Source organism: Vigna unguiculata, chromosome 7, assembly GCF_037176805.1.
Source record: "Vigna unguiculata cultivar grain cowpea cultivar isolate G323 ecotype 2 chromosome 7, ASM3717680v1, whole genome shotgun sequence".
NCBI lineage: Eukaryota > Viridiplantae > Streptophyta > Magnoliopsida > Fabales > Fabaceae > Vigna > Vigna unguiculata.
The window spans coordinates 33,630,920-33,768,307 of record NC_140798.1 but is presented as its reverse complement, the minus strand read 5'-3'; the positions used below and the strand labels follow the sequence as shown (position 1 = coordinate 33,768,307).

Below are 137,388 nucleotides of genomic sequence, written 5' to 3'. Positions count from 1 at the left end.
ACATAGCTAAGTTTAGTTAAAATTATGTTTCACATTCAACTTTACTTAAAATTGTTTTAAAATTTTAAATTTATATGTGTTTTATTGTAACATGAACTAGGTAATTTATGAATTTTTTTCTATTAACATTATTTTCTATTAACAACTTTTAAACCATTTTAAATAAAGTTCAATGTAAAATATTAATTAAATGAACTTAATTTGGTTAAAAATATTTACTTGAAATATCAATTTTGATGGAAATATTTGTGTACATTTATACAGAAATTAAATTTGATTTCAATTTGGAGAGGGACAAAATTGATAATTTTTACAAAAATTGGGACTAAATTGAGACAAATTAAAATAAAGGGACCAAATTGAAACTAAGAAAATGACACGTGGTGTAATACTAACATGTGTCACTATCACTGCCACGTGGCACGATGACAGCTTGACACATGGCAATTTTTTTGATTTTTTTAAAAAAATTCAAAAAAAAATTAAAAATAAAAAAGAATTTAAAAAAATTCAAAAAAAAATTCAAAAAATCGAGGAACTGACACATGGCACTCCCTCTAACGGCGTCAACGTTGACTTAACGGCAAGGGCAAACGTGAGACGTTTCAACAAAAAAGGGGACCATTTTGAGACTTTTAAAAATTTGGGTACCATTTTGAGATTTTGACTCCAAAATGGGGATCAAAGGCATAATTAAACCTACAAAATATTATGTTTTAGAAACTATGACAACATAAGCTAAACCTACGCCGTCCATGCTCTCCTATGTCATCTAGAAGGTTAACAAAAGTCTTCCTTACTCTTTAAGGCTCTCTTTGCATGACCTTGATCTTCTAAAAGGTCAACCAAGACTCATTTCCACTTCAAAATTCGTCCAAGGCGTTGGACCAAACTCCAAGACCTTTATTCATCCATCTAAGTGCACCCCTTAGCAAGCTTTGGGTGTCAAAAGAGTAATTCTCATGTTGAACTAGGCTTCTCACCTTCCTAATTAGGGTGTCCTAAAAAATATGTCAAAAGTCAAACTTACAAAAACATAAAAGAAAATATAAAAGAACATAAGTTTAAATTTATTCTAAGACAAGGAAACTAAATCTAGTAAAAGAAAGAAAGTGAAGAAATATTCCTTCAAAGATGGCAAGGGAGATCACAGAGGAATGGGAGGAAAGACCATGGAACAGAAAGGAATGAGAATCAAAAGAGTTGAGAGAGCATTATCACAAATAGGGATGTCAATGAGGCAGGTAGGGTACGAGTAGTAACTTCCTCGTACTTTACCCGCTGCATAAATATATGCCCTTGTACCTATACCTATATCCATCGGGTATCCATATATACGGATACCCATATAATTTTTTAATATCCACAGATATCTAAGGGTACCCACAAGTATTTACAAAAAAAAAATAGAAAAAATATTTAACAACATATTTTAATTGTAAATTTAAATAAAATACAATACATAACATTCATAAATTTTAAACAAAGTCCAAAAAACTCATTTAAATAGTGTTGAATGATAGCTTACAAATAAATGAAATTTTTTTAAAAACTAATTGGTAAAAAAACAACTCATTCAAAATCAATATATTAATATTTTAATCATATTTTTTTATTTTTTTAATTTAAATTAGAGTATAGTAGGTATGGATATCCACGGGTACAAATACTATGATACCATTACCCGCTCTGTTAACGTGTAGGTATTAGAAATATTCGTACCTGTTATTCGCGGATATCCATTTACAATATCAATTTTCTATCCGTTACGAGTTTTTTTTCACAAATATAAATTTTTTTGACATCTCTAATCACAAACACACATTTGTCAAGTCACACAAACATACATGGCATATACATTATACCGACATTTGTTACATCATCAATTGTTTAAAGTCATTAAACGATAAAAGACTTGAAATCCATTAATTGATAAAGTATATAGATGAAAGTGTTTCAAAGTTTTGGACAAAAGCAAAATGTATTTTGGCCTAAAAGTGAAAAGATTATAAATATATTTAAACTCTTTTTTTGTAAACCAAGATTTTGAAAAAAAAAGATACACTTGATTGCACAATTCAGTAAAATTATTTATTTAAATAAATGATAACTAAATATTTACAAGTGCATGTTATCATATTATAATAAAATAAATAACAAAATGAAATAATTTAAATTTTGATTATTCATTTCAATATATTTTTATTCTGGAGTTTATAGTTTTTTTATTAAAGTTTTATAATAGTTTTCTATTTTAGTTTAACATTTACTTTCACATCAAATTATTTTTAAAAATTCCTTTTGAAAATTATTTTCTAACTATATTAATATATAATTAAAGTTATTTTATCATGTCAATTAAATCTATGTTAAGCTTTTCATTATTTTTTTTTCTCAATTCAAATAATTTTATTTTTTATTTTTATTTATTTATTTTTTTTCATTCTCCCCTTACTTACTTGTATCAAAGCATTAAGCATCAGCTTTTCCCCCCTCGTTTCCCGCGAGAAAGTGCCCTCTCCTTATATCTGTCTGTTATCTTGCTCAGGGTTTTTTTCATTTTGGTTTTCTTTTCCAACATCTCAACGTCACTGAGTTCATCTCTGCTTTTTCTTTTACTCGTCACAGAATCAACGAACTCCAGAACGAAGCCTTGTTTTTCTCCAGTATGTGAAAATCAATCCCTCGATTCCTCAATTTTGATTCATGTCTAGCATTCCAAACCAGGTACTATTTTTATTTGATTCTTATCTGTCCTGTTTTCTGTTTAATAATCGACGCATTTGGTACACGATTCACAGATCTACTATGTTTAGTTTAAGCACTGCATGAAATGTTAGTAGATAATTTCAATTTCATCGTGTTAGGGTTGTTTGTGTCAAACAGGTGAAAATGACGGTGCTTCTTGTGGACTGTGAATAGGTCAAATTGCACAAATTTTACTTTCTAGGTTTTACGGTGTGGTTTATAGAAACTTAGGCGGTTGGATTTTGATTTGAATTCTGCTATGGAGTGCAACAAGGACGAGGCTTTGAGGGCTAGAGAAATTGCTGAAGCTAGAATGCAAAGAGGTGAATTTCAAGCGGCTCTCAAGTTTGCTACCAAGGCCAAAAACCTTTATGCGGATGTGGAAAACATCAGCCATGTTCTTACGATTTGTGAGGTTCACAATGCTGCACAGACACAACTCTCTCCCACTGAAATGGATTGGTATGCGATTCTTCAGATTGAAAGATTGGCGGATGAAACAGCCATAAAGAAACAGTACAAGAGGCTTGCACTCCTACTTCATCCTGATAAGAATAAGTTTGCTGGTGCAGAAACTGCTTTCAAATTGGTTGGGCAAGCCAATGGTGTTTTGAGTGACCAAGCAAAACGTTTTTTGTTTGACAAGAAGTTTGCTGTCTCTGTGAGAGGCCGCCCTGTGCCGAAATCCGCCGAGTCCAAGAAGAAAGCTGTCCCGAAGACATTCTGGACATGTTGCCAACATTGTAATACTAAATACCAGTTCTGCATGCCGTTTGTGAATGCAACCATACGCTGTAAACAGTGTTTAAAGTCATTTAAAGCTCGTGCTATTCCTTTGGAAAATATCCAGAAGGAGTATCCAACGCATGGTTCCCCAAAACCAGCCTCTGAAAGTACTGGTGGAAGAAACCCTGGTGGAGGAGAACATGGTAGTACGTTTGTGAGGCCAAATCCCATGTCTATGAAAAAATGTTCTTCTGGCGTTGGGGCTAATTCTGAAGGTGAAAAGAGTAAAGATGACTGTGTTCCTCCATCCACAGGCGCGGAGTCACAAACCTCTAAAAATGTTGGAAGTAAAAGAGTTAGGCAGTCAGCACCAGATTCAGGACTTGATGCAGGGAGATCTTGTAGACAAAAGCAACAGCATGTTTGATGCGTGGAAACTTCTGAAGGTGAGGATTTTACAGTCCCTTCCAAGGGTAAAAGCTTTTTATAAGTGCCAACAGTTTTATTGTACTGAATTTGATGCATCATGTTGGTATTACAGTGCACTGAGCAAGGAAAGTAATTTAGCATGCTTGTTTGATTTACTAGTACTGTCAAACTTCTGTTATACAATTCTTCAGGAAAAGGTCACATAATTAGTTAAATTTATATACATATATACATATATATATATATATATATATATATATATATATATATATAACGATTCAATGATTAGGAATAAAAGATCAAATTACCCTCTACTTATTCAGAGGTAAAACTCTTTACTTGTGTTTGAATAAGAAATTTTACAATTTTGAAGACATTCAAATACATTGGATTTGAATATATATCATTTCAAATTATTTTATTTTTCAAATGTTTGTTTTAAATAAAACAATTCAAGTATAGTCAATTTTAAATTTTTTGTTTGGATAAAGTATTTTAATTACCACCAAAATTTATTGATGTTATTTTTTTTTGTATTGGTAAAAGTTGTTTTTAATTTATGTCAAGCAAAGTCATTTTTAAGTTATGAAATACTAGATCCTAAGATAGCATTAAATTAAACTCATGTAAGGTTGTGTCAAGTTAGTTCAAATTAGAGTCAAACCAAGTTGAACTAATTCTTTGTAGAGCTGAGTTAGTTTAGGTCCAATTTGAGTCAAGTAGGTTTAGGCTTTTGTTAAGTCGAGTTGGCCATGGTTTAAGTTGGTTTAGGTCCAGGTAAAGTAGAATTGGTTCAAACCTTGTAGGTTTGGGTCTAGGTCTAATAAAGTAGAGTTAGGACATACCACATTTAGTGAAGTCACGCCAGGTGTACATTCATTTAAGTCATACATTCAATCAAGTTAGGTTAGGTCTAGGTTAGTCCTAATCTAATTAAGACCAAGTCAAGTTGAGTCTTTCCAAGCCTAGATCAAGTTGAACTGACTTAGGTTTGGTTATGTAAAGTCAGTGTGAGTGAGCATGGTTGAGCGAAGTCGGTCCATGTCCAAATCGAGCCAAGTTGAGGTGAGACCATGTTCATCCAAGTCTGGTTGAATCACGTTTAATTGAGGTGAAACCATGTTCAACCAAGATCAAATCAAGTTGAGCATAAGTCATGAGTCTACCTCAATCAAGGTTAAGTAGAATTAGCCTGGACTTAAGTTGAGTTGAGTTGGTTCAGGCCTAGGTTGAGTTGAGTCGATCAAGTCCAAGTCAAGTTGAGTCAACATGGGACATGTTTCACCAAGTTGAGCTAGGTCTGTGTCGAGTCAAGTTTAATCAAGTCTAGTTCAAGTTGTATCTAGGTCAACTTAAGTCCATGTGGGATTGAGACAAATTGGGTTAGGTTTGGTAAGTTCAAGTTGGATTAAGTTGAGATTATGTCAAACTAAGTTGGATCGATCTTAAGTAAGTATGAATGTTAAGTCAAGTGAATTAGATCTAGGTTAACTTAAACTTTGAAAACCAAAATATGGATTTAAGAAAATAAAGATTTTCAAATTTTTAATTTTTATGTTAAATTTGATTTTTTTTTTAATTTTAAGTAATTCAATTACTTTAATAAAATTCTAGAATTTCAATTTGTTTCAAAATTCTTTATCTAAATAATATAGTGTCATGAAGCATTTTAAAAATTTTAGAAAAAAAAAGTTGTTTAATATTTTTTGAATATTGGTGATCTTATCTTAATATATAATAAATCATGCTGGGAGAGTAATACTTTGTTTGTGTTGGTTCTAATATTAAACTTTTATAGAGATTAAGTTGTTTTATAAATTTAATTCTATTTTTAGGAATGTTCTTGTCAAATTTGTTTCGTAAGTATTTGTATTCTTTGCAATATTTTAAATAAAAACTATTTGGAAAAGGTGTGATATAGTGCAAATAAAAAAATATATTAGAAAAATATTTTTGTTCCTAAGAATATAACATTGTCACCTTTCATATTATAAGATTTTGTATTTATCAATTTTGGCTGAGGTGGATTATGAGATCCTCAAGGATTGAAGATGTTTCCTAGCGAGATAGTTCTAATTTCAAACAGAAACATAAATATAATTTACTTGCAAAGATAATTTAAAAGGTATGAATAAAGTATAAATAGTAAATGAGAGATATTGTAATAAAGTTGAGTGAGTACTTCTTGTGGTAAGATACCTTTTGTAGGCTTTTTAGACCTATGGATAAACAAATATAAAAATATTACATATATTTTGTTACTTAGGATCTTTGTGAAAATAATCAATTATGAAAATAATCAATTATTTTATCATAAGAAATTATAAGATATTATTTGCATCTTAAGATATTAGATAATCAATTATTATATTATAAGATATTATTTTAAAAATATTATATAATAAATTATTATATTATAAGATATTATCTGTAAATATTTTGTAGATATGATATAATCTAATAATGAGTTATTTCATAATATATTGGATAGTAGTATATCAGTCTTCCAAGCTCAAAATCCATAAATGAGATGCATGTGGTTCAAATTGACAAATAAACGAGTTTTATCATTAATTGAATTTTATCAAGTGATCAAGTAACAAAATTTGTTTGATATATTTATATATGTTTTTCCATAGGTCCAATAAGTTTATAAATACAACATCTCACCCATGGAGTACTCAATCAACTATCATACTCAACTCTCACACTTAATATCTCTCATTTACTATTATTTTATACATTGTACACATATTTTAAATTTTTACTGACTTTATCATTAAAGAATCTTTTGCAAACGAATCTCTCATTTGTTTCTCTTAATAACTTGACTTTTAAAAATCTCATAATCCACCTTAACAAAATTTCGGTAATAACATTTGTTGGCCACTTAGGACAAGTAAAACTTTAACTTGCCTCCACAAAATAATCATAAAAAACCACCAACACGTGGCACAATCAAGAAAATATGGCACTATGTGAACCATACAACCAATAACAATTGTGAACGTTTGAATAGTTATCATTGTTGTGGGGTAAGCCCATTCATCTCTATGACCAAGATGATGGAACTACTCCAACAATTATGTCTTCAAAAGGGAGGTATGTAGGTTCCCTTGGTTGCACCACTTGTTGTTGCTAAAGATGGGGTGAATAAGGATGTGGCCAAGGTTTTTGTTATTGTTTCTAGGGTATAGGGCGAGGACAATGAGACGAGTTTGTCTCGCAACCCAAACAGGAGCATAGGAAGCAACAACAAAATCCTAATGATGCTCGGGAAATCATAAACACCATCTCAAACATAATTGATAATTGATTATCTTCTAGATCTGTATTTTTTTTTCCTTAGTTTGATATTTTTTTCCTAAGTTGGGTTTTTTGCCAAATAAGATTTTAACAAGACACAATCTTTCTAGTTTGACATTTTACTACTAGGATCTATATATCCATAGGTTACTAAAGTAAGATGCAATGACATCCACAAGCTATAATCAAGTTTAAATGGAACCATGTATGAGAACTACTAAAAAAACGTTTAACCACAACAACATGAGCTTGAATTTAAATATTTGTTAGAACTACTTAACGGTGTCTAAAAGTGCTATAACAACTTAAATTGAAATATATTTGAGAACTACTTAAAAGCGTCTAAAAGCACCACAACAACTCATATTGAAATATATATGATAACTGCTTAAAAGCATTTTAAAACGCCATATAAGTTAGGACGAAAAATCATCCAAGAACTACTTCAAAAGAGTTTAATCATAATACATAAGCTCATATAGAAACACATTCAATGATTTCTTGAGAGGCGTTTAAACATAATGTATAAGCCCAAATGGACACATATATGCAAGTCACTCGTTAAAACTTGGTGAATGATAAAATTTTTCATTTATCAATTTGGTTCACCTACATCCAAACTTTGGGGTTTTATGTACCACCCTCCAATATATCATGAAATATCTCCAATATATCATGAAATTTCTCTAATATATGAAAACATAACTAATTATCATATTATATTATATCTTCAAGATATTTACAAATAATGTTTTATGATATAATAATAAATTATCAAATATCTTAAACTTTCAAATGATATCTTGTAATATAATAATCCATTATCCTAATAAAGATTCCAAGTAAAAAGTTGATTTAATATATCTACATTTCTTTATCCATAGGATAAAGGAACCTATAACTATAGATACCACCATAGGGTGTACTTACTCAATTTTCACACTTAATATTTACTCAATATCTCTTGTTCACTATTTTATACTTTATATAAATCTTTTAAACTCTTAATGACTTTAGTTTTGGAAAGTCTTTTGCAAATGGATCTCGCTTTGGTTTTCTTGGAAATTTAAAACTTTCTCATAAAAAAATAACTCAACTCTTGAAAACCTTGTAATCCACCTTAAATATATCTCGACCAAAATCGATAAGAACAAATTTTAAATAGCTATACAATATTCCTCGATTCTACTATAGAGTTTTGAAAAAAGTATTAGATCCTAAGTAATAAGGTTTGTTTAATATATCTATATTTCTTTATCCATGAGGTTTGTTTAATATATCTATATTTCTTTATCCATGGGATCAAGAAGCCTATAAATATATCATACCATCATAGGAAGTACTCACTCAATACCCACACTTAATAATTAATCAATATCTCTCCTTCATTGTTTTATACTTTATACATATCTTTTAAACTCTTAACAACCTTAATTTCAAAAGAGTATTTTGCAAGGAAATTTCACTTTGATTTTTCTTGAAAATTCAAAGCTTTCTTATCAAAAAGCAACTCAACTCTTAAAAATTTAATAATTCACTTCAAAGACATCTGATTGATAAAGATAGATTTAAAATAGACATACACTAATATTTCTCGATTCTATTCTAGAGTTAATAGTACTATTTACTTTTTTAATATATTATGTATACCTCCGATTAATTTCTCATTTATCAAATCCTATCATGGATATACCAAATTACACCATTTCACACAAATTAGTCAATTTTTAAAAATATTTTTAAAATAAAAAATGTACTATATTTTTATGTTCTTATATACTTCAAATTAATTTATCATTTATCAAATCCTGTTGTGAAATTTAGCCAAATCACGCCATTTCAAACTTAAAGTATTAGTTAATTTAAAAAATATTTATACAATAAAAAATGTACTACATTTTTTAAATTATCTTCGATCACATTTATGAGAAATGATATTTGTACTTAAATAAAAACATTTTTGAAAAATTATCATTATATAGAGAAATGACATTTTTTTTTCTGTTATATTTGAGTTAAAGGAAATATCAATGAACGGTATTCTTAAGAAAAAAACAACGAAAGCAATAGTTTTACAATATAACAATTTTTTTTTAAATATTACCATTGTTATTATAGTTTTATTTTTTTAATTAAATGAACTGATACTCTCAGTTCTCAATAAAATCTTATTTTTTTATATCTATTTACTCCCAAATTAATTAATCTTATTTTGATAAAAGTAATATATATATATATATATATATATATATATATATATATATATATATATATATATATATATATATATATATATAGTTTTAGGTAGAGCTCTCAAAACGGGTAACTCGGTCTGACCTGGCTCAACTCATCATGGGTGGATGATTTAGTGAGCCAATCCAATTCGATTCACTCTTTAGTGAGTCAAACAAATTTGAACCCGACCCGACCCACCACTGCTTGGCTCACAGATTCACTTAATTAAAAAAATAAAATTTTTTTTCAATCAAAACTAAATTATAATTCTAATTAAAATCTAAATAAACTTCAATATAATTCAAATACAAACCAAAATAAAAAAAATACTAATTATTTATGTGTTGGCTAAAAAAAATCTAACATGACCCAAGTGTAAAGTCCACCTTAATAAAAAACACTTATATGACCCTTTTATCTGCAGATTGGCGAGGCAACCCGGCTCACCACAACCCGGGTGAACCCAGAATCCATTCTGGTGAACCGGGTTGATTCACGGGATCTAACCCATTTTTACAGTTCTAGTTTGAGGGGTGTTAATTAATAAAAATACTACAATTTTTATTTAAATGTAAAATTAATTAATTTACAAATGTTATTAAGTACTTTCAATCTTATTGATTGAAATGATGTTCATATTTAAACCTATCGGTATCGTGTTTTAGAGAAAAATAAATAGGGCTCAATTGATTATGATTTATTAAAGTACATACATAATAGAATAAAGCCAGTAAAATAAAATAGGGAAGAAAGTTGTCATATTCTATCTTCTATATAATGTTATTAATTGTCATGTTCTCTCTGTATTCTACCGAAAAATCTTAATTTTTCTTAAAATGAAAAAAAAAAAAGTTTCTGTTTATTTTAAGAAAAATTGCATAAAGTCAAAATAAAATTTATAATTTAATAAATTAAAATAAATGAAGTGTTTGATTACAAAATTGCCCTTTTATTTGTTGTGAAAAAAAAAAATTGATGTTGAATTTAAACACACGAAAATCCCATGTTCCCTCCCATTCATTTAGCATTTTCCCCTTCCCTCCTTGGTCTTTGAAATTTGTTTTTCTGTAGCACCTTGGCTCCCGCTTTCAGGCGCCCTGTGGCTTTGTTTTTATCTCTCTCTGCTTTCGCAGTGTTTCTCTTCATTCGATTGGGACCTCTACATTTTAGGGTTTTGGTTTCTCTCCGAACCAACAACTTCCACAACCAAGCTTTCTAATGTTCAGTGCTTTTCCCATTTGATTCCTGTTTCTTTAGTATTCCAAAAACCAGGTCGGTACCTTTTGTCTTAACTTTTAATTGTCGAATGCGTAATTAAATGCTTCGTGAGCGCGTGCGTGATTCGTACATATACTATGTTTTTCTTAAGCACCGAATAATATGCTCGTAGTTAGGTTTAATTTCATCGCGTTAGGGTTATTTTGTGTTGATCGTGTGAGAAAACTGTGCTGCTTGTGTATTGGGAATAGGTATAATTACAGGAATTGCCCTTTCTACGATTTAGAGCGAGGTTAGAGAAATAAGGGTGGTTGGGTTTTGATTTGAATTCCTTCATGGACTGCAACAAAGATGAGGCGGTGAGGGCTAGGCAAATGGCCGAAGTTAAAATGCAAAGTGGTGAATTTGTGGAGGCACTCAGGTTGGCTACCAAGGCTAAAAGACTTTATGCTGATGTTGAAAACATTACTCAGATCCTTACCATCTGTGAGGTTCACAATGCTGCGAATAAAAAGGTCTCTGCCACTGACATGGACTGGTATGCGATACTTCAGATTGAAAGATTGGCTGATGAAGCAATCATAAAGAAACAGTACAGGAGGCTTGCACTGCTACTTCATCCTGACAAGAACAAGTATGCTGGTGCAGAAGCTGCTTTCAAGTTGATTGGGCAAGCCAATGGGGTCTTGAGTGACCAAACAAAACGTTCTTTGTATGACAGCCGGTTTGGAATCTCTGTGAGAGGTGCTGCGCAGAAATCCACTGCAAAACGTGGTGCAGAAAAATGTCAGAAACGTTCTGAATCACAACATAACTCACATGGGAATGTGTTCACTGCAAAGCGTGATGAAACTGCAACAAATTATCAGAAGAATTCTTATCCAAACCCCGCCGATTCCAACAATCAAGCTGGACCGATGACATTCTGGACAACTTGCCCACATTGTAGTTTTAAGTTCGAGTACTGCATACAGTATGCGTACGCAAACTTATTGTGTATGCAGTGCTTGAAATCATTTAAAGCTCAAGTATTTATTTTTGGTGCTCCACCGCCGCAGCCAAAGTTTACTTCAGTAAATCTCCAGAAAGAGGCTCCAAATCCTGGTCCCCCAAAACCAGATTCAGAAAGCACTGATCAGAAACCCTTTGATAAAGAACGTACTGCCAGGTCTGTGCGTTCGGATACTACATCTATGAAAAAATGTGCTGCTGGAGTTGGTGCTCATTGTGAAAAGAGTAAAGATGGCTCTGTTCCTGCATCGAAGGTCATGGAGCCACAATCCTCTAAAAATGTTGGAAGCAAGAGAGTAAGGCAGTCAGCACCAGATTCAGGAAAAAGCTCCAAAGATAGCAACAGTGGTAAGGTGAGAGATGCTAATGTTCGAGAAAATGATCTAGATCATTCAAGTGCTGGTGCAAGGAGATCTTCAAGGAAAAAACAGCGTGTTTTATATACAGAAACCTCTGAAGATGACGATCACGAAATTCTTTCCGAATCGCCACGACAAAATGAACCACTTGAAGCCGATGACGTTGAGAATAAGACTGAGCCGGCAAGTAATGGATCGTCCAACAGCGACAATCCAGCTACTTCAACTGCTGGTGTGGCTGATCAGAACACGGAGAATGAATCCGAGTCAGAAGAGTATAACTGCTCTTCACCGAGTTCAAATATTCCTTCTAGTCCAAAGATCCTTTCTTGTTTTGACGCAGAATTCAATGATTTCGAAATGGATAAGGAGGAGGGTCGCTTTGCTGCTAAACAAATATGGGCAGTGTATGATAACAGTGATGCGATGCCAAGATTTTATGCTATAGTCAAGAAAGTTCTTTCCCCTTTCGAGTTGCAGATTACTTGGTTGGAGGCTGATCCAGATGACGAAGAAGAGCTTGATTGGCAGGATGCAGATTTGCCTATTGCCTGCGGTAAGTTCAGACTCGGTAGTTCTCAGAAAACTACAGATCGTACTATGTTCTCTCATCAGGTGCGGTGCATAAAACAAACCGGCAAACGTTCTTATCTGGCATATCCCCGTAAAGGAGAAACTTGGGCAATTTTCAGAGATTGGAATATCAAATGGAGTTCGAATCCAAATAAACATGTTGTGCCGCATGACCTTGAGTATGTGGAGATCTTATCAGATTTTTCTGAAAACGTGGGCATCGCTGTTGCTTATCTGGACAAAGTGAAAGGATTTGTTAGCCTCTTTCAGGAAACTTTGGCGACTAAAGTGGTCAAGTTTTATGTCCGTCCTAATGAGCTTTATAGGTTCTCGCATCAAGTTCCTTCTTATAAGATGTCTGGTAATGAAAGGGAGGGTGTTCCAAGAGGATCTTTTGAATTTGATCCTGCTGCCCTGCCTTCTAATCTCTTTGAAGATGGTGATTCGGGTAATTTGAAGATGAATAGCTGAAACAACAACAGAGTAACGTTGCTTCAACTGGTTCCCCTAGTACGTTGGTCAAGGAGACAAAGGTTAGTAGTCAAGAACGTAAAATGTACCTGCTGCATGCTACTAACGAGGGGAGTGAAGTGTGTGTCACGAAGAAATTGAAGGAAAGATGATTTCTTCATTTTGTATTTTGATTTAACCCAGAAATATCCTCTGTAACCTTTTGTTAGTCAATCTGTTCTGATTTTGTCTTGGTATGGCAGTTTCTTGATTTGTCTTGTTAACATGGGTGACGACTACCTCATATTTCTTTATCTTTGGAATCAAATCAACATTTAGGTAAATTATTTGACCGAAAAAGACTTTATTTGATAGTGGTTCTTATCATTATAACCAATTATCAATCCAAGCTAAACTATTTGTGTTTGCAGCCATAATGTCCTTGTTTCCAGTCTTTAATTTTTTTTTAAACATTTTTGTTGAATAAATTAGATACCTAAGTAATGAATCAACCATTCACAATCTACTGAAATTGAGACTTATGTTATGCAAATTATCTTGAGACCTATGTTATGCAAATTATCTTGAGACCTATGTTATGCAAATTATCTTGGAAAGAACTGAAAGAGCATGCATGTTAACCTACGAGTTATCGAACAAAAAAAGTGAAGGGACTAATTTAAATTTGAATAATTTAGTTTGGAGACCGAACTAATATGATTGAGAGGACAATGCGTTCAAATGACATGCCATTTCACGAGATGGATTTTCACGTTATAGAAGGCTAGTAGTACCATTGAAGATGTCATTGTTATTAGATTTTTCTTTTTTTGACAATTCTTATTAGTTAATTATATCGGTAAGTAGTAAAAAATACTATAAATTTATAGTTTTAACGAATCGTGATATGGTTCGATGAAACGACATTATAATATTAAAAGTCAGAATAACTATAAAGTATTTAACCAATTTTCATTAATTAAAAATACAGAAACTAAATTTAAGCAATGTAGAATGCAGAGTTTGATAACCAAAATTACAGATTTTTCCAACTGAAATTAAAAAAAGAAGTACCATTAAGTCTTTATCTCACGTATTCTAGAATAACTTGTTAATTAGGTTTTTTAATATTTTCTTATTAAATGTATTTTAGACATTATTCATGTGGATAATTTTTTCCTCAATCATTTCAAATTATCTTCCTTCCTATTTGTTATTATTTTTTATCTCCAATCCCAAGTTAAATTATATTAACTTTTCTACAAACTCTTACCAGTTTAGGGAAAATGTATATAATAATTTAAATTATTTATTATAATAAAGTATGATTTAAATAATAAAAATACCTTCTTACATCTTTTTCTATTATTTTCAAAGAAAACATTAAAGAGATATAAATAGTCTAATATTTTGAGAATAATAAATCATAATAGTTATATTTAGGCTTAAATACCTTTTTGGAGTACTTATTTTCGTAATGTTTGTTGCGGATGGTCCTTATTTTGACAGAATGTTTAAAATGGTCCTCATTTTCGCAATTCGTGTTTTATTTGGTCCTTCTGTAACGCCGTTTAAATCATTAACGGAGCATTGTATAAGTGATACAATTTGTATTAGGGTGTGCTACGTGTACGTACATATGGCTAATTAACGTTAATTTTTTAATTTAGGGGAAATTTCTTCATCTTCGTCTCTCTTGAGCTCGGATTTGCAGAGGAAGCAGCTAATACTTGTCATTTCATCATTGGATTGCAGTTGTGCTCTTCATTTCAATTTTCCAGTTAATCATCATCAACGAGGTAAGTGAGTTTAGGGTTTTCTGGGATGTATTTGCTCGTGGGTTAGGATTTTCGTAATTCTATTTTGGGGTTTGTTTGTCTTTCGATTGTTGTGATGTTCTGCATGGTTTCTAGATTACTTCCATGATTTTGTGTAGTTTGTGTCTGTAGATGGGGTTCAGCGGGGTATTATTTTAGTTGGTTTGTTTGTCGATTGTCGGTGTTGGTGTAATGGTTCCATTATTTTATTTGTAATTGATTGTAGCAGTGGTCCCCCATTGCGTTACTTTAAAGAGCAATATAAAAGAATCTACGACTATGCACATGAATTACTAAAATGTAATCCTGAATCAACTATAAAAATCAAAGTGAGAAATGATAATGATGAAGCAATTTTTCAGAGGTTTTACTCCGGTTTAAAATCATGTAAAGATTTCTTTGTCTTTTGTAGACCCATTATAGGTTTGGATGGTTGTTTTTTAAAAGGAAAATACGGAGGTGAGTTATTGAGTGTTGTGGGTAGAGATGCTAATGATCAGTTACTACCCTTAGCGTATGCTGTTGTGGAAGTTGAAAATAAAGAAACTTGGACATGGTTCTTGGAATTGCTTATTGGTGAGGACTTCATACCAATCTGCTTCAAGAGATCCATCTACGAAGAAATATATCAATCCATCATCTTTCTAGTCAATGGCGAAGTCTTATGGGAAAAAACTCCCTATCTTGACGTCCATCCACCACATAAGAGGATCTTACCAGGAAGACCCAAGAAGAAAGAAGGTTGGAAGAGTGGGAGTTGAGAAAGGATAACACACAAATCAGCAAAGGAGGTCATAGAAAAAAATGTAGCATATGTCATCAGATTGGGCATAACAGGAACAATTGTTCAGATAAGCCTGTGGATGAGCAGACTACAACACCTGCTGAGACTGCACCAGATGCCCAAACTGCTGAAAATGCACCAACTGCTAAAACTGCTGAGAATGCAACAATTGCTGAAACTCAAACAACTCAACAACCAAGGAATGAAGTGGAGAGTCAAGCAACACCACTACCAACACCAGAAGAACCATCTCAGCAGTTTATGATGAAATTACAGATTAGGAGGAGACCATGATAGCATCTACCAACGTCTTAGTTATTTACGAGTTTTAGAATGGTAGATTATAAGTCAATTACGAGTTTTAAACTGTGAGAATAAATATTTAGTTATGTCAAACTTAAGATGATGATCCTTTATATCTATATAGTATCTAAGGGAGGAAAATGTTCTTATTGATGTGCTTTACGAAGGAAGATAACGGTGATGGAGATTTTTTAGTTTTAGTTTTAATATAAATGATTTATATTAGATTTAAGTTTAATAAAGTTTTAAGGAAGAGATAAAGTTTGTAAATTAAGTTTGATTAAATATTGACAAATAATTAATTTAATTTTTTTATAGATGTGTTCCATGATATATAATATGTTTCTATAAAATAAATCAACTATCCATATTTCATTATTTATAATTATATAAATCTTTCATTCATTTGTATAATCTCAATGTTAACTACTTTAACTATAATTATTTATCTATTAATTTTAACTTAATTCGATCACCAATTCGGTGCAACCTCAGGAATACTTTCAACTTATACAAAAATATTTAACTTTATGATCTGTTCAACAAAAACAATTGTACATAAATGTTTACACAAGTACATATGACTAAAAATAATTATACATAGTCTTTAAAAGACAAAGTCCTAAAATTTTATATTGTAGATGCTCTTTACTTAAAATTCAATTGCTGTATATATCATCCCTCTTTCTTTATCCTGAGATAAGAACAGGAACTTTTTTTTTTTTTCGTGAAATTTCAAAACTCTACTGCCAACCTTAAAGTGAATCAAGAAGCTAACAATTACACTATTACAGTGATGATTTTTAAATTTAGACTGATCATTAATCGTGCCCATAGACAATCAGGATAGATCTAGTATTTAATTGTAAAGAAGTAACATGCAATATTGAGAACATTATTAACTGCTCATCAAAAACATGTCCATAACTAACATAATATTCTGAAATCTCACCACAGCATAATACTCTCCCTGTATATCTAATATTCTGAACTACCGTAGTTTGTAATGGATATGTATTGAAATGTTAACTTTGGACAGCCAGTCCAATTCTGTTTTACTGAAGGAGAAATGTCACTTATAATACCATCCCATGGTAACTAAAAGCTCAGAGCAGGGGTTGAAAAGAAAGTAAAGACGCACTTGTATATAAAAGAAATATAGAGAAAGAAGACATATAACATAATCGAAAAGCCAAAATTATGTTACAGACAATATATCCACAACCCACAAACGAGATCAAATAAAGAGCAAGGACTAACTAATTAATTGTGTAAGGCCCATTAATTTTGGTTTACTAATTTTCTGTCCTAGAGTAAAGGGCTGCCCCTTGTGCTTGGGCCTAGAGCTGGCCCAACTGATAAAACCTGTTCCAGTTGCCCTAACGCTCCACTTTTCCTTGCATTCACAAAAATCACAGCCATTTCCCTAACTGATACGCTAGAGCTCTGCTAGGGTTTGTCCTTGTCTCGAACCAGTCCGTCCCAAAAGCTCAACTAGTGATTTCTATTCCACGTAAGTGACTCTAAAACTATTGTACTTACTTTCTAAAGCTTTACATTCGTGTTCCACCGATTAAAGTTCGAAATTAAACAAGATGATGTGAGGTTATTTTCCAGCATTCATTTGGACAATAGTAACACTTAAACAAGAACATATCTTAACAATGGCAGATAAAAAAAAAAAAAAAAAAAAAAAAGAAACACAAAAAACCATTGTACTCTGTTCTTTACTATTCTTTGTACGCATGTGCGATGGGAATAAACAAAAGGAATAGCAGATGTAACTATGCTCATCTCAAACCATTCATACATTCATGAACATCAATATCAAATCACGTTAACATAAGCTCTAATTCATACATCCATGAACATCAACAGCAACATCAAGTCAAGCTAAGGAGGATTTAAGAACACTTACCGTTTTTATTATGTAACTCTCTGCACCTTCCAATTTTGAAATTTGGGACCAGACTGAGAGCAGATGTTGCTTCCTGCTCCTTCAGCCATCATGACCATGCCACAGACCCTTCCCAATACAAAACCATGATAGCATAGCATGCTTGGTTCTGACAAAAGAGAGGCCTTACGTTACCTTTTTCTTTCCCCTTTCCCTTCTCTCTTTTTTTTTTCTTCCTTTTTGTTTTTATTAAACTAGAATGAGAGACGTAAAAAAAAAAGAGTTGTAATAATAGAAAGAAAAATAATGTAATAATCAAAATAATAAGCCCAAATAAACAAATAAATAAATAAAACAAAACTAAAATAAAATATATAAAAAAAACAATAATAATAATAAAATAAATAGATAATTATTTTTCTCAAACCAAAACATATTTTTTCTTTTCTTTTCTTAATTACTTATTTATTTATTCTTCTCAATTGAACTTTAATTAATTAATTATTTATTTTATTTTATCATTGTTACCCGGACGAAATTGGTGTTGACAATCTGTGTATGGAAATATGCCTAATGGTTTGCTATATATGCGTGACATGATTCATAAATGATGAATGATGGGGGTTGGGGGAAACTTGGCATGTGAAATGAATGTGTGGTTTGAAACTAAAGGAACATGGTATTGATATATGAGGCCCTAGACTCATGGGATGGTGATGATCAGAGACATGGATTCGAAATGTGATACGAATGAGGAATTAATCACAGGGGTTGGTATGAAATTGTAAATATGATTTAATATTCTTTTACTTCTGATTTATGAATGTTGGTCCGTGTCAGCGTGTAAATTCCTTTGGGTCTCTCGGTGGGACCTCCGGGGTCGTGCTTCAGTGGTCAGGACGTAATTCCATGGCCCCTGTTAGTGGGTGTCCATGGTGGTGCCCCATCTGTATAACTAGGTAAGGATTCAAGTTAAGGTTGCATCCTGACACTCTAAGGAGTCAGTTAGTCTCACTTAGAGCGGACTGACTCCTGTGGTGAGAGTAGCAGGAGGCCTGAAATTCATTAAGGACTAACCTTGTGGTGAGGGAAATTTGATTCATCGTAACACTTGTAATACTTAGCTCAGGATCGAGCAGCTCGGGGGTGAGCAGAGATATCCACCACAAGTGCAAGCATCCGTTGAATCCGACTAAGTTATACGTATCCGGATGAGTCGAGTCGAGTCGTAGTGTATTGAATGGAGAGTCATAACATGCTTGGCTGATATATGGATATGGGATGATGAAAATATATTTGACTGTATGATGAATATGTTGTTGACTCTAGCTTACCCGTTTTGTTGCATGGTTGTATTGTATGTGGCTGTTCTTTCTTGCGATGATCATCAATTTGATTGATGGGAGCAGATGGGCGAGGTTCTCGTGGTCAACAAGGGAATGGTGATTCCGCTGCTTAGCCATCTGGGCTGGAGTCATTTTATTCATGATTTCTTTAGGGCTACGGCCCCTGTATCGTTTTATGCTTTCATACTCTACACTTTTTGTTAGAATTGTATATGGTTTATGTTGGCATCGTGGTGTACCAGGTTGTAGAGGTTGTGTTAAGGACTCCAAAACTATACTATTGTACTTTTATCGCGTGACGTTTCTTTTAATTTTGTTTAATAATTAAATAGGACGTTATAAATGGTCCAACAATACATTTAGGAAGTGTACTGGATTGACTTTTAAAAGAATATTTTGACATAAAAAATCCTTCTATTATCAAGGAGGGAATGGTTTATGAGTGAGAAAGAAAAATCTAGAACCGGAAAAAGATAGAATCTTTGAATATCTCAGGGTTTGGATGGAAATTTATTATGGGAGTAATATTTAAATATCCTACTAAAAATTTATATGAAATCTATTAAAGTCCATCTCAAGAAACACCTTATTGGAATTTGTATACTTTTAGCACCAATAGACTTTTATAGTCGGTAAAAAATCTCAATTGAATGTATTCTTATCCAGAAAAAAGTGTTTCAAGATTCTTAGAAATTCTACTCCAATACATCCCTTGCACTTATTTACAATATAAACTTCTGACATTGAGGAACTATATTCGGTATGATTATGTCTTGAGACTGAAGCTATCTGCTACATTAACAACTACCTTTGAACTGCTGAAAGACACAGAAAGAAAATGCAGCAATTTCGCAGTCGATGAAATAAGAAAGAAAAACAAACATAAATATCAGTTTGAGTGCTTCTAACCCTCCTCGCAGTGATTTTGGTAATATTATAATGAGAATGCTTCTCACCTTCCTCTAGTAATGTTGTTGACAACTCGCTTAGATAATTTTTAGGTACAATTTTATAATTTTGTGTACAATATTATAATTTGAAATTGTATTTTTGTATGCTTATACTTATTTCTTTAATAGTTAAAGGCAATGGCGGATCATAATTGGAGTAGGGGTGGTCGTGGCCCCCACAATTTTTTTATTTTTCTTATATTATATTATATATATTAATTATTTTTAATTATTTTTAATTTTTAAATTATATGTAACATGTATTAAAAATTGAAAGAAATTAAATTAGGTATCTTTCTACTTATTTTACAGGACATAACATTTAATATTAATAAATAATAAAACATAATCAAATGTAAGAAAGAATAAAAATATTTATTAAAATATTTCTTATTTTATTTTTTATTGTATTTTTAAGTTTTTCACAAATTATATTGATCTCATACTCTGACATGTTAAATACAAACTTAATAATTACAGGAGAAAAAGATTGTACTACTTGTTTTTTTATAGCCATCCTTTTATTGGGACTTGATTGTCATCGTTTTTTTCCTTTAGTAACTCTTAATCTTTATTTTTTAATTAAATTATGATAAATTATTTTTTAATCTTAAACTTAAAAAAGAAATAAGTATATTGATCAAGAATGAAAGAATATATTTATTTCTTAATAGTGATAAAAAGAAAGCTATGGGTGAAGATGAAAACAATACAAATTTAATATCTTATCTTTATGTATCATGATACAAATGATCATGTTGTTCAATTAGAGGAACATGTTTTATATTAATTCTTTGGAATATGTTTATATTTACATTGAAAAAGAAATAGTTGAAAATTTTAGTTTTAATTCAATTATTGATGAGTTCAAAGATGGGAAAGAACTAATGACAATTCTTTGTAAATGTGTGATTTTTGTATAGATATACGATTATATTAAATTATTTGTTCATTTTTATTGTGCTAGTGCAATGATTAAATATATATATTTCAAATTTTGAGTATATTATTTCGGCTCCGCAAACATTATTAGTCAAGATACGTCTCTGGTTGAAGGATGCATTTCCAATCATATGTGTTGGTAGATTATGAGTCAGCTATGAGTTTTAAAGGGTATGATGGATATTTAGTTAGGTCAAATTTAAGGTGTGGTGGAAAAAGCTCTCGTGTATCTAATATCTAGGGGAAGATAGTGTTCTTATTAATATGCTTTATGGAGGGAGTTAAAGGTCATGAAGATGTTTTAATTTTAGTTTTGATATGAATGATTTATATTTGATTTAAGTTTAATAAAGTTTTGAGGAATACTATCTATCTACTCATTTTAAACTATATGAATTATAACTATCTATCTACTAATTTTAACTTAATCCGATGGTACAACCTAAGGAATACTTTCAAGTTATATAAAAATATTTAACTTCATTATCTGTTCAACAACAACAATTGTACATATGACTAAAAGTAATTATACATAGTGTTTAAAAGACAAAGTCCTAAAATTTTATATTGTAGATGCTCTTTACTTAAAAGGTAGTCACTAATTAAAGGATAATGATAGGTAAATCTTCAAAGACGTGATCCAAACAGGTAAATCTTCAAATATCTTCTAAATAACGTCAATGATATCATGTGGATGATCTTCCTTCCTTGACGAATGCAAAATTATACCGTGTGAGATCAATGTCGTTTTGACTTCTCTGAATGTCCTGCATCCACCACAAAAACTTAATTTAACATGCAGACAAAGAGAAAAAAAAAAAAAAAGCACAAACCCAAATAGATATGTAAAAACACCTGAATATTTTGCTCTCTTCGCAGAACGGTGACCCTCTCGTTGTCGTTCTTTATCAGAATCCCTTTCTCGATCCCTATGTCTGGATTTTGTTCTGTACCTGTTCCTGCGTGTCTCTCCGGTGACCTCTGTTTTACGGTCCGACTTGGACTTTTGTTCCTCTTTTGTCCCTCCGTCAGTACCCATGCCTTTCGATTCATCATCAGACATTTTAAAATCTTTGACCTCATCAATGGCTACCTTGACCATAACACCCTTGCCACCAATGGATTCAACGTTATCTTCTCCTTGAGGACCCTTTGGCATAGAGGGATCGGTATGAACGAGTGGACTATGGTGTAGAACATCCTACAAATTGTCAATGAAATAAAATATGTTATGACCACAACAGTATAAACATTTGTCAATAATGCAAGTTTGGACATTGGTTCAACCGTCCACAGATGCAGATACAGTGATATGGCAAATTACAGTTTAGATGTGGATGAAGTGGGTATCACCTTTGGTGGTGTTGATTGAGACTTTGATTCCAGTGATTTATTGGAGAATGTAAAGTCTCCATCCTTGCAGAAGGGTATATATTGTGCCTTTGGAAGGCTATAAAGGTGAGCCAAAACCCTACACACTTCATCAATGCCAGATTTCTCCCCGTCAAAAGCCTTCCACCATGGTGGGTTCTCAGGAAGGGGTACTTGGAACCTACGAGCAGCAGCATATACAACTCCACACGCCACCACCTCACTCTTAAATCGAACACACAATGTAGTTCTCAAACTGCACGAAAAAAGTGTCACCGAACCAGAAAAAATAATGTTATAGTATAACGACTGTGGATGTATGGAAAACCACAGAAACGCACAAGCAGCAAAATAAAAAATAATATATGTAATTATGTACCTATCATTAGCCATATTCCAAGCTTCCTGCCTCAATTCTGGAGGTGTTTTAAGGGTAGCAAGGTAGTTTAATATAAACTTATGAGGATGTTCAGCATGACAAATGAACCCCATTTCATTCAAAATATGTCGTTCTGTTCTGCTCAATTCCATTCTCAAATCAACATATTTCTGTTCACGAAGAAAAAGAAAAAAGAAAACATTCAAAATATGAAATAACTGAATTATTGAAATGAATGTCATAGAATGTGAAGAAAAGTAAAAATTAGAAGCTTCTGACCTTGGAATATAAGTCTAAGTGTTCCCTGGGAAAGTTCTCCCTCCTGCACTCCATCTCGTGAAAAACAATGATTACTTGTCTGGCTTTTCTAGGATTTTCCTCCAGTTTTGAAGCCAACCATACACAGCTTGCAGCAACTTTCTGCAGAGAGACGCTATGAGCATAATAATCCATAGAAAATAGAGAATATAATATATCACAAGATAATAATGACCTTGACATTGAACCGTGCAAACGACTTCTTGCAATAGAAACGATGAAACAGAACCTGTCCAGTCGCCATGACTGACTGTGGTCTGTCTAAGAATTAAGGTAACAATAACATTATGAAACAAGCATGGAAGAAAGATGAGAATGAGAATGAAGAGAATCAAAAGGATACAATCTGAGCAAAATGCCGCTTTCTTGGACAAGATCACAGCCATAGATTCTAAGGGTGGTCTCGGTGGCTTCATCTATGCCATCTTTTCTAGAAGGTGAGTTTGCTAACTGCTCGTCGGTGAGGTAGAACGTGTCAATTCCGGTGTATATCATCCTCTTTCTTTATCCTGAGATAAGAACAGAAACAGTTTTATTCATTAAATTTCTAAACTCTGCTGCCAAAACTTTAAAGTGAATCAAGAAGCTAACAAGATAAGAAAATTACACTATTAATACAGTTTTTAGATTGTTTAGATTAGAGTAGTCTTTAATCGTGCCCAGTTTATCGTAGCCGATAGTGATAATGAGTAATAAACAATGGTGATATATGAATGAGAAAGAAAAATCCCACAAACTCTATTTAATCTTATTATTTCTATCACCAGAAATCTTTCTTAACTTTGCAATATATCTTTATAAAGATTTTGTTTCATCTTATATTTTGATGACTTCACTAGATATACTATCTTAATCTTTTATAATAAAATAAATTTTCTATTAGATTAATTTATTTTAATATAAAAAAATAATAATATCACAATTAAAAATGAATTATAGTATAATATATTATATATTTTTAGTATAATATTAAATAAAAATATATAATTCAAATAAAAAGACATATATTATAATAATAATAATTATTATTATTATTATATAACTACTAGCGTAAACACAGATGCGATACACGTGTGTATGCATTTTTTAAATATACGTAATATTATATTAGTAGGTGAATAAAAATTATATTTATTAAAAATAAAGTGAAATATATCAGAACACATAAAAAAATAACCATTAATAAAAAAAAAAATAGACATTCGATTTTATAAAAAACTTGTAAAATTAACTGTTAATTTTTAAAAATTTAATAAATTATTATATTTAAAGGGTAAAATTGATATTTTAAAATGTGACCACAAAAAGAGGAATCTTTATATATTGTTATAGATAAAAAATAATATTTTAATTTAAATGGGAAAAATCATACATTAAAAAATATATAATTAAATAAAAAAAACACATAAAAGTTACTTCGTAAAACTAATAAAAGTTCAGATATATCTACAATGATGATGTTATAAAATGAAGGTTCAGATTTTCTTTGAATTAATATAAATTCTTTTATATTAAAAGAAAAACTACGAATATTATTTTAAATTATATAAAAAAATTATAAAATTACCTTTTTAGAGTCTCTTCTCTACTTCTCCGGGCTTTCTTTCTCTTTCTTCCTCCTTCTCTCCGTTCTGCTGCGACTGGATCACTTCTCCACTTCTTTCTATCTCCTTCCCTGCGTTAGTTTTCTTCCAACTGTGTTCTTTCTCGACTCAAGAACTCCAATTCCCAAACCAACGTTAAAAAGTAAATTCCTTCCTCTAATTGTTATACATTATTTTATTCTAATTTATAGAATAATTTGTTTTAAATAAGATATTTATTTTATTTTTATTCTGATTTTTATTTTATTTTATTTTAATTGAAAATATTAAAAATTATGTTATTGATTTCTTTCTTTATTTTACTTTTTTTTTAATTTCTCATTATTTTATGAAAAATAAGAATACTACAACAAAAATGAGTTACAAGACAAGAATTTGGTGACAAATGCAACTTTTGTCGCCCTCTATTATTTGTGAATAACTTTTTACTTACGACAAATATTAACTATAACAGTGGTAAACTAAAAGATTTTCATAATAATTGTATTAAAAAGAATCTAAACACATGTCATAAAATTTCATTAAAATACTAACATAAATAAAATTATTTATTTTATTTTAAGAATATAATTAATATATAAATTATAAATATTTATAAATTCATTTTCATTTGTTATTAGTGATAAATTATTTATTATTACAATACTAAAATATTTGTTTTAATAATAACAATAAATGTATAACAAATTTATTTTTATATATTTAACAAATTTATATATATATATATATATATATATATATATATATATATATATATATATATATATGTGTGTGTGTGTGCGTGATAAAAAGTATTAAATTTGTATCTGATTTGAATATACGATATTTCTTTCATAGATATTATTTTCATTTTCGTGACAATGTAACTAATTTTATAATAAATATAAATTTTGTCAATATTTATATATTATTTATAATTATCTTCCAATTTGTCACAAAAGTTCATTTTAAAAATGATAATATATATATATATATATATATATATATATATATATATATATCACAAATAATTGTTTATTAATCTAAAATATCATATAATAAAATTATTAAATATTTATAAATTAATAATGATCACATAATATTAATTATTATTATAATATAACTTAATTGTTTTTGTGACAATATAATTAATAGTGATAGATAGATGTGACTACTTCTTAAAAGTTTTATTAAAGACAACGAAATATACATTTAACAAATCGTATTATGATAAAATTACTTTTCTTATAAGACTAAAATATTAACTTTCATTATATTATTGGTAATTGTTCAAAAATAATAAATTTGTTTTAGGTTAGATTTGAAATCCAGTTCTTTTATTTAAAAAAGTAATTTTATTCCACTATGCGACTTTACAATCATGTTATTTATTTTATTAATATATTTAATTATCTATATTTACATTTTCTTTTACTTTTTTTTTATAATAATAATAAATAATGTATCCATTTTAAATTGAAATTAAACATATAAAATTCCAAATGTTCAAATTTAACATACTTTTTGAATTTTGAATTTTTTAAATTTAAAGTTTACCGATTTAACAAATATGTTTTTTTTATTGAAAGACAGGGTTAGTTGTCAATTATCATGTAAATGATACCAATTTGAAAAAAAAAATGTTATTATTTGAAAGATGGATTCAACCATTTTCACATAAAGGACCTCAATATAAATGAAATAAGAATAAATAAGTGACCATTCATAAAAAGAGAATCAGATTTTTTGAAAGAATTTGAATTTGGTATATTGATATTTTTGAAAGAGGACCATCAACTCAAAGAATCACCAAAACAGATTTATACATTAAGCAAAACAAATTTATACATTTTCTAAAGAAATATTCGATAATCATTTATATGAATTAAAACAAATTTATACATTTTTTAAAGAAATGATTCGATAATCATTTATATGAATTAAAAGAGTTTCGATCCAAAAGGTAAAAATATTTTTTTTTTATTTGACAGATTAGAAAAACATGACGATGTTAATAAGTGTTATGATTTTTTTTTCCTTTTTAAATTTGATGAATAACATGTAGATGATGCATGATTGTGCCAATGCGTGAATGTATGAATAAAAATTTGTTTTTGATTTTTCTTATACCAATACAATGTGTAGTTTGTGTTGGGATTAGATGTCAACCATAAGATGAATACATGATAAGAAACTTATTCTTTTATTTTGCTTACTATTCAAGAAGTAAAAACCTTAGTCTTTAACATTAAAATCATTTTCAAAATCATAAATTTAATTATGTAATAAATATTTACTAATTAACTGAATAAATAACAATAATTTCCATATATTTTTACTAAAAGTGAGTGTTGGTGAAAAAAGTGGACGGATTTATCATTGAATTGTTTATGAAATTGAATGGAGATATAATTGAATATTGAAGTAAATGGAAGATATTATAGAATATGAGAGTATTAAAGTGAATGAATGAAAGAATATAATTAATATTATAGATAAGAGATAAAAGATGTAGTTGGTTATTGATATTTGCAATTTAATTAGTTATAACCAATTTATGTTATATATATGAAATTTGTTGGGATAACATATAAATATTTAACATACTAAATTAAATATTGAATATACTAAATTATTATTTTAATTAAATATACCAACTAATATTTTAATAAATTAATAATAAAGTACCAACTAAATTTATTTTTTATATATTTTATTAAACTTTATCTTTAATTTTATATCTCTAAAAGTAAGACTGATCCTTATCTCTATCTCATATATATATATATATATATATATATATATATATATATATATATATATATATATATATATATATATATTATATTATATTATATTATATAATATAGTTGATTCGTTTAAAAAAAAGTTATAAAATTTGTTGCTGGCATTATAGGATATTATTGCATAATCATACTTATTTATGAAAAAATATATAATTATAATTTTTTATTAAATAATAAATTTTGTATTATATATAAAATCAAACATTTGGAAAATTTTAATTATAAAATTATTTATTTAATATATGAGTATTTTAATGTGAAAGTTCATTTTTTCCATTCAATACTCACTAAAGTGTTAGGTATCAACTAAACAAAAACTTTAATAAGCACTTTTATTTTATTTAGCTATTAGACATTTTTACTTGACGATATTAGGAAATTGAGATTTAGTTTTACCAAAATTTGGAATATTAGTATAATATCAAATTTTCAAGGAGGTAGTTTCTGAATTGTGTGTTATTTTGTGGTATAATTGTAGGCTAGTTCTCTTTCTAAGATTCTCATCTTCTTTGAAAACTACATTAATATTTTATTTTTTTTTTATTATCATCACAATTTTGTTAATGATCAAGTAAAAGAAATCACTTAAGTCACAATATACACAAAGGAATATATTAAATTTACAACTCAAATTCTTAATCAAATCATTGTCCATGAGAAGAAAAAACAAAATTTGTCTATCTATGGTATTAAATTTTCTCTCTTTTTTTATTTGTTTTTGTTGAAATCACTGTATAATTGTTTATGTCTTGAAATACAAAATTTAGTTGTTTTTTTTTTCAACGGTGAGAGTCTAATAATTGAATTTGATTATTAATTGGGGTTTAATTATACAAATTAGTCTATATAGTCTGTTCCACAAAAAATTTGCGAAATATAAATTTTTTATCTTAGATTTTATTTTGTATATCAATTTTATTTTAGTTTGAAAATTTAATTCAATTTTTGTAAGGAAAGAGTATACTTTTCTGTTTGATGAATAATTCTCTAATGTCGAGATTCTCATGTTTAAAAACAAGGTAATAAATTAGAAATTGTTATTTAATGAATAATTGTAGAATAGTATTTTTTTTACACAATTTCTCATCTTTAAAAATAAGATAATAATTATAATTAAAAATTGATAAAAAGAGTTAAATATAACAGTTTCATTTTCTTTCCATTAAATATTAATAATATTATACTTTAATGTCATCTAATTGATGGTTTTCATAGTTACTTCCAATCAAATTTATCGACCTTTATGTTCTATGTGCTTGCCATATAAAGATGAGAATGAGTTATAGAGTTATATGACAATGATGCATAGATATGATATGTATATCGGATACGACACATACTTAATACATTTATTTTCAAAATAATAAGATATGATACGTGATAGATATATGGTATATAAATATTGAAAAATATATAATAATTCTTAAAAACATAATAAATATATGATTGTTTTCATTTGAATCAAAATTAAAACCATATGTACTAAAGTTGTCAACATAACAAAATATAAATTATTGTCATTGTAGAAGTACCATTTAAAGAAAAATCTTAAATAATGACAGATTTTAGTAACACAAAATATGTTAGAGACCAATTTTCGAATTACAAATCAATTTAGAGACTAATTATTTTGGTACCCAAAACATGGCAACTAATTTTAATGACCAATTTAGAAACCAATTCGTAATTGAAACTATTTTAATTATCAATTTAGAGACCAATTATAATTTTTTGGAACTATTTTAGTTGTCAATTTGATCGCTATATAATTATTTGTTGTCATTAAAATTGATTATTATTCAAAGATTTTTTTAGTGTACTACGACTTTATAAATTAGATACTTCATCGATAAATATCAATAAAATATCTTAAAATATCGATACGTGCCGGATACGGATATGTAACTCAAATTGAAGTATCGATGCATGATATGTTCAAGATAATTATCTAACATCTAATATGTTCTTCTTCTAATATGCATTTTTATTTCTTTTATAGTAATATTATCTTTTTCCTTCAATATATTCCACTCTTTTCATACATTGCACGGGCATCCAAAATATAGTGAAATACATAGCCTTGATTTCTATTTATGAAAATTTAATTATTATACTCTAAAAAATTGTTTCATAGTGGCATCAAACAAAATCTAATAGATGTGTCATAAAACATCAATTTGTGATATTTTGAGAAATGCTATCAGGGGAAGTTTTATAATTGGTAGAAAATATTAAATGTATATTTTTATTCCTGTTATACGTTGCATAGTTGATTTTGGTTCCTTTGATTTTAATTGTTCTGATAAATTTTTTATAATTTTAAAATTAATAAAATTCACTTCAAATATTAATACTGTGTATAGCTTTTAACAATTGAGCGTTAATAGATTGAGAGGACAATGAGTTCAAATGACATGCCATTTCACGAAATGAATTTTCACGTTATAGGAGACTAGTAGTACCATTGAATATGTCATTGTAATTATATATTTTTTTTTTGACAAGATCATTCTTATTAGCTAACTATATCGGTAAGTAGAAAAAAAAAATACTAATGGTTGAGTCAATTTTGTAGTTTTAACGAATCGTAATATTGAAATGTTCGATGAGACGACATCACAATATTAAAAGTCAGAATAACTATAAAGTATTTAACCAAATTTCATTAATAAAAAAAATACAGAAACTAAATTTAAGCAGTGCAGATTTTAATGACCATACAATTTTTTCCAACTTAAATAAACAAAAAAGTACAATTAAGTCTTTATCTCATGTAGTGTAGAATGATTGTATTAAAAACAGTATTATGAACTAAAGCAATTTTTATTCCGTTGTTTCTTAATAAAAGAAAATACATTTAAATTTTCATAAACTCCATAAATAAAAATTGAAAAACATATATTCTTATATTATAAATTAGAAAACAGAAATTAAAAAAATAAATAAAACTTAGTCTCTCGACTATTTAATTAGGTTTTTTAATCTTTTCTTATTAAATTTCATTGTGTAGTTTACACATTATTTTTTCCTCAATCCTTTCAAATTATCTCCCTTTCTATTTGTTATTATTTTTTATCTCAAATCCTAAGTTAAATTATAGGGTTAAATATGTTTTGGTCCCTTAACTTTCAGTAAATTTTGGAATTAGTCAATTTTAAAACTTTAGACCAATTTAGTCATTCATCTTTCGAAATACGTGGATTCAGTTATTTTAATCAAATTTTGTTAGGTTTATTTGATGTTTCATATGCATTTCAAGATTGATTGTATTTGAGTTGTTTATACTGTTTGACACATTTTTACTTTAATGTTAAGTCAAATATTATTATGAAACGTGCTTGAAATATCAAATAAACTTAACAAAATTTGATTAAAAGAACTAAATCTACATATTTCAAAAGATGAAGAACTAAATTGGTCTAAAATTTCGAAATGGACTAATTTCAAAATTCACTGAAAATTAAGGGACCAAAAACATATTTAACCCTAAATTATATTAACTTTTTCTAAAAACTCTCAACAGTTAGAAAAATGTATATAATAATTTAAATTATTCATTAGAATAAAGTATAATTTAAATAATAAAATATACCTTCCTACACCTTTTTCTATTATCTTTCAAAGAAAACATTAAATATATATAAATAATCTAATATTTTTAAAATGATAATAGCAATCAACTATTGTTATATTTAATAAGACATAATAATTATATTTAAACTACATTCCGTACTTAAATTTGTAAATAGTCTAATATTTTGAAAATAATAAAAGAAACCAAATATTATCATATCTAATAAGACATTAATTACAATTAAACTATATTTTGGACTGGCACTTTAACTGAAATATAGTTTAAAATAATACAATATTTTACCCAATTGTAGTTTGAAGAATGACGGAAGTGAGGCTAAAATGTTCATATCCGTAAACGTTTTTTTACTTAATAAATACTTAAAATTTACTTTTCTGCATAATGTCAACAATGTTTAGGTTAATCTTTCTCACCAGGCGAGTAAGAAAAACAGTGATAATTCCAATCTGAAATGAAATTTAAAATGTTACATTTTGATAAATATGATAATACATTTGAACCAAAATATGTTAATGAAAACAGCTTAAACACCAACTTCAAATGTCATAATATCATAGATAACTTAAACACCAATTTAAAATATCATTTAATCACAGTTAGATTAAAAAAACTATAACTATATCAAAATTCAAAATAGAAATAAATTTTAATTTCACTTAAAATTATTAAGACTAACTATTTCAAAATTCGATTCATGACAGAAGCAAATTCTAATTTTGAAATTATAATTATCTCGGTGGATGCAAGACTGATTGTGACTATAACATAAAAAAATAATCATTAACCCTTCATTTAATACAATTTATTTAAATTTATCTTATTACAAATATTTATATAAATAATTCAAAATATTATAAAAGTAACTTATAAAATTATAAGTATCTACTCATTTTAGCTTATTCCGATAACCAATCCAGTGCATCTTAAGGAATACTTTCAACTTATACAAAAATGATTTAACTCTATTATCTGTTCAACTAGGAGATTTAACTCTATTATCTGTTCAACTACATTGTACATAAGTGTTTACACAATTACATATAACTAAAAGCAATTATACATAGTGTTTACACAAGTACATAAAATAAGTACATATAAAATAAGACGGCAAATGAGCCCTGATCACTGATTACAGGATTAAAGGACGTGAGCCAAACAGTAAATCTTCACGTATCTCCTAAATAACGTCAATGATGTCTATGTCGATCTTTCTCCCTTGACGAGTAAGAAGAACCGTGGTAATCCCGGTCTGTAAAATTTAAATATGTTAAGAAAATTCAATGCTAAATAAAAAACAAATGCAAAACCCCATTAATACATAATTATACCGTGTGATGAATGGCGTTTTGACTTCTCTGAATGTCCTGCACTCACTACAAAAAACTTATTTAACATAAAAACAAAAGAACACGAACACAAGAAATATGTAAAATCACCTAAGAAATATGAAAAATCACCTGAATCCTTTGCTCTCTCCCTAGAACGGTGACCCTCTCGTTCTTTGTCCGAATCCCTTCCTCGATCCCTATCTCTGGATTTTGTTCTGTCCCTGTCCCTATCTCTGTCTCTTTCCCTGTCTCTATCTCGATCCCTATCTCTATCCCTGCGTGTCTCGCCAATGACCTCAGATTTACGGTCAGGCTTGGACTTCAGCATGTGTTCCTCTTTTGCCTCTCCGTCCGTAGCCATGCCTTTCGATTCATCATCAGACCTTTTAGAATCTTTCAGCTTATCAATGGCTACCTTCACCACAGGACCCTTGCCACCCATGGATTCAATGTTAGCTTCTCCTTGGGAAGCTTTTGGCATGGATGTGTCACTATCAGCTGGTGGACTATGTTGTGGAACCTCCTACAAATTGTCAGAGATATAAAATATGTTATGACCATAACAGTATAAACAATTGTCAATAATGCAGGTTTGGACATTTGTCTCAACAGACATCTGATGCTGATATAGTGATATGGCAAATTACAGTGTAAATGTATGTGGATGAAGTGTGTATCACCTTTGGTGTTGATTGAGACTTTGATTCCAATGATTTGTTGGAGAAGGTAAAGTCCCCATCCTTGCAGACGGGTATATATTGGGCCTTTGGAAGGCTATAAAGGTGAGCCAAAACCCTGCAGACTTCATCAATCCCAGATTTCTCCCCGTCAAATGCCTTCCACCATGGTGGGTTCTCAGGAAGGGGTACTTGGAACCTACGAGCAGCAGCATATACAACTCCACAAGCCACCACCTCACTCTTAAATCGAACACACAATGTAGTTCTCAAACTGCACGAAAAAAGTGTCAGCGAACCAGAAAAAAAATAATGTTATAGTATAAAGATGGTGAATAAAAGTCATCACCGAAAATATTGGTGAATTGCAGTCAGGCAAGCGACTAGGAAAGAAACATTTTATTCCACTACCAATTATGCTTGGATTTTGGATTGAATATTTGACATACAACAATTACAAATTCCAGCAGCCTAAGGTATTAATTATACCATTCAAAATACCTGATCATATGACAACAAATGCAACCTGAATGAGTTCAATAGTTAAACAAGAATAACAAATTTTATACCGAATTGCAGACACACTATAGGCATTCCTCTGCCTAGACTCTAGTAATGTACAAATTTCTTAAAACATATGTTCATTTTTATAACAACTACTATTTTCATTTTACCTAAGCAAAAGTAAATCCATTAAACTGCACATTGCATCCAAGTACAATCACCTTAATAAAAAAGGTCCAAACTGGAATCACAGCAAAACACTGCAAAAGCAAACCTTCCAGAGTTGAACGGAACAGAAGACAGTCTAATTCAGGAATCTTGTGGAAGGGAATAAATCACAGAGAATGTATAGACAGGCACAAAAACAAACAAGCAGCAAAATAAAAATAATATCTGCAATTATGTACCTATCATTCGCCAGATTCCAAGCTTCTTGCCTTAATTCTGGAGGTGTTTCAAGGGTAGCAAGATAATTTGATATAAACTTATGAGGATGTTCAACATGACAAATGAACCCCATCTCTTTCAAAATATGTCTTTCTGTTCTGCTCAATTCCATTTTCAAATCAACATATTTCTGTTCATGAGGAAAGAAAACAGAAAACATTAAAACTATGAAATAACTAGAATTGTTGAAATGAATTTCATAGAATGTGTTTGAATCATCGGAAGTAAGTGTGGTTTTGATGCTCAAATGACTTTAAATCATCACAATAAAATGGAATTCCACTTTTCTGCAAGTTCGAGCTTTGAGGATTAGAACAAATAGTATGTATGAGAATTATATGCTAAGAAAAGTAAAAATTAGAAGCTTCTGACCTTGGAATACAAGTCTAAATGTTCCATGGGAAAGTTCTCCCTCCTGCACTCCATCCTGTGAAAAACAATAATTACTTGTCTAGCTTTTCTAGGATTTTCCTCCAGTTTTGAAGCCAACCATACACAGCTTGCAGCAACTTTCTGCAAAGAGACACTATGAGCATAATAATTCATGAAGTAGAAAACAGAGAATATAATATATCACAATATAATATATCACAAGATAATAATGACCTTGACATTGAACCGTGCAAACGACTTCTTGCAATAGAAACGATGAAATAGGACCTGCCCAGTAGCCATGACTGCCTGTGGCCTGTCTAAGAATTAAGGTAACAATATGGAACAAGCATGGAAGAAAAATGAAAATGAACACAATCAAAAGGATACAATCTGAGCAAAATGCCACTTTCTTGGACAAGATCACAGCCATAGATTCTAAGGGTGGTCTCGGTGGCTTCATCTATGCCATCTTTTCTAGAAGGTGAGTTTGCTAACTGCTCGTCTGTGAGGTAGAACGTGTCAATTGCTGTATATATCATCCCTCTTTCTTTATCCTGAGATAAGAACAAGAACAGTTTTTTTCGTGAAATTTCAAAACTCTGCTGCCAAAACTTTAAAGTGAATCAAGAAGCTAACAAGATAGGAACATTACACTATTAGTGATGATTTTTAAATTTAGACTTGTCATTAATCGTGCCCATAGACAATAAGTGATAGGTCTAATATTTAATTTTAAAGAAGTAGCATGCAATAATGAGAACATTATTAACTGCTCATCAAAAACATGTCCATAACTAACAATAATATTCTGAAATCTAATACTCCCCCTATACATCTAATATTCTGAAGTACCGTAGTAATGGATATGTAATTGAAATGTTAACTTTGGACAGCCAGTCCAATTCTGTTTTACTAAAGAAGAAATGTCACTGATAATACCATCCCTAAGACATATAACATAATCGAAAAGCCAAAACCAAAATTATGTTACAGACAATATATCCACAACCCAACTAGATCAAAGAAAGAGCAAGGATTAACTAATTAATTGCCCAACAATACAGTAAGTGTACTAGATTGGCTTTTAAAAGAATATTTTGGCATAAAAAATACTTCTAAATTTTTTAGAAAACAGGGTAGGAATTATGGTTTTTCTTTATTAGTGGGAAAGAAAAATCGAAAAAAATAGAATCTTTGAATATCTCAGGGTTTGGATGGAATTGTATTATGGGAGTAATATTTATATATCCTAATAAAAATTTATATGAAATCTATTTATATGAAATCTATCAAAGTCCATCTCAAGAAACAAGAAACATTGGAATTTGTATATTTTTTAGACTTGTATGGTCGGTAAAAAATCTCAATTGAATGTATTCTTATCCAGAAAAAGTGTTTCAAGATTCTTAGAAATCCTACTCCAATACATCCTTGCGCTTATTTACACTATAAACTTCTGACATTGAGGAACTACATTCGTTATGACTATGTCTTAAGACTGAAGTATGCTACCTTAACAACTCTATTGGCAGCAATTTCGCAGTCGCAGAAATAAGAAAGAAAAAACAAAAATAAAGATCAGTTTTGTTCTCTTGAGCAGCCGAGCATTCATACGCTGAAACCCTTAATACCTCGTTGCAGGCAAATCAAGTGTAAATATTCTAATAAATGAAAAAGAATATTGAAAAAAACGAAGCCAGATTTTATCAATTGGTGGGAGAGGAAACGGTAACACGTAATTTCAATTGAATAATTGTTAATTCCAAATTCAAAGAGCACAGGGGTTCCAATAGGAAAGTTCCACCGGAAGAACATCCATGATTGTTTTGATCCTATGCAGAGTAGCATATAATATTTGCATAATACTACTCAGTCATACCCCCGAAACACCACCCCATTCAAATTGAGTACACTGTGCTAGCATTACTAAGAAACAAAAAGGGGGAAAAGGGAGAACAACAAGAAAATTTAGGTGAGTTTTAAAACAAAGGTTGTGCAGAAGGTGCGTATGAAAGAATGCGAAATGAAAGTAAGAGTAGTAAATACCTTTCGACTCAAAAAAGGATAACAGAACACGCAGCGCGAAACAGGAAACAGCGCAAAGCCAAACACCGCACAGCAAAGACAACGAGAACAGGTAGCGGAGGGAAGGGGACTCGTGAAAACAAAACCTCTGATTCTGTGCTACATTTTCTTATTTTATTTTAGCAGATCCCAATCGGCCCATTAGACTGGACCTAAATCTTATTTATTCTATGCAAGCCCAATCTTATCTTGTTTTCGGTCTGCTTTAGTGAGTCTTAATTAAGTCGATTTCCAATTGTCAATTTTATATTTATTTATGATATTTAAAAGTAATATAACTTATAATTTGATTTAAATAATGATAATAATGATAATAATTTAAAATAAATACATTTCAAACAAAATTTAAAAATCAAAGATGATAATATGTTCATAATAGCAAAATTATATTTATTCAACTAACTTCTAATATGTCTGCAAGGTTTGATCATTATAACTATGCTTGAATATTTATTACTTTTTTAAATTTTAAATAAAAAATAAAGTAGACTTACTGTGAATATCTGATTATATTTTTATTTCAATAAAAATAAAAATAAATTATATGAATAAACCTTGTTTTTCTTCTATTGCATAGGTCGTTGAACCCAAACGAAAGGAAAATAAATAAATTTGTTAATGATGCACACCCAAAGGATAATTTTTGTGACGAGTTAAAATCTATGATCAAAACACTAAACTGTCCAACGATGTAAGAATCGTAAAAATTGGTCTAACATAAGGGAATTAGTAAAGGTTGAAAAAATAATGAAAAAATTAGTTCATGGTAGATTAACTAAAAAGTTCTGTCGAAAAACATTTCAAAACACAGTACAGTGTAAAAAATCACTAAATTATTATTATTTTAAATCTAATCTCATCATTTTCGAAACTTATATTACATCCAAAAATTATTATATAATAAACATCTTATTTCTATCATGTGTATTTGATCGTCGATATTTAAAAAAAAAAAAAATATTTGTTCTTACCTGGATGAATAATCTCCGAAGTAAACTATGACACTCTTCAGAATCGAACTTTTATCTCCTCGTGAAAAGGCTTCGACTATTGAAATAGAACAAATGTTGTATATGAGAAATATTTGATCAAAATTGCATAAGAATTTTATACGAGAATTTAGTGTCTACTTTTTGTGATAGAATACCATATTTATAGGTTCTTTACGTCTCGAAGATAATTAAATATTATGTTCTAAAAATATTATATAATCAAGTCACAATATTATATATATATATATATACATATATATATATATATATATATTAAATAATTAATTATAATATCATAATATTTTGAAATAAATTAATAATAAATATTTTTGATATATTTCATGATATCTTGAATATTTACTATTTTTAAATTTTAAATAAAAACTAAAGTAAACTTACTATGAATGTCAAATTTTAATTTTACTTCAATAAAAATAATTAAAAGTAATAACAAATTATATAAATAAACATATGTTTCCTTCTACTATAAAAGTAGTTGGAACCAAAAGAAAGAAAATAAATAAATTTGTTAATGATGCACACCCAAATGATTGTGGAATAGAAAAAATTAATCTAAACTTATCCTTATCGAAACTTATATTTATAAATTATTATTAATAAACATTTTATTCTTATAATGTGTATTTGATTGTCAATATTTTTAAAAATATATTTGTTGTCACTAAAATGATAAGTTTGGAAGTAAAATATGTGAATTGTAAGAGGCGAACTTTTACCTTATTGTTTAAAGACTTTGAGATCCGAAAAAAAAAAAAAATATATATATATATATATATATATATATATATATATATATTTTACAGATAATCTATTATTATATCAAAATATATTTGAGTTACAGTAGAATTTGTTAATAATTATTATATCATAAGATATTAATTATAAATATTTGATAATATCTTAGGAATATATACAATATTTTTTTAATTATTAAAATGATAAAGTTATGATATTATCTTTATTACGAAAAAGTTAGGAAGGTGAATTGAGTTTGTGAATGTATCGAAATGACTAATTTGACAATAATTTATGAGTGAGATTGTTTTAGTAGAATGCATATGAAAGGATGAAGCACATTATGAGTGAGGAATGGACTAATGAATGATGTGTCATTTTCCTTTGAATCTGGACTTGACCTGGTCGTAGCATAAGTTAAGTTAGCTAATGCGTCATTTTTTGAACGAGGATTTGACCTGGTCATGACCCAAGTGTGTGAGTGTTATGTACTAAAAGGGATTAACTAATATAATTAAAAAGGATTGGGTGGAGAGGGAAAAAATGAAAAGGAAGAAGAAGGAGAAGGAGAAGGAGAAGAAGAAGAAAAAAAGTGAATTATTAATGTGGGTGGAATCTTGATTAGTGGTAGACAGTAGAGTGCAGCATTTAGTAGTTGACACTTGACAGAATTATTATGATGCCAAAATTGTGGAAGTGGAATTCCGAACGCAAACAAACGGGGATGTCTGTCTTCAAGTGCCACGTCACGTTCCAGGAACTGATTCACCCTCTTTTTTGTCTCTCCCCTTCTTTCCATTTTTATCACACATTTCAATTTCACGACCCAAAACAAAAACCAGTAATTGGAGAAAACGATTCGCCACTGGGCCCCACCCAATAGTTCTATTTGGGCCTTCCCCTCCTCCCATTGGCCCTTCCCTCCCTGTATCCCTGTGCCACTTTAGCATTTTCTACAGTGCGCACCGTTTCTTATCCTTCACCATTCCTATTCCTATTCCTCTTTCTCTGCCACTCACCAACTTAACTCTCTACTCAACTCATCACCCTGCAATCCCCACACTCATCATAAATTAACAAACAAACAACCCTTTTTCCTCGATCTCACACAACGCGATTCCCCTGCTTTATGGATTTCCCTCCTCCACGCCTTTTCTGATTCTCAACTCACCAACCGCAAGCGGATCTGTAATCGGAATACAGGATCCTTTCAATGGCTGGGACTAACGAACTCAACGCCAACGATTCTAAGGTACGCGCCTTCTCTCGCTTATCTTTCCGATTCCCTATTTTTCTCATACAATTTCCAATTCTTCAACCGTACGCTCTTTCCTGATGCCAATCTTTCTTCTTTCGCTCCTGATTCATTGTCTTTGTGTTTTCTTTTGTTCTGTTTTTCTTTTTCTGTTTACTGTGTGCTGTGGTTTTTATTTTTTGTATTCTTTTGGATGCACAGCTCTAATAAAATGATAATCACTCTCGTATGGCTGATTATTCGTCATCGCTTTGGTTCTTGAGTTGGACTTGTTTTGGTTTCGTGGAAGAGTAGGTTACGCTTTGTTCTGTTTGTATAATAGTTTCCGGTTTTGGTTGGATCAGTTCCTTGTTTCACCTAACGCGGTTTCACTGCTTAGGGTTTGTCATTCAATGTGCTGATTTGGGGAGTTAGACTCATCAGTTTTCCCAAAATTATGGGGTTTATTGGATTTATTGTCCGTATCTAATTATCCTCAGTTTGAATTATTATTATTATTTTCTTCTTCTTATTATTGTTATTATCTTTTTTTTTAAATGAAAATAAAATTGGTGTAGATGGTGGTTCCACTGAATATGTGGGTTCTGATATCAAATTTCAAGTTGGCATACAATCTTCTTCGTCGTCCGGATGGCACTTTCAACCGGGACTTAGCAGAGTTCCTTGATCGGAAAGTTCCGGCGAATGCGAACCCCGTGGATGGAGTGTTCTCTTTTGATGTCATTGTTGACCGTGAAACCAATCTCCTGACGCGAATTTATCGTCCTGCTGAGGGAGAAGAGCGTCCAGTGAGCATTCTTGAGCTTGAGAAACCTGTGAGCTCTGAGGTTGTTCCTGTCATAATATTCTTCCACGGTGGAAGTTTTGCTCATTCTTCGGCCAATAGTGCCATATACGATACGCTATGCCGTCGTCTGGTGGGTATCTGTAAGGCCGTTGTGGTGTCTGTGAACTATAGGCGTGCACCTGAGAACAGGTATCCCTGTGCTTACGATGATGGGTGGACAGCTGTTAAGTGGGTTAGCTCTAGATCTTGGCTTCAGAGTAGGAAAGATAAGAAAGTTCATATCTACATGGCTGGGGATAGCTCGGGTGGGAACATTGTGCACCATGTTGCCCTCAAAGCTGTGGAGTCCGGAATTGAAGTGTTTGGGAATGTTCTGCTCAACCCATTGTTTGGTGGGCAGGAAAGAACCGAGTCGGAGAAGCGTTTAGATGGGAGATATTTTGTAAGAGTGAAGGATCGAGACTGGTATTGGAGGGCTTTTCTTCCTGAAGGGGAAGATAGAGACCATCCTGCATGTAACCCTTTTGGGCCAAAGGGGCAAAGCCTCGAAGGGACTGTCTTTCCCAAGAGCCTTGTAGTGGTTGCTGGTTTAGACCTTGTTCAGGACTGGCAACTGGGTTATGCCAAAGGACTTGAGAAGGCTGGCCAGGAAGTGAAATTGCTATTCCTGGAGCAAGCAACCATTGGGTTTTACTTGCTGCCAAATAATGAGCACTTCTCTCCTGTTATGGACGAGATAAAATATTTTGTCAGCCCTGACTGTTGATAGGCTTAACTTTTGCTATAATACATTAGTGGACGTTAGAAGATTGTGTAGAAAATAGGTATGCTACTAAACTTTTTTTCTTTTTACCTTTTGGGTTCTTTACTGTAGGACTCTGCTCCCGTGATTAGGTACTTGTATGCTACTAAATGTGTGGTGAGATGGGTGTAATCAGCATATAGCTGTGATGTTTTTCCGAAGCACATAATCAGGAAATTGGGTGCTGCGGATAGGTGAAAGGGTTTTAGGAGAAGGGGAGCTCTGGCCATGTTTATGGGAACCACTAAAGTTGTGATTACCCACTCTGACTTCCAGCCAAAAAGGAGAGGAAGGCGTGTTATTCTATTTCCGGGCGTGACCTTGATGCCAATCGGTGGGGCTTGTCGTTGTCTGGCAAGTGTTATATATAACTAATTTTGGAACTCGGATAGGAAAATATGAATGATATGTTGGTGCTGTTAGGTTATTTGCATCTATGCTATCTTCATATGAGTGTTTGTTTCAAGACTGTTCACTTTTTCTCTATATAGCTAATTTTACATTCCTATGTCTTTGGGTTGTCCTTGTTTGACCATGGACACTCCTTGCAAATGTAAATGGATGTCTTTTCGACGCAATGTTAGGGCTTGTATTATGTTTGCTTCTGTATATATAGACATTTTTCAGTTTTTTTTTTATGCATTATGAGTCAAAATTTCTGCTTCCATGTGCTTTTGTCTGTGAATTTTCCTTTATTAACCATCATACACTAATGTCCGTCTCATATGGTTTCTGCAACTAATTTTCCCTTGACCAGGCAGAATAAATGGTCTTTGTAGCATGTTTGGCCGAGATAAATGTTGAAAATAATAATTAATTAAAACTTTTGTGAAAGAAATTATGAAATTAAAGAATTGTTTTTTAAACTAAACTGAATTTCCATGAGGAGTAATTTTGAAGCATTGATGGCAGAAGATATTATAATTGTCTCTTTTGGAAAGTTAAAGGCCCACAGAAACGTGTTACCACTCGAGTTTTGGTTCTCCTTTCTTTAGAGTACCCCACAGGCCCAGGTTTTCCTTTCGTGACTTTATTATGTACAGAGCAGGCAGTATTAGAATATCGCCCAAGAGGCACTCGTGTGCAGTGCCAATAATTATAATTTTTTCTTATTCTTCGTTTTTGAAAAATTCTTTTTTTAATTTATGTCTCTATATATAAAGAAACAAAATAAATAAAATGCTTATATATACACTAACTGAAATAAATAACATATAAGAGAGATTGTATGATTGAGATACTTAAAGCTAAATTCAAAAGACAGTTGAGTTCTGTTATCTACACTAGCTTTTATAAATTATATTTATTTGTAATTTGCACACTTCTATTTAGAAATTATTGGTTGATGATTGACGAATGTTGTTGGAACAGGACAAACTAATATATAAAATTAATAATTATCAATGTTATTTGTTGTTAATTTACTTTTTACCTGTCATTGAAAATATTGTTTTGAAATTACTTTATTTATTCACTATTGCTGTAAATGTTTTATATTCATAAAAAATTTTAAATAAAAATTCACAAATTTGTCACCCCAATCTAAAATAAAGAAATAGCTAGCATTAAATTATTATAATATATCAAATTTAAGGTAATAGGAAGCATGTGCTTGTTAATAAAAAATAATGTTTTTTTTTTTACAAATTTCAATTCAACTAAGTTGTATTTCATTAATATTTTAAGTCTATGCACTGTACTCGCAAGTTTATAAACAGTTAGCTGATAAATTTGTTTGATTTAAATTGAATTAATTTTTGGTATTTGTTATAAGTACAAGTATAGATTAAATTTAGAAATATTTCAAATTTTGAATTATTAGTTTAAATAGAGTAATTGATTTTTTATATGCAACATTAAATATTTTAAAAAATTCAAAATTCAAATGTAAAATTTATGAAATCATAATATTTAATTTGAAATTTATAATAGTTCAATATATAAGTATTGATACTTTTTACATCAATATTTATAGCGAAAAGATAGATAGAAGAAAAAAGAGTGAGGGGGAAGGGAGATAGAAATGGAGTGCGGAAAGTAGAGGGAGAACAAAGAGAGAAATTGGGAGAGAGGGTAGAAAATAGAATAAATAAATAGTAAGTTAGAAATGTGAGAAAAAAAAAATAGCATGAACATTTCTGAGCTATTGTATTTTTTCAAGTTTACAATTTAAAGTAATAAAATTACTTTCATAATTTAAAATTTTAATTTCTTTAAAAAACTTCTACTTCACCAATACTTTCATTATGAAGTATTTGAAGTTAAGAAAAATATTCTCTTAAAATTCATTACCAAAAAAGAGTAAATAAGAAGCAAAATTCATAATTTTTAATACCCTTAATTCAAAGTAAAAAATACATTTAATTACTCCTGTGTTTTTATAATTATAATTATTCTCTTTTCATCTTTCTGTATCAATTATCTTTTAAATTATAATATTGATACCAATAATCATTTTAAAATTAAAAAAATCATGAATAATTTGGTTAATAAATAACAATTGTTACTATTTGAACCAATCAATCTTGTTCTTTATAAAAAAAGAGAATATATATATATATATATATATATATATATATATAACTGGTTACATAATTAATATAATATATAATATATAATATATATGTTATGTTTATATATATAAAATAAATTATAATAATAAATAATAATATAGATTTATATATTTATAATAATTAATATAATAATATATAATAATAATTATTATTATTAATAACGTATATATAATAAATATATAATATAATAATTATTAATAATATATGTATATAATAATTAATAATAATAATAATATAAAAATATAAATATGTATAATAATTAATAATAACTAGTGTAAACACAGGCGCTATCGCGCCTGTGTGTACACATTTTTTGAATTATATTAAGAATTGATGATATTGTAATGTTATTAATTTAATAAACAAAATAAAAGTATATTTATAAAAAATAAAATAAAATGTAGGAAGAAAATAAGAGAAAAATAACTATTGATGAATAGTAAGAGAAAAAAAGAAAAAAGAGATAAGTAAATAATTTTATAGAAACTTATAAAAATAACCGTTAATTTTTAAAAATTTAATAAATAATTAGATTATAAAGGGTAAAGTTGGAATTATGAAATGTGGACACAAAAGAGGGAATCCCCTTTATATATAGTTATAGATTGTAATGTTATTAATTTAATAAACAAAATAAAAGTATATTTATAAAAAATAAAATAAAATGTACGAAGAAAATAAGAGAAAAATAACTATTGATGAATAGTAAGAGAAAAAAAGAAAAAAGAGATAAGTAAATAATTTTATAAAAACTTATAAAAATAACCGTTAATTTTTAAAAATTTAATAAATAATTAAATTATAAAGGGTAAAGTTGGAATTATGAAATGTGGACACAAAAGAGGGAATCCCTTTATATATAGTTATAGATTAAAACATTGTTAAGTTTTAATATTTTTAACTTCTTCGATAATCATTTTATTTTATTTTTACCAATATTTTGATAATTTTTAAATTCTATCTACTAAAAAAATTTAATTTATCAGTCAAAACATTAATTAACTTTCACAGAATTTATTTTAAAATCAACTCACTTTGTTATCTGAATTTATTAAAAGCGGAAATCCATCTTCTGAATAGAAAACAAAACAATTGAGTTTCACTTTTTTTTGTTTAAATTGAAGAAGAGAGAAAGTCTTAAAAAAACAATAATTAAAAAATTAGTTTCGAAAATATTTTCTTAGAAATAGATTTACTTTAAAAAAATAATTATATAAAAAGTAATTATTTAAAAGAATAATGAAGGAATAAAAAAAGGTAAAAGCATTTTGTATTTTAATTTCTGTTGCAAGTAAACATCATTTATTTCATGATGTAGGTGAAGAACAGTCACAATCAATTAGGACACTTACAAGTTAGTACACTTAAAAGAAATTATAACATTAGTGCACAATAGTTTTTTACTTAATAATAATTATTCAACATAAAATTTTCTTTTAAATGTTTTCAAATGTATAAATTTAAAAAATAATTAAAAGTATTTCATATAATTTAAATTAATGAATTATGAAAAATAAACATAATTAAAATATTTATAAATATAATATTTGTTTTATAAATAACTACTCAAAAAGAAAAAAAAATTCTCTTATAAAGAATACTTTCCTAAATGATGTCCATATTATATAATAATTTTAATAACAGTATTTTTGATTAAAAATAAATTTTTAAATTATATAAACAAGAAGCTGAATATTGACTTAGAAATGTTATTTTTACACATTTACACATACTTAAAAGGAAATTCCTGAATTTTTACGTGACAATGAAACACATTGCTAAACGGCGGATTAAGTATATTTTTAGTTCTTAAACTTCGGTCAAAAATTAAAATTTGTAAATTAATATAGTCTTTTTAATCTAATTAGATTGACTGTTTTCAATATGTGGAATGTGTTTCATGTTAATATTGAAGTTGTTTACGTCGTTTAACACATTCTCAACTCAATATTTACTGAGAAATACGTTTGAAGCCTAAGAAAAAAGTTAACAAAATTGATTTTCAACATGTGAAATGTATTTCATATTAATATTAAAGTTATTTACGCCGTTTAACACATTCTACACTCAATATTTATTGAGAAATGCGTTCGAAACCTAAAAGAAAGTTAACAAAATTGGGTTAAAAGAACTATACTCATTCATTTTTAAAGTTTAGGACCAAAATTTATCAAAGTTTTGACCAAAGACGAATTCTAATTTTGAATTAAAGTTCAAGACTAAAAACATACTTAACCCTTAGTTTAACTATCGAGTTGATACAGTTTTTTTTTCTTAAAAATAAGTAGACAAATTAAGCTACAAAAATAATACTGTAATTTATTCTCCACATGTCACAAAACTTAATTACAGTTCCCAAATGTTTTGAAAATATAATATCTTGTGCTTAGCAATTATAGAAACACAATAAACGAAAACAAATATTATAATTTGTGCTTGTGTTCTTAAGTAAAGCCATAATTACAAACACAGAAGTTAAGAAATTATATTAAGCACAAAAAACACATGCAAAAATTAACAAAATATTTTGCTTAGTTAATCCAAAACACGTACACCATTTACGTGCCAAGAACATTACAGCAAACAAAATATTGTACTATATAATAAGGATCAAATTTTATAAAGATCAAGACATACATATTCTGCTAAGTAAAGAAGGGCATCTTGATCATATTAAAAAAAAGTAAGATATAAAGTTACTCATCTAAAAAGTTAATAGGATAGGGATTCAACGTCCTCTAGCAACATAAGCAACTAAGGCAGCAGCAAAAATTGTAGTTGCAGAAGATAACACAGTCCACATGTTCTTACTTTTGTGTGCCTCCACCACAGACTTGTTCAATGAAACCACTTTCTGCTTCATTTCATCCAGCATCTCCTCTTTGCTTTCAAATGCCTTCTTTATCTTTTCAACTTCCTCAACAGCTATTTCTTCCATTTCTTCAACATTCTTACCATTCGCCACCACTTCCTCTTCAATACCCTTCTGTTGAGAAACGAGTGTAGCGGTATGCTTCAACAGTGCAAGGGCCTTGTTCCAATTTTTGCACCAAACATCAACCTTACCACTCAATTCCTCAACTTCCTTTCTTGCTTCCAAAAGCTTACTCTGCAATGCATCATTTTCCTTTCTCAAAACACTCACATTGCCCTCTAGCTTCTTTTCATTCTCAACCAGCTTATCCCTATCATTTCTCAATTGTCCCAAATCAGCTTCTCTCTTCACAACCGTTTCCTTCAATTTTGAAATTAGCAGCTCCAACTTCTCCACTCTCTTCCTCTCCTCATCAAAACCTTTCTTCATGTTTCCCTTCTCAACCCTCTCTTTCTCCACAGCATTTCTATAACTCTCAACTTCTGAAAGCAACTGCTTGTTTTCCGTTTCAAACTTCGTGTAAGACTTCTTCAAGTCACTGATTTTTTCTCTCAACTGAACAATTTCACTTTCCAGATTAACCTTCACCTCCTCTATTTCACCTTTGACTCTAACAGCTGCATCAACCTCACGCTGCTTATCCTCCGACTCCTTCTTGTGAGACTCCTTCAATTCACTGATTTTTTGTCGCAACTGAACAATTTCACTTTCCAGATTAACCTTCACCTCCTCTATTTCACCTTTGACTCTAACAGCTGCATCAACCTCATGCTGCTTATCCTCCAACTCCTCATTGTAAGACTTCCTCAATTCATTGATTTTTTGTCTCAACTCAACAATTTCACTTTCCAGATTAACCTTCACCTGCTCTATTTCACCTTTGACTCTAAAGGCTGCATCAATCTCATGCTGCTTATCCTCCAACTCCTTCATGTAAGACTCCTGCAATTCATTGATTTTTTCTCTCAATCCAACGATTTCACTTTCCAGATTAACCTTCGCCTCCTCTATTTCACCTTTGACTCTAACAGTTTCATCAACCTTATGCTGCTTATCCTCCAACTCCTTCATAGCCACATTCAAACTCTTACGAACACCGGCATTCTCCTCTGTCAACATCTCAACGACCTTTTCAATCTCCTTCTTCTCCTGGTGCAACGAAATGTTCTCCTTCTTCATCTCCTCCACCCTCTGCGTCGCAAGACCAAGTTTATTGCCCACACCATCAAGTCTGACACGCGTGCTCTCCTCTTGCATCTTCAAACACTCGTTGACTCGTGTCAACTCCTCTTCAAGACCACCGATTTTCTGCTTCTGATTTTCGCTTACCTTCAAAAACTCATCCTTCTCCCTTCTCACCGCTTCAATCTCCTCCTTCAACGTTTCAACAGCCAAAAGCGACTCTCGAGAGCTCTTCAGCGCCGAATCTCGTTCCGTTTTCAACTCCGCAACGTCTCTCTGTTTCTGCGACAACAGTTTTTCACCTTCCACCCTACTCTTCTCCGCTTCTCCTCTAAGCTTCACCTCCCTCTCTACATTCTCCCCCAAAACCTTCGTCTGGTAGACGAGTCTGTCTCTCTCTTTCACGAGAACACCGGTCTCGTTCCGGAACCGCACAGCGAGGCTTTCCAGTTGACGATTGAGACCTTCAACCTCGCGGTCCTTCTCTCCGAGGAGCATATCGAAGCAGAGGTTCATCTCCTTGACCTGACTGTCCACGAAAACCGAAGCGACGACGTTTTCGATGTGGAAGGCAGCGAGAATGTCGTTGTAGGAGACGGCGGAGCGGCGTATCTCTGACTGGAGAGAGTCAATCTGCTGGCGGCGCTCAGTGGTCTCCTTGAGAAGTTTGCCATTGAGGTTTCTAAGGCTCTGAATCTGTTGCAGAGAGGAATCATCGGTTAGGGTAGCCATTGGAATGGTTTGTGCTTCGATTTGTGAGTGTTTAGGGTCTTGAGAATTAGATGAGTGCGACACTTTCTTTTTGGCCATATTGAGAGGTTGAAGAAAAGGGGTTATCTAGGGTTTTTGTCTCGTTATCTTGTTACGGCACAGGATGTGGTGTTAGGAAGGATATATATAGTGTGGTTTCAAACAATACCACAGAATGCGAGGTAGAGGGATAGTGTGTGTTTGTCTGTTGGCTTTTCGAATTCAAATTTTGGGCCACAACCCACCCCACCATCTCTAACCGCTTCTTCTATCCCTTCGCTCTCCACACTTTTCTTTTCACAAAATTAAAATAAAAAAAATTCAAAAATAATAACTAATTTATTTATTTCTATATATTTGTTATGGTGTAGAAATAAAATATTGTAATGTAAAAAATCTTATAGGTACACTATTTCATTAAAGTGCTTCGAGAGAACTTTTAAACTACAGTTGAAAAGAAATGTTAGTTTTTTTAATTAAGTGTCATTGAGAAGCAATATTCATCCTCCGTATTAATTAGCAACTAATCAATTGATTAGGCCTTTGTGATAATCATGATTGGTGCAACATCAAAGTTTTGGGATTTGGAAGGGACTTGAGAGATGAATAAATTTAGAAATTAGAAAGGTAAGCATTGATCGATTGTTAATGTTGGGATAAATTTGAACTCTAAAAAACCATTATTTTAGATAAAAAAATTTATTGTATTCATTAAATTTATATTAAAGATCCTTAAATATCATATAGAAAGGTCTTCGGTCTTGCTATATTTTAGGAATAAATATTACTCTTTCCATTTTTTTAATCAATAAACCTTATTAGCCTTAATACAATATTTATAACATTTTCTTGTTTATCATTTTTAAAATTTTACGATATATGTAAACTTATTAAAAGTAAGTGAATAGTAGATATAGTATCTTAAACTTTAAAAATCACTCTTAAATATAAACAAAAAAATTTCAAAAGTTTAACGGTTAATAAATAAAGAACGAAGGAGTAATCTCTAAGCTTTTAAAATAGGATTTTGCTAATCAGTATTTTTAGACACTGGTTAAGGATAGTTAATATATACCGAATTCTACAAAAGTACATAATTAAATGTGATATTAACTAAAATTTGACCTAACAACTAATAATGCAATTTTATTTTAATTAAAAGATTAAAATGTCCATAAATGTTGTACATGTGTGTTTAATATTTTATTTAATACTCATCAATAAAAATTAAAAAACAATTAAATAATTAAATAAATATATTTTAATGTTGTTAAAAATTAAATATAATTAAACATAAGAAAATTTAAATTAATAGAAAAATCAGAAAAAAATAATGTTGAACATCTAAAATTATCAAAAAATTACTGTATAAAAATTAAAAGGGTATTTTTGTCTTTAAAAAATTTGTAATATGCATTTATACTCTTTTAATTAATATATTTAATTATTTTAGTTTTAAATGTAAAAATAATAGTACCAATATACATTAATGATTTCTTAACCAGTGTCCTTAAGACAATGGTTAATATTCTCCTTTAAAATATATTTAAATCTTATTTATTGTAATAAATGTTTTAAAATACATATAGTTGAGATCAAACGTGTTCATATTGAGATGGTCAATAGAAGAATGTAGGAGTCTCCAACTATCTCTTTCAACAAATCCTTTTCTCTTCTTATTAGTTTTATATCTAAACTAATTTAGAATTTGGTTTATCCTAATCTGAATTTTAAAAATAAACACATGTTTTTGTGCATACTTAAAATAATAATAAAAAAACAAATAGTTGAGGTATAAGGAAATAATTCACATTTTTTATTGGTTGTTGGATATCGGGAAATCACTGACTAATACCAACGTAAGCACGTGGATAGGCATGTGGATGTTGAACATATTTTCAAGACACTTTTCACCATACCTATTGAATTATTGTTTATAAAAAAAAAAAAAAACCGTAATGTGATAAATAAAATAATTATTTTTTTTAAATGAGAGATACAAAATGATTAACCATCTAAAAAAAATTGAGAAATGGATTTTACAAAAAAATTATAAAATTATGATTACTCTCTATATTCATTTTTATCCATGTTGTAAGATTATTTGACATGAAGTATAAATTATTTGTTTCTAATAAAATTGTAACACTCTGACTTTCTCTTTCATTATTCTTTTCTTTCTTTTAACAAATGTTTTTGTATAGCTCGTCTATCTTAAAATCTGATCGTAATTCATCGTAGATTTATGATGAATTTTAACTAATTTTATTTTTAAATAGACTAATGACTAGACTATTTATTATTTAATTTTTCTTATAATTTTGGTATCAATTACATTTTTAAACAGCTAAGTTTCTACTCATTTTAAAGATTTTTTATTTTTTATTTTTTCTTATAATTTTGGCATTAATCTTAGTGGACAAAAGTGATTATCCTGAAGCTTAAACTGATACTGAATTTTGGTTGTTTTCATATTTTGATTTAGGTCTTTAGATCTTTAGTAAGTTCGTGTCCAAGTTAAAATCTTCTCTGCTAAAAAAAAAATAGGTAAGTGAAACTATTTTGGTTTTTAATATATCTTAGGATGAATAATATGAATGTGAATACGATGATCACAAGGTTTTGTTTCTATGCAAGGATGATGTTTTGTTTAAATTGATTGTTATTTTAGTTTAGGGTTAACAAATTATTATTTTAGAGTATTTTGAAGTTGAGAAGTTTATTTTGTGGACTATTATTTTAGTTATTAAATTGCATTAATTCCTATAGTTTTTTCTTGTGTTAATTTGAGTCTATTGTGAATGAAATATATAATGGTTAAGGTTGAATTGAAATGAGTGAAAGATGATGTTTGAATAAATTTTAAATTTGTATTGGTCATTTTGAATTGTTTGAAAACTATATTTGGTAAAGTGGATTTGAATAAAACATCTGAAACTTATTTGCATTGGTGCACATGTTTAGTTTTTTCTTATATTTTCACTTAAATGAAAATGGAATAGAACATAAATTTCATCCTTACTCTTAGCATATTTTCACTTTGAGCGAGAATATAGTTCAAAATCAACTTTGTTTTAAATCCAATTTTCACTTGAGCAAATGATTTTTTGGTCAACTCAACTTTTAATTCAATTAGATTTTTCTCTTGTTAGAAAATCTTCACTTAAGCAAGTTTATTTTCTTTAAGCTAATTTTTTTTCTAGTCTTTTTCTCTTCTTATTTGAATGCTTTTTTTTCTTCAATAAATGAAAAATGAATATTAGTTTATTTATTTAAGTGAGTCATGTTATATGGATCTGATTATTGAGAATGATGAAACTTTCATGAATTTGTAGTCAGATATCTCATATTAAATGTAAATTGTTTTTTAATTAAGCATTGAGAATGATTGTATGAATTTGCGGTCACATAGATCGCATTGCTCCTAATTATCTAAGTCACATAAGATAAAATATTAAGTAGTGATAAGTTAAAGTGAGAATTTTTATGCAATGTATGACATTGATTGTAGTAAACTTACCATGATTGATTGTTCTTGGATTCGTTTGTAAATCCAAGATTTAGGATCATATGTGATAATACCTTATAGTACATATATTTAATCTTTAAAAATGTGTGATATGATATTTTAATTGTTGAATATCTTGATGAATAGATCCATGTGTGACCTATATTATTGGTTTTTTGATTTAAGGTGATGTTTGAAAGAATTTGAATTGTTTTGATTTGTTAATTAAATGTGTCTATTTATATATACTTTCTTATGATAGAAAATTAGTTTTAGTAATTTATCCTTTATATGTTGTGTGACTTGCAATGGTTTTATTATGTACACTAGTAAGTGCTAGAACAATATCTAATTAGAATAGATATTTTATTATGAATTTATGACTTATTTCTTGTAAATATTTTTATTTATGTATATTTTTTGTAGGTTTAAGATGTATTTTTAACTACTATATATTTTATTAAGGTCCTCTATTAAATCATTTTACATATATATTTTATTAAGGTCCTCTATTAAATCATTGCACATGTGTTGTTACATTTTATGAAGAAAAATAGTTGTGTAATTTACTATTTTACCATTTCTATCCGATGAAGTACAATAAGTGTACGTATAAATTATTTAAAGATGTTATACATGTTAACAATACAACTGATAAAAGAGCAATTAATATGATATTAAACTTCGGTAGAAACTGAAGAAGACGAAAACTTCTTTTTTTTTTTGTTGAAGAAACTAAGAAATTACAACTGAAATTTCCATTACAAAGATGCTAATGTAACAATAAGAAATGTTTATGAATAGGTTTTTGTTAAAATTATTACTCAACTGAATCAAAATAACTTAAATCAGATTAAATTTGTGTTATTTTTACACTAAATTTTAAGGAACTAACACAAGCTAATATAATTAACAATGAATTGATTTAGCGTAAATAAATCAATATTTACAAATAGAAATAATTTTACAATTTACTTGGTTCTTATAATTGCATTATGACACAACTTTCTGACGATCATATTATGTACGCATTTTATAAAACATCGAAATAAATGAAATAAAATAAGAAATGTAATTCATACAAAAGTTAAGGGTACGCAATTTTTTTAGACAAGTTTTATAAATAATGAATCAAAAGGTTAAATATGTTTTTATATGAAATTGTAATTTATTTTGATTTGAAACTTTAATATATTTTTATCTCAAACTCAAAAAATAATAAATATAATCATTCTAATTCAATTTACTTAAAAAAATTTTAAAATGTCAAACACATCTTAAAATAAAGTTTGAGTTGTTTGTATACGTTCCAAGATCTCAACCTAGAATATTATTTAACAAGTCAAAGAAAAAAAAACAATATTAAATCAAAAAATTATATCTCATTTATAAAATTTAAGAATCAAAATATATCAAAATTTTAAAAAGAAATTCGAATCACTCATACATGTAAGTTCATAAACTAAAAACCCTAAATCAAAATATCCGGTAAACATATATAATTAATTTATTGGATTAATGTTGAATTGATACTTGTTGAGGTCTAGTTCAAATAGGTGATAAAAGTCTTAAATGACACCTGAATCCATTTGTTAACATCCTGGAACAATCTAACACTTAGATTAAAAGAGGTTAGAGATGTAATTTTGTTCACATCTACACTAACCTAAAACTTATACTCTAAGAGAGCTTAATTGCTGACTCTACTTGTAGTTTGTTATTTGTTAATGATTCTAAAGACGCCCACGTTTAAACTTGTTCACAACACGTGCTTCTTATAACGTTAATTAGAATAACAATAACTATGTTGCACTCTCCTTGTTCTTTTACATACATGCATGCACACCTTATCGAAGAGATGTGATATGATGCGATATGAAGAAAAAGTAAAATATAGAGCAAATAACTTCAAACGGAATCAACCCAGCTGGAACCTAATAGTCAAATAACTTTGCAATTAGATAAGAACAAAACTTCTCATACCAACGTTTTGGATCTTTCCCATAACTCCTTAAACAATTCATAACACCATTTTTAATCTTTATAGATTCCTTATCAGAATAACATTACCAACTTCTCAATTTGTTAATCTAGAAAATTGAACCTCACGACATGCTGTGGAAATCCGACTAAATACATGGAATAGCACTAAATTGTTAATGGGTGTCCGTCAGTGGCCTGATATCGGATGGAACAGAAAGTTTGCTAGAATAAACTGTAACTTGGCTCTGATACCATGTTAGAAGTGGACTTTAAACCTAACTCAACTTCATAAATCGACTTGTAAGATGAGGTTTGTACCTCACTTATATATTAAGAATTGGCCTTATCTCTAGTCGACTGTGAAACTTCTAACAAAATTCAAATAAATTACTTTTATAACATAAGATAAGTGTGTGGGTATAAAAAAATTTGATATTTATTGTTAAAAAGTAAACTTTAAGTGTAACTCAATTCTACAAAATTGATTATTAAGATACAATTTACATCTAATTATATATATATATATATATATATATATATTATGAAATTGTCTTATTTTTAATCGATGAAAAAATAACATTTATTAATAAATATATGGTCTTCGGTGACTAAAGTGAGAAAAAAATGGTGAGCTACTCTGTCATTAGTGATTATTACAGCTATTTTAGCTTGGTTTTGGATCTTGTCTGCAAATGACGTGCTGACCAGGAGACATCTCACGTATCTGAAACAAGTTGACCTTCCAAAATACACCAATGCATTCAATGTACCTCATTTCAGACCAAACAACATTGAATAATCCTAACTACAAATTTTGCACACACCAACCACCACCTTCCATTTCTAAACAACAAATTCTTACATACTCATTGTATTTAAAATATTCTCAATGTTACTCTCAAAGATTTCTCAATTCAGAGTAATTTTTCACTGTGTTTGAGGGATTCACATTATCAGAACTCATTTCATTTGCCCCTGCATTAGAATTTGCATGTTATAGTTGCCAAAAATTTTGGACTAAATATTGCTCAAATGATATATTTCAAGACCATGATCCACTTGACAAAATCATACACAAAGTGAAAAATACAACATAGAAGTGGGTCTGTTTCGTTTGCAGATTAGACATGATTTGTGCCAAATTCCAATTGTCTCTGCCTCGTCTCACACTACCCACCAGCAGCCAAAATCTGTTGCTCCATCTACAATCACACAATCCAAAGATAAAACTATAAATTTTAACGCTTCTCAGGATTTTATAGAGTTTCAAGCTTTATGGGCTTACCCTGAAGAGAGTTTCAAGCTTGTTTTTCACCAAGGAGTACTCGTGTGTCACTTGTTGCAAGTTTTTAAGACACCTGAACACCAGGATTTTATTTCGTGTTAGTGAAGTGTATTTTGATATGGAATTGTGAAGAACCTTACCCTTCAACGTTTTGCTCCTCGCAAGAGTTTCGGAAGGAAATGCAGACTCTGTGAACTCTCTGTGCTCCAATGCTGCATTTCCAACAACTTCATCAAATTTATGATACTTGTATGAACACCAAATTGTGAGGTAAGACAAATGGAACTGTATCATCCAGAAAAGGCTCTAACAAAGATGAGGAACATGCCACTATGCTACATGTTTTCGCCAAAAGTAACATAATTAAATATATTTTTAATCCTAAAATTTGACGCGAAATCGAAATTAAGATTTGTTTGAAATTTTAATACATTATAATCTCTTAACTTTAAAAGTATATAAATATAGTATTTTTATCTAATTATATTAAAAAAAAATTTACATGTCAAAACGTGTTTTAAAATAATATTTTTGAATTGATTATACTGTTCAAATATTTTCCAGATCAAACGTCAGTTGAACACCATTTAACAAATTTAAAACATTTAAAGTCATTAAATTTAAAGTTATTAAATTTAAAAGACTATATCCATTAATTTTTAAAATTTTTATTTTGAAACAAAAATGAATCAAAATTCTAATACAAGAGACGGCATGTGGATTCAACTTGGAGCAACTTAAGAAATCAAAGACAAGATTACGAACATAGTTTGTTTTTGAGAAAAAATTGTACCTGGAGCTGCTACCCTTCAACTGGTGAACATGAGCATCCAACTTTTTAAAATCAATGGTAGGCTGGGCTCTGTTTGAGGCAAATGAATGAACATTATGGAAGAGTGGAGTTAGGAAAGAGGTTCCGAAAGAGACACGATTCCTTGGTCTAAAAATGCATAACAAAACATGAAAATTGCAGTGCCCTTACAGTGTTTTTGTGAGCTCATTAAGAAGCCTCTCCGCGTCTTCAAAAAACAGAGTCACCACTTCAACCACAAAATCTGGGTTACTTTCATCTTGAAGTTGCTGAAGCTGGTTAAATTGCTCATCCAAAAAACCCTGTTTCAAGAAAACAAACATAACAAAGCAAACCAGAAATCAGAAAACCCAACAAGGGATAGAAAATATATTATTCTCCACTTATTAAGCCAATTATACCTCATGAAATAGGGAAGCAGTGTAATCAACAAGTTGCTTCTGCAGCTGCTGAACTAGACCATCCATTGTTAAACTCTCAAACTCTAACCTCTCACTCACTATTTTAGGTACTCATTTCTTCTTCTGCTGCCTAGTTTATATATATAATATATAGTGTGGTTTTTATTTTATACTTGAGATGAGACAAGTATCATGTGTGTTTTATATAATAATAATTGTATTAATTTTTAATGTGGTAACAGTTTTCAAAGCCAGTCACTTATAGTGTTCCTGTTCATTGCTTCCGCATGAACCTATCATTTATGGCCACCTTCACCTCTAATACTTTAAATTAAAAAGGATCAATAGATCTAATCTAAAACTAACGCCACGTACCATTCATGTTTCTTTCTTTTTCATTCGGTAATTATTGCTCCCTCTTTTTATTTTTTTCAGCATATTGCTGGATATTACCTCCATCTTTATCTCTTCTTTCTGCATTATTATTTTCTTAACCCGAGGTGCTGACTTTGCTTATATTTTGGGATAATGCCATTTTTTTCTTTTCAAAGTCAAGACCCCAACTTTTTTTCTCACTTCACATAAATTCTTCCTAAACTAAGCTTAACTTGGTAGTTTTTGAACTGCAAAACCAATAAAACCAACCTAACCTAACCTAACTGCCGGATCATTATATACCCAAAGAGGTATCATTTTTATAAACTACTATAAACCAACCAAACACAACCTATAAGTTTTATTCCATGTTCGGTATATCATAAAAAGCAAAAATAGTATGATATGTACATACACACAAACCTTAAAGTATTACTGATTTTATTTCACTATTTCACTAGAAGGATAATATTTTTTTTATCGATATTTAGTTGTTAGTTTTTTAATAGAAGAATTGAAGTCACAACTTCTTTCACTCTCCTTTCTAAATTTCACAAAATTAATTTTATTTCTTTAACTTGTTAAAGAGAGATCGAATTCAAAACCTTTCCCTTTATTTCCTTTCTTCTAGAAAGATAATATTAAGATATACATAGCAACAAAGTTGTCATAAATATATGATCAAGTTTAAAAGGGTAATTCTTTGACATAGTTTTTCCAAGAAATTTCTAGTTTTCTATAACTATTACACGTTTTAAATTCTTAAAAAGTCAAAGAAAGAATCGAGTGAAGAGTGGGTGAAGTAAGGGGCAAAAATATTCTTTTCTTTATATAGAGATATTTTCGACGAAATTTGTCTTTTCCAAAGATTTTGTAGGTAATATATGATAAAAGAGTGAGGTAATGTGTGAATTTAAGATTAATTTGATATGACATAGGATTAGAGTTGTGGCTATTTCAAAATCTTGTGTTGTTATCTTCAGAGTTCCTAATCTATCGCTATCTCTTGTAAGATTTTGAAGCATGGTAATAAGTGTGTGTAATGTATAGAATAGAGAGTCATTATTATGACATATATAAAGTTGCTGCTCTCGCATTTGTTGTACTTTCTTTTGTTGTCGATGTTTCATTGGTGATGCTTCTCAAGAACAACTGCTATTAATTATTTCCAAAAGCGACAATTTACCATAGAATATGGCATCTATGCCCCACACTTTTTCATTTTTCTCTCTGATTATGAAGTAGTAGCAAAATGTTGCTCTGTTTTTTTAAGTCATGACAACTATACAATAACAGTTTTTCAATTTTTTTTGTATTTATTTTAACCGTCTTAGATTGTTTTTAGTAGGGATCTCAAAAAAATTTGTACCACGAGTATTCGCGAATAAAATTTACAACTAATAAGAAATGAATATGGTAAATAAATATATATAGGTAACGGACACAAGTATTTTTTATACCGCATGTTAACGAGATGGATACAGATATTATAATATCTGTATCCGCTATATTCTAATTTAAATAAATAAATAAAATGATTAAAATATTAACATATTAAGTTTGAATGTGTTATTTTTTTTATCAATTAGTTTTAAAATTTTTTATTTCTTTGTAAACTTTCATTCAATATTATTTAGATGAGTTATTTAGACTTTGTTTGAAATTTATGAATGTTATGTATTGTATTTTATTTGAATTTACAATTAAAATATGTTGTAAAATATTTATTTTTACTTTTTTGTAAATATCCGTGGGTATCTGTGAATATATGTGGATATTAAAAAAAATATGCAGGTACCCATATAATGAATACTTATACGAATATGGATACAAAACGGATATTTATCCAACAAATTGTGTACGGGAGGAGCTATTACCCGTATCCTTTATCCTTTTTATCTTACAAAAATGGTATTAGTTTTTTTGTGAATAAAGTCAATAACTTGTATATGTGTGTATGTATAATTGTACATAAGGACCCACGTACAAAAAATTATAGTTTTATTTTATTTTTATGGAAGAGGTTTAGTGAAGATTTGATCAATTTGAGTGAAACAGTTTTGATAAAAGATCTATTTCGACATGGATTGTTTTGTTTGGGGCAAAAAATCAAAGATATGACTCAAAGAGGTGGAGATTTGGTCTCCAATTATGGTATATGACAGTGCAAATTTTTTATAGCAAAAATTAATATTCATGTAATGCCCAAAAAGTTTATAAATAAGATTTTAGGATAGGTTTTTTTATTTTTTATTTATTTCATGATTGTTTTGAAATCGAAATTGTAAATTTGGGTCAATTGATTTTTTTTTTAAAATAGGATAAAGTCATCAGGACTCATGACCATATTAAGACTGAAATCGTTATGATATAATCCAATTTTTTTTTTTTGTGTAAAAGTAAAGTATTCAAGACTCATGACAATTTTAATCTTAATGTTGTCACTGACTCATAATTTCACCTTTTTTTAAAAAAAAGAAGAAGTCAACTTACCCTACTTTACGATACAAGTTCAAAATAATCCTAAAATACAAAAGAATCTTTCTGAAGAAGAGTACTCACTCAATTTCATTTTATCATTGAACTTAAAGTACTCATTTTTGGTAAGAAGAATTTGTTTCCATACCAAAGATAAGTTTAGAAAGAAGAATAAATGTACATAATTATTGTTTCTGAAAGTTGAAGGTATAAACTAATGTTCTTGTAAAAATATGGCAAAACCTTAACCAAGACAAAAAATTGACACATTAAGTGTGTGTTTGATTGTGTCAAATTGATATAAAATTGATTAAAAATTAATTTTCTAATACAGAATCAGTACGTGTTTGGTTTCCAAAATCAATTAAAAGATAAAAAATTACATTGAACGAAAAACAACTAATTCTTATTTTTACGTTGAAGAATTGATTCACTAGAATCGATTTCTCAATACTGAACCAAACACACCTTAAATTCAGTGAATAAGTTGTATAAGGTAACCAATGGTCCCCGATCACCTTTTTCTATTTTTGGTGTAAAGAGTATATCAATAGAGATACCTAAACTAATAACATACAAACATTAGTTTATAATATGTTTGGCCGAGGAAAGAATGGAATAAGATGAAATAAAGAAACAAATTTAGCAATATTTTCTCACACTTTTCCTTTTACTTTTTAGCAATTGAATAGATTTTTATCGATGAAGAAGAGAAATAGTTATAATAACAGGAGCAGCAGAGAACAGGGGAAAGAAGAAAGAGAAGAGGCACGGCTTTGTTCCCTACGAAAAATAAAAAAATAAGAAAACATCAAATAAATGTATTTTTATTCTAAACGGAAAAAGGTGTCGGCGAGTGGTGGATACAAAATCACCAATTATAAACTGTTCCCATAATCCATTATCGGAATTATTCTTAGTTTCACTTTATACATCACATTCCATTCTTTAATTAATTGTTTCCGGTCGTGTTTTTTGTTGTTGTTAAAAGATACATTATCTTTGTGACTTTAGTTCAACTCACACGAATTATTAACACAATTTTAATTCAGAATCTCGAATCATTTAGTTATCGAAACAAATTATCAACTTTCATATCATTGATGCTTATGGTTGAAAGAGTTTATTATGGACAGATTATAGATTAAAATTAATTTTAATCTAAAATCTCAAAAGGACAAGGAGGGTAATAACCCATTAAACAATAAAGTTAGGGTTTAGGATAAAATTTAAATTCACACTTGAATTATTTTTAGTAAATTTTTTTTAATTTTTAGTTGTATTGTTTGTAATTAATTATATCTCATTCTGAAAAAATAAAGTTCTGTTGAAAATAATTGTAGAAAAATTATGTTAAAAATCTCAATCAAGCACTCAAGTTTATTATAAGTAAAATATTCATTTCAATAATTTATTATTTCAAAATATTTATTTTAATAATATTTACTTAGAGTGTGTTTATTGAACATTATACATTTCTTTTCTCTTTTCACTTTTCATTTTATAAGATGCTAACAAATTTCAAATGCCGACTTTTTTTATGTTATTATTTTATTGTATCTTCAAAATATACTCATCAATAATAGAAACTAATTTTGATGTTTTAAAATATATTATAATTTTTTTAAAATATCTATATCACTATATCTTGAAGAAGGAAAAGAAAAAACTCACTTAAAAATCTAAACTCCAAATTTTAATTCTTTTTAAACAATATTCACATATTGTTGTATTGGATCCATGGAAATTATCCATTTAGAAAAGTTTCATCTAAATATATATCACTTTAGTTTTTGTTCACAAATTGACTTCATACACGTGAATTCTAATCTTGGCTAAGTACAGAGGATTTACGATTGAACTTTGTTAGACTTTATATCCAACCATTAACCCACCTCTTTAATATCATCAATAATATCGATATTCCTCAAAATTGATCATGTCGTGGTTGTGGACGGAAAATTTTTTACAAAACAACTTCAACTTACAAATAGATATTTTTAAGTACACTACCTTATTTAAAGGACAAAGAGGGTAGTGACCCATTAAACAGGAAAGTTAGCACATAAATGTATAAATGTACGTAGAGATGAACGTTTTTTTTATGATCAAATGTTACTTGTAAGTATTTTGTTAGTGGGAGGAATTGAACTCATAATCTCTTTTTTTTTTTTTTCGAACTTATCTTATAACTCTTGAATATTAGTCAGAGCATTGAACTTATAATTTTTTAGAACGTATCTTCCAACTTTTATCATTAAACCAACACAGTTGGAAGTTTCATATTGACTAGAGATAAGATTAATTTACAATATATAAGTGAGTGCAATATTCATTTTACAAGCCAATTTTATGAAATTGAATTAGACTTAAAACTCACTTCTAACAAACATCCTTATAGCTCCCCATGAGTAGTGGAGTGTGTAGTGAGTGAAAGCAGAGGGGACACAAAGCAAAAGGATCACAGAGGAGCATATGCAGGTTGTAGCTTAGCTTAGGTTACTCATTTTATCTTCCACAATCAAATAATCGATCGTGGGTTTGGTGTCATATCAGAAACTGTGTATATGGTAGTGAATAATTGCAGCTACAAAACTGAGATGCGAAGGGACCACCCTCTCTGTCTCTCAGCTTTTCGTATCCAATTTTATTTCCTACATTTCATGCACTTAATGCACCTTTTCTTCCCACCACTGCAACCCCCAAAGAAACTAAAATGGATTTCTCTTTTTCTTAAAACATGGTATGAGTTATTGATATACACAGTGTTTTTACCTTTTAACTAAGTTTTGGTTGATCTTAGAATGGAGGTTGAATAATTTGTTGAACACTGTCTCTGACAAACCATTTGATGCAGAAATATGTGTGGCTGGGATAATGGATTCTTCACTTCTTCGGTCCCTCAAAGCCTTATCCCTTCGTATTCATACCAACACCTCACACATTCCTACACCTATCACCCATCTTTATGGCAAAGTATAATGGTGTTTTGAAAAGATGAAATAGTTACATTTTTTTAGTCATTTCACGAAGACGGGAATGTATTATTGAACGGTATTTTCATAGAAAATGTTATGGTTCTAGAGTGAGATTCTTTGGAGAAAAAATGTTATGGATATTTTTATCCTTATTTTACCATAGAATAAGTATTAATTAATAGCCTGAATGTCTCTTTTTAAATTATTTGTTTTCTTTGAGATGTTTTCTTCTAATTTCTTTATATTATATTTTTATGTTGTCTTCTTAACATATCTTCGTGAAGTTCTTCTCTACTTGAAAACCAAATGCTCTTCTCAATTCATTTTCTCCATTTCTGCATGCTAACTAGAAGGTGTGAAACTTTGCTATTAAGTTTTTTACCTAATCAGAATTAAAAGGACATATCAACTCTAAGAAAGATTTGTATCCATTACTCAACCAATAAATGTCATGAAAAAAAAAGAACAAAAGGTAAAAACAAAGAAATGGAACAGGTAAGATGAGCAAAGTGGAAGAACATATAACCTTTTGAAAGATCAAAGGACAACTACCTGATTGTTTTCCCATTTAGGAAATTTGTTCAAGATAAGATAATAAGTTAAAAATAACAAACTTTCAAGACACTTGAAAATCTCATAAAATTTTAATTGAAAATACCAAATTTTAAAATATGTAAAATACATAAGAAATGACCACTTATTTATGGGTGAAAAAATTATTCAATATATTAAAATAAAGTAAAAAAAAAAAAGAAAAGACACGTACTTTTTTCTTTATGTAAGAGCTTGATGATGAGAACGAAGGATATTCTTCCAATTTTCTGCTTAACGACGTAATTAGGTTGGAAAAATTAAAGTTATGTAATGCATCTTACTCTTTTCACATTTCAATTTATATCATATTTTGTTGTTTTTACTTTATTTGTAATAAGTGTATGAAATATTTAAATAACAATAAAAAATAATGACTAATATTTTTTTAACTTTTAAATAACAATAAAGATAATATTTTTAAAATAGAAATTAAATAACGTCTATATGTTTTAATAGAGTAAGTACTTTTTTTCATGAAAATTACAATTGTGATAAAGAAAAGACTAAATATTATACCATGTACGTCACCACTGTGCTTGCGTGTTGATTCAAAATTTCAAGGGTTTTTTTTTTATATTTTTATTGGGTTAATTATAATCCTTGATTACATTGCTTATGAAATTGCAATTGGGACCCTCTCCAGCATACTAAACATCCATGCGGCAGACAGCCAGCAAAATCTTACGCATCCGCAAGTACACTTTTAAAATTTAAAATAATAATAAAGACATTTTCTAATGAATTATAATCTTAATTTTTATCTAATATTTATTATTGTGTTACAAACACTCATCTTTTTGAAGAAAAAAAATGTTCTATAATTATTTAAAATTCAACGCATTTATTAAATTTTAGAACATTTACCTCGTATTCAGTGCATTTAAGAACCATTTTGGGCTATAAATTATAATCACTCCTCTGGTTAAGAAATAACACTATTTTTCTCACAAACTCGTGTTTTTCTCTGAATTATTTCATTTCAATAATAAGATACATTATTTTTTCAATTTTTTTATTGGCCTTAATTCTTTAAAACCCTCTCATGACCTCATCAACTCCATTAATTTGTATCTATATATATGAACTATAAAAAGGCACATTATTAAGAGTGAAAAAGGCAACTGTTTATTGAGCTTGAAGAAGCTATTAATAAAGATACTTCAGCAAAAAAAAATTAATCCAGCAGATAATTAAGATCGTGTTACTTACAAAAAGTTCAAACAAAACTTTAAATTTGGTTTATAAGAATAATAGGATAGGAGAGGTGGGACTAATATACTAGTTATACGTCTGCTCTATGTTGGAATTGATACTATGAAGATCAAGAAACTATTTTGCAATGGACAAATGAATCTCTTGAATTAAGCAAAGAGTGTGACGAGAAATATAAATAACCCAGCATGAATGAAATATAAGTGAGCAGGATAAAACAAACAAACTATCTGCCCTCTCCCCCTTTCTCTTTGGCCTGTTCGCTTTGCCTCCAAAGCAATGAACTATGAAGAAAAAAATATAATACACACGCAAAGAACCCACCCAGAACCCACACAAATAATTTGTAGTTATGAATTTCAATATACATCATTTACAAGAAATTAGAAGGTGAGAAGAATCATTGGACTGGGAAGGAATATTGAAAGGGAAAAACAACAAATTCCTTGAATCAATGGTCAGTAGCATTTAGCTTGTTGCAAGGAAATCACCTGCATTTGTCAATTAATTTCTCCTTTACAGGACCAATTTACAGCAGTTCAGAGGGAGGCAAGCATAAAATTAGTAATCGTCAACCTGCAACACAAGCATTTTGTAGTTTTAAGAAAAATTAAAACCAAACCGGCAAATACATCACAAAAGCTACGTGCACAAACTGAGCAGCTATGGATAAGCTGAATATCATTGAAATCAAAATTAGCCTGCTTCAGATATATACCTTCTTCAGAGAAGTCAAATACATCACCAAGCATGTCATCATTATCACCATCTTCATCAGATTTTTCCCTGCCACACGGACTGCTACAGTCCACTTCAGTTATGACTTCTCTTGATTCTTGACAATCAACCGATGCTTTACAATAACCTTCTTGAAAAAATTGCTCAAAGTCTGGTGAGTCACGTATTGACTCCTCACAAATAACATTCATATTCAAATCACAGCCACTAGAACTTGAATTGAAACTGTCATTGGCTTTATCATGATCTGATGATTTAACCTTTGCAGTTATAGCATTGTCAAAACTTGAGGCACCTGTTAAAACATAATTTGCGTCAACAGTTTTGACTTTTGTGGCTTAAAAGAGGTGACACCAGCCACCTCTCTGTTCTTGAAATTAATCTTACTATTAGACAAGTTATTTGATGAAAAAAATTCTTGACAAGTCTGAGACAATTACATAGTTCACTAACAAATACGACAGAAGATTTCACGTTGTACTGCTTATCTTACCAACAAACGTCTTCTCAGCTTGAGCAGGTACCGTCAATTTTGAATTGAAAAATGCAGCTTCTTCTGACAACTTCTCCTCAGTTCCATGTGAATCAGACGAAGAGCTAGAGCACCGTCCCATAACAATACCTCTGGAAAAAATTGGGGAATTAGTTAGCATATGCATGGACGATTGCACAGATGTTTTCAAATTTCAGACAAAAGTAACATAAAGATGAAGAAACACTCCAAAATTAAATTCAAACAAATGACAAGTTAAACAGTGTTCCCCAAAACATCATACTCAATTTCATTGACCAGTAAACAGAGAACTAAGTACAAGTTACAGTTTAAAAACAAAAGGGAAATAAATAGGAAAATTAACATAAATATCAGCATGTTCACAAATAGGAGGTTTCAAACTGCCATGCCTTCAAAACATCTCCACATAGAACTTCGAAATAAAAATAAGCAAAGTGATAGGTATCCATTAGGTTTATTAGTTGGTTAAATAAATAAGGTGTGCGGCCAGAAAATAAGAGGGGAGGGAAGAGAGATCATCCAGTCATTTGTACGAGGGTCAGGAGATGCAGACCACGGAGGTTCTCTAAGTCAGGCAGTTTTCTTTATGTAATTCTGATTACGTTCTATCGAATAGTACGCGATCTGTGATCTTTGACTTTTGAGGGAACTGTTCATGAAAATGATGTCAATATCTGATGGGAGGGAAGCTTATTGGTGGTGGTACTGAAACAAGATCTGTAGCTTAGAACCATTGGAGTAAATGGGGAGGAGAAAACATTGAGGCATGCTGCATTTGCATTGAAAGGATAAGCTGTACAATGACCATGTTCTTCAACCAAGAAAATAATCAAGAACAACAAAAAGAAGAATTGAAGAAAGAAAAAGAGGCGGGGGTGAAGGGGAACACACTACCAGAGCAAAAACCGCTTCGGTCATCGTAAAGAGTAAGTTACGCAGTCTGATCAACGAACTTACACCACAAGAACCGCTGCAGATTTGATTAGGGCTAGATGAACCTTTGAATTGCAAGTACAAGAAGAGTACAAATGAACGGCATATGAAACAGGGATGCAACGCCCAGATTGGAATTACAGGATCTGGGTCAATCTTTTGACTTATGAGCCAAGTCCAAATCACTAAAAAAAGAGTGGGTTTAAAAGAAAATCGTTGCATTTGACTCTTCGGCTAGCAATGAGTCAAGTCCGGCTGGTAGAAGGACAAAAGCATGCTGTTGCATAAACCTATAACCCATGTTCACACTTTTGGGTACCATCACAAACAGGGACCCATTCATTCAATCTCAGGGCCTTTATCACCTTCTGACTTTGCTGTTCACCTGAGGACAAGGTGGAACTTTGGAGGAGTATTGATTGAGGTTGGTAAGCTGGATGAATTGGATCAATTTTATTTTGGGTTATAATAATCAGATAAAAGATTCAATAATTTAATTTAGACCATTAAAAATCGTGTTTATTTGTTAAAAATCAAATCCAATTCATTAATTAATATTTTCAGAGATGGATATTCCATCCATAAAAATAATATATTTTTGTACAATTTAAAAAATAATTGTAAAACGAATTCAATAATATATTTGAGAGCTTTTAAAAAAGGTAAATTTGAGAAAGATATAATTATGAAAAAATATTGGTTGGAATAATTTGTATCCATCAATTATTGATGAGAGGATCCATTGATTTTGAAATAAAAAAAATAGATGAATCTGATCCAATCCATTTTTTATATTTTTTAATGGATGGATTTCCTTGTGGATGGATAATGGAGAAACGGATTATTTCCTCACCCCTAGCAATGATAGATACCCAGTAGCCAGTTAGCTTGGTTGGCTAAATAAATAAGGCATGTTGCCTATAAATAAGAGGGGAGGGCGGAGAGAGATCATATTGTCATTTGTAAGAGGGTATTGGGTGAAGTAGATCCTAAAAGTTCTGAAAGTAAGGCAGTTTTCTTGTTTAATTCTGATTCAGTATCTATCACAAAGCTATAGCAACAAAGAAGGAAAATGAAAACAGAAACTCAGCAAGAAACTGCAAGCATGAAAGAAATACAGAGCAGCAGAGAGCCTGATATTTAAATTGAATGCGTCTTGAATGGAACTTTTCCAAGCGGAAAATCTCCGTAAGACATAATACCGAGTGGACCAACTACAATACGGCAGATAAGTAATTTTACCTGTCACCCCAAGTAGACTGAATTCTGTGGAAATGATCGAAGATGGGCAGCAAATCTTTCTGTTTTATTTCAATCTCATTAGCTTGAATATTCTCTATTTCAATTTCCCCCCTTGTACTAAGCTCATACAAATCTGGCACTCCAGCTTCCAAAGGACTCATGACAAAGAGAGAGACCTAAAAAATTGAGCAAGAAATAGTTTGTATGAAAAAAAATAATGTTGTGTTCAGCACAGAAATCAAATGATTACCTTGGACTCCTGCCAAATTGGTATCCGTCCAGAGCTTATATGCACCTCTGCATTTGAGAAATGACATTGTTTATTAAGTTTTATAGAATTATTGCTCCCGATTCTATTAACTTCATAATCTGAATTATCCAAAATCATTTCTTCAGCTTCCAGTCCACCAACAGTACTCCCCAATACACACACCTCTTTTTCTGGCCAATCATATCTCCTACAGACATCCCACCACTGAACAGGTTCAACCTTCACACGCAAATCTTTTTCTTGTATCTGTGCTAATGGAACTAGGGCAGTTCTTGAAGTAGTTTCACTTGACTCTGCCACCAATGGTGGTAGTAGTTTATATTGAATTAAATGACCAGAAGGGGTATAAACTAATAAGTGCTCCATAGCATGAATTTTTGAGTATGCATTCTGTGAAACATGAGGAATAGAACTGTGAAAGACAGCAGAAACAGCACCAGATGGAATTGAAACTTTCCCTGCTGCAGAAGATGCAGCATTACTAACTGTATTGAGCCATCCGGCACTACTATTCTTTATTCTGCTAACCACCGAAAGAACAATAGGAGGAGGGGGTGTCAGGCTCAATTGCTGCTGATTTACTGTGAAATGGGGAGTGAACCACCATGGTAGAGGAAAAACTGGCAAAAGAGCAGGCCCATCTGTGTCTTGATCGTGCATCTTAAGAACTGTCTCACCACCAAAAGGAGCAAGAACAAAAATATGACAAGTTCCCTTGGAGGAAATGATGGCAACCCAGTGACTGTTATGGCTAAAGCAAATATCTTGTATCACCTGTAAAATTTGCACAATTAAGTAAAGCCCTTCTCAAGCAAATAAACATAAGGATTTAATTTTGATATTCTGCTATTTAAGCTCTCATCCAAACATATACTGCCAAATTAGTGAAGAATTTTGTACCTAAAATATGTAACTCTTTCAATAATGTGTCAACACATCATTAGATGATAGTATAAAAAGCTTTATACTAACTGTTTATCAAATTTGGGCTCTAAACACAAAAGGCATTATAGAAACAGTGAGAATATAAGCATACAGCAGATGTCATGCCACGGTGGAGCTTGTAAAGGTGCACATGTGAACAGCTCCAATCACTGCTTTGAGAACCTGATCCATTTCTTGAGCAGGATGGCATAATTCGAAATATATTAATGTTGTTGCCATGAATTGAGGCTGTAACCAAAAGTGTCCCACTTGGGTCAAAACATAATGCAGATATTGGACTAGTATGAGCCCTAAATTGTGCCACAATAGCTCTAGAAACAAAGTCCTTGACAACAACCTGCAATGGATGAGAAATACTAGTCAACAAGTATATAGAATGGTTACTTTCCTGTTTCAACTGACATAAAACAATGATTAAAAGAAGGGCAAGAAATGAGAAAAGACTACAGCAAAATACTCAGGGCTATTAACTACCTTATAAAATTCTTCTTCTATGGCTAAGCTGAACCAATAGATGATCTCATGCAAATTGTAATACAGATGCCAATATTACTTTAAGAAAGAAAATATCTAGTCAGGGTCCAGAACATTGCAAAATAAAATCATACTATAACGTGTTAAGTTGTCAATAAAATCATACTCACCATCCCAGCTGTATCTGTTTCTGTAGAATTTGATGCAAATCGACTAACTTTCCAACTTGAGCTTGATGATACAGGAGAGCTAGATCCATCAGGTATTAGATCTTGATAGTATTTAGACAATGTTTTGTATCCCATATCACTAAGATTGATCAGCCCTGCCGCCAAATGCTTGCTAGATTCCATGGCATATCGAGCTACCAGGTTTCCACTGCTGGGTGATGTTGATGGGCTGCCAGCAGGAGGAGTAAGACTCTGAGGACTCAAGCGACCAGTGTTTGACAACAATGGACTGTTTGAGGCATAAGCTAACCACCGGGGACCTACAGCCATAGGACCGTAGCCAACATTAACCCCAATCATTCCTTGTCCTCCCAACTGAGGTACGGGGTAAGTGAGAACACTGAATTTATTCTCAAGTGTAAGAGCGTCAAAACAATATATCTGCGAGCAAAGGATAAATGAAGGAAACAAATCAGGCAGATTTTACCTATGGCATTAGCAAACTAGGTTGCTGTATTACGATGAAATGGATAAATAGTATGCATAACATAATCGATCCATTAGGTGACAGGATAATCTATAATTAACCTGCAAAGTTGCAATATGCCCAAGGAAATTGATAAGACCTTTCCATAATCTACCAAAACAACGATATACTAAACTTCCTCAACAAAGTAACGTGTATTTTTGCAGAACTAACAATATAAGTGCTACAAACAAATTGAAAGTACTGTCAAAAAACTTACTTGTGTAGCTAGACCAACAGCCACTATTCGAGGACTGCACCTAACCATGTATACAGTTGAACGAAATCTCAGTGCGTGAACGTAGGTATGGGACCTTAATGAGTAAAACCGAACTGCTGTAGCTGAGCTAACAATATTTTCCGCTTGAGCTTCATTATGGCCATCTCTTACATTTAGCATTTTACCGGGGATCTTTGATTTATCACATGCAACAACCAACAGTAAAGGGTGCGATGCTCCAAATCCTTCACAACCTTCTGATTTTGCAGGGACAGGGTGCATCTGTAAAAAGGAAACTGGATCATCACGTCTAGACACAAGTTCCCTGACACTAGAGGCATCTTCCACGTCAAGAACTTGAAAGCCATTGGAATAACCAAGTAAGAGGACATGCTTGAAAGAAGACGGACTTAGTTCTAGCCTGTCAAAGCAAGCCCAAAGCACCTGTTTCACAAATAAAGACGTAAATATTTCTGACTCCATCCATAAGTAATAAGTTTACAGCCAGAGAGCAATTGCGAATTTCGCCACATGGCAGTGGTGATCAAACTATAATTTCATCACTACAATTGGGATCCGTAAATTACTCAGTAGTGCCAGAATACAGTGAATGTTTCTAATAACCAGCACAAACATATATCACAGTTTTTCCCTATCCGCAATTATAAGGCCCGTCCGTTAGAAGTTGTTTAACTACTCCATTATCATCGAACAAACCAATCTCAAATCAATCATGTTCAGCAATCATGAAAACAAAAACCAAAAAAACAAAATAACATCTCTTACAATTTTTTTTTTTTTGGAGTTAGAGAAATTGCTATTGTTAATCAGAATATTCAATGCCTCTCCGTACAAAACCAAAGGACAAAAAGAAAACTATTGGAAATGGAGTAGCATAGAAATATCCATGTGGATTACGCTCTTAGCTTCATTCAATAATCCAGAATAAATGAAATACCAATGTTAGAGACAAAACACATGAAATAACAATAAACAATTCATTCCTAAGACTGGAGAGAGTGTTTCAACCAAAAAAGAGCATATCCATAAAGACAACACAACATAGGCAAGTTTTTGCCGCACTAAATTTTCCTCAATGAACAAAGTTCAGAACTCAAGCATGTTTGACTTGTCAGTTTTCAACAGCATTCACAAATCGCAATTTCAGAAGGCAACGCCAACTGACAAGTTTCGAAGAGTAGCACTCACGCAAAAATGCTACCTGGTCTTTGCGGTCGTGTCCTTCGCCGGATATGGAGGCAGCGACGGAGGCGCCGGCGGAACGTACGCCGGAGGACGCCGTCTTAATGCAAGACGATATGAACTTGAAGGAAGAAGGAACAAATCCATTGCTGCTCTTGCTGCCACCGTTGTCCTTGGACTGATTCTTCATGATAAGGAAATAAACTACTTTCCACGGGCCACCGGTGAGTCACCGGGAATTCCGTCGACGAGAGTCGCGGAACGCAGGCGATCGAATATAGCATAAATTGAGAGGCGTCGGGATTCGCCGTGCGCGGCGGCGGAGAACTCCGGCGTTACGTGTTAGTTGGAGGTTGAGGAAATTTGACCTTAACGAAGACGGTTCCTCTTCTCTCTCTCTCTCTCTCTCTCTTCCGTTTCGAGTTTAGACTCAGCGCTACTCCGCTTCTACTTGGTGCTAATCTCAACTCTTATTTCACTATTGCCACTTCGCTCCCACGACATTTTCCAAAATCCCCGTTACGTCCCTTTCTTATGCTTTCAAACTTCAACTTCGCTCCAAATTACCATCCACCCCTGCGTCTCTTCTTTTCCCCTCCTTTTTTCAACTCATGATAACAGTTATAAAATATTATTATTATTATATTATATATTTATTATTTTATATTTACATTTACATTTATTTTGCCAAGGCAAATGAAGGGTTTTGGTCGGTGGATGGGAAGGACGGTTTGGTTGGTAATTGAATGCTTGGAAGCAAATTATTGGTGGATGAGTGTGAGGGGCAAATTGGACATTACCATGCTGAACTCGTGTGTTTCGTGCGTGTAGTATTTTGATAGTATAAGATTGGGGCGTTATCGAGTTACGAGCAAGTTTAGGGGAGAATTCCAATACGCAAGTATGTAGGGGTGCCTTGAGGAATTAAAATAGAATTATATAATATTCTTATGAAAAGAAAAACTCTAACAACAAATTATATTTATTTTTTTTGTCATATTGATTATTTCTCTTGGTAGATTTTCGTGTAATTTTATAAATTGATTTAAGAAGTATAATTTGTCGTAAAAAATAGAGTCCACACGGCATGTTGATTACCAAAGGGACAAGGCGTGGGAATATCTTAAACTAGATGCGAACCTAATTAAAATAATTTTTATTTCCCTTCCAACATCAACTTGTTTACCAAGAAAGTGACAATAATAATTGAGTCGTAATTGTAGGTAGAGTTAGAGTGCATGTAAATCCACCTCGGGAATCTTTTTTTTTTAACCAGTTTTGTTTAGGGTCATGTGTAGAATTTGGAAACATGGGTACCCAGATAAATACGAACAATTCAACTTTTACACAAGTATAACTTTAAATGTTAACATTTGTTATATAAAGATGACTAATAAATATAACAATTTATATTAGATCTTGTATTAAAATATACACATGAAATCTCTTAAATAAAAACTCACAATTTTAATGAGAATAATTACTTGAACAATAATATGTTAAAATTACACAATTAATTATCTGAATACAAAATTTGCGCGAACTTTTTAGAGGTCCGAAGATGTTGTGTTTCCAAACTTTAAAATGTCATGCTACCAAATTTATATTTTTTTGATATGTATAATAAGAATTTCTAAAAATTAAATTCAATAAATTTTTAATTTTTTTAGAAAATACGTCATTTATTGTTAATAAACAATAAAACATACAATTAAATATAATAACAAATAAAAACTCATTAACATATTTTTTTATTTATTTGTCTTTTGATTTACTTTTTTTCTGCTCATCTTTCATTCTTTTATATAACTTTTTTTCCTAAATAGAAAAAACAAAGTTAAAAATAGACTCATTATTTATATTTTTATTTATCAAATGTTTTGTTTTATTTTAAAGAAACAAGAAGTTAAGTTTCTCTTATCCCATTTAATATTAAAATATTATGATTTTGTATACTTTTACATCATGAGTATTTTGTACAGTGATTTTTTTATCAACCTAAAAGAAAAAAAATTAACTATTATATATTTTTTCATAATATCAGATTTTAATTGTGATTTAATTATTATATTTTTTTATAATTACGTTTTTTAATATTTAATTATATTGTGATAGTTTGTTTTTTAATCTTGATTTTTTTTAAATAAGTATATTTATGAGAATTAAATTAAAAGTAAATTATTCTTTTCAAAATATAAGAGGAAAGCAATTTTCAATTATTTTTATTTTATTAATTACATTTATTAAATTTATAAATTTTGAATATATTATTTGGCTCTTGATATACTATGTATCAATATTTTAAAATCTATTTATCTTACTATTTATCTTATATATGTCACACGACTCAAATTTAATACATTGTACGATAAATCGGTTTAAAACATTACTTGTAAATTAATTAAAAACTACTCAATCTCAATTGCAGGGTACAATAAATAAGTTAGAAATTTTCTCTATCCGTAACATTATTGAAATCAAACCAAAATTTCACGGCTCCTAATTTATCAACTTAATTAAAAAACTAAATCTAACATTTAATTAAAAGTCAACATTTTTACTATTAACAACAATTAATCATTTACATACCTTTTATACATTCACACTAATCACGTAAATCATCAATTTCTAATTTACTGATCACTAGTAATGATCAAAATTCACTCATGAATCAGATTTGAGGCATAACGCATCAAGTCAAAGACAGCGTTTCTCAAATTCAAACCATTCAACAAAATTACCTAGTTGACCCACAATTATATACCCGCAAAATAATGTTATTAAAAAAGTCATACAAAATAATATAAATTAATAAATACTCTATTTTATTTTAAATTTAAAAATCATTCACAGAACTTTTGGTAAAGAAACAAGAATGCAATAGAAATAAACTTGATTTGGATTAATTATTTTAATATAATTTATAAAAATAATAATTTTATAAATATGTAATTAATTTTTATATAATTCACAATATTTTATTTCAACAAATCATTAGGAATAGAAAAATTATTAATAGATATACGTAACTTTTTTATTGTTATCATGATAACAATAAAATCAATACCTTATATATAATACAAAAATAACCGAAGATTTCACAATGATATTATTGATAAGATTGTCTTCCTGAATTAATTAACTTACTATAATGACAAATAATCCCTAACACCAAAAATATTACAAAATTATCAACACGTATAAATAATACAATTCTTAAAAAACAGTAAATATTGTGTGTAGAGATAATCTTTATAATAATATGTTGTAAAGTTTGAAACAAATTACAATAGTTAACGATATGTTTTTTTTTAGTTATATAATAGCTTTAAAAGGTAATCCTTAAAAAAATTAAAACACAATAGTAAGTCATGAATTGACATTAAATAAAATTTATTAATCATACAATAAAATCATTAAATAATGATCAATTTTAGAAATTAAAAATAATTAATTAAATTTAATTATCAATTTATAAATTATTATTTTTTATTTAAAATAGTCTCTATTATTAATATAAAATTATAATGAAATCTAAATTGGTCTCTACCAAAAATTAATGTTTAAATTGGTCTCTAATTCTAAATAATTAGTTACTATATACATTAATTTAGAGACCAATTTATACTCTAATTCACAAACTAACTATGATTTTGTATCATAATAGAGACTATTTTACATACTAATATTTTTAGTTTATAAATTGATATCTAAATTAGTTACTATAATAGTTAATTATTATTTTTCTTTAAATTTGATTATTATTTAATAATTTTATTGTAGTGAATTAATAATATTAATAGACAAAACTTGTTTACAATATTGAATTTATATTGTCATTGTTAATGAAAATAATATGTCTTGGAAAATTTCAAAATTCCACATTATCTCATATGAGTTAAGGAGTAAGTGTTGGTGACTATATAATAGGCTATAAATCTATGATGTTTCTTGTCCTAGTCAAATATATTTTAAGCTGTTCATATTTGATTTCTCTTATATTCTTGTAGTAGAATGTTGTGAGATTTAGGTTAAATTCTTGCTTTGAAGTGTAGGTGTATTTAAGGTCAGAGTGCATGAGAGGTAGTCTCTGTTTTATACAAATTTCCACATAAAATTATTCTCTAGTTGTCACTAAACAACTATAATGTTTTTTCTCTAGTTTTATTCTTTGATTTTATCTTATTTCTTTGTTAATATAGGGTGATTATTAAGGGTAAATGCGATAATATTCTTAATTGATGATGTTTTTTTTTCCAACAGTTATACAATTGACAAATATTTCAAAATTTAAATTTAAATAATTATAATTATGTTTAAGGTTTAAATACTATTTTAGTCCCTCTTTTGGTCTAGATTGTTTAATTTGGTAATTTTTTTGTTCAATTTTGTTATTTTCATTGATGTCGTTTAAATTGACATCGGTATATTTGTACAGGTTGACACTGTTCACATAATGTGACTATGTTTTATTCAAATAAGTCTTTATTTTAATTAAATTTGTTCAATTTATTCTCATTTTCTATCATTTCATGATCCTTTACCACTCTTGGCACCACCACTACTGGCACTGCAACTACCATCACCACTACCACCATCACTCTTGCTGTCATTACCACCATAAAACTAAAACCACCACTACTACCTTACGACCACCAAATTATTATATATTTATATTTGATAAATTTTCTTTAATCTATACTTTTAATATAGTTAATACGTCATTATTATATTGGAACAAAGAGGAGTTATAATTTTGATGTTCACATAACATATTTAATCATTTTGATTGTATGTTAACGGGATTCATTTACATAGACTTGATGAGAATTTTATACATCTAAAAACTAAGAACGTGTTCAGGTGTGGAGACCCAATGCAATTTCTTGATGCCGCTTGAGATCTCTTAGATATTTTGTTGAGTTGTATTCTTGCACATCCAAGAGTTCTTCCGAGTACGTTCTTTCCAGAAGTCTCCTTCCACTCGCTCGTGTTTTCTTAACGTGTTGATCCCCTCTTAGTAGTGTCACAATCTGCATATCCATAAACAAAAACTATATATCATCTTTCTTAATTTTCACCATCTTTCTTAATTTTCACTACTTGCCTGCCTCATTCTGGGGCGTAAAATAGGACTTTGTTGAATACATAATGATGCAGTTACAGTTACACAACCCAACTGTGCTTTATCGTAATCATCACCAAGTGAAGGATCCATAAGCTCCTTCATATGATTGCCATCAAGCAAAGGTTTTGCCTATATCATACAAATCACAACATTAAGCTCATGCTCTCTCACGTGCATGCATGCAGCTACACAATAATAGATTTATTTATTCAATAAATAAAAAAATTAATTAAAAATACACGCATTGAGAATTTGAAGGTTAATTCAGTCTATAATATATATCGCTTTTATGAAAATATTTACCCATGACAAAATATTTTGCTGCTGATCATTCACCGCATGGCGCCCGGTTATGATCTCCAAAAGCAGGACCCCAAATGAATAAACATCAGTTTTTTCATCTACTATTCCGTGCATGAAGTATTCAGGAGCAAAATAACTGTCAAGTGATTCATTAGGGAAATTTATTAAATCATCATTAGAATTTAAACTCTTATAAAAAAATTAACTGTTAAAATATCATTTTCTTTTCATAAAACTATCTCATTCTAGTTTTGCTTTTAAACATTTTGTACTGTACACAACGGAAACAAAAACTAGTAAAACAACAGTTTGCTTTCACCGTTTTACAAAAATCAGATTACACATATTTTTGAATTGAAAAATGGAAATGCATGCTTAAAGAAATCTACCATTAGTAATCTTTTTTATTTACATACCCAAATGTGCCTTCAAATTTTGATACATTATAGTGAGTCCACTGTTCAGGTAACCACTTTGCAAGCCCAAAATCACATATCTAGAAAACAATTAAATTATCAAGGAAGTGATATATATATAAAAAAAAAGGAATATATACAACCTTAAAAACTGTTGTTGATTATCTATTTTAATAGCATAGCATAAAATGTATCAACAAGTCATGAAAGGGAACATTTAACAATTAAAACAGAACACATGACATGAAAACTCTGTTAATATATTATCTTTGTCAAAATTTGAAAGAAAAAAAGATAATAAGGATAATAGTAAATAATATATTGTTGCTTAATTAGTGATCATACAGCAAAAGAGATATGCTCATGAACAATAGAATATAAAACTTAACTTTGCCCAGACATAGGAAAACAACATAAGTTGATTATAACTGCAAAACGTAAGATAAAATTGTTAAAACTAATGACTAAGCTTGTGCTGCTACACACAATTTATAAAAATTGTTGGATATCTCACGTAAACTAAAAATAATTTATAGTATATAATTAAGTGCAAACTCATAACACATTTGTGGATCATGTTACATGTATCAAAAGTTGCAACAAATTCAAATGAAGTTTAGTGCAAACCTGTGGCTCAAAATTCTCTGTGACTAGAATATTCTCTGCCTTAATATCTCTGTGAATGATTCGTCTGTGACAACTCTCATGCAGATAGAGGAGACCATCAGCTATTCCCAGAGCAATTTTATACCTTTTACTCCAATCTAGTTTGCTTTTATCTGAACCTGGAATGCACAATGACAGAATAAACATGAAATTACGTAGTAGCAACTCTCAGGTACGAGGATACTGCAATCAAACTAGGTTTTTTAAAGCATATTTGCTCAAATATTACGAAAATATAGACAAATAAAAAAGTTATTACTAGTTAAGAGTCATGACGACTTCATCTTAATATACAAAGTCGTCATCATGACTTGAGTTTGTATAGAAATCGTTATGACAACTTCAGTGTTCTCACGATTTTTTTTACTTGTTCATTGTATAATATTTGAACAAAATTATCACAGGTACGCAAAAAAAAACATGAAACTGGGTACAAACCATGAAGAAGAGTTCCTAAACTTCCTAGTTTAGATAGTTCAAAGACAAGATGCATTTCTCCTTCCACACAACATCCAACAAGCTTGGCAGTATTAGGATGATCAACGTGAGCAATTACACCTATCTCAGATAGAAAGCCCGCAGTTTTTTCTTCTGTGGTTCCTTTATTCAATTTCTTCACAGCTATTAATTGTCCATCTTCGAGACACCCCTTGTAAACTTCAGCAAAACCACCTCTTCCAATTATATTTTCTACGCGTAAAAGAGTAAAAAATGAGTATATATCAGAATCTAATTTTGAGCTGATTAGGGTGAGGTTTCATTTCATACCACTGTCAAAATTGTTGGTCGCTTTTCTGAGCTCAGAAAGGTTAAAAGTGACCCAAGAAGAGTTGAAGTTATTACAGAGCTTGCTTAAAACGTGATTTTCTCTTGTACTTCTGCTTTTCCATTTTGGTATCCTTGGAACACTGATATTGGAGAGGGTCCCTAGCCGCTTGAAAGATTTTTTCTTGAAAAGTTTGAAAAAATTGGTCCAGTTAGAGTGTGCCCTTGTGCTTGAACAACTTTTTTCCGGTTTAGCTAATATTCGAGAGTCAAAGTCTTTCATGCATGCTTCTAAAACTCCTCTTGGTGATGCCACATTCTCTTTCTCTTTCTCCAATTCCAAATGCCTCAAGTCTGGGAACATAAAAATGAAAATCATGAACATGTAAAAGCAAAAGAAGCCTTGAGTGTCTTTCCAATTGGGATGAAAGGTTAGGAATTGAAAAGAACCATGAGCAGAAGATGAGCAAGAGAAATGTTTTTTTTCAGGTTTATGATTTAAAGCATCCCAATCTGAAACCTTTTTCGATTTATTCGCATTGTCTTGATCCTGGTCCCTGTAAATTCATGCATGTCACATCTCATAACAGAAATTATAAACAAAAATGGATATTAATTTTGCATGCTTTTAGGGCAACATTTAGGAGGAGGAAGAAGAGACATGAATACCATAAACACTGTGCTAGCGTTTGCTTGGCCATGAAAGACAATAAAAGACAAAAGAGAATGATGCAACTTGATGATTGGGAAACTGAGAGGCCCTTGTTGAATAATAAAACGTGTTTTATTTGTTTGTATGTTTCAGAATGTTAAGTGATGCAGATGGATGAAATCCATAATGGAATTCAGAAAAAGGATTAATTAGGTTAGATTGTGTTACATTAGACATTGATGAGATGAAAGCATGTTGTTGTGTTGTGACGGGGACAAACAGTAAAAATGAAAGGTTTGCACTTTGTGGCGATATGTGCTCTCAACCAATGACAAACGAAAACATTAACGAAGGTTGGAGTAGAACCAACCATTAGTTTTGTTAGGGTTACTTTTTTCGATTTTATATCTAGTTAATCCTTTTGAATTAAATAATAATAATAATAATAATAATAATCAAGTGTGTATTAGTGAATTTAGATTAAAAAATAGAGGATGACCAATGCCTCTTTCCTCAATAATGACTAGTTAATTAATGTATCTTTTGGTTACACTTAAATTATTATCTTAAACGTGTGAGATTTACATATTTTTACTATTCTTAAAGATCCTACTTGGTGTCAAAATACGTATATTTTATACCTTGATTAGTATGTACAACACATGTATCAAAATTATATTTGATGTTCTATTTGAAAATTATTTTTTATCGATCCTCTTAAATAGATCCTCTTTAATATCATTCTTGTTTATTTACTTTAGGGATAATGATATTTTGACTCATTTTTAACTCACTACTTTAATCATCCTTTAATTATCATATCACACCAATCAAAAATTTATATTAGATAATTGAAGAGTGATCAAAACGGTGGATTAAAAATAGATCAAAAAATAAATCAAAATATCATTATCCTTACTTTAGATACTAGTGACATTACTAGGGATGGCAACGGGGCGGGGCGGGTACGGGTATCATGATCCCATCCCCATTCCCATAATAAAAATTCATCCCCATCCCCATCCCCAAACCCAACGAGTATACAACTTTTGACCCATCCTCATCCCCACCGGGTAACGGTATTTTCTTATACCCATACCCATACCCATTTTTTTAATGTTCCATATATCAATTAAATATTTTTTATAAAAAAAATTTAAAAATCACACCAACGGAATCATGATACTATCAAAATATTCAATATTAAAATAACATACTCTTCTTTTTGATTTTCATGATGTCAAATATTAAGAAAAATATTATAATAGTATAAATCTCAAATTAAAGTATCAAATAACAACTAAATAAAATTCAAATAATTATATAAAAGCTAAAAAATTACACATTACTAAAATTTTATAATAACCAAAATATTTATTAATTTTACAAATGATCAGTGGTTTCATTTGCATTCGATCCACCTACACATAGAAAAAAAATGAAAAATTAGATATGATATAATAATTGAAATTGAAAATTTTAATTACTATAATATAATGTACCTTCTTCATCAGATTCATTATCATAAAGGAGTAAAGATAATTAAATGTGTGACCCAAATTTGAGAATATCCATTTGAACATAACATAACGGAAAAAAAAAATGTATAATTAAGATTATGATAAAAGGAAAAGTACCTTGAATATCTGCTTAAACCTTAAAGAACAAGCCAAACAATTAAAAGAGAGTAAAAAAGTGTATAACCAAAGTAACAAAAAGAAGAGCTACAAAATAAGAGTCAAACATTTTCATGAAAATAAATAAATAAATAAAGATAATCAAATGTGTAACCTAAAAATTATTTCATAGAATGAAATTGAGGAACACCTATTTGAACATAACCATGTACAGAGAGTAAAAATTATGTAATAAGAAGAAGAAAAATTACCTTCAAAATTAAATCTTGAAAAACAAACCAGACAATTGAGAGAGTAAACAAAGTGTATAACAAAAAACAAAGAGAATGAGAAATATGTTATATATATATATATATATATATATATTATATTATATTATATATTATATATTATATTACTATGTATATATATATATATTATATGTGTGGATATCTTATGTTTATATATATATATATATAATTATTTATATATATTATATTATATTATATATTATATTATTATTATTATGTATATATATATTATATGTGTGGATATCTTATGTTTATATATATATATATATATATATTTTTATAGATATATATTTATTTTAAGTATATATTATATTATATTATATAATAATATAAATATAATAATATATATTATATTATTATGTATATATATTATATGTATATGCGTAGATATTTTATGCTTTTATATATATATATATATATATATATATATATATATATATATATATATATATATATATATATATATATTTCTTTTAAATTTTTATAAATTTGTAATGTTATAAATTTGTTTATAAAAGATCTCACTAGTTAAATGATTAATTTGTTTTATACGTATATATTATATATATTATATTATATTATTATGTATATATATTATATGTATATTATATTATATTATATTATATTATATTATATTACATGTATATGTGTAAATATATATATATATATATATATATATATATATATATAAAAGTATATTTTATTTATATGTATATATACTATATTATATTATATTATATTATATTTTATGTGTAAATATATTATTTATTTATATATATTTTTTAGATTATTTAATAAATTATAAATAGTTTAGTAATTTAAGCGGAGACGGGTATTTGGGCGGGTATATATACCCCATCCCCATCCCCATCCCCAGTTGAAAATTTCGGGTATTACCCATACCCATACCCATACCCAGTCAAAGCGGGGATTCCCCGTCAAAACGGGGACGGGTTCGGGTGATACCCACGGGCACGGATTTATTTGCCATCTCTAGACATTACAAATAGTTCAAATGTTTAAATAAGTAATTTGACAACCTTCCTGGTTAATAAAATAAATTACACGAAACATAACATTTATTATTCTAAATGTTACATACTTTTATTTTAGGTTTTCATGCTTTAACCAAGTCATTAGTCATGAAAAATAAAGTGAGGATGAGAATGTAGTTTGAAAATGTGGAAGAAAACTAGCAATGTGCCATTGTGGGAGTGATCATAGGCCTATCTGAGTGGGACTCGGCACAATTTGCTAATTGTTAACTTTGTTCTTTCACTGCAACTCCTGTTTTATATTATATAACCACATTTTATCATTTCTTCTTCTTTTTTTTCTTTTTCTTCATCTCATTGTTACCACAACCATCTATCTATTGAGGGTGAGAACATTATGTTCTCACCTTCCAATCTTTCTAACTTACTCGTTCTTTAAGATTTACAATCACAAAACACATAGGTACATATTTTGTACAAATAATTTTTATATGTATCCTTTGATATACATACAATGATGAATTTCTTTTTGTACGTTCCTATTCTTCTTTCACTTTCTTTTTCTTTCCTTTTGCATGTGTTTAGGAAACCCATTCACCTTTTGTCATTATATTTTGTTGCCATCTTTAACACTATTTTTTATGTTTTGCATTATTCTTTATTGTCAAAACATATTGAACTAATCAAGGTTATTGATAAAGATATTGAAAGTTTGATAAATTGTACAAAAAATAGTGATTTTCAAAGCATCAATATCAATGATGAAATTGATGATGAAAAAATTACTAACGATGAAGATGAAGATTACTCTTTGAGTAGGACAGATGACGAACAAATTACTAAAGATGAAGATGAAGATTACTTTTTGAGAAAGACAGATGACGAAAAAATTACTAAAGATGAAGATGAAGATTACTCTTTGAGTAGGACAAATGATGAAAAAAGTACTAAAGATGAAGACAAAGATTACTCTTTGAGCACGACAGATGATGAAGAAATTACTAAAGATGAAGATGAAGATTACTCTTGGAGTAGGACAAAGCTGGCAGAGGATAGAGGAAACTTTCCTCCACCAATTTCATCGCTAAATGGCCTTGGACAACCTAAATTCATTTTCGTACCAATAAGAGAAAATGGAAGGATGCAACTTAAAAAAATAAGAATAAGAAGACCTAAAATTCTCCATGCTACACGAGAAGATGGACGATTGAGGTTATTTCTTGTTCGGGATGATAATGCAGAAGATGATATAGAAGAAATGGAAGAGGAGGAAAAACAAGAACTAGTTGATGATGATGATGATGGTGTGAAAGAAGAAAAAGAAGAACAATTTATAGTTGAATCAATAAAGGAATATGAAGAAGGTAAGGAAGAGGTTCAAGAGACAAGTATTTATGACCCTAAGGATATTTGTATTGAAGGGTTGCAACTTCCTAGCCATAGTTTTATGAAATATTATGAAATTCTTAATCATTTTGAACATCATCATAATGCTTTTGGGAGTCATCACCATCTACCTATGTATGGACTTTGTAATGCATGAAATTAAGTTTGAGACTCTTACTAGGCTCATGTTAGGCATCACTGCCACTACATGAAATTAAGTTTTTGGAGGCTCAAATATGATATTTATACTTTTGTTTTATTGAGAATGTATAGTTGTGATTGTATATTTTACTATATCTCTTTTATGTCTATACTTACTAAATTTCTCATTACAAAACATCCGTGATCGATGTTATATTTAAAGATGTATATAAACAATGTTCATGGTGGTACATAAATATTATAAGAGTTAGTCTCTCAATGATTTTAAAAAAGAGAGCCACTAGGAAAATTTAGAAAATTATACATGGTTAAACACAAGTTTTTGCGTGGTAGTTTTATTCATACATTCCCGTCAAATTTAGAATTTTGTTTATAAAAAACAACAACAAATTATGGAGTTGGTCGTCCTTCGTAACCCTATTTTAAAAGTTCGAATAATAAGAAATTGAGAAAAATATACGCTAAAGATGCTTTCTACATATAAATAATTTCTCATTTCTTAATGTACATTTTTGTTTGAAGGTGGTTATTTTAGTAACAAGTACTGTTATTAATGGAAGACAATAAAAGATTTAGTGACAATGACCGCAATTTAGAACTTGTCAAGCAAGTTCTTACATATTTTACCATTTCTTTAAGTATAATTAACTTCAATTTTTATAGTATTTTTTCTTTAAATAACTTCGTCTTTATCTTTTTTTATCAGCAAAGAATAAAATTTAATTAAGTAGAGCACTTAAGGGGTGCTCTAACCCTTATACAAAAAACAAAATCTGTAAGTGTTGATGTATAGATTAGCAAGAGAGAGCCATCAACCAAAACCTAACAAGAACAAAGATGTAGCCTTAGTATATCACCATGACACTACACATAAGACTCTGCAACATCTATGAAACTATTGACATACGGCCCCCTCTGCAACTTCGTCTTTATCTATACTGACGTAATATGTTTGTTTTCTTTAAATATTTGTATTGCATTAGAAGTTAATAATATATGTAAATTAATTAAGTTAATATATAAGAGAAAATCAATAAAAGTAATATAACTAATAAATTATAAATATAATAAAGAAAAATAAATTATGACAATTTTAAACAAAAATAACAATTGTTTATAAAAAAATCAGTTAACAAATATAGTTTTTAAAAAATAGATGAATATAACTAAGATGACTAAGATTGTATACTTAAAAAATATATCATTTACATATAAGTATAAATATGACTAAGATTTGTGTTTTTCTTATCGTAATTTTTGTTTATGTTTGTGGGCAAGGAAATGTTAGGAGATTTAAATTTGATATGGTAGATGGTTTGATTTTGAAAATAAAAACAATGTAATGACATTTTCTATTAAACTCATCATACCTTTATTAAAAAAGTAAAATTACAAAGTCAAAATTTAATATTTAAAAATCTTAATTATATTTTAATTTGATAAAGTTACTAAATTTCTATTGATTTTTTAATAAACTTTTATGTTTTATTGAGTATTAAGTAAATTTAAAATTTTTAATTGAATATTTGCGAGTTAATTTTTTTTTTTCGCTTAATGATGTGAGGGTTAATTAGGTAACGTCATTATTATCTTCTCATATAACATATTCTCACATATAATTTTATTATTTTAAAGTTTTATATATTATAATTTTATAATTTTATGATTTTAAAATTTTATAATTTAAATTTATTAAGTGAATTACAATTCGACATTAACAAAATCTACTTCCATCAAATTTATTTGTAGAAAATTATTGATAAAATTAGATGATACATTATTAATGTCTTATCAAATCATAAAACTTTAAAATTTTAAAATCATAACATTTTAAAATTATAAAATCATATATTATATAATTATAGTTTATAAAATTTTAAAATAATAAGATTACATATCTAACTACAAGTTAGCAAGGTAACATAAAACTAGGTGAGCTACACATCACAAAATTATGAGAAAAAGTTAACTGTAGAAATACAATTGAAAATTTTAAATTTAGTAAGTACTTAATAAATTATAAAATTTTATTAAGGATTTAATTAAAATTTTACAAATTTATTATAGATCTAAATGCATGAGCTTGTTTAAAAAACCAAGTTTAAACTTCAGAGATTAAGCTATAAAATGAGTAATAGAGTCAAAATAGATAAAGTCCTATCAAACTTTATATTAAGTTTGAATATCCTTTATTAAAAAAAAAGTCTGATCCAATTTTGTTTTTTATAAATATTTTTAATGGTGTAATTTAAAAATATTTAGAAGTCTATTTCACCGTAAAATCTTTAAAAAACCAGTAAACTTACTATATGGAATAATACTTATTTAAAAAATCTTGTTGTAGCAAGGTTATTAAACAATGTTGAATTTATTTTTAATGATTCTATGGTTGACTATTTATGTAAGTTACCATGCATAATAATTAATAAAATTAAATAAATGAATTTAGTGTATTATGAATAATTTAATACAATATTTCTAAAAAATATTATTTACATTTTCGTAGCTTGATATGTTAGATAGGAAATACTTTTTAGATAAAGATTTAACCTTCATAATAAAATTTTATTAAAACTTAGGTTTAATTAAATTTGTAAAAAAATGTGTGTCATTGGAACTTGATGTAAGGCATGGTGGGATAATCTAACTTATTTTTCTATCTTTAGTGTGCAAGATTTGACAAACCACTGTTATATTTGAGCTTAAAATATATTGTTTTAAAGTTTTAATTAGGGATGTCAAATAAACTCGTCCGTAGATATTACACGAACCTGCCACCATTTTGATGGAAAATCTTCATATTGATTGAGTTTTAGTATGGGTATAGATATGGGTATGAGGATGTACATATTCTCGACTTTTTCAATGGACTATGGACATGGGTATAAAGATGTACATATTCGCCTCATATTCATCCCTATTCCCGCATCATAATACTCTTTCGTCATATCTTCATCACTGTTTAAATTATTAAAATATTCATAGTTAATTAAGAAATCTTTTATATATATGTGTGTGTGTGTGTACACATTTTCTAATTTTTTATTTCTTCTAGTTATTTGATTTGTCATAAACTTTACTCGTATCTCCAATATATTTTTCATCCTTTTATAACATTTATGCAATTATGTAATTATGTTCAATATGTATGTCAATTAAATATTTTTTATGTCAAACATTTTAATATTTATATTCTTTTTTAATATTTTGTATTTATTGTATATTTTCTTTTCACATGAGAATGTTTAACACTCTCAATTTATGTGTTTAATAGCATCAACATTTTATTTACTAAGTAATATAAAAAAAATTATCTTCTTTAATTTATTATTATTAATTTTTCATTTAAAGAACTCTTTTATTTCGCTAAAACAAGTTTTTTTTATTTCTCAACTATTAACTATGTTGATATTTGAAATTTTTTCTCAAATCTCTAAGGTATTTTTCATCTTATCATACCCTTAATTATACATTTGTTTTGCTTTGTGTGATTTCATTCAATAGTCTCTCAAATTATTTCTAAGACACATTTGATAATTTTTTAATATTTTTATTTGTTGTTTATGTTTATCATGTAGAATACTATTTTGATATATTTTACATGATTATTTTTTATATTCTAACTCATTATCAATCATACTATAATTTTGTCATTATAATTGTATAAATAAATTTTATTTACTATAATATAAAAATTTAATTTAATTGTCATGGAATTTTTTTTATCACCATCCAACATGTTTCGGTACACCCAATAACTCTCACATCGTTTAGGAGTCGAGGTTAAGCGCAATTTTAATACTTCTACCTCCCTTCACCCTCTGAGGTGTCTTTTAAGGACAAAACCGTGACAGAACTCAAATACTCTGAAGTGGACAATACCTCGGAAACGCGGTGGTTGTTCCTAACGATGGTTGCCGGACAAACTTGGGTCGCAATTGGAACATTGACGCCCATTGTGAGGTCCGACAACTCCCCTTCAACTTCCCTTGCACTCGACAGGGGGCTTTGTTCCAATACACCCAATAAGTCTCACATCGCTTAAGAGTCGAGGTCAAGCGAAGTTTAAATACTCCTACATCCCTCCACCCTCCGAGGCGCCTTTTAATGTCCAAAATCGTGACAGAATGATGACTGTCAGACAAACTTGGGTCGGAATCGAAACACAACATATATTGAAGTTCAAAATATACAAGATCTAAGTTGAAATTTTATTATTATTAGTTTAGTATTTGCATTTTTCGTGATTTTGATCAAGTGATGTATTATAAATTTTATGAGTGTATGAAAGATAAATTCATTAGAATTTAAAAAATTGAAGTAAACAATTAAAATATATTTTATTTTCCTTTTATATTTTTTAAAAATATTTTTAAGTTTTATCAACTAGGTTCCATTAATGTTTGCAAATTTAATAACTGTTTTTATTCTCATGAAATTTTATTTGGTATTCTAATTTTATATGTATACAATTATAATTTCTTTTTAAATATTTGATATGAAATAAACAATATTCCTCTTAATAACGAATATTTGATAGTATTATGTTTTCTTTACTGTAATTTTTTTTATTTTATAAAAAGTAATTAATTCATATTGAAAAAGTAAGAAAATAGGTACGAATATGGATACAAGAATATACCCACTACTAAGTGAAAATGGAGATGAGATAAAAGTTTGATACCTGTTAGGTTTGAATATGAGAATGATAATAAATTTTTTCTGTAGAGATGGATATGAGATAACGGAACCCATCCTCGCCTGGTCCCATTGTTGTCATCCCTAGTTTTAATACATAAAACAATATTATTCTTTTTTAATTATTATAATTATCTTCATACAAAAGTTATCATCTCTGAATAAAAATGTTAAATAGACTAGTTGTAGTGAGTATTCTTAGAACTTATTTGTAATATATAACTTTTTTTTAATTAGATATGAACGAAGATGTATGTGTACATATTTGTATGTGTGCATATCTATCTCATCTCATCCCAATTTACATCTCCGTCTTTATCCTCATTTTTATTTAAATTGTTAATTTTTTCATAGTTTATTAAATAATCAAAGTTAATATTCAACTTTGTAACTTTTATATTTTTTCTTTCGTTATCCGGTAAAAACGAGAATACTTATTAAACATAATTAAATATAATGATAGATATTTTTATGATTTTTCATTTTGGAGACAGATATGAGATGATATATGTGTCACCATGTTACCATAAAGCCAACAAGACAAATATATACCTTATTTTTTACATACATCAAAATATTTAAATTTAAATAATTTAATAATTAAATAATATTTTTGTTAATATTTATAGTTACTTAAGTATATATATATATATATATATATATATATATATTGATATAAATTATTTGTAATTTGTTATAATTTATTTTAAATTTATGCTTAATTTAGTAATTTAATTCTTATACTTAAGTTTAAGTTTACGATTCACTTTGATTCTTATATTTTTTTTACTTAATTGAGTTTCCAAATGTTTTAAATAAAGTTAATTTAGATCCTCCTATTAAATAGTTAGTCCTAAAAAAGAAGTTATATGTGAAAATATTTACCTCTTTGATTTTACATGTGATACCTTTTAAATTTTAATATGTGGCACCTTTTAAACAACTTGACACATGACATCCAACCTTTGATATGTGGCATTTTTCAAATATCTTTAATACCAACTTAATAAAAAACCAAATTCACTTTATTTAAAAAAATAGTTGAAACTCAATTGAATAATAAGAAAAATAGAGATCAAAATAAATTGTCTAAATATAAGACCAAATTAAGTCTATAATTTATATAAATTAATCGAAAATTGTTTTAAATAAAAAATTTAAAGGAAAACTCTGATTCGCTTTTATTAGTATACTAAAAAAAATGGTTAAATATGTTTTTAGTTCATAAACTTAAAAATAAAATTGAAATTTGTCAAATTTTTAACTTTGATACATTTTGGTTTCAAACTAAAAAAATGAATGAATATAATTATTCTAACCTAATTGCATTAAATTATTTTGATGTATCAAATATGTTTTTAAATAACATTTGAGTTATTTTCACCTTTTTAACGCATTTAAACCCATATGTCAGTCTAAAACACCTCTAACAAGCTCCACCAAATTAACATCATTAGGTTTAAAAAAATTAAATATATTAAAGTTTGAGAGAGAAATGAATTTCAATACACCTCTAACAAAATCCAAAAAATTAATATCATTAGGTGAAAGAACTAAATATATTAAAGAACTAAATATATTAAAGTATGAGAGAAAACAAAATTTAAGTTTCACATGTAAATTCAGACACCAAAAACATACTTCATTTCTAAAAGAAATAATTAATGTATGTTTTGTTTAAAAGTTGTGCACTACACTCAAATATTTTTTATTTAGGATAATGATATTTTGATCTACTTTTTCACTTATTTTAAACTCACCACTCAAATCATCTTTAAATTATCACATTCCACCATTAAAAAAAATGAAAATAGATAATTAAAGGATGATTAAAGTGATGAATTAAAAGTGAGTAAAAAATATGGATCAAAATATTATTATTTTTTCTATTACATTAGAGAAAATACACACTTGTGTTTATATTTTTCTATGTAAGAAAGTAAAATTTGAAAACTAAAATATAATTATTTTATATGAAAGAAATAAGGAATTATATTTGATGAATTATCCGTTTAGTTTTTATTAGAAAGATGGTACTGTATATGTGTAATTAAATAATAAACTTATCTTTATTTAATAAAAAGTATAAAAAATGTTATGACATGAATAATATTTATAGATATTACTAATAACACTTGTAATTTTTGTTGTAACAAAGAAAAGTTTTTTGAATTAAAAATGTTCGTAGTTGTTTATACTTTTTTAAATTATACTATTTTCATAAAATTAGGTAAACACCGTGTCCGCTAATATAGTGTGGTTGAAGTTTGAAAAGAATACAACATTCAAATAAGGAAAGAAAAGTAATTAAAAATTTCAACAAAAAGCTACCAAAATTCGTAATTTATTAATGGGTGAGAATTAGGTGTACACGCTTACACGCTTACGCCATACAGCTGCAGGCCTTGACCAGAGGAACTCTCCCAAAATCAAATTAATTTTTTAATTATTATTAATATAAAATAAGGTATTTTTTACTATGAAAACGGTTTTCTAGATATATATATATATATATATATATATATATATATATAAGCAATTAAATTTTGAGATTTGCAAAACTAGTAACAGTATTTGATTTTCAAAATCCGTTGCAGAAAGAAAGGGTGTGTCTGTTCAAATTCTGAAGTAGTTAGAACATTGTAAATTTGAAAGTGAGGGAGAGACGAAAAATATGAAGGGAGTGCTGCCGAAGAGAATAATTCTGATGAGGCATGGGGAGTCGCAGGGGAACCGAGACACGGCGGCGTACACCACCACTCCCGACCACAGCATTCATTTAACGGCGCAGGGCGTGGCACAGGCGCGTCAAGCTGGCATCCGCCTCCGCCGCGTGATTGGCGGGGACGGCTGCTCACCGGACTGGCGAGTGCAGTTCTACGTGTCGCCGTACGCACGCACGCGATCGACGCTGCGCGAGGTAGGTCGGTGTTTCTCGAAGAAGAGGATGATTGGCGTGAGGGAAGAGTCGCGGATTCGGGAGCAGGACTTCGGGAACTTTCAGGTGGAAGAGAGGATGAAGGTGATAAAAGAAGCCCGCGAACGGTTCGGGAGGTTCTTCTATCGCTTCCCCGAGGGAGAGTCCGCCGCCGATGTTTTCGATCGCGTTTCAAGTAACCTCTCTCTCTCTCTCTTCTTTACCATTGGTCTATAAAATGAACTTCTCATTATCCTTAATTTTTTATTTAATTTTATACTTTAGCAGTTGAAATTAACACGATTTGAACGAACTTTCACATCATGAAGAAAACTAATAATTCATAAGAGAAGAACAATCATGAAATTAGACTAGTTTTACTTGCTAAATTTAATGAGTCTTAATAATTTTCAATCCATGAAGAAGCGTTTTCAAAAAAAATGCTTTTCTGACATTTTTAATTTTTAACTAAAAAAAGACTAATCTATGTTAAAAATCTTGGTGAATACTTGTGCTGAGATCTTCTGCTCTAAAATCTATATATTTTTATCCACCTTTGAAAGAAAGATCTTGCTTAAAAGATGCAGACTTAATTTGAGTATGATGAAACTAATACATGTCCTTCCATTATAAAGGTTTTCTAAAGATCATTCATTCATTACTATTATAAGAAGTAATACCAATATTTTTTTTTTTGGGATATTGAACTTTTACACGAGTAATGTTTTTTCTCTTTGAATTTGGAGAATGAAATGGAATCAAATCGGTTTTCAAGCCACAAATGTTAAGAGCTAGTTTGATTATTATATTGAGGTATCAAATGGTAAGGGAAATAAAGTGAAATGGATATATCTAAACGAAGTATAAATATAGGAGATGGTAAGGATTAGATACCAGACTAAATTTCATTTTTTATTATTGACGTCTTTGCATATTTTTTAATTTGACAAATTTCACCAATAATGTTTTAAAATTTAGCATATTTTATGATGTCAGATGTTGAAATCAAACAAAATTTTAAAAATAAGTTTTTATTTATTTATTTAAACTTAATTGCACATTTCATTATCGAGGCTTAACGCTTTTCCATAATTTAATTTCTGAGTTTCAACTTGACAAATTATATTACTAATTTTTTTAAATTAAGTATATTTTACTTCGTTCTTTCCGAGTTTTGTCGGTCACCATGACATTAACCTTTATCGGACCTTAAACTAAGAAGTCAAATGTGTTTATTTTTAAAAAAATTAATGATAAAATTTATTAAATTGAAACTTGCATAATAAAAATTTCAATGGTAAAATATGCAATTAGAGTCAAACTAAAGCAAATTTCATATTACATTTTTTGTAGTCTAGTGTGAACTATTTGATAGTTCATGATTGTGTCACGTAATCACTATGTTAAATACTTGTCAAAGTTGTAAAGGAAAGATAATTTTTTTCTTTAATTTTGAAACATAAATGATAATTGAGATTTGAGATTTGGGTGGAAGAATGTACAAAAGTATGGGAGTAAGTGGTAAAACGTGTCTGGATAACATTATTCCGTCTTGATTGGTTTGCAGGTTTCTTTGAATCTCTGTGGAGGGACATAGACATGAACAGGCTTCGTCACGATCCTTCCAATGATTTGAATTTCGTAATTGTTTCTCACGGGCTGACATCGCGTATTTTCCTTATGAAGTGGTTCAAGTGGACGGTTGAGCAGTTTGAGCACCTAAACAATTTTGGGAACTGCGAGTTCCGTGTTATGGAGCTAGGAAGTGGTGGTGAATTCAGCTTAGCTATTCATCATACAGAAGAAGAAATGCTGGAATGGGGACTCTCTCCTGAGATGATAGCTGACCAAAAATGGCGCGCCACCGCGTGCAGAGGTGACTGGAATGATCAGTGTCCCTGGTACCTTGGGGAGTTTTTTGATCATCTTACTGACTCTGATGATGATGATGATAATGACGATGCTCCTGTGAAAAATGAAGGTGATCCTAATTCTTTAAGTATATGTAAATAGTGTGCTTCCGATATTGGTTTATAGATTGATTTTTAGTTTTAAATTATATGAGAAGGGGCTTCAATAGAATGGAAGGAAACTAGGAAAGTGATAGTTGACACTCATAGGTAGCCTTTTGATTGTAGGTCGACTACGCAACTTTATTCTGTTTGAAGGGCTTTGTATAATTGTATTAAAGCTTCTTTTGCTTCTTGTGGATTATTTGTCATGATGCAAAGCCTGCATTATCATTGTTTACAAAAGATTGCAATTTTTAATCTGAGTTCAGTATGGTTTCTATGATGGTTATGATGAATCTAGGCACGATCATTTTGTTGTCACTTGGTTTCGAAAAATAGTAATATATTCTTATTAAATTACTCTGATTCATTTTCAAATGTGGTCTAGTATAGAACAAACTTGCAAATACTTTATATTATTCGTATCACAGTCTTGTGAGAAACTCAGATGAGAGGACTTGTGCATTTAATAAGATGAATATTCGATTTCTTTCGAATTTAAGAAGCAGAAGAGGACTTAGAAATATTAATGTAAAGAATAAAAGAGAGCAAATCGTGGAATCATTATGGCCACCCATGGCATTCACACGGGGCTTGTGTAAACCCTAAACCACTAACATATTACACCCGAGACATGAAATTAAGAATAGGAATATGACTTGTCAGTGAGATCAGAAGCCAATTTCAGAATAGGTCGCGGAGGAGGCATTGGTTCTTCCTCCTCATCCCGAGAACCTATTTTTTGGAAGGACTTACTCCAGATCCTCTTAAACTTTTTAGGTGGCCGAATCTCTTCCACGTTCTCATTTATGCTTACGGTTTTCTTTATAGATCGCGTTGGTGCTAAAGTTGGCGTTGGTGTTGGTATTGGCGTTGGCGATGTTAATACCTCATTTTTTCCTTCCATCTTATTATCATCGTTCATGCATGAGTTATTCTTCTCTTCAGCTAGCTGTACATGAGAAGAAATAGAGTCACCTGCAAGACCTTCAGTTGGTGGAAGCTTCTTGCCATCATCAACTTGGCTTGGTGTATCTGACCGAACCTCTTCTTTTGCTTTAGAATCAGAACCTCTTAGCGCAGTCGAGCTTGAACTGTCATGTCTAGAACGCCCTAAAGTCACTGTCTTTGACGCTTGCGAAGTCAGAGCTTTTTTGAGGAAATGGTAGAGCCTGCAACAAATGCCCATAGGTTGAACATGGAATTCTCTTTGGTCCATCTGCTAAAACTTACCCAGAGAAAACAAAAAGATACGAAAAGGGTGGAAGAAGAGATCGATTAACCCACCGTCAACTAACAATATAAAAGTTTATATCAGGAAGTAGATATTGAAACATTTTGAAGATATTCTTTGCTTTTCTTAGAAAGTTGCCATTGAATCTGAAAGTAGAAAGCAAGAATATAGGAAGGCATTGCTTGATACTGCATCTCCCCTGCTCTGATTATGTTTACTAAGATACGAGCAAATTTGAGCGATGTAATTAATCATTAATTAATTATGGTGCTTTAGTTACTCCTTCCAAATTATTAGCAGGGTTGTGGAATTAATACGGAGTTGACAATTTATTTGTCGTGATGAAAAATGTACAGGGTTGGAGAATAGAATCTCTTTTGCCCATTCTTCCACGTTTACTACTATTTCATCAATATTTTATGTTGGCAAATTCCATTCCCACAAGGAAAGAAACTGATAAGGAGACACGAAGAAATAAAACATTTCCAATTCATTCAAATAACAAAATTTGCATAGGTTTACACCTATACTTGTTATTTTCAGAGGACAAGGCTCCAGAGACAAAGAAATATAAGAATTCAGCTCAACAGTTACAAGATGCAACACAGGAACAGCTAACTATCATAAATATTAGTCTTTTTATTCAACCAGATGACTATGACGCTTTTGGTGTTATCCGTCCACATAGACGCCACCTTGCGCCAGGGTGAAACATAGACTTCTCAAATACCCATATATCACGGACAAGAACCTGGTAAAAATAGGAAACCAGCAATCAGGGCCAAAACCTTTATGAAAAATGATTTTGTGCTTTTTGATAAATTGGAATAAAGAAAAAGGAAATGAATGTCCATGGACGGAACGGAGACAGATTTTTTTTTTTTTTTAAAGGTGTTAAAATAATATTGAATTCAAATTCTACTAAGCTTAAAAATTGTTTCAACACAAGTGCTTCGAAAAAAAAAAAAGCAGAAATAGTTAGGAGTTTCTCATCCACTTGTCTACTATAAAAATGCTCTGCTCATTGCCCCGTAGACAAACTTCTAAAGAACAGAAATATGTTACATAGGACAATCACTTTTACATGTGTTGAGCAACAAAATTGAAATGACAAAAAACTGTTTTTAGAAACAATAATTAGCAAGCATCATTATTACCTCCTTGCTTTTATCTCCAGCTACCACAGACCCTTTCGAGTTATATGCTTCAAATTTCTGCAATTAATATAATATTTATTTAATGTTCTGAGTGGTTGAAAGTCCTATTATTGTAAAGCATACCTGTTTAGCCAAAATCTCGAGAGTAAGCTGAATAAATGTTTTATCCAGGTCTTTCCTATCAACTCCAATCTGTAATTGAAAAGAAAGTCATCAATAAAAACAATCATTATATTGAAAACCAAAATACTGAATTGAAAATATGTGCACACGTGTGTGAGAGTGAAAATACAATTCAGCATGAAGTTAGCACGTGTAGATTTGTCATTATACTTCAAGCAGAATATATCAATTATATACAATTAAAATTTTGTTGAACTATTTCATCCCAGAATTTACACGGCACAAACTAAACTAGTTTAAATACTTCGAAATTAAGTTTTTTGTTCATGGTGCCTACAAGATATAACCAGTAACTCCAGGGAGATCTCCAGAGAAACTTTACCAAGATACCAAGAAACAAACAGTGATTAACTTCAAAGTTTTCACTAGTAAAATGGTCAGAACATCTCCAACAATGCATCCTTCCAAACCTAATGATAGTTATACTATTACTTGATCCAATGGGACCAGATTTTGATCAGTGATGCTTCAGTGTTAGCAAGTTCATACGTCAGCTCTTTGATGTGATCCAATGCCAGTAAATGCAGATGTTCTTTCTCTTGTTTCATATTTGTGCTATATTTTGAGTTCCCAGCCACATCATGACCAAAACTTAAACACAATGCAGAAGAATACTAACCAGTCGTGCCCGCAAAGTTCGAATCGTAACAACAGGCTCAACCATTTCCCAATATACCTTGCTCCATGCAGATTCTCTTTGTTTAATTTCATTCTTAAGTGCCTTGGACAAAAGAAAATGAAACACAAGATCTCGTAAATTAAACTATATTTCCTTTAGAAATTATTAATGCAAAAAATACACAAAATTGCATTATAGTGAAGCATACAGAAAACATCTTCTCAGTAACTGATTTCCGTAAGGATCTTTTGTCACCATTAGCTATTAGAGTGTTTATCTGAAAAAAAATATATAAAAAAAAAATCAGCATTTGGGCAAACAAGATATACCTACTGAAATCATACAGAAAAGAAAGTCAATACAACAACATATACTGCAACCGAAAGAAAGAAACTACCAAGAAATAAGGATTACAAATTGTCGTAGCTGGTGAAAATTCAAAACTCAAGACCAGACAAAATGCCTTTTGTACTTAATTTCTTCAAGGCATTTATTTCAATCGATTCTCCTGAACCCTATCTGAAGTGCCTGTATCACTCCAAAATGGTCTCCCTTCAAATACACTCTCCTAATATATTAAATCATAGCTACCATGCACCAACGTTCTGTAAAAGAAAGTGCATGCTTCTAATTTTGGCATTCATAAGGTGTGGCATTTCCAAAAAATAAGAGTGAATTTGTTTCTTAAGAAAGGGCATCAAATGCCATTAGATATCTGCTTTACCAGGCACACAATCTGTTCAATTAAATAAGGATTTGAAATCATCATAAGTAACTCAACAACTAGCAGAGATTTCAAATTTAAAAAAGACTGCGTGTTCAGAGCGACATATTCATCATTCATATTTTTTAACAATTTAAACACTTGTATCAAATTAAATTAATTAACAATTGATCTCTCTAGTTTTCAACAAATTGATGTAAAGTAGACCTCTAGCATGTGACAATCTTGTAGATTTGGAACTGAACCACATCATCTCTATGGCAGTAGAGAATACAGAGATAGTGCAACACTAGTAAACATGAGCCCAGTAAGAAAAGATATTGGTATGCAAGTCAGTTTTACAAATGTGGCACAGTGGCACTATCTTTGCTGACAGTAGAAACAATGAAACACAAGGAGGAATGAATTTATTTATTTATATCAATTAGAAATTTCAAACATATGAATGATACTGTTAAAATTGGAACTAGGGGGACCAAAAGTGTAGTTAATTCGATATTTTTTCCATTTCTTAATTTCTTTTAGTTCCGTAATTTCTTTTAGTTCTACAGTAGTGCTGCCTGAACTAACAGGTAATTGGTAAAAGATCATTATCAAAAGGTAGAATCAGTGGCAAGAGAAACCAAAATCACATTATTCGATTTATTTAGCAGACACCACCACCTAATGGAGAAAGTCTTTGTTGGTTAGTTGTTGTTTGATCTGGTCACGATGAATTAGAAAGAAAAAAAATTAGTAAAGGCAACAGAGCACACCTCCTTGTACATATTGACAGCCTCTTTGTAGAACTGATTTTTTGAATATCCCTTTTTTCTTAACTTAGCAATAGCATAGGCACTTTTGAGCTGCAACAGAGTAAAACACAAAGCTTGATTAAGGTTATTGATAGGCTGCATTAAAATAAAAGGGTCCACGTTCGATATTTTCAGAGTGATTTTAATTTCCTTTTTCTTTTCCACTCTGTTATAAAAGAGAATATTTAGGAGAAAAAGAGAAGAATGAAATAAAAAAGGAAAATAATTCTTCCCTAAAAGACAGCAACAATCTGCTGTGATTCTACAAGATTGGGTGTAAAGAAAAGAGAGAATGGATTAAAATAAAAGGGTCCAGGGACAATACTTTCAGAGTGATTTTAATTTTCATTTTCTTTTCCAATGTATGAAATCAAAGAGAGGAAAATAATTCATCCTTAAAAGAAAGCAACATCTGCTGTGATTATCCAAAATTGGGTGAAAAGAAAAGAGAGAATGGAAAGAACAATTCGGATGAATGGTTAAATTAATATAGTCTGGCTCTATTCTCGAAATTTGGGGAAATAATGCAAACCAACGTTAGAATAATTTATATGCATTGTCACCTCAAGAATTATGTCATGTTTTGTTCTTCTCCAACCACCCATAGTGAACCATCTGATGCATAAGAGAAATTATACATAAGATCATGGTAAATCATCATAATAGTTTATAAAGAAATGTAATGCTTATACACGGAAGGCATATCAAAATGGTAAAGAAAATAACTAGAAAAAGGCATAAACAATTCTAAATGTTAAAATAAAACCACAAATAGCAATGCAAATTTCAAATTTATATACACACAAACACACACACACACACACACTCACACACAACACTAGAAATTGTTTGTGATGAAAAGCCATGTATAAACCATATAGATCTAAAACCACTGAGATCTAACCTCTTCCAAAATGGGATTTTTTCACGAGGTTCATAAGGTTCATAGATAAATCCAGGACTTGATAGGGACATTTGTTGACCCTGCATCAATGATATGACAGCAAAGCATCAAAATAATTACCTGATCTGTAAATTAATGCCTTGTTTGACATTTGTTTCTGTTTTTAATTTTTAAAACTGCTTTGAAATTTATTTAAGATAACATTTTGAAAACAGAATGAATGAAAAACTTGTCTGGCAGAACAACTTCTAAAGTTTTGAAAATTGGCGAGGTTTGAGGTCCATCCATATCAATGGTCTACTTTTCATTGATATACAAATGATAACATTGTATTTTTGTTAGTTAAAAAACTGCTATTAGTGAATGTACATATTTACAGTTATGCTATCGTGATTTTAATGAAACTGGCGAGGAAACATCTTTTAGCTGTTTATGTCTTTTAGTATTCAAAATTAATCTTGTAGGATAGTTTTAAAACATCTAGTAAGAAAACACTAACCAAACATGTTTTTTATCTTTAAAATCTCAAAAATAGAAATCAAACAATCTCTAAATGATCACAGAATGCTATTATAGATCAAACCCATTTACACTGTCCTTTTAAGCTGTAGTAGATAAATGCACAAATTCAAACAAGAGGGTAGCCTGAAATCGATCTAATCATCAACTCTCTCTAGGTGGCTGTTTTAGAGAACAAGACCAAAATCAGGTGCATGCACTTACATCTAGCATATCCAGGTTTTAAAATGATGGAGATTCTCGGGTGGTCTGTTAAATGAAATGCTAATATGCTTGGAATCTTATGAAAATACTCTAAATTTATAAATGATCAAAATCTTTTTAATGACTTAGCTTAACTGTAGCCATAATCTACATGTCTTAGTTTCCGCACACCATGTCGTTGAAGAGTAGGAAAAACTCGTTTGATGAACCCATTTACCTATTTTGGTATTTTTTTTTCATAGAAAGGAAACAGGATAATGAATCCAGTTATTGAATTTCAATATTCAAATAAATGGATATATAATCCAGCATACAAGAAGTGCATAAATGAGAAAGGGGTAGCAACAAGTCAATTGAAAACACCTCAAAATCAACAGTTCCATAACTAAAGACTGAAGCCAAAAAGATATAGAAACATTCATTCAAAAAAGAACACCCCATAAATCTTGTCGATTGTATATCTTGGATAAAACACATGCAGAATATACTATGTACCATGAAGAATATCAGAAAAAACTTGAGCGTCATAAAACAAAGAAAAGGAACGCAAGAGAGATACCACTTGCCGCGCTTGTGGTGGGGCTTTGACTTGAGTAGTTATCATCCTCTTATCGTTCATGAAAATGGACAACTCAGCCGCCTAAGAGAAACATAAAAATGACAAATGAAAGCTTCAATCCCAAATATCACGGTCCCAATAGATTAAAATGTTCAAGACTATTTACCATTGTAGATCGAAGTGTCAAAGATTTTACACCAGCAAAGGGAAAGCAATCTTGGCCCTTTAATACATGAGGATAGAAGCTCCTGAAATTACCCTCAGAACCTGATCAGGCAAAAATTAACTTGAATGGTAAACAAGTAGATGTTAAAGACCAGTTCCTAATCATTCACATACTTCTCTCCTATAAAATCCCTTTCGCATAGAAATGAAGAAGAAGAAAAAAAGTAGATTACCTTTTGATATAGCAGAGGAATAAGTCTTGCAGCTACCGAGTCTGAAAATTCAAACACACCGAATTGATAGTAAGGAAATGCAAATTGCGCCATGAGTTTCATTTCAAGGTGAGAACAACCATTTGGGTTGATAAAGAAGATGCATTTTGTGAGATCCCGATGAAAGCAGTGTTTTTACTCACAGATACGACGAAGATTCTCCAATCTGAGATGAACGATAAAGTGTGCGAACTAAGTGTAAGCGTTTGAACGGCGTCGTCATCTTCAACATGGATTGAGAAACATTAATTTTACAATAACACCTTTGATAACAGATGAACGGTGGATGCAAGATTAACCACCACACTGGTCTCTGGTTTTTCAAGGGTTTAAGCCTTCTTCGGGAGAAAAGGTAGGAGCTTTAGAATTTAGGGAGATTCTTTTTTCACCCCATAAGTTGCTTCTGCACTCCAGAAACTTTTAAAATGCCCTCTTTACCCTTCTTCTATTAAATGGCAACAGAGGTTGTTCTTGGCACACTCCATATTCTACATAGGGTATTTTCATAAATTTACACATCCCAGGGAAGTGTATAAGGAAAGTATTGGGTGTAGAAAGCAAAAGTCTAGAATGTACTTTATACGTCCCATGATTACTACCTCCACCTCATACCAACAACAAAATCTGCAAGTGCTTTTGAGAGGAGAAAAAAAAAATTTGGTCTAAGTTTATAATTTATATTAATATTATTATTAATATTTTTAATATTTAAATAAATATAATTATTATTATATTATTCTTCTAAAAATAATTGAAATAAAAAAAAAACCTGTGTACGTATCACATGTTATTATAATTATTCTATAAAGTTAATTAATTATATTATATTGTGAAATCAATTTTATTTATTATATTTAAAATTAAAATTATTATCAAATCACTTATATTTGCTATTTCATTATTTTAATAATAACATTTATAATAATATAACTTAATTTTTATGATATTTTATTACATAATATCTTTATTATTTTATTACTTTAATATACAAAATAAAAAAATTACAATCCATATATATATATATATATATATATATATGTCAATCTACTAGTTTGATCTAAAATGTATTATACGAATTTTTATACCCGGATCGTACATTTTAAAATGTACATTTTTTATTGTAAATATAAGTTTTCAGTCACAAAATAACAATACTGAAAATTAGACTTTTAATATTTTAATTATATTTAATATCATTATATTTAAACATTATTTGATAAGTTTTTTTAAGTAATTAGAAGTATAGAAAATATTTTATCAACTTCTAATTATGGTATTTTTTTTTTATTAAATTTTGATCAATAATTTACATTTGATTGATCCACCATATAACTCATGAACAAAAATAACATTGGTTACAACCTAAATAAAAAAACAAAACTTATATATAACAAAAATAATATTTCTTTTCTTTACTCTAGAAACAACAATGTATAAAAAGTTATAATGTTATATTTAAAACTTATAAGATATCACTAGCGAACAAACAGGCGCGACATGTATTCGTATTTTTTAATTTTATAAGATTAATAATATTTATTTTTAAGACATATATAATAAAATTTAAAGTACTTGTTAAATAAAATAACTGTTAAAAAAGGTTTTTAGAATACCGATCAAAATAAAAAAGATTTAAAAAAATGGTTAAAGATAAACTAATTATAAAATAATTAATTTTTAAAATAATAATTAAGAGTAAAATTGAAAAATGAAAAGTGGACACATAAAAGAAATCCTCTTTATATATTGTTATAGATAAAAAAATCATGTATATTTGGTATACAACCCTTATCGGTACTGATAATTAATGATACTAACAATTGTAGAGAATATCATAATTCATTTGTAATAGAATACCCCAAATTAAGAATATGTACTAAAAAAAATTCTTATTGTACTGTATGGTCCATCGGAGCATCAACATCGCATAGCCTACTGGCCCATCGAACAAGGTTGGGAAGGCTTGCACACTAAACAGACCATCGGTCGATCGGCCACACAAACGAAACATGTGGACCCATAAAGGGAACCATCCGTCGATCGGCCACAGAGAGGAAACATGTGGACCCATAAAGGGAATCATCGGTCGATCGGTCACACAAACGAAACATGTGGACCCATAGAGGGAACCATTGGTCGATCGGCCACAGAGAGGAAACACGTAGACCCATAAAGGGAATCATCGATCGATCGGTTACACGGATGAAACACATTTCACTGGTTAAGGTACTTGCCCGTAAAAAGCACCATCGGTCAATCGGTCACACAGATTAAATACGTTTCATTACTTAAAGTTGTTAACTCATAAAAGATAACCCGCCTGGCCAAGCGACCATCGGTCGATCGGCCAAACAGAGAACCTGGACCAGTCAGCCGTATTAATTAAAATTAAACAAGTCAGTAATCACGATTAAGGGATCATTAGGTCGTGATTAAGGATCCCTAATTATAGGCCCACACCGAAAACTATAAATGGGCCCCAAAGGTAGGTTGGTGAGGATCTTAATTTCGCATTTATTACAGCAGTTACACTTATCGACCGATCGGTCCCCCAGACTTAAGCATCAAAGCCTTTTAGACAGGTACACCGATCGTCTATTCAACCGATCGAACAAGGAGGAAGTTTGCATGGAGTGGAAGTTTCAGCAAATTGTTTGGAGAGGAAGTACCGAGGAGAAAAGAGTAAAATTGGAGTGGTATTAGTAGGTGCTTAGTCCCTACACCCGAAACACTTACCATATAATACTTTAATGTTATCTAATTTAAAAATTTACATTAAGTATTATGATTACACGTGGAACCATTGTGTATGTTAAAAAAATAAATAAACTATATAATTTGATTTTTTTTAAATCTATATATTTTAATTTATACTTATAGTAAAAAAACTTGTACAATTTAAATTATATAAAAGTGATGACTTCTTTTTTCAAATATCTAAAGTTTTTAATAAAATTTTTAAATTAGATAGTAATGTAAATGTTTGTATCCAAAAATTAAATTTAATAAGGTTTAACTATATATTTGGTCTTTATTTTTGTTGTTTTTATTCAATTTGGTTCCATTTTTATTTTGTGTTCAATTAGGTTCTCACTTTCGTCAAATTATGGTTAATTTGATCATTTTCATTAACGTTTTTAAATAATAGGTTAAAATACCTTTTTGGTCCCAATTTTCGTCAACTTTTTTGAATTAGGTCCCAATTTTCGCGGGGTGCTCAAATAGGTCCTAAATTTGGTCAATTTGATTCAATTAGGTCCTAATTGGGTAACGTCGTTTAAATTGATAATGTTTCACTGTACAGTTGGCTTTTCCTTGCTACGTGTCGAAATACTAATCCTACGTGTCAGTGTTTGCTTTATAATGAGATGGTTAATTAGGGGGTTAATGACATTAAGTTTTTAATTAAGAGGAAAAAAACAAAGAAAAGAAAGTAAAATAAAAATAAAACATAACAAGCAGCGCGATAAATGCAAGTAGAAGGGGTTAACCCATCTTAAGGTCTTTGCTGAGGGAATTGGGGGTTTAGGTTACTGCGCTGGAATTTGGGGAAAACATTCAACTCGATTTTTAATCGCAATTGGTACGGGGTCAACGTGAATTCATCGCACATATCTTAACCAGGTTAGGTTTTCTATTGCGTTAGCGGTTTCGATTTCGTTTTTGGTTTTTGGTTTTTGGTTGTTTGCGATTTTCTTTTTCGTCGTTTGCGATTGGGTTGGTGTTGGTTTCGAAAGCGGTTTTGTTTGTTTTATTGTGCTATTGTGTTGTCATTGTCTGCTATTGTATGGCATCCTGATTTTCGTTGTAGTGTCCCACTCGTTTGTCCTGAACATGTTTGTCAGTGGATTGGGGTTGTGTGCGTGCTTTGTCGGTGTCGGTGCGGTTTGTTTGAAAGTTGTGTTACCTTTTTTGTTCGTGGACCCTGTGTATGTTGTTTCAAATGTTTTATGCGATATTAAATGTATTTGTGGACCCTGCTTACCAAATGTTTTTTATATGTGCCAGTGAGGAAGATGGTAGTTATGTAATTTCGGATAGAGAAACAACAGGAGATGAATGGCAATCAGATGACCTCCTTAGTCTTAATGAAAGTGATGATGAAGGATGTGTTGGTGAAAGTTCAGGTGATGAAGGGGGGAGCTGTGGTCCTTTTGGCACATTTGTCATGCCAAATTCCATGGCTGACTATAGGTGGGATGTGGGAACAAATTTCATAGATAAGGAACAATTCCAACAAGCAATAATAACTTATGCAGTTCATTCTGGTAGAAACATAAGATGGGTTAAAAATGATAAACAAAGAGTGAGGGTGAAATGTATGGGGGCACAAGGAAAATGTGAATGGTCCGCATATGCTGCATATATTCCATTACGCAAGACATGGCAACTAAGAAAAGTGGTTGATAGGCATAACTGTTCTAGGGAGTTTAAACTTAAGATTATGAGTGCAAAATGGCTGAGTAAGAAGGTAGAGAAGTCTTTGATTGAAAATCCGAAATTCAAGATTAAGGATGTGCGAGAAAAAGGGTTGAGGAAGTGGAATACAAGTATTTCAGTGGCCATGGCTCGTAAGGCAAAATCCTTAGCTTCAGACCAAGTGGAAGGGTCATTCAAAGAACAGTTTCGAAGAATACATGATTATGCTTATGAAATTCTGAGATGCAATCCAGGGAGCACAGTGAAAGTTAAAGTGGATGAAATGCAGGGTGAGTCTATTTTTGGTAGGTTTTACACATGTTTCAAAGCATGCAAAGATGCTTTTGTGCTTTCTCGCCCCTTTATTGGGTTGGATGGTTGCTTCCTCAAAGGGAAATATGGGGGCGAGTTGCTAACTGCAGTGGCCAGGGATGCTAACGACCAAATGTTTCCTCTAGCATACGCAATTGTGGAGGTAGAGAACAAAGAGACATGGAAATGGTTTTTGGAAATCCTAGTGGATGATCTAGGAGGACCTGAAGTCTGTGGGGCATGTACATTTATGTCAGATCAACAGAAGGTTTGTATCTGTTCATGGAAATATTTTTATTCACATTATAGCCATGAACTGTATTAATTTTAATGCATATAACTGCTGTGAAACAGGGTCTGTTGCCTGCAATTCAGGAGTTATTACCTGGTGCAGAGCAACGATTTTGTATGAGGCATTTGTACTCTAATTTCAGAAAACGGTTTGGTGGCCAGAAGTTGAAAAACCTAATGTGGAAGGCAGCAACTGTGACACACCCTGTGGCCTGGGAAAGGGTAATGAGAGATATTAAAAAGGAGAATGAAGATGCTTTCAAGTACCTCATTGCTATACCACCTAGGTATGTGTTGAAATCTCATTTATTTTATAGTATTTAATATCAACACTGACTTATCATAATGTTTGTTTCTACACAGGTTTTGGTCCAGATCAAGATTCACTAGGAATGCTGTGACTGACACAGTAGTAAATAACATGACAGAGGCATTTAACAGTGTGCTTGTTGATGCTAGATGCAAGCCTGCTATCTCAATGTTGGAAGACATACGAATATACATGATGAAGAGGTGGCAATCTAAAAGACAAAAGCTGGAAAAAATGGAAGGGCAAATCTGTACTAAAATAAACAGCAGACTACAAGAAGAATCCAAAAAAAGTAGATACTGGATCCCAAGGTATGATTTATAAATTGGTTGATCATGTATAACCTCATCTTTGTTGATGATTTCTGCTGTAGAATCTGATATGTCTATATGAATTGTAATGTAGTTGTGCTGGGGGGAAAGTATTTGAAGTTGCACACCTATCAGTGCTAGGTGACAAGTATGTTGTCAACCTAGACACCCAAGATTGCAGCTGTAGGAAGTGGATGATAACTGGCATCCCGTGCTGCCATGCACTTGCTGCCATCAGGTTCTTGAACTTGAATGCAGCAGATTATATCCCCCTATGTTTCAGGAAATCAACTTTTGAAGAGATGTACAACTCCATTATCTACCCTATCAATGGACAAAACATGTGGCCCACCACTGATTTTCCAAATGTCATGCCTCCACATAAAAGGATTATGCCTGGGCGACCCAAGAAAAAGAGAAGGCTGGAACAATGGGAGTTGAGGAAAGATGATACCCAATTACGAAAAGGTGGCCATAGAAAAAGATGCAGAGTTTGTCGTGAACTGGGGCACAATAGAACAAATTGCCCACAACTGCCTACACAAGAACAGTCCTCACAGCCAAGTGATGCTCCTCCACAACCAACCCAGCCATCTCAAGAGCCAATTTCTGCTACTCAACAACCAACCCAGCCATCTCAGGAGACAATTTATGCTACTACATAACCAAACCAGCCATCACAGGACCCAACTTCTGCTCCTCCACAACCAACCCTGCCACTCTGATTCACTTCTTTAATGTATATGTAATCTGGTCTTTAAGTTTTAATTTTGATGGCTGTTATTTTGTAAAATTCATTAGCCATTTTTGGATAATTTGGATCACATACATTTTCATTTTGTAAGTTGGTAAATTCAGGATTATGGTGGACAACAACTTGTTTAATCTCAATTATGAGGATTTTGGTTATTTCTGAATTATAATTTTATTAGTACTGACATTCTTATACGACTTACAATGCAATTAATTGTATTAAGAACATTATTAAACAGGAAAAGTTTATCCAGTACACAATCTACTTTAACAATTTTTTAAAAATTTGGGACCTATTTGAACATCAATTACAAAAGTAGGGACCTATTTGAACATCAATTACAAAAGTAGGGACCTATTTGAACAAAACTAACACAACTGAGGACCTCATTGAACATAAATAACTTAATTCATTCATAATTTTCGAAACTTCGTACATCAGAACCTTCACAATTACAACCCTTTTTTGTCAATCTTTCAGCATCAACGCCAACATCACAACGTTTATCAACCCAACGATACTAACAACTACGGCTAATACATTAAAGCATTTTTTCAGATCCCTAACTACATTCTCGAGATCTTCTATCTTCATGTTTTGGTTCACAATAAGAACTTCTTTTTCTTCATCAACGTCTTCGTACCACCATTGAAAAAAATTGCAGGAAACACCACCACCTTCACTCTGCCGCTGTTGATGAACAGAAAATACATAAAAGATTCATTAAATCAGACATACCCAGAACAATAGCAATTGATTCAATTAAATCAATCTTACCTTGTAGTTAGCACAACCCCAGAATTTTCTACCCACATTTCTCGGAGTTCTTGCTGTCCGCACAACTGCAGCTTGCCCACAATCACAAATAGGTCTTAAAGCTTGAGTGCGAGAAGCGGGAACACTACGCTGCACGCAGTTATTACAGTATGAAGAAGATGATTGGGTCCGAGACATAGCTGCAACAAAGCTTCAACCATGAGCAAGGTCACACACGACGAGATGGCTTATTTGACTTTTTATAAACCCTAACACTTTCTTTTTTAATTTTCATTTCTTGCATTTAATTAAAAACTTAATGTCATTAACCCCCTAATTAACCATCTCATTATAAAGCAAACACTGACACGTAGGATTAGTATTTCGACACGTAGCAAGGAAAAGCCAACTGTACAGTGAAACGTTATCAATATAAACGGCGTTACCCAATTAGGACCTAATTGAATCAAATTGACCAAATTTAGGACCTATTTGAGCACCCCGCGAAAATTGGGACCTAATTCAAAAAAGTTGACGAAAATTGGGACCAAAAAGGTATTTTAACCTAAATAATACATGTCACGTGTCAGCTCCTTTTTTTTATTTTTTTTATTTAAAAAAATGTGTCCATGTGTCAAGTCACAATTGTGCCACGTATCAATGATAGTACCACGTGTCAGTTTGTGGTAGTATTATTTTTTTTCCAATTCAATTTCTATATTCGTTATTTTTATTCAATTTAGTCCCAATTTTGGTTAAAATAAATCTATTTTGTCCCTTTCAAATTAACACTAAATTTAATATCTTGTACACAAATTATATTAATATTTTTTCTAAAATTGACATTTGAATTTATATTTTTTTAAATTCAATCATAAATTATTAAATTTAATTATAAATTGAATAACATTCTTATATTTAATTTCTAAATAGAATATAATTATTTAAAATATTATAAGAATGTAATTAATAAATGTTTTTTTCTAATATTTATATTCTAAAATAATTTTAAAATTGATATTTAAGAAAATTTTAAATATTCAAAATATTTTAGAAAAATAAACTAATATTTGTAAAATTAACATTTAAATATAAAATATTTTAGATTTTAATATCTAAAATGCAATAAAAATATTAAATATTATATTTAAATGTCAATTTTACAAATGGTAATATATATTTTTAAAATTTTAATAATTATATTTTAATAATATTTAAATAGTTGTATTCTATTTAACAATTGAATCTAAGAATTATATTCAATTTATAATTAGATATTATAATTTATAATTTAATTTCAAAAATAACTAATAATAATGTCAATTTTAAAAATTAAATTGTTCTATTTTAACAAAATTTGTGATTAAATTAAACAAAAATAACGAATATAGAAACTGAATGAACAAAAATAACGAATATCGGGAATAAATTGAACAAAAATAAATAATATAATCACAAACTAACACGTGACACTAGCATTGACAAGTGGCACAATTGTGACTTGACACGTGAATAATTTTTTGGAAATTAAAAACAAAACATGAGTTGACACTTGGTATGTACTCTTAAAAATCATTATCTATTTAGACACTGTCAGTAGAGATGGCAAATAAACTCGTCCCCGTGGGTATTACCCGAACTCGTCTCCGTTTTGACGGGGAATCCCCGCATTGACTGGGTATGTGTATGGGTATGGGGAATCCCCGACTTTTTCAATTGGGTATAGGGATGGATATGGGAATGTACATATCCCCGCCATATTACCCGTCCCCGTTTAAATTATTAAAATATTCCTAATTAATTAAATAACCACACATATATATATATATATATTATTTTTTATTTATTTTAATTATTTGGTTTGTCATGAAACTAATGTTGTATGTTAATTAAAAAATTTTATGTCTCACATTTGAATATTTCTATTATTTTTTAATATTTTTATTTAATGTATATTTTTCTTTCACATGAAAATGTTTAATACTATCAATTTAAGTATTTAATAGCACAAACATTTCGTTTACTAGGTAATATAAAAAAATCATTTACTTATTATTCTTATTATTAGTTTTTGTTTCATTTGAATAACATTTTTATTTCACTAAAACATTTTTTGTTATTTCTCAACTACTGAGTATATATGTTGATATTTGAAAAGTTTTCTTAGATTTCTAAGATATTTTTCAACTTATCATACCCTTAATTATACATTTGTTTTCTTTTGTGCCATTTTTTTCAATAGTCTCTCAAATTGTTTGTAAACATTTTTTAATTTTTTAATATTTTATTTATTGTTTATTTTCATTATGTATAATACTATTTCGATATATTTTATTTAATTATTTTTTATTTTTTAACTTATTATCAATCATACTGTAATTTTTTCACTATAATTATATAAATAACTTTTATTTACTACAATATAAAAATTTAATGTAATTGTCATTAATATTTTTTTTATCACCATCCAACATAATTGAAGTTCAAAAGATACAAGATATATGTTAAAATTTTATTATTATGATTATTATTTGTTCTTTGTATCATTTTGATTAAGTAATGTATTATAACTTTTATTAGTGTATAAAAAAGAGATTCATTAGAATTTAAAATATTGAAGTAAACAAACATTTAAAATATATTTTAATTTGAATATTTGTTTCCTTTTATATTTTTTTAAAAGTATTTTTAAATTTCATCAACTAGGTTTCATTAATGTTTGCAAATTTAATAAATGTGTTGGTTCTCATGAAATTTTATTTGGTATTATAATCTAAAATGTAAATAATTATAATTTATTTTAAACTTTTATTATGATTATTATTTGTTCTTTGTATCATTTTGATCAAATGATGTATTATAACTTTTATTAGTATATAAAAAAGATATTCATTAGAATTTAAAAGATTGAAGTAAACAAACATTTAAAATATATTTTAATTTGAATATTTGTTTTTCGCTTATACTTTTAAAAAAATATTTTTAAATATTATCAACTAGGTTTCATTAATGTTTGTAAATTTAATAAATGTGTTGGTTCTCATGAAACTTTATTTGGTATTATAATCTAAAATGTAAACAATTATAATTTATTTTAAACTTATATTATGATTATTATTTGTTCTTTGTATCATTTTGATCAAATGATGTATTATAACTTTTATTAGTGTATAAAAAAGATATTTATTAGAATTTAAAAGATTGAAGTAAACAAACATTTAAAATATCAATTATGTTCTTTGTATCATTTTGATCAAATGATGTATTATAACTTTTATTAGTGTATAAAAAAAAAGATTTATTAGAATTTAAAAGATTGAAGTAAACAAACATTTAAAATATATTTTAATTTGAATATTTGTTTTTCTTTTATATTTTTTAAAAAATATTTTTAAATTTTATCAATTATGTTTCATTAATATTTACAAATTTAATAATTCACTAGTGCAGAATTCTCATTTTACGTCGCCTTATATGCCTCGGTTGGCCAAGAACCGAAGCATATAATGGCGTAGTGACATTTTTGCAATTAGAGCCAAGTTTTAGGCCTCGATTCTCCAAATATCCGAAGCCAAAGAGGGGTATTGGTCCCGGTTCACCCAAAACCGGTTCCAAATAGTGGTATAGGCCTCGGTCCAGTAAGACCCGAAGCCAAAAAGTGGCTGGACGTTAGTTGTTTGGCCTCGGTCCAAGGAGACCCGGTGCCAAAAGGGGGTCTATGGCTTCAGTTCCCCTAACAACCAAAGCCATAGGGTTTATTTAGGGTTCAAATTTCGCGAACCCTTCTTCTTCCTCGCTCCTACGCCTCTGCGCCTCAGCAACTCCTTCCCCTCGATCTCTCTCTGTCGCGCGCTCTCTCTCCGCTGCACCCACTGCCACCACATCCTCCGGCCACCCTGTGCTGCACCTCCATTTCGCGTCTCTCACGCGCGCTCTCTGTCTCGCGGATCTGAAACCCCTTTGTTGCTATTCTTCGAATGGGGTCCCTCGTTTATCTCCGCGTCTAGGGTTTCCCCTTCCGAATCCCTCGCCTATGGAGTCACCAAAATGCCTTTCCTATGGATGAATCTCACGGAAGATGGGGACGTTCATTATTGTTGTCATTGGGTATCGTATCATTCATGCGCGATTTGGCCTGAATGGCCTCTGTTTCAAATTCCTTTTTGGGTATGTTTTGAACCCTGTTGTTGTTATTGTTGGCTGCTGAATGTGGAAAAGAAAGGGAGTTAGGTTCAATCTCACTCAATGGATCTCTCTTGTAAGGTGATTGTTCTGCTTTCCTTGAAGAGTTGCGCTAAGGGATGGAGCCTGCTGATTCTCGTTGAACGATTTATTATTAGCATTTGCTCTTGCAAGATACTGAGAACGCGGTGAGGCAACACCAACATTTCTCTTCACTGTTATCCTCTTGATGCCAGTGGTTGCTGCAGATTCTCCACCACCACCATTGTTGTTACATCTGTTTTCGTTTACATTTTTTTATAATTATAAAAAAAATATTTTTATCCTATGGCCTCGGTCCTATCTGACCCGAGGCAGAAAACTGGGTATATGGCTTCGGGTGATAACCAAGGCCAAAAGGGGTACCTTTTGGCCTCGCCCCAATATGCCTCGGTTCCAGACCCGAGGCAAAATGTGGAAAATAACCGGGGCAGAAAGCCCTTACTACACTAGGGAATGTTTTAGTTCTCATGAAATTTTATTTGGTATTATTATATAAAATGTAAACAATTATAATTTATTTTAAAGTATTTGATATGGAAGAAACAATCATCATTCTAATATTGAATATTTGATAATATTATGTTTCCTTTATCATAAAAATTTTATTATTTTATAAAAATTAATTAAAATTAATATTGAAGTAGTAAGAAAATGGGTATGGGTATGGGTACGAGATCATACCCGTTACCCGGTGGGGATGGAGATGGGTCAAAAGTTTAATACCCGTTGGGTTTGGGTATGGGGATGGGGATGAATTTTTTTTACGGGGATGGGTATAGGATAGCGAAACCCTTGCCCGCCCCGCCCCGTTGCCATCCCTAACTGTCAGTGAAAAAAAAAACCAAATCCACCATAATTTGACGAAAATGAGGACTTAATTGAACACAAAACGAAAATGATGATCAAATTGAATAAAAACAACAAAAAATGGACCAAATGTATATTTAAGCCATTTAATAAACACTTAATTATATTAAATTTATAACTAATATTCTTTAATTGATGTTAATATTTATCCTTTTTAAGTAATTAAAATATATTAATTGCATAAACATCAATTTAACTTTTACTCATAAAAATATTTAGTTTAAATTTTTATAGCGAAATCTCGAGTAGGTCCTCTCATTTTTGTTTTTCTCAATTGAGTTCCTATTTTGAAAAATTCGTGTTGCAATTAGATATTTTTTGTTAGTAGTACACTAACGGTGTTAACTATGTATCACATGTCAGCACGTAATTGTGTCACGTGCCAGAGACAATGTGACATGGCAGTGGTAGTGTCACGTGTCAATTTGGTTAAAAATATCAATTATAACCAAAATACCATTGTAAAATTTATATAAAAATTAAAATTTGATATATGGATGAAATTGATTCAGTTTTAAAAAATTTGTAATCAAATTGAGACAAAATAACAAATATAGAGACTTTTCACATCCAATAGTGACACGTGACATTGTCACTGCCACATCACACTATTTCTGCCATGTGACACGATGTGAGATTGACACATGGTAATTTTTTAAAAATTATAAAAATAAAAAAAAATATGTGCCCACACGTATCACATAATTAACATCATTAGTGTACTACTAACGAAAAAAACCTGATTGCAATGAATTTGTCAATATATGAACTCAATTGAGTCAAATACAAATTAGGGGATCTATACTACAAAAATGGAGATCTCTAAAATGATTTAACCAAATATTTAACAATTAAATGTTTTTATGAAAATAATTATGACATTTATGCTTAAAGCAATGATGTATTTTTTTTTAAAATAAATCTAAATTTTACTTTTAACTTACATAAATTCATTTATCCATAAAATACTGATATTGTAAAAAATATATAAATTAATTAATAACTACTAATTTTAATACAATACTAATAATAATACAAATAATTATTATTATATCAATATAATTAATTAATTTATATAATTTTATTTAGGTATATAATTATGCACAGTTATAAATATAATATTTAATAAAAAGTTTAATAATGTAAAAAGAAAATAATGTTAAAAAAATATTTAATTGCAGTTACTTTTTTATAACAAATTAATTAAAAATATATAATATTATTTTATAATAATACTAAATATAATAATGAATTATAGTATTAATAATATAATATACCAATTAATTATGAAACTGAAGTTATAAACATAAATTATATTGAAATTCATGTTTTTTAAATTACATTTAATACAATTATTGAAATTATAAACATAAATTATATTGAAATTCATGTTTTTTTAAGTTACATTTAATATAATTATTACTACATTTGGAAGCATTCTCACTTTGTATCTCTTTTTCTCTTCCTGAGGTTTCTTTTGAGGAGTTCATTAGTTTGGTGGTGCTTTGATTTCTACGAAGAGGAAGTGTGGAAGTATTCGTCCGGTGTCATAGTTTCAAAAGGAAAATCCAAAATTTCATTTCCTTATTTAATTTGGATAAGGTAAGTCGATTTTTATTTGGGTTTCATGATTTATTTAGTTGGATTTTGGTAACTTATTTGTAATATTTATTTTTTTATTTTGTAGTTATTTTCTTTTTAAATTGATTTTAGATTTTTTGGTTTATTTCATAAATGTTGTTAGTGGTAAAAAGATTTGTCTTATTATAAATAAAATGATTGTTGGAGAATGACAAGAATGATTACAAACTTTTTTTTTTGAATTTAATAATTTTCAGATGGATTATTTTGCATTTTTAAGTATGTATTTGATTTATGTATTAAAAAGTCAGTTAATTTACATAAACGAGTAAATTTTTTTTTTAATTTATGCAAAGGGGTTTGTTTTTTAAATTATTACAAAATTGGGTGAAGTCATAAAACGATTTTGGAACTAGTGTCAGAGAGAAGTCTTTATTGGTGTGACCACTCCTACCTTTTTTTAGAGAAGTCTTCACACCAATGACGACTTTAGTTTTTTTTTTCTTTTTATCTCAACTGAAGTCGTATTTGGAATGATGACTTCAGATTATTATTATTTTATGAAGTTTTTGAAGATTTCAGTTTGATTTTTTTTCATTATAAACTTCTTTTAATTTATTTAAATGTATTATTAATTTGTTTAAAGTAAAGTGATATATAATTTTTATTCTACTATATTTTAATGATTTATTTTTATAATTAATTTAATATTTAAAAATAATTTAATTAATTGAATACATGATAAATATTATTATAGTAATAAAATTGAAATTACTTAATATAAAAAATTTAATAGAGTGCAAATAAATAATACAAAATGATACACCCTTGTCTATATGGACAATTTCTCTGACTGTGACCTTCATTACAATAGTAAGAACATTTCTTTGGCTTACTCTTTGTTGATTGATCCATTTCATTACGGATACGAGTAGTAGTTGACCTTTCTAATTGCTTACGACGGGTCTAGAATAAAGTTCAAGCACGTATAATTTTAAACAAATTATAGCCTAATAAAAATTACATTACTTTACTTTAAACAAATTAATAATACCTTTAAATAAATAATGGAAACAAAGTTTACAATTAAAAAAATAACAAACTAAAGTGTTCAGGTCTCTGACTACTTCATATTTAAAAACAAATCTAAAGTAGACACTCTTAATACGACTTCGGTTCAGATACAACAAAAAATCAATATAATTTAAGAAAAGGTAAAAGTTGTCAGATCCTAAAATACGTTGTAAATAATTAGCAAGACCAACTACTACTCGTATTCATAATGAAATGATCAATCAACAACGAGTAAGCAAAAAAGAAAATGTTCTTATTATCGTAATGAAGATCATAATTGGAGAAATTGTTCATATAGACAATGGTGTATCATTTTGTATTATTCATTTGCACTCTATTTAATTTTTTATATTATGTAATTTCAATTTTATTACGGTAATAATCTTTATCATGTATTCAATTAATTAAATTAGTTTTAAATATTAAATTAATTAAATAAAAAATAAATCATTAAAAATAGCAGAATAAAAATTATATATCACTTTACTTTAAAAAAAATTAATAATACATTTAAAATAAATAATAAAAAGTTTATAATTAAAAAAAAAATCAAACTGAAGTTTACATGTCTCTGAAAAAATGTAGAAGTTATCACACCAATGACGACTATTTATATTTGACACATTTCTCAAAGTTGTTAATAATCTTACAACTTCATTCAATTTTATAATAATTTTGAAAACAGACCCCTTTCATAAATTAAAAAGTAAATTGATCGTTTTTGTAAATTAACTGAAAATGAGAATACCTTCACAAACTTTATGAAAGAGTGCACAACTGGTACAGGAAGAAGAAGATAAGAAAATTAAAATGGAAAAGATAAGAGCAAACTAATTTCATAATCAATTTTACTTTATAATAATGGTCTATCCAAAGGGATGTTAAATATTTCTCTTCTGAGATTATGTAAGGATGTGAGAGTTTTTAAAATGTCCAATGGTAATTTTCTAGTTTCACATTTTTTTAGGAGCATGACATTAATTTTAGGAGATTTCAAGAGTTTGGGTTTGGACTTCTTGATGCACTTTTTGCTATATTTTTAATTTATTTTGTTGACAAAAATAATTTTAACTTAAACTAAAACAATTTTAATCATGTGTTCAAATTAATTTCAACTTTTTCATTTTTTGCAAGTGTGTTGTAAAAAAAAAACACACACATTATATTCTACCAATAATTAATGAATCATATTAAGATTTTTAGTTTTATAATGTTGGAGTATGACTTTGCTGATCATTATCCTAATGATGTCAATTAATAAACATTTACATTATCATGTTAAACACTTTCAGTCACTACTAAAAAAATGGGTCAAGTGACTTCTATATTTTCACTACAATGATTTTTTTTTCGTTCAAGAAACTTTTTTATATTGGAATAAGTACTCCTCAGACAATAGTAAACAAAACCATATTATACATTTTTTTAAAATAAAAATTAATGAACAAAATCATATTATACATATTTTAAATAAAAATCTAATGTTAAACTTTATTGTCATCCTTGGCATCTCAATATATCATTTGACGTCACATAAAAATATTATTAAAAACAAAAGAAATGATACAAATAACTCATAGGAAAATCCAACCAAAGCCATGAACAAAAAGAACTATAAAACTATACACTAGCTAAGTAACTCTATACATAGAAAAAGAAACCTATTATGATAAAAGTTTAAATTTATAGAAGCCGACATAACCTGTATATCATTTAAACAAGAAAAGATTCCTGAACTTGCAAACTTATATAGACACAATGATTTTTTTCTTGAATATGTGACGCCTTAAATTCAATATCTCTACAAAACCATATTAGACATTTATTATATGCACAAATTTGAATTCTTAAATAAAGCATTCTGAATAACATTTTTAGAAGAAAGTAATTTCTTTTATCACTCAAGATTGTACACTTAAAAGCTTTAACGAACATTACAAATTTGTTATAATTTAGCATATCTTTAAGCCACGTGAGAACTCTAAACAAATTATTTGTTGTATGCTGTTAGGTAAAGTTAATATGTATCCTCTAACATTGGCACAAAAACAACACTTATTGCTTTCTTTTGAAAAGAATCTAATAAAAAGACTAAGAATCCTGTTTCTGCTACAGATTTGGCACATTATTGCTCACGGGTCCCAAACAAAGAATAATAAAAGGATGAATCCGTTCACTGCCTGTAACACACAACGAGAACATGTGGGATTTGTTAATGCTAATGCATCTGTCTTTTCACCCTCGTTGGATTGCATGGACACAGTTGTCATTGATATGTGTAAAGGTTCACGGGAAGCATTCTAATACAAGATAAACCATCTCTTAGCTTATGGAACAGTCTTTGAATAATGCAATAAGTCTAGTTTTCTTGAAAAGTATAAAGTGTAGTTATAATTGATTGGTAATGTTTGTATTATTGATATTTGACAGGCACAAAGTGAGAGTTGTCATGGATTCTAAGATTGTTGCTGTTTTTCAAGTTGTTACATTTTGCATATGTTTGGCTGCTGCAAATTCAGTTGCTTTCAGTTACCCTGCAGTTTTCAACTTTGGTGATTCAAACTCAGACACAGGTGAACTTGGTGCAGCTATGGGATTTTTAGTTGCCCCGCCCAATGGAGAGAAGTACTTCAAAACCCCATCTGGGAGGTTCTGTGATGGACGTCTCATTGTGGATTTCCTTAGTAAGATTTTAATCTTTCATGAAATTTTCATACAAGTACTGCCACTAGTATGAAATATGCAAATAACAACAACAGTTTAGGTCGATTGAAGCGAAAATTTGGATTCTATGTTAGTTTTTCAGTTCTATTGTGTCTTTAATATACACTTTTGGACTGATTGTGATGTTCTAAAAGAGATTAAAAAGAAATTTAATATATCAATGTCAGTCTATTTTTAATGTTTAACAGTACCAAAAAACCCTGCAAAGAATCTGAACTTCCATCTAATGTTACAAATGTGAGGTAACTAAGCATATGAAACTGTGAGGCTTGAATATCATCCATGCAATTGTGAACAGATAGCCAAGTGAGCAGCACCATATGTATCATTTTCATTGACATGATAGTTCCATGTGTTGCTGTTGGTTGTTCAATGCAGTGGATGCGATGAAATTGCCATTCTTGAATGCCTACATGAATTCTGTGGGGTTGCCAAATTTTCAGCGAGGATGCAACTTTGCAGCAGCAGGTTCAACCATCCTTCCAGCCAATGCAGCATCTATCAGTCCGTTCAGCTTTGGGGTTCAGGTATATCAGTTTCTGAGATTCAGAGCTCTGTCTCTTCAATTGCTTCAAGGTATTTGATAAATTAACGAACTATGTTCTTACTACTTCTGGTTTCAAAATCTAGTTTTCTGTTTATCCGTTCATTTGAAGGAAAGTGATCTCAATAATGTTTCAGGAAATAAATCTTATCAGTACGTCCCTTCTGAAGACTCCTTCGAGAAGGGGTTATACATGTTTGACATAGGCCAGAACGATCTTGCTGGTGCGTTTTATTCAAAAACATTGCCCCAGATACTGGCCTCAATTCAAGCAATTTTATTAGAATTTGAAACTGGAATAAAGGTTGATAGCATAACACTATTTTCTCCTCAAATTTCATTTCATTAGTTCCATAAAAATAGTTATACTGAACTTAACAATCTCTCTGTGATGTGTGAGCTAGAAACTGTATGATAGCGGGGCAAGGAATTTCTGGATACATAACACGGGTCCACTCGGATGCTTGCCTCAGACTGTTGCCCAATTTGGCACTAATCCATCAACGCTTGATGAACTAGGATGTGTTAGTTCACTCAACCAAGCAGCCAAAGCCTTTAATATACAGCTTCAAGCTTTTTGCAGTAAATTGAAAAGCCAGTATCCAGATGCAAATGTAACACATGTTGACATCTATACCATAAAATTAAACCTTATTGCAAACTCTTCTAAATATGGTGAGTGTAACTTCAGAAATTTATTTGTTGCCTCATCTCAATTCCAATTACTATTGATTTCACCTTTTTTTGGGGTAATGATTATTTATTCTCAATAGTCATAGATGTTAAATTTTGCAAATCTTGAACTCCTCGCATTATATGAATACAAAAGAAAGACTAATACGAATTTAGATTTTCTGCTGAGTTCTTTGTGCTGTCCTTTTGCTGAACCTTCAAAATACACTGATAAACAATGAGTCTGAAGGTCCGGTAAAGGAATAATACACAAAATTCAGCACTGAATCTAAACTCGACTAACACTTAAACTGCATGATACTTGATGGGAATTCACTGCATCACAATTCTGATTGCAGCAAAATATCCCAGTTATCTATTACATTCAAAATCGATAAAATTCTAGAATTGTGTCTAAGTATGAAGAATATAGGGATCAGGATAGGCCAATATGGCATTATTTCTTTTATAACAAACACTAATAAATTTCTGTGAATATATGTTTGCAGGGTTTAAACACTCCATTATGGCATGCTGTGGACATGGAGGTCCACCATTGAACTTTGACAGCAGAGTTTCTTGTGGACTAACAAAGATCGTGAATGGGACTGAAATAACAGCAAAAAGTTGCAACGACAGCAGTGTGTACATAAGCTGGGACGGAACTCACTACACTGAGGCAGCAAATGAACATGTGGCATCACAAATTCTCACTGGAAACTACTCCACTGGAAAATAAACCCCTATCTGTTTATTGTTTTAACAATGTCATTCTTTGGGTACTGTTTTAGTGAAACGAACAACTGATTGTAACCTTGAATGACACATGACCTTACAAAAGGAATATGATTCAAGATCAAATAATAAAATAAAATGACTTTGTGATATGGTCAGTGAATAGTTTCTATGGAGCTTATCATACAAGTAAAACTGAAAATTGATTTAACTGAGGTTATGAAAGTGATATAAATCTTCTGTGGTAAATTGACATATAGATTATTAAAAAAGACGAAAATAATAAGTACAAACGATTTTTTTTTTCTCTATAGTGAAAATTAACTTATGCAGATGTCAAAATTTGTCTTTTAGAAGAATAAACATAAGAGGATCAGCTTCTTTAAGGGGGGATTAAAGTATATCCATGAATGCAAGTACAAAAGCTAGGAACCCTTGTTCTACATTAGATTTATTGAAAAAGAAAAGGCACTTTGGCAAGAGTAGTACTGGAAAGAAATCCTTCTACCTGACTTTAAGAACCCAACTGGATTACAACATAGCCACATGCATATACTTTGGAATTAAAATTTTCAAGAAAAAACTCTCATCTTATTCTTCAGCTTTCCCAAACTCAATTGTAAGATGAGCATGGTTACAACTGCATATTATACATCTGAATTTAAAGAGTAAGAATTTGAAAGACAGATCTATTTATATTATTCTATTTTTTGGATACATAAGCATAATATTGTGCCATCGGAACAACGAATGCAATGACCAACAAACCTCCAACAACCAGAGTGAATTGTCCACGCTTTTGTTCTGTCTCTTCCTTGGTCTTGAAGTTAGACTCACGTTTGTTGTCTTTAAATGTAGGCCCACCAGGATCTGGAAGGCCATCAATGGCAGCAACTAGACGTTTAGCAGTGCTATAAATAGCTTCATTGTACTTCTCATCCGTGGCCAAAACTGCATACATAAACCACACATAGGTAGTTTTGTACCCCTCCAGAAAATAAAAATGATTACTGTTGTTTTTTAACCATTGTAATAGTTAAACATATCTTTAGTCTTGTACATGTTCCGTAAAGCTCACAGTAAAAGGCAATGGAAAACAAGTGAGTAATAGTGAAGTATCTCTGTATCGTATAGTATATGGATTTCTTACATCAGGGAATGAAGGCAAGCACAATTACCAGTGAAGCAGAATACAGAGAAAAAGAAGATTAGAAATTTCCTCCAAGGGCCAGAAAGAACATATTCTCAAGACATTCTCCCCTTTCATCCCTTCTCTCTAATCCTTATATACTGACTTCATTCACCAGATGAATTCCTTCAACGTTTGACCGACCCTCCTCTCACGCTCACTTTTTCTGTTAGCCTTGTTGTGTATTCTGCTACTTTCTGATACTTTCAAAGGACCACTGAATGTTTCTGGTATAGCTGTAATTCGACCAACACTAATTCAACTTCCTCAAACTACAATGGAATACACTTTTTATCAACAAAATTTCTTCATTTCATGTTGAGCCTTAAGCAAATGAGCTTTTAGCTGAGTGAAGGCTAAATCTCATTTTTGCAAAAGTCTTGTAGGGAGGGTGGATCATTGTAGTTCAATTGGTTCTGGGTAATGGTTGGGGGATCTCTGCTACACAACTCAAAAGGTAGTCATGCCAATGCTATATTGGAAGGAACTACTTCACCAAAATTCTGCGCAAGGAAGTAGCTTACTCCATTCCCTTGATTCACTACGAAGCATACATCTCTAGACACCTATTGAGGCCTCTAATTGTCCATCACTTCGAGGGTGAAATGTTGGGCTCATGGCATTGAACAATTATTGCCAAAAGTTGCTAGTGAAGACTCTGTCACAATCGGATGATACTGATTTTCAGGGGCAATGCAATTTCACAATGTGCTTCATGAATACTTTAGTAACCTGATTGCTGGTTTAATTGGTTTTGAGTTTGTGAAAATGAGCATATTTAGTCAGTTGGTCTAACTACAAAACAACTGTAACGCCACTAGAGGGAGGTAAACCAACAACATCCATGGCTAAGTCTTCCTAAATTTGGGAAGGAATGGGAAGATGTTGCAATAGACCAGTAGGTACCACGTTATTCGTTTTAGCTTGTTGGCATAGGAGACATTGTTGCACGTAGTTCTTAATGTCCCAGTATATGCCTTGCCACCTACATATCCAATTTGAATAAGGTAGATTCCAAAAACATTCTCCCCTTTCATCCCTTCTCTCTAATCCTTATTAGTGTTAATGTCATATACAGGATGATTTCCAGTTGTTTGATACTATAAAAGCTTTGTGTATGACAATTAAATTCCTGTAAATAATATTACAAACTTGCAAATACCTGGAAGGTTCTCCGAGACAGTGGCATCAAGGATATTTTCTCCCACAGCTTGGACAAAAGCTGGACCACCAGTGACTGCACCTTCTTTCTGACTGGTGATAAGAACCACAATACCCTTGTTGTTGCCTTCTTCTACAGAGGGATACCAACGCTCAAGGACTTGGTCAGCATACTCAAATGCATCAGCTTTGCTCTGCAATTACCCACATTCATACAATAAAAGCATTTCATTTAGCATTTTGTTTCATGCTCCATTCAAGAGAACATGGACAAAGTTGCACAACAAGCCAAATGCTTCTTCACAGAACATCATGCGGAAATATGAAAGAGAGTTTAATTATATAACCACATAATTGTGTAACTAACCGTGAGTTTTCTAACAGTGATAAAATTGATGTGGAAGTTCTTCCTTGACTCCAAATCAGACAATAACCGCTTCAAATCAGACTTGGTCACCCTACTAAGAACTCCTGCATCATCAACCACATAAGACTCTTGGGGTGGACCCTCGTTAAGCACATCAAACTCAGATGCCAGAGCATTGCCACTGAACAAAACTGGGCTAAAGTTGAGGGCCAAGGAGATAGCCAAAGCTGCTAGGCCCTGTTGAGCATGAGCCAACCAGGTTGTGCATGAAGGTTTAGGAGATGAAGTTTGGTTCTTTCTGAGACTGGAAACAATGGGTTTGGAGCAAAACAGAGAATTTGACTTGGGTTGGGGAGAGGGAGCCAAGAGAATTCTTGAGGGTGAAGGTTTGATGTTGAGGAGTGGAGAGAGAGAATGAGGAGGAAAAATGGCTCCCATGATGATGATCAGCAAGGATTCAATTGCAGAAGGCTCCTTCTCTTCCACATCGTTCCTTGTCCTCTGATTTGGTTCAGATTTCGGGTGGTTTCGATTGGTTGGCAGTGTTTGAAAGTGGATAACGTGTATTAGCCATGTGGATCTTTTGGTCCACAGAACTAGAAATGTTCAATTTTTTTTATATTATTTTCCCTGATTCATAAATAAAGTTTACTACACTAAATAAATTAACGTGGGTTTGCTCTGATTAACTAGTTATTTTGAGTTCTGAATTTTCAGCATTTGTTACCTATAAACATAATGTCTTCTCGAAACAGTGTTCAAGCATAAACGGTAATTTTTGTTTGATCATGATTGTTCCTCTGTGAGGATAATGTTCTTAAACAAAAGATACTTATTACAATGAATCATGTGCCCCTGAATTGGGTAAATTTCAAAATCAATTTATTTTGGCTGAAACTAATGATACCGTTGTCTCTATGCACTTTCTTTCATGGCCATTCTTTTATCCAATCTCTGCATCACCAACAACACCAAACCCTTCTTCTCTTTCACCTCAAAACCCATAATTTGTGAGGCCAAGAACCTCACTTCCAAACGGAACCTTATCCTTCAAACTTCTCTTCTCAGCATTGGCATTGGCATTGGCCTAACTTCTCAAGTCTCAATTGCGCAATCGTCACCTGAAGCGGTGCCGTCGAAATCCCTTCTCTCTGGCATTGAAAACACGTCATCTTGGTTTCAGTTCTACGGTGATGGGTTTTCCATTCGAGTCCCGCCAGAGTTTAAGGATATCATGGAACCTGAGGTGCACTCTTAACTACTTTTCTCTCTCAATTTTAATTGCAATCACTGAGTTACTGAAAAGCAAATTAATTATTTATTAGTCAATTTTTTTCCGTCTTCAACTCAGTATATTGTAATATAGAAATTTACAATTGATAAATGATTGTGAAGTGTGTAAATAGAAACTTGAAGGTCTCTACAGCTTTTAGTAATGAGAGGTTTGCTCAACTCAGTTGAATCCAGTTTTCAGTATGTTGGAGTTTGATGTAAATTGTAATAGTTAGTTAAGTCATTTTTATGGTTGAATTAGTTAGTCTTATTAGTTGAATTGAAATTGTACAAGTATATATAGCTGATTGATCAGCGTAATGCACCATAATAGTATTCATTTTCAGTTGCATGTTAGCAACAATGTCATTGAAGGTTTTGAAACTTCGTGAAGTTTATTTGAGTGAGATAATATTCCATTTAATTGTAGGATTTCAATGCTGGAGGGTCTCTTTATGGGGACAAGGCAAAAGCAAAAACATTTTCAGCACGGTTTGCATCTTCCGATGGGTAATTTTACATTGAATTCCCAGCAATTCCACATTTTCTTGCAATGCACTTGCGTATTTTTGGAATGAACAGGAGCATGTTCTCTGCGATTGAAACAGATCTGAGATTCTAAGTGTTGTTACTCGTCCAACCAATCAACTTAAAATCACCTTCTTGCAGGTAATCAGGCTGTCAATGACATTTATTATACACATGCACACTTCTCCCCCAAATTATATCAGTAGGGCATAAAATTCACCATGGCTGAGTAATTAGTAAAAGATTAGCGAGCCATTTGCTATTTGTACATCAGAAACATGATGGGTCTGCTCCAGCTTGGGCTTTAGATTCTGTATTGGTTTGGTTCCTTTCTAGTTCAATGCTGAGTTAGCATTGAGCTCTTTCTTCTTTGAAGTTTTTCCTTTTTATGAACTTGCACTAGAGCTAGGAACTTTTTTCTCCTGATGATAATTTCATAAAGGATGGAGAAACTGGTTTAGTCCATATAATTCATTATCATTTTACTTCGTCATGATTTCACTATCAGAACATATGAACAAGTCACTGTAACTGAGATTATATCTAGTCCTGTTTCATATGCTTGATGAGAACTCCTCAAGGAACTAACGTATTCTTCTCTGATTAGAGCAGGCTCAGAATATATCTGATTTAGGTTCCCTGAAGGAAGCTGCAAAAATATTTGTTCCAGGTACAACTTGTTTAAACGCCTTCATGTTTCTGTAGGTTCAGAATGAAGTTAATTTAATCAAGGTTGTTATCTTTATGTCGTTGATTGTTATATCTAACATTTAGTTCTTGAAACTGTATCACCTGCTTTGTTGCTCTTTCTGGTACTTATAGTTCTTGGTATTAGTATTTCATTCTTCGCATGATATGCATGCAGGAGGGTCCAAACTTTACTCTGCAAGATCAATAAAAATAAAGGAAGACGAGGGTTTTACGTAAGTTCATTTTAAACTTTACTGAAACTCAATGAACCAAAACTTTTCTCCTTTTCAGAACAAAATACAAAAATTAGTCATTTTCTTTATATTTCTAAATAACTAAAAAACAGAGGTTGTCTTAAGAACAGAATAGCTAAAAGTAAACAGCATTCATATCCTTTCCCCCAATGTTTGATAGATTACTCAAAATGCTAATGTAAAAAAATTCTGGGTGTGAATTAACTTTTTAAGCCATTGTTATTTCATCTGGAACCAACCCTATTATTGTGTCTCTATCTATAAAATTTAATGTTTCTATGGCATCAAATTCCAATGCAATATTGGCTTTTACAATTCCAGGACTTACTATTTCTATGAGTTTGGTAAAGATGACCAGCACGTAGCTATGATGACAGGTGTCAGCAGTGGACAGGTTTGTTGCTTCATCCATTTACTGATATAATTAGCCAATACCAGTAGAGGAAATTTTCTTTTTTTTTTTCTGTGGTGATACACATCGATCACTTTATATTTTCGCCAACATAAATTACAGAAAAGTAAGATACCTGGTCCTTATTATATTCTGTAGGCTTTTATTGCTGGAGCAACTGCACCACAGTCGAAGTGGGACAGCGATGGTGTAAAGCTTCGTTCTGCTGCAATATCATTAAAAATTTTGTAGCCATGTACTGAATTTTTTTAGCTGGGTATGTCACTCATAATTTCAACACCTAAGTGGTATGATTTTTAATATTTTAATCTAGTGTAATATTATATGCTATTTTAAGTCACAACTGGTGATGTAGGCCATTGCTTTGATAAATGTCTAATCAATCTATTCTATGGGTTGAACAATGATTTCTTGTCAAACAACTTTTCTAGCTTCTATTCCATAATAATGTTTTTCTTTTTTTCTCTTTCTGATTTCAAGCAGTTCTCTATTTGTCGCCTGCATAACTGCAAAAACCTTAACATCTTGGACGCTTTCAGCTGCCCGTCAAAGCTGAAAAGAAATTAATAACGCATTGGACATTAAATTAACATTAAGCAACTGCTTGTACTGATTAGTGAATTTTTTATCTACTAACAATATCATGGGAAAAATACATTTTTTTAGTTACTGAGATTTGGAATAGATGAACTGGAATCTGGTTGGTGTTAAAGGAGAACCTGGGACAAATTCCAAATTTTTGAAAGATTGTATTATTGTTCCGTTAAAATGATTTGAAGTAGCTGGGATTCAATAATGACGTGTGAAAGTATGATTGGAAGGTACAGGAAATGGGATAAACTTCTGAGACATAGTGTGTTTTGAGAACCAAACTTCCTTTCGAGGTGTTAAAAAACATAATTTGAGTCCTAGAGGTTCAATTAATTTTATCCAAAATCAATCATTGTGCAGATGAAAAAAAGTTATCAAAATTGTTTGTTGTTGGTTCTGTTCTGATAATGGACTCAAAAGAACAAGATACATGCTAATTTATGACCTCCGTTTTGCATCACATGGCATAATTAGGGAAAAGGACTAGATTACCAACTAATATGTGTGACACTATAAACGTGAAATGAGAAAAGGAAATGCAAACAGCAAGTCAGTTTAGTGCCTGAATGTTAGGTTTCTCTCAATATGCAGAAATAGTTAAAAAAAGAGAGAAAATTATGACTTGCAGTTTGTTGTCACTTCTCAACGTTACCTAATATGTGCTATCCTCCACGTTGTGACAAAATGTATATCACTTTCCAAAACTCTCAAACGAGTTTGATATTCGTCGGTGTATAGAACCAAACCACACGGAGCAAATTTATATATAACTCACCTCAGTAAACATCACCACTGTCAGAAAGGACAACAAACTTATTAAGTACTTAACCTGAATGCTCGCAATGGCTTTATTACTGCCACCGTTTCATCTTTCAACACCCTATCTCAGCACAAGCACCATTGTGGCTCTCTGTGTATTCTTCACTCTCCTAGGCACTTGTGTCATCATTGGCCATCTTCTGGAAGAGAATCGGTGGGCTAATGAATCCATCATTGCCCTCCTTCTGGTACACAACACTACACACTCAACTCATTTTTCTACTCTCCACGTTGGTACATACATGCAATATTGTGCTTCTAGAGTTTCTATATTAATAAACTATGGTACATTTTGCTTGGCTTGCTTAAAAAATTTGCAGGGGTTGTGTGCTGGAACGGTTGTGTTGTTTGTGACCAACTTTCAAAGTACCAAGATTTTAATATTCAGTGAAGACTTGTTCTTTCTTTACTTGCTTCCCCCTATTATTTTCAATGCCGGGTAAGTATGCTTATGAGTTTTTGTAATAATTAGCTCTAAAATCATGATAATCTTATTAAGAGCACACCTTATAAAGTGCCAATATGTATGCATAGACGTTTACCACTACAAATAAGGTTCTGATCTCAAAATGTATTTGATCTAGTGTTTCTATCATCTATTTTTCTTCTTGTTTTTTCTTTGTTGTTGTTGTTGTTGTTAACCCAACAATTGTCATTTTTCAATATCAATTATTTTATTCATTATTCATTTGATTTTTTGTATAATTTCAAATGGTATGTAAGTTTCCAAGTCAAGAAGAAACAGTTCTTCAAGAATTTCACCATTATACTGCTCTTTGGAGTCATTGGAACAGTTATTTCATTCTGTCTGATATCTGTTGGTAAGATCTCCTTTTTCTGGTAATCTTTTTCAGTTTCAAATCGATTCATTTCAGACTTACTGGTTTGTCAATTACACAATCTATGTGGAATGAACGTATTAAAGACTCCATAATTTCTTCTACAACTTCTCTAGGTGCCCTTATGCTCATTCAATGGATTGGAATGGCTAACCTTGGCATAAAAGATTACCTAGGTGAGACATAGTTTTTGGTTTAGAACAATCTCACTCACTATCCCTTAATCTAATCAGCATTGTCCTTCTATTCTGATGACTGTTCGTGCACCGTGCATATGAAGCCATCGGTGCCATATTATCAGCAACGGACTCAGTTTGTACATTGCAGGTACACTCTAACATTGGTGGAGATACAATCTGTATAAAGTAAAATAGTTGACACTGTAGAAGGTTTTTACTGTTATTTAATCACAAGTAAACATTAAATTTAGGGTCTTTCACAATAACTACATTAGAAATCATACATACCCTGATTTTTTATGTACAGTGACAGAAATCGAAATTCAAATCTTCATATATCATCACTTAAATGCCTTCCTTTTTCCATTCTTGTGTTGAAGGTTCTGAATCAAGATGAAACACCCTTGCTTTACAGCATTGTATTTGGGGAGGGAGTGGTAAATGATGCCACGTCTATTGTGCTTTTCAATTCGGTCCAATCCCTTGACTTCAGCAGCTCCAATTCTATGACAGCCTTGAAATTGTTGGGGACCTTCCTTTACCTCTTCTGCACTAGTACTGCCCTTGGCATAGTAGTAAGTTTAACTTTAAAACACTCTTTAGAGCAGACTTTCAGGGAGCCAAAACTATGCCATAGTGAGAAATTCTGTATGTTAATGTAAGGCAGCATATTAGTGCTTTTTCTGTAATCACCTGTCTCATAGACATGAAATATTTGCTCCATGAAACCATTACATAGATATGATTCAACTGCTCCATTTATGAGCAAACAGAATTAGATATACTATTACTTAGGTGAGCTGTTTTTCAAACAAAATTAAAGTTTCACCTCAGTAATACATAGTTATTCTGATAGGAGAGTAACACCAACAATACTTCAAAAAAATAGCATTCAACTTTCATCCAATTTTAAATTACTAATTGTTGAGAGTGGTGAAGCAGATTTATTCTGACTTGCTGTAGATGATGACTTTTTCAGGTTGGCCTTTTAAGTGCTTATATTATGAAAAAACTCTACCTGGGAAGGTGTGGTTTCCTTCCCTCTGGTTTACTAATCTTTCAAATAGCTTCCTCTGTCTTAGAAATTTGTAATTTACAGTTAGAACCCAATTACAAACTTTTATAATAACCCAATTACTAAAATTTTGAATTATGTGAACCTGTTTATGAAACTGTAGAATGGTATAATAGATTAACAAATACGACTTGTACTATATTTGACTGATGGTTTTGTGCGATCTGTCTCATATAGTGCCTTTCATTTGCAGGCATTCTACTGATCGTGAACTTGCACTTATGATGTTGTTGGCATATTTGTCATATATGATCGCTGAGGTACAAAACCACCATCTACAAAATGCATATTTTGTTTTGTTTACTTTCACTTCAATCTTTAGGTTAAAATATATACTCAATCCTTATATATGGTACTTACTTTAATTTGATCCTTGCATAACTAAATTAAATCCACGTACCCAAGGTTATGAAAAAGACTATAACAATAAAAAAAAGATCAAACATTTATACATACTGAGAGTAGTTTGAAAACTTTTGCATCAATATTGAATTGAAAATGAGGGCCATACCAAAAGTATATGTAGTTTTCATCAAATCCTCATTAATTTGTTACCACTTACCAGCGATAAATACAGTATCAAGGACAATGTGTTATTCAAATACTTAACATAGTTTTTCCAAGTTCCAACCGGGCAATATTCCTTAGGGAAGTGTGGCTGAAGAAAATGACATTATGATATGACAGACAAGGTAAAAACAGTGGAACAATTACTATCAACAGAGGTTTTTTGTACTTGAGTGTTATAAATTTTCTGCAGAATGGAAAAAATATTCATTAGTAGTGTATCATAAATGCAGTTATTTCACTTTAGAAATTCAAGATGTATATGTACATATGTGTGGCTTCTGCAGCTTTTGAGTCTCAGTGGGATATTGACTATTTTCTTCTGTGGCATTGTTATGTCACACTACACTTGGCACAATGTTACATTAAGCTCAAGGACAACAACCAAGTAAGGACATGATCTCTTAACTCTTTTTAAAAGGGAAAGATTAATATACATTAATGTTAGTCAATCCTGAGAAATTCAATAACAATCACGTAGTTATGAGATTTACCAAAACCATTTCATTCCTACAGAACCATTATTTTCTGCTCTCTTCCTTGAGTGTTACTGAGCTATCTAAACTCTGTTTTGATGCTTCTTTTTCACACAAAGATGACCAAGATAGCAGGCAAAATAAAGAAATTTTAATTAAAACAAGTGAAACAATTTAGAATCTTAATTTGAAAAATTCTTTCACTCTTTCAGGCACGCCTTTGCAACCCTCTCATTCATTGCAGAAACTTTTATATTTATATGTGTTGGCATGGATGCTCTAGATATTGACAAATGGAAAAGCAGCAAAGGCAGGTAACCAGAAAAGTCTTTTGTGTTGCACTTTAGCCAGGATTTTCAGCACCACTAATGCAACCATATATTTTCAAGGAAAACATAATATTCTACTTTAATCATTGTCATTTTCTTAACACATTACCATGTTGTTGGAGCAGTGCAGGAATTTCAGTTGCTGTGAGTTCTACTTTGTTTGCATTAGTGTTGATTGGAAGAGCAGCTTTTGTGTTCCCTATTGCATACATTAAAAATCGTATCAATACAAGAGAGAATACCAGAATTGAATTTCGTTCACAGGTGATAATTGTGGACTTATAATTCCTCAAACATTGACTTTTCAGTTGATCTCACTGAATTTCTGCTAAACTATTCAAAATGCCAGTTTATCATATGGTGGGCTGGCCTGATGAGAGGTGCAGTGACTATTGCTCTATCTTATAACCAGGCAAGTGCATGATATAAGGTTTTATGTGTTTATATGTTTGTCCATGCAAATTTTGGTTTCAGTCTTTCATTATTTTAGTTTTAATTCACATAAGTTTTAAAAGTAGTAACTTTACATATCTAGTTGCAGCTATGTCATTGCTAAATAATTATGCAGATTATTTCAAAAGAAAATAATATTTGCAAAGATCAAAATTTAAAAAAAAAAAAAAAAGTTTGAGTAAATTCAGGAGACTAAATCATCCGTTTTGAATTGTAGTTTGCAGAAGCCAAGAGTACATCATCAACTCAAGACTCCGCATTAATGATCACTTCTTCCATTATTGTGGTCTTGTTCAGCACTGTGGTGGGTTTCATATAGATATAAACAGTCTTAATATCACTCAATTACTTTATTGTGAATTCTATTACTCATTTTTCGTGTATTTTACTATCATAATTTACAGGTTTCGTTAAACAGCATTATTTTGTTTCTAGTTTTTACAAAATGACATTATTTATTTGTTTTAAATTTTTTTAGGAACACATCAACCGGATTTAATATGTGGTAAACAATTATAGAATATGATGATGGTAAAATTCAGGAAATGATTACAATTGAATAGTGAAATATACAATTATGTCAGATAAATAATATGACATGCATCAAAAAGATCAAATAAAGTACTAATGTGGTTGCTTTCACTTCAAACAAACAAAAATTGTAAACAGGTATTTGGCTCCATTACTAAGCCACTGATAGAGGCTGTGCAACCAAGACATCCAAAACCACCAAGTTTTGCTTCCACTGATAACATAGAAGATTTGAGATTCCTATTGCTTGAAAATAATGGCCCCATTATCCAAAGCAACAATCAGCAAATTCAAAGGAAAAGTAGGATAAGTATGCTAATAAGCCATCCAAGCAAAACTGTTCACTACTTTTGGAGGAAATTTGATGACAAGTTTATGAGACCTGTGTTTGGTGGAAGGGGTTTTGTGCCATTAGTTCCTGGCGGAGCAGCAGAGATTTTTTGAAACGCAAACAATTTAGCTGCTTGTATTCACTTTTTTCCTTCAATAATGTGGGGCACAAACGTAAACTTATATGCACTGTATGTTTGATACATTTTCTCTCTAAATTGCCGTAAATTAAAATGAAGAATCTGATCTGAAGTTGATCAAGAGATGTACCATATATATTATCATGTAAGTTAACAAAGAAGTTTGAATGTAAAATTTTATATACACATCTAAGTCCTTCCTTACTCCATTGTGTTGAATGATCCTTGTGCTCAATGATTTCGTGAATTGTGTTAAGCGACTTCCTGTTGCTAATATTTTTTCTTAAGAGAGTCATGTATGTAGTGATTATGATTAATATAACACCAATTGCACAAGATTATATTTACCTAGCTTTTTACTGTTAAACTTTGCAATGTTCCAAGCGTGAATAAAGTTCGTTTCTTTGTCTTTAATCCTTTGAAGATGTCCACAAGGCAATAAAATTTACCAGTACTGACTCTGTTCACTGATGTGAACAGATTGACAGGGGAAATTGACAGGCGTTGACATCAGTCACTACTTTTTTAATCGCCTCATCGCAAATATATGAATCCGGAACCCCTCAAATAAAGAATCAATGGAAATAAACTGAAAGGATGATAGTAAACAAGTTTTAGCTCATCATTCAAGTTTGAACCTTAAAAATGTCTTGAGGAAGGATTTCGTTTCACCCATTTCAGTATACATTTTAGTATATAAGTTAACTTTTATTGGAAACCAATTTTAAGAGATGGGGGTGGATGAATAGTTTCTCACGAGGTTCCCCACCATGGCTAATGATGTTGTTACACCTGAAAAGTAAAAGTGACAAGATTCATCTACTGTAAAGAGCCCCTCTTACATAATACTTGTAAACCGGTTTACCAGTATTGCGCGTTAACCAATGTCTATTACTGATGTTCTGAGTCTCAGTGATTTATTCCTTTCTAGCATACTGTTTCTGAGGTAGAGCTCTCCAGCCAATATCCCGACGGTAGAAGCCTCCAGGCCAATTAACATTCTCAACAGCTAGATAAGCTCGATCACATGCCTCTTCAAGGTCATTACCCTTGGCAGTAACCCCAAGAACACGTCCCCCAGTTGCAATAAACCTTCCTTCAGAATCAAATGCGGTTCCTGCATGAAATATCTTGATACCTGGAGCAACAGCCTCAGCTTCTTCAAGATTTTCAATCACTGTTCCCTTCTGGTATGATCCGGGATATCCCTTACTTGCCATTACCACAACCATGGCAGACCCAGGAGACCACTTCAGTGATACCCCATTCAATTCTCCTCTGCATGCTGCAAGCAGAACTTGTACCAAATCAGACTCCAACCGAACCATTAAGACCTGTTCAAAATTTCAGAAGGAAAAATTATGTACACTATCCGTTAGCATAGCTTCCATGTTATTAACATTAAACAGTGCAAATGTGATTATATGTTGTTAACATAGGTTGTACACTTTGTATTGTGAAAATAAAGTGATGATTGTGCGTGTGTGCATGTGCTTGCGTTAAATAAGATCTATGATATCAATGAACTAGAAAGATGAATAAAAAGCTTTGAAAGGGTTGGTCACCAATTTGTCAATTTGCAATTTGTAAACAAATATAATGACCTCCCAAAACATGGACAATCGTAGCAAGATATTTAGACATCACAATCCCTTGACACATTTTTCAAATTAGAATGTCGACAAAAGGATTATAAAGAAAAATTGTAAGTCTTTTGAATTAAAAACTGCATATATCTGAACATGAGATGAGCTCAATTTCTCAAGCAGTCATTTTCAGTAATGCCTACAGATTTCTAGGCTATTGTATTTCAAGGGTTAACTACTTACATCAGAAAGTAAATTCATTCCAATAAGCATCTTATGCTTAACTCACCTGGCACTCTGGATCACCAAATCGCACATTATACTCAATTAACTTAGGCATGCCAGACTTTTTCTCGATCATAAGCCCAGCATACAAAACCCCAACAAACTTGGAACCTTCTGCCGACATTCCTTTTACTGTTGGGATGATAATGGAATCCATTACAATAGATTGAAGTTCCTTGGTTAATACAGGAGCTGGGGAATATGCACCCATACCACCAGTATTTGGCCCTGTGTCACCATCACCAACTCGCTTATGATCCTGAGCAGATTCCAGTGGAATTGCATTTTCTCCATCAACCAATGCAAAAAAAGATGCTTCCTCTCCTTCTAGAAATTCTTCAACAATGACACGACAACCTGCAGAACCAAAATCACCCTGCACCAGCATTGAATCAACAGCTTTATATGCCTCTTCCAGTGTCATGGCAACAGTAACTCCTTTTCCAGCAGCCAGTCCATCTGCTTTAATAACAATCGGTGCTCCTTGTTCTTGAATATATTGCTTTGCAGCAGATGGATCGGTAAATGTTTTATACTGCACTAGTAAACCACAATTAATAAAAACTAACAAAAAAAATTCTTCAGGGTGAAATTGACATAAATAAGGTCCAAGGAAAATGGAGGCACACACATTATCATAAAAATGACTTCTAAATATATTGTGACTTAATTAATAGAACAATAAAGAGCCAAATGGGCAACACTCATATTTAATATCAAGGAAACCCTGACAGGTTATTCATATCCAGAAACCAACAACATAGTTTTGACTAATCTGCTTACTAATTAGTAATTAGTATGTTACAGAATTTACAAAGAAGCTCCTAATAAGATACAATACACAGAAGCATGCGCCAAAATCATTCCAGCAGAGCTAGTATTAAATATTTATCTGGCTGATGAGATTCAAAATAAGACAGACCTTGGCGGTTGGAATGTCGTACTTGTCACACAAATTCTTCATGAAATTCTTAGAACCTTCCAAAGCAGCAGCCTCAGCAGATGGACCAAAAGTTGGGATTCCGGCTTTAACTAACTCATTTGTAAGACCTGCAACAAGTGGAGCCTCAGGTCCCACAACAACAAGTCCCACTCCCCTTTTCTGGCAAAATGAGATCACTGATGCTCCATCAGAAATATCAAGATCTGAGATGCAAGTAGCATTTCCTGAGCTAGCAATCCCAGCATTGCCTGGGGCACAAAATACTGTATCACAGGATGGTGATCGTTGCAAGGCATAGCAAAGTGCGTGTTCACGTCCTCCTCCACCAATAACTAGAACAGTCACTCTTTCTTTGAAGGAGGCACAAGGAAATTTGAAAGTAAGGAGAAAACTATCAGTAAATGTAATAAAGTGAATAAAGATTGATATATAAGACATTGAATCTTCTTGACTCTGAAACTTTAACAGAAACAAAAGATTAAATCAGTTGCAATTGTCAAAAAAATTATCAGCGACATGCATGCAGTTGTACACATTATATGATGTGCACATCATTAATATCATTGGAAATCTACATCATGTCAAAAAATGAAAAATAAAAGTCACCAATGGAAAATTATCCCTCATTGACTTGTTCAATAAAGACATTAGTTCCTATTGTCAGGCAGCAGCTTACCAATTACCCGACGCCCTTATTCCATAATAAACCAAGTGTTCACACCTCATCGGGAACAATAATTGGGGATTCAAGACTTTAAATGTGGTAAATGTAAGCTACAGTGACCTATACTTGGATGTTGATGAGAATTTCAACCGGTATTAACCAAGAAAGGGCCAACCTCGACAACTTTGAAATTTACTTCATGATACAGAGTCTCTTCGATGATTTTCAGAACCACAGAGAAAACTACAGGTTACGTTAATGTGACCATTGACCAATGACGGTATTAGAGGACAAAGTCCCTAAAAACCATAATAAAAATATATAATATCGCAATGCAAAGACGGGAATGTGTAGATAGAATAACGGCAGTGCTTACGAGAATTATTCTCTGTGTCAATGCCAACTGAAGGCGATGATTCGGAATTCTGAGCAGCACATTTGAAAACACTGTGAAATGAGCGTGAGGGTGCATCCTGGGCAAAACTACGATTAGTGGAGCTCAAATTCAAGGTCTCGAAAAAGAGAGAAGAAAACTTGTGGAAAGTTGTGTGGTGTCTGAACCCAAGTGACTTAGAAACTGCATTCTTATTGCATCCATGAAGATTCAAAGAAACTGCAACATTGAAGGTGGCGCAAGACATTCTACTGCCTGTTACAAAATTACCCAGCTTTAGTAAAAACGGTATAAAAGTGTAATCTTTGCAAGAGACGTAAAAAGAAAAAGGAAAGAAAATATATGTTTAATACTTCAAAAGCAGCCCCTTAAACTGAAATAAAACCCATTGAGTTAATTTATCAAACAGGTTGCGTACTTTGAGAAGAAAGATGAAGTGTTGGCAAAGCCAGAAGGAACAATAAAAGAAAAAGTGGATTGATGCACCCAAAATGGTTTTAAAGGTACATATGCAGTGGCACAACGCAAGGTTAGAGATTAGAAAGTAATGAAATGAATTTTACCTGCGAATCACAATCCTCCTCTCACGCACAACCAACCTTGTTCCTCAGTGTTTCTCCGACAAAAACTAGGTGCGCCGTCTTGTGTTTTTCCCCCTTACCCCTTCAAAAAATTACTGGTAGTATTATTAAATGTAAAAAAAATGATAAAGGTAACTATCACCACCTATTAAATAAATTCAAACGCTTCCTCTCTCTGTCAAGGAGCATCTATTATAAATTCAAGAGTGATAAATATTTACTGCTACTGCAAACCAATTAGAATTTTAAAAGTATTCAAACCAAATATAAAGTTAAAAACTAATGTGGTCACCAATTACATTTAAGATGTCCATCTTTATTATTATCTTAATAGATATTTTAAGTTTTATTTAATAAATTTGAAAATGATAAATATTGTGTATATAAATAAAAATATGAGAT

The 137,388-nt window shown here is 30.5% G+C and overlaps 18 protein-coding genes and 1 pseudogene across 31 annotated transcripts; 9 read left to right on the top strand and 10 right to left on the bottom strand.

Moving 5' to 3' along the window:
• Positions 1-2,480: 2,480 nt before the first annotated feature.
• On the top strand, positions 2,481-4,109 carry LOC114190565 (uncharacterized). Its single transcript, XM_028079506.2, has 3 exons — positions 2,481-2,530; positions 2,629-2,727; positions 2,887-4,109. Exon 3 carries the CDS (start codon positions 3,008-3,010, stop codon positions 3,899-3,901), a length of 894 nt encoding a protein of 297 aa, XP_027935307.1. The 5' UTR covers positions 2,481-2,530; positions 2,629-2,727; positions 2,887-3,007; the 3' UTR covers positions 3,902-4,109.
• Positions 4,110-10,474: 6,365 nt separating this feature from the next.
• Positions 10,475-13,415, top strand: LOC114189894 (uncharacterized). The gene is made up of 2 exons (XM_028078618.2): positions 10,475-10,716; positions 10,914-13,415. The coding sequence occupies exon 2, from the start codon at positions 10,998-11,000 to the stop codon at positions 13,074-13,076; it is 2,079 nt and encodes a 692-aa protein (XP_027934419.1). The 5' UTR covers positions 10,475-10,716; positions 10,914-10,997; the 3' UTR covers positions 13,077-13,415.
• An 8,402-nt stretch (positions 13,416-21,817) lies between these two features.
• Positions 21,818-23,657, bottom strand: LOC114191343 (cyclin-L1-1-like; annotated as a pseudogene). Its single transcript, XR_014996715.1, has 7 exons — positions 23,506-23,657; positions 23,338-23,419; positions 23,124-23,264; positions 22,845-23,014; positions 22,448-22,721; positions 21,950-22,295; positions 21,818-21,861 (listed from the first exon to the last, which is right to left on the bottom strand). The product of XR_014996715.1 is annotated as a cyclin-L1-1-like (transcript).
• An 8,431-nt stretch (positions 23,658-32,088) lies between these two features.
• Positions 32,089-36,681, bottom strand: LOC114189683 (cyclin-L1-1-like). 2 transcript variants are annotated; one of them, XM_028078319.2, is made up of 9 exons: positions 36,525-36,681; positions 34,866-35,032; positions 34,710-34,791; positions 34,476-34,616; positions 34,064-34,233; positions 33,156-33,426; positions 32,605-32,998; positions 32,476-32,520; positions 32,089-32,396 (listed from the first exon to the last, which is right to left on the bottom strand). In XM_028078319.2, exons 2-9 carry the CDS (start codon positions 35,015-35,017, stop codon positions 32,335-32,337), a joined length of 1,317 nt encoding a protein of 438 aa, XP_027934120.1. In that variant the 5' UTR covers positions 35,018-35,032; positions 36,525-36,681; the 3' UTR covers positions 32,089-32,334. The 2 variants fall into 2 exon arrangements, with proteins under 2 accessions (XP_027934120.1, XP_027934119.1); XM_028078318.2 differs by having other exon boundaries at positions 32,476-32,511.
• Positions 36,682-39,225: 2,544 nt separating this feature from the next.
• On the top strand, positions 39,226-41,793 carry GID1C (alpha/beta-Hydrolases superfamily protein). Of its 2 annotated transcripts, XM_028082019.2 has the most exons (3): positions 39,226-39,563; positions 39,768-39,856; positions 40,124-41,793. In XM_028082019.2, exon 3 carries the CDS (start codon positions 40,124-40,126, stop codon positions 41,117-41,119), a length of 996 nt encoding a protein of 331 aa, XP_027937820.2. In that variant the 5' UTR covers positions 39,226-39,563; positions 39,768-39,856; the 3' UTR covers positions 41,120-41,793. The 2 variants fall into 2 exon arrangements, with proteins under 2 accessions (XP_027937820.2, XP_027937819.2); XM_028082018.2 differs by lacking the exon at positions 39,768-39,856 and having other exon boundaries at positions 39,229-39,563.
• Positions 41,794-46,242: 4,449 nt separating this feature from the next.
• Positions 46,243-48,663, bottom strand: LOC114192326 (Prefoldin chaperone subunit family protein). The gene has a single exon (XM_028082016.2). It carries the CDS (start codon positions 48,593-48,595, stop codon positions 46,457-46,459), a length of 2,139 nt encoding a protein of 712 aa, XP_027937817.1. The 5' UTR covers positions 48,596-48,663; the 3' UTR covers positions 46,243-46,456.
• Positions 48,664-55,036: 6,373 nt separating this feature from the next.
• LOC114192329 (histidine-containing phosphotransfer protein 1-like) lies at positions 55,037-56,720 on the bottom strand. Its single transcript, XM_028082020.2, has 6 exons — positions 56,524-56,720; positions 56,294-56,424; positions 56,105-56,173; positions 55,452-55,523; positions 55,312-55,384; positions 55,037-55,228 (listed from the first exon to the last, which is right to left on the bottom strand). Exons 1-6 carry the CDS (start codon positions 56,587-56,589, stop codon positions 55,196-55,198), a joined length of 444 nt encoding a protein of 147 aa, XP_027937821.1. The 5' UTR covers positions 56,590-56,720; the 3' UTR covers positions 55,037-55,195.
• Positions 56,721-64,280: 7,560 nt separating this feature from the next.
• Positions 64,281-71,869, bottom strand: ATG18H (autophagy 18h-like protein). Its single transcript, XM_028080035.2, has 9 exons — positions 71,416-71,869; positions 70,194-70,637; positions 69,448-69,888; positions 68,895-69,140; positions 67,838-68,632; positions 67,588-67,763; positions 65,392-65,522; positions 64,879-65,193; positions 64,281-64,736 (listed from the first exon to the last, which is right to left on the bottom strand). Exons 1-9 carry the CDS (start codon positions 71,584-71,586, stop codon positions 64,732-64,734), a joined length of 2,724 nt encoding a protein of 907 aa, XP_027935836.2. The 5' UTR covers positions 71,587-71,869; the 3' UTR covers positions 64,281-64,731.
• Positions 71,870-76,152: 4,283 nt separating this feature from the next.
• On the bottom strand, positions 76,153-79,565 carry LOC114191342 (receptor-like cytosolic serine/threonine-protein kinase RBK2). Of its 2 annotated transcripts, none has more exons than XM_028080513.2 (9): positions 79,344-79,565; positions 79,125-79,231; positions 78,678-79,028; positions 78,348-78,599; positions 77,871-78,028; positions 77,244-77,323; positions 76,828-76,963; positions 76,504-76,653; positions 76,153-76,429 (listed from the first exon to the last, which is right to left on the bottom strand). In XM_028080513.2, the coding sequence occupies exons 1-9, from the start codon at positions 79,373-79,375 to the stop codon at positions 76,256-76,258; spliced, it is 1,440 nt and encodes a 479-aa protein (XP_027936314.1). In that variant the 5' UTR covers positions 79,376-79,565; the 3' UTR covers positions 76,153-76,255. The 2 variants fall into 2 exon arrangements, with proteins under 2 accessions (XP_027936314.1, XP_085531810.1); XM_085675684.1 differs by having other exon boundaries at positions 79,195-79,231.
• A 3,017-nt stretch (positions 79,566-82,582) lies between these two features.
• Positions 82,583-83,947, top strand: LOC114192574 (uncharacterized). Its single transcript, XM_085675685.1, has one exon. The coding sequence runs from the start codon at positions 82,763-82,765 to the stop codon at positions 83,789-83,791; it is 1,029 nt and encodes a 342-aa protein (XP_085531811.1). The 5' UTR covers positions 82,583-82,762; the 3' UTR covers positions 83,792-83,947.
• Positions 83,948-91,033: 7,086 nt separating this feature from the next.
• Positions 91,034-93,706, top strand: LOC114191561 (phosphoglycerate mutase-like protein AT74). Its single transcript, XM_028080801.2, has 2 exons — positions 91,034-91,607; positions 92,979-93,706. The coding sequence occupies exons 1-2, from the start codon at positions 91,169-91,171 to the stop codon at positions 93,422-93,424; spliced, it is 885 nt and encodes a 294-aa protein (XP_027936602.1). The 5' UTR covers positions 91,034-91,168; the 3' UTR covers positions 93,425-93,706.
• Positions 93,707-93,856: 150 nt separating this feature from the next.
• On the bottom strand, positions 93,857-94,995 carry LOC114191562 (uncharacterized). The gene has a single exon (XM_028080802.2). It carries the CDS (start codon positions 94,640-94,642, stop codon positions 94,064-94,066), a length of 579 nt encoding a protein of 192 aa, XP_027936603.1. The 5' UTR covers positions 94,643-94,995; the 3' UTR covers positions 93,857-94,063.
• Positions 94,996-95,128: 133 nt separating this feature from the next.
• On the bottom strand, positions 95,129-101,141 carry LOC114191560 (Mitochondrial inner membrane translocase complex, subunit Tim44-related protein). Its single transcript, XM_028080799.2, has 12 exons — positions 100,901-101,141; positions 100,719-100,759; positions 100,487-100,587; positions 100,321-100,401; positions 99,039-99,118; positions 98,698-98,749; positions 98,096-98,185; positions 96,825-96,893; positions 96,617-96,718; positions 95,938-96,006; positions 95,815-95,871; positions 95,129-95,408 (listed from the first exon to the last, which is right to left on the bottom strand). The coding sequence occupies exons 1-12, from the start codon at positions 100,987-100,989 to the stop codon at positions 95,313-95,315; spliced, it is 927 nt and encodes a 308-aa protein (XP_027936600.1). The 5' UTR covers positions 100,990-101,141; the 3' UTR covers positions 95,129-95,312.
• A 3,604-nt stretch (positions 101,142-104,745) lies between these two features.
• LOC114192760 (uncharacterized) lies at positions 104,746-107,213 on the top strand. The gene is made up of 4 exons (XM_028082571.2): positions 104,746-105,756; positions 105,843-106,066; positions 106,143-106,400; positions 106,495-107,213. The coding sequence occupies exons 1-4, from the start codon at positions 104,746-104,748 to the stop codon at positions 107,063-107,065; spliced, it is 2,064 nt and encodes a 687-aa protein (XP_027938372.2). The 3' UTR covers positions 107,066-107,213.
• A 7,279-nt stretch (positions 107,214-114,492) lies between these two features.
• On the top strand, positions 114,493-120,483 carry LOC114190948 (GDSL esterase/lipase At1g54790-like). Of its 3 annotated transcripts, none has more exons than XM_028080040.2 (6): positions 114,493-114,603; positions 118,087-118,340; positions 118,759-118,956; positions 119,062-119,228; positions 119,329-119,599; positions 120,106-120,483. In XM_028080040.2, the coding sequence occupies exons 2-6, from the start codon at positions 118,106-118,108 to the stop codon at positions 120,333-120,335; spliced, it is 1,101 nt and encodes a 366-aa protein (XP_027935841.1). In that variant the 5' UTR covers positions 114,493-114,603; positions 118,087-118,105; the 3' UTR covers positions 120,336-120,483. The 3 variants fall into 3 exon arrangements, with proteins under 3 accessions (XP_027935841.1, XP_027935842.1, XP_027935839.1); XM_028080041.2 differs by lacking the exon at positions 114,493-114,603 and adding an exon at positions 117,923-117,940; XM_028080038.2 differs by lacking the exon at positions 114,493-114,603 and having other exon boundaries at positions 117,965-118,340.
• Positions 120,484-120,900: 417 nt separating this feature from the next.
• Positions 120,901-123,596, bottom strand: TLP18.3 (thylakoid lumen 18.3 kDa protein). The gene is made up of 3 exons (XM_028080042.2): positions 123,049-123,596; positions 122,683-122,875; positions 120,901-121,282 (listed from the first exon to the last, which is right to left on the bottom strand). The coding sequence occupies exons 1-3, from the start codon at positions 123,484-123,486 to the stop codon at positions 121,035-121,037; spliced, it is 879 nt and encodes a 292-aa protein (XP_027935843.1). The 5' UTR covers positions 123,487-123,596; the 3' UTR covers positions 120,901-121,034.
• A 171-nt stretch (positions 123,597-123,767) lies between these two features.
• On the top strand, positions 123,768-126,608 carry LOC114190950 (tagatose-6-phosphate ketose/aldose isomerase, putative (Mog1/PsbP/DUF1795-like photosystem II reaction center PsbP family protein)). The gene is made up of 7 exons (XM_028080043.2): positions 123,768-124,294; positions 124,751-124,830; positions 124,929-124,989; positions 125,461-125,518; positions 125,714-125,771; positions 126,114-126,186; positions 126,343-126,608. The coding sequence occupies exons 1-7, from the start codon at positions 123,980-123,982 to the stop codon at positions 126,433-126,435; spliced, it is 738 nt and encodes a 245-aa protein (XP_027935844.1). The 5' UTR covers positions 123,768-123,979; the 3' UTR covers positions 126,436-126,608.
• A 142-nt stretch (positions 126,609-126,750) lies between these two features.
• On the top strand, positions 126,751-132,752 carry LOC114190947 (sodium/hydrogen exchanger 1-like). 6 transcript variants are annotated; one of them, XM_028080037.2, is made up of 14 exons: positions 126,751-127,802; positions 127,935-128,053; positions 128,338-128,435; positions 128,570-128,629; positions 128,734-128,780; positions 129,013-129,207; positions 129,612-129,658; positions 129,901-129,967; positions 130,562-130,662; positions 130,963-131,064; positions 131,205-131,343; positions 131,429-131,491; positions 131,750-131,836; positions 132,202-132,752. In XM_028080037.2, the coding sequence occupies exons 1-14, from the start codon at positions 127,629-127,631 to the stop codon at positions 132,505-132,507; spliced, it is 1,605 nt and encodes a 534-aa protein (XP_027935838.1). In that variant the 5' UTR covers positions 126,751-127,628; the 3' UTR covers positions 132,508-132,752. The 6 variants fall into 6 exon arrangements, with proteins under 6 accessions (XP_027935838.1, XP_085531913.1, XP_027935837.1 ...); XM_085675787.1 differs by having other exon boundaries at positions 126,751-128,053; positions 130,963-131,060; positions 131,210-131,343; XM_028080036.2 differs by having other exon boundaries at positions 126,751-128,053.
• A 379-nt stretch (positions 132,753-133,131) lies between these two features.
• PUR2 (Glycinamide ribonucleotide (GAR) synthetase) lies at positions 133,132-137,159 on the bottom strand. 3 transcript variants are annotated; one of them, XM_028081736.2, is made up of 5 exons: positions 136,824-136,940; positions 136,388-136,660; positions 135,327-135,697; positions 134,409-134,939; positions 133,132-133,867 (listed from the first exon to the last, which is right to left on the bottom strand). In XM_028081736.2, exons 2-5 carry the CDS (start codon positions 136,650-136,652, stop codon positions 133,451-133,453), a joined length of 1,584 nt encoding a protein of 527 aa, XP_027937537.1. In that variant the 5' UTR covers positions 136,653-136,660; positions 136,824-136,940; the 3' UTR covers positions 133,132-133,450.
• Between the last annotated feature and the right edge of the window lie 229 nt (positions 137,160-137,388).

Bases quoted from the DNA above. Each gene is read 5' to 3' on its own strand.
- LOC114190565 (XM_028079506.2), top strand. From the start codon at position 3,008: ATGGAGTGCAACAAGGACGAGGCTTTGAGGGCTAGAGAAATTGCTGAA.
- LOC114189894 (XM_028078618.2), top strand. From the start codon at position 10,998: ATGGACTGCAACAAAGATGAGGCGGTGAGGGCTAGGCAAATGGCCGAA.
- LOC114189683 (XM_028078319.2), bottom strand. From the start codon at position 35,017: ATGATATATACAGCAATTGACACGTTCTACCTCACAGACGAGCAGTTA. The intron at 34,617-34,709 runs GTCATTATTATC...GTCTCTTTGCAG, and splicing joins TTGCACGGTTCAATGTCAAG to AAAGTTGCTGCAAGCTGTGT. The intron at 33,427-34,063 runs GTACATAATTGC...TTTTTCGTGCAG, and splicing joins TGGAATCTGGCGAATGATAG to TTTGAGAACTACATTGTGTG.
- GID1C (XM_028082018.2), top strand. From the start codon at position 39,525: ATGGCTGGGACTAACGAACTCAACGCCAACGATTCTAAG. The intron at 39,564-40,123 runs GTACGCGCCTTC...AAATTGGTGTAG, and splicing joins TCAACGCCAACGATTCTAAG to ATGGTGGTTCCACTGAATAT.
- LOC114192326 (XM_028082016.2), bottom strand. From the start codon at position 48,595: ATGGCCAAAAAGAAAGTGTCGCACTCATCTAATTCTCAAGACCCTAAA.
- LOC114192329 (XM_028082020.2), bottom strand. From the start codon at position 56,589: ATGGATGGTCTAGTTCAGCAGCTGCAGAAGCAACTTGTTGATTACACT. The intron at 55,524-56,104 runs GTACAATTTTTT...TTGGAAATGCAG, and splicing joins TTGAAGGGTAGCAGCTCCAG to CATTGGAGCACAGAGAGTTC. The intron at 55,385-55,451 runs GTAAGGTTCTTC...CCTGGTGTTCAG, and splicing joins GAGGAGCAAAACGTTGAAGG to GTGTCTTAAAAACTTGCAAC.
- ATG18H (XM_028080035.2), bottom strand. From the start codon at position 71,586: ATGAAGAATCAGTCCAAGGACAACGGTGGCAGCAAGAGCAGCAATGGA. The intron at 70,638-71,415 runs GTAGCATTTTTG...TTTGTGAAACAG, and splicing joins GACACGACCGCAAAGACCAG to GTGCTTTGGGCTTGCTTTGA. The intron at 69,141-69,447 runs GTGAGTATGATT...CATCCATTGCAG, and splicing joins AAACAGATACAGCTGGGATG to GTTGTTGTCAAGGACTTTGT.
- LOC114191342 (XM_028080513.2), bottom strand. From the start codon at position 79,375: ATGGCCAAGCAAACGCTAGCACAGTGTTTATG. The intron at 76,654-76,827 runs GTAAATATTTTC...TGTATGATATAG, and splicing joins AGCAAAATATTTTGTCATGG to GCAAAACCTTTGCTTGATGG. The intron at 76,430-76,503 runs GCAAGTAGTGAA...ATGGATATGCAG, and splicing joins TACGCCCCAGAATGAGGCAG to ATTGTGACACTACTAAGAGG.
- LOC114192574 (XM_085675685.1), top strand. From the start codon at position 82,763: ATGATGAATTTCTTTTTGTACGTTCCTATTCTTCTTTCACTTTCTTTT.
- LOC114191561 (XM_028080801.2), top strand. From the start codon at position 91,169: ATGAAGGGAGTGCTGCCGAAGAGAATAATTCTGATGAGGCATGGGGAG. The intron at 91,608-92,978 runs GTAACCTCTCTC...ATTGGTTTGCAG, and splicing joins TGTTTTCGATCGCGTTTCAA to GTTTCTTTGAATCTCTGTGG.
- LOC114191562 (XM_028080802.2), bottom strand. From the start codon at position 94,642: ATGGACCAAAGAGAATTCCATGTTCAACCTATGGGCATTTGTTGCAGG.
- LOC114191560 (XM_028080799.2), bottom strand. From the start codon at position 100,989: ATGTTGAAGATGACGACGCCGTTCAAACGCTTACACTTAGTTCGCACA. The intron at 100,760-100,900 runs GTGAGTAAAAAC...TTGAATTTTCAG, and splicing joins GGAGAATCTTCGTCGTATCT to ACTCGGTAGCTGCAAGACTT. The intron at 96,007-96,616 runs GTTAGTATTCTT...TTTCAATTACAG, and splicing joins GAACTTTGCGGGCACGACTG to ATTGGAGTTGATAGGAAAGA.
- LOC114192760 (XM_028082571.2), top strand. From the start codon at position 104,746: ATGTTTTTTATATGTGCCAGTGAGGAAGATGGTAGTTATGTAATTTCG. The intron at 105,757-105,842 runs GTTTGTATCTGT...GCTGTGAAACAG, and splicing joins TTATGTCAGATCAACAGAAG to GGTCTGTTGCCTGCAATTCA. The intron at 106,401-106,494 runs GTATGATTTATA...ATTGTAATGTAG, and splicing joins AGTAGATACTGGATCCCAAG to TTGTGCTGGGGGGAAAGTAT.
- LOC114190948 (XM_028080038.2), top strand. From the start codon at position 118,061: ATGTTTGTATTATTGATATTTGACAGGCACAAAGTGAGAGTTGTCATG. The intron at 119,229-119,328 runs GTTGATAGCATA...TGTGTGAGCTAG, and splicing joins AATTTGAAACTGGAATAAAG to AAACTGTATGATAGCGGGGC. The intron at 119,600-120,105 runs GTGAGTGTAACT...ATATGTTTGCAG, and splicing joins TGCAAACTCTTCTAAATATG to GGTTTAAACACTCCATTATG.
- TLP18.3 (XM_028080042.2), bottom strand. From the start codon at position 123,486: ATGGGAGCCATTTTTCCTCCTCATTCTCTCTCTCCACTCCTCAACATC. The intron at 122,876-123,048 runs GTTAGTTACACA...GGGTAATTGCAG, and splicing joins TCACTGTTAGAAAACTCACG to AGCAAAGCTGATGCATTTGA. The intron at 121,283-122,682 runs GTATTTGCAAGT...TTATGTATGCAG, and splicing joins TGTCTCGGAGAACCTTCCAG to TTTTGGCCACGGATGAGAAG.
- LOC114190950 (XM_028080043.2), top strand. From the start codon at position 123,980: ATGGCCATTCTTTTATCCAATCTCTGCATCACCAACAACACCAAACCC. The intron at 124,295-124,750 runs GTGCACTCTTAA...ATTTAATTGTAG, and splicing joins AGGATATCATGGAACCTGAG to GATTTCAATGCTGGAGGGTC. The intron at 125,772-126,113 runs GTAAGTTCATTT...TTACAATTCCAG, and splicing joins AAGGAAGACGAGGGTTTTAC to GACTTACTATTTCTATGAGT.
- LOC114190947 (XM_028080036.2), top strand. From the start codon at position 127,629: ATGCTCGCAATGGCTTTATTACTGCCACCGTTTCATCTTTCAACACCC. The intron at 131,065-131,204 runs GTAACCAGAAAA...TTGTTGGAGCAG, and splicing joins TGGAAAAGCAGCAAAGGCAG to TGCAGGAATTTCAGTTGCTG. The intron at 131,344-131,428 runs GTGATAATTGTG...TCAAAATGCCAG, and splicing joins GAATTGAATTTCGTTCACAG to TTTATCATATGGTGGGCTGG.
- PUR2 (XM_028081736.2), bottom strand. From the start codon at position 136,652: ATGTCTTGCGCCACCTTCAATGTTGCAGTTTCTTTGAATCTTCATGGA. The intron at 135,698-136,387 runs GTAAGCACTGCC...CCTCCTTCAAAG, and splicing joins TGACACAGAGAATAATTCTC to AAAGAGTGACTGTTCTAGTT. The intron at 133,868-134,408 runs GTGAGTTAAGCA...AATTTTGAACAG, and splicing joins TTGGTGATCCAGAGTGCCAG to GTCTTAATGGTTCGGTTGGA.